Below are 144,179 nucleotides of genomic sequence, written 5' to 3'. Positions count from 1 at the left end.
CCCTGCCTCGCTGCAGAACAACTGTCCCATACTGTAATCATGTTTTCAGTACGGGACAGTAGTTCCACGCAGAGGCAGGGACTCCTAGCATCGTACATAACTATGATGCTAGGAGCCCGGCTCCCTGCAGTGAGTTCGGTCCGGGACTTGCGGCCGAAATACGTTCCGTCCATTACGGACCGAACATGCTCGTGTGAATCCAGCCTTATGGAGGCGGCCCGGAATGAACAGCAGTAAAGATCAATTCCAAAATAGAAGGGGGCTGCCGTGCCGGAAATAGAGGTTGGGCACAATGTTCCTTCTGGGTTCCTTCATAAAAATGGGTTGATTATTGGAGAACCTCAACCATACAGATATTAAGATACAATGTTCCATTCTTCAACTAGCAACACTCCATTCTCCGCTTACTTTTTTTGCATATTTTACAGACTAGAAGTCCATATGGGTTTATACAAGTCATATGTTTGTCTGGGACACTGGAGAAGATATTGACCAATGACTATAACATGCCGGGGCTCAAACTACCTGATACCCTAGATGCTAATCTTCTCATAGATCATGGACAATCCAGAGATCCCTACAGCCATATTAATTCTTCCATATTAATGAGCATTCACAAGTATTCCTGGGTGTGATCGCTCCCGGTAATGACAAGCGCTTGCCCAGGTTGCTTATTAACTGGGCAAGTCCCGATTGAACACAAGGAAGCTCGCCAACTTTCAGCAGTTCTTTCCAAACGCTCATGTTTACTTAGTCACCGGATCTTCAACCAACACCAACATTGGAGCTTCAAATCAATACAGTCTATGGCATTATAGTAGTTAATTATAAGACAGTAGGAAGTCAGACTTATTTATAGCAGAGGGTATTAGGGTGGATTCACACGCAGCAGATTTTGTTGCAGAAATTTCTGTAACTGAGTATCAGTTCATTTATCTGAATGGAACTTGTGGAAACCAATGTGCTTGCAGCAGAAACAACCCCATCCAGATAAATGGAACTGATTTTCAAAGTTTGCCTCGTGTGAATACACCCTTAAAGGGATTTTCCTGTTTTATGTAAAGTTTAATAATTTTTATAACAAAAAGTTCTGCAACTTTCTAATATCATTTGTTGATCAATTCTTCCCCCTTTTTAAGATTTCTGCTTGTTGTCAGTGAATATGATCATTCTTCTAGACATCTATAGGCTGAAAACGCATACAGACCTAATACCTCACACAGCTGAGAGTTTGCTACAATAGAATCCAGTCACGACAATCCACTGTGATATAAGGCATTGTGTTGGAGGATATGCTCGGAGCTTACGTTGCAGATTCTGCCATATCTGACGGGAAAAATAGCGCTGCATGCTATTTTTGTTGTCAAACCGACAGACACCTTGCCAGTACCAGACAGACAGTATTATTAGTCATTGGGGTCCACTGGGCACTGGTGGTATCCATTGTATGACATCCGCAGATTATTGTGGCTTCTGCTATGAACAGAGCCACAAAGCAAATGTGAACAGAGCCTAAGTATATCAGCAGCCAGAGACGTAACCTGAAGCTCTTGGGACCCAATGAAAAATTTGTAGCATGTCCGTCTGTCCCCCCACCCCTACCTAACGTGTCATTTATAAAACTGGGGTCTTCTTATGTGGCGCGGGGCTTTTGAAAGGCAGCAGGACTCACATATGACTGCTACCGTTGCAACCCCTATAGCTATGCCACTGTCAGCAGTACAAATCTCTCTCCTGTCTTGATAGTTTGTTACAATGTATCAGTGCAGGTGAAGTGTATCAGCCTGGAGTCCAGGCTGTCTACCTCATAGAGGATTGCCTAGATAGAAGGTACGTATTAGATCTGCCCAGTGATTTCAGCATCTGCAAGTAAACAAGGATGTCCTCATTCCTTGACAGCAAGCAGCGATCTGGAAAATGTTGAGGAGTTAAAACAAAAAGTATATTAGAAAGTTGCAGAACTTTTCATAATACAATGATTAAAGGAGTTTTCCCACTTTCTGAAAACTGATGATTTATCCACCTGATAGGTCATCAGTATATGATCGGTGTGTGTCTGACACCCGGACCCCACACCGATCCGCCACTGCGGCTGCCTCCGTGCACCGATGTTTGGAACGGTATACAGTAGTTGGAGCCGGAAGAAGATGGCTCCAACCACTGCATAGCGGCCAGTCGGCAGAACTATTTTTTGACCGGAGCCATCTGCTTCCGGCAATATCGTCCGGTGCCCGGGGGCAGATCAGTGCGGGGTCCGGGTGTCAGACACGCACCGATCATATATTGATGACCTCTCTGGTGGATAGGCCATCAGTTGTCAGAACATGGAAAACCCCTCTAAGCCTGAGAATGGTAGTTCTTTTCACATATTTACAAAGATGATGGCCGTCACATCAATAGGGCTCGCCATGAGGCTGGAATATTGGAAGGAATCTCAACACACGTTCCTACAGGTGTCCTTTTTAAGACAGACCTGCCCTTCCCTGTCCTGAGGACCTGCGTGCAAAACAGAACGCACCACGGATCCGACAAACAATATGCAATCAGATTTCTTGGAATATCCAGTCACCCGTAACGTGCGACTTTTGTTTGTTTCTAGAGGGAAATTAATGCTTATTTTTATTTTCTGATTACCTCTTATCTCTTTAATTAAAGATAGCAACTCGATCACTTAGGATGAAAGAGCAGAAAATGAATTATTTGTTCAGTTTACACAACGCCAATGTTTGATTCACATTCAGGAGTAATTGATATTATTTCTCAATTGACTGGCCGAACTCTCAGTAGCATTTTAGTGATTTGCAATTTTTCTCCATGCTTTTAAAGGGACACTCCGGTAGAAAATAGAGATCTGCATTGTATCGTTTAATTCCACATCCAATAATCCAGAAAATTATATAATCCGGCATTTATTTCCAGAACGGCAATATAACCTGAAATTTCACAGAACCAGACGACTAAACAGAGAGATATAAGAGTCGGTTTCTAGTGTGTGTTTGTGGCCCCTGACATGGGAGCCCGCTTGAAGATGGTGCAGCAATGGAGACAGACACAGCACAGTTCAACTAATCAAAACTTCACCCCGCTTGGGGCTCAAAGCGTAATTGTTATCGCCAATAGTATTTAGAGGGGGAGAGGGGAGATGTTTGATTGGCTCAGAGCACCCATCACAGCTCTGACATCACACCAGGAAGGGCTCCCTCAACCAACAGAGGACGGGCCTTAAACGTAGGCTGTAACGGATGCCTAACAGTGGCATCCATCACCCTTAGGCTATAATGGTATCCATTTAACATATGCGTCATGAACTCTCATGACCCTTTTCAGGAATATGCGTCATGAACTCTCATGACCGTTTTTCATGATATATCCGTTAAACATCATAGCCTATGGGTGACGTATGACACTATTTAGGCATCTGTGTCAGTCATCCATCACCCATAGGCTAATATGGCATCCGTTATACATATACGTCATGAAAATCTATTGATAAGCCCATTCATTTAACGGATGCCTATGACATATGCCATACAGTGGCAAGCGCTACATTACAATGTAAAAGAAACCCGTATTCCGCGCAGTATAACCGCAGTACGGAATATCGTAGTTGACTACGCTATTCAATACTTTTAAAAATAGGTATGCCGACATATACCAGCCCAACAAAAGCCAAAAAGACACTCTTTTGACCTCTGTTGGGCTAGGAGATCCCTATGGACACGTAGACATAGTGGAAAAACATTATGTAAACAGGGCCTTAGAGCAACCAATCATGTTGCTGTATCCCTTATTTAGCCTGTGTTCAATAAATAAGAGCTATAACCTGATTGGTCGTAATGACTAACACCGCTTTTTTATTTCCACTAGATTTGAAAAATCTTCCACGTTTAAAGGGGTTTTACGGGAATAAATCATATTTGGGGTCAATGGGGAATGAGGATGAGCTGCAGTACCAGGGAAGAGAGCAGTCATGCCTGGGTAAACAATAAAGGGCCTCTGGAGCGCCAGAGTGTCTTCATTTTGATAATCGATGGGGTCGAGCCCCCACCAAACAGCCATCAATGGACAACCCAACAATGTTTATATCCCGGAAAATCTCTAAAATTTTGGAAAACAGTGCAGAATTATCTCTATAGGAAGGGAATCATCTATTTTTATATCTAGTAAATATTTTTTTATGTCATTTTTGTACGACGGTTTTAAGAACATTTTCACATTCTTCTACCTTCTCAGAATATCCCCCCAGGATTAAAGTTAGACAGAAAATTCTGCCGTCATCTATTTCACATTATCCAGGCATGCTTGGATAATCTAAGATTACACGGGTATTATCAATAATATTCACAGCCTCATTTTATAACATATACATAGATGCTTAGATGTGGGTGACAGTGATGTCCGATGGGTCTTTGGTGCCTTTAAGAGTAATGACATTTGAGATATGGAATGAAGCTTTCTAGCTCTTCGGTCGCACTTTTTGTTCCTAACAAAAGAGGAGGAAAGATCTGACATTATTATTATGATTAATGCTTCCTCCTTATCTGCAGGCCACGTTACCATCCCCTGTACTACACAGACTGAGCCTCACTCATGCTGGTCCGCCATTGGACACCGGCTTCTATTCCCGGTCTAATGAGGGGGTTTTTCAACACGAGCAATCATATCAACCTGTATGAACAAGTCTCTCTTCCTGGCCATGGGTCAACAGTTCAATGTTGTCCGACAAGGCCTCAAAGCATTGTGGGTAATACAAGTCAAGCATAACATATTTTTTCTGCATTCTTATCAATAATGGTATGTGGAAAAAAAGACAGTTTTTCAGTAAGTTCTATCATCGCCGCTCACTAAGTGTAACCCTTTGTATGCTAGGGTTTGTACATTGTAAGAATACTACAGGTTTTACATGAGGTTTTTTCGCTTCAGGAAAAATACGTAATTTTCAACCAAGAATAGTTTAAAAACTCATGTTACTGAAACCTCAGGACAACTCCGCCATCTCCCTATCATTCCACAACACAATTTTTCTCAGACACTTGTACTATCATTTCTACATATTCATCCCATATTTCTTCCCCTGACCATATCATTTTACCACCGTTCCCTTAGTGTCTCATTTGAGATACCTCCCAGATGTCCCTACCACCATTCCTCCATGTAGCTACTTTCCTCCCCCAAAGACTTCATTAAGGCTCCACAAAAGGCTTGGAGACCACATATGGACATCTCAACCTTTCATTCGAACCTCTTCACATCTCATCTACCTAAAGACAACACCACAAATATATCTCTACCTTATATTATTCCTGCACTTACTTCTAGTCTTCCAGACAGGTCCACCCCTTCATTCATTTACCTACATCGTAGCTTCCTGAAGACATCTCTACCACCTTTCATTTGTGGACTTTTATACTATCTTATATACATTTTTATACTATCTTATATACATTTGCACCCCCTTTCATTAGACATCTCCACTATGTTTCAGCCATATACCTTTTCATCTCCTCTACACACAAATGTCTCTACCACTTTCATCAATAAACCATTACAGAATGACATCTCTGACATCTTCATCAATTACTTTCTTAGGTCATCTTACCAATTATCAATATCAATATCCATATCAACTTCCATTCATGAGCATTTTTCTGTTAACAACCCAGGAACATACCTACCACTATCTACTCATGTTGGTCTTTCCTTATATACCTCTACCTCCTTTCATTCATTAAAATCTCATTAATCTCCAGACATCTCTACAGCCAGAGATTACGCTATCATATCTTTCCACGAGACCAGAACCATGTCATCCCCCATTGGGGTCATATCTATTAGCCAAAGTCGAGTGTCTATGAAGAGTGGCTCTGCATCTGGAGGACCTGGCATGTCCATACATTACACGGACAGTCCATTGATTTCATGCAATGTTTTACTTCTCCTGTGGTGGCGCTGTAGGGAAATTAAATACTTGTTGCCGGATTCTCCAGCAGACTGTAGCTAATCGCTGGTGGTTCCAGCAACAGAACAGTCTCCGATCAATTTATCATTGGGTTTATTTATTAAAATGGACAACCCTTTTCATTATAACTCATTTTATAGAGAAAAAACACAGACAAAAATCACCAATTACATATCCTGGTTTTCCTAAAAACAGCTGAAGCTGCATCAGGTTTTGACTACAAGTATTGTACCATTGTACAGGTCACCTTATTGTATAGGTAGCTCTCTGGAGAGAAGGGGCCTCTATTTGGGGCTGCAAGGTTGCTGTTATCCAATCTATGAACCGTCCTGGACAAGTTAAGCGTTTTTCTTTCTCCATGGATTGAGTTTCACTCCAGAAATGTAATTGCACTCGAGTTTAATTTAGCAGACCCTGCCCAGACTTCAAAGACACACCAATGAATGATCCTTCACAGTTGATTTTTGAACACAGAATAAAACCTCCCAGCCTCAGAACTCACAAACTCCAAGAATAACTGGACCTGGAAGCAATTTACATTTCTTTAAATCGAAATGTTACTTCTGAATTATTGGACTTTAAGAATGAATGATCATTGTAGATAAAATATATAACAAAAGAGAGAACGAGGTGCAAAAGCCATAGCTACGTCTTCGGCCCCATGTACACGACCGTAGTGTTTTTTGCTGACTACAAATATGGATCCGTAGTCATCGGTATGTCATCTGCATATCTGCCACGCTGTGTGAAAATACGTAGTGAATCCGTGTATACAGATCCACAAAAAAAGGAAAGGCTACAAATGATGTCACCAATATGACCCAACCCCTTGAAAAGGTCACATGATCGCTCAGGTGCCATTTTCTTTGGGAATCCCCTGCCATCATATAGGAACGCTACCACAATTATTATTATTTATTTCAGTTACTTATATAGCGCCAACATATTACGCAGCGGACAATTACGGACGGCTATGGATGAACATAGACTTCTATGGATGAGTCCGTGACGCAATTGTAGACAAGAATAGGACATGTTCTAGATTTTGTGGATCATTTCTACCGCACAGGCACATATCCGTAAATGTATTCTTTGGGGTCCTGCACACTCATGCAAAAAATAAGCCCTCATATTGCTCAATCGACAGAAAAATAAAAAAGTTATGGCTCTTAGAATGTGGCGACAAAACACAAATTTTATTTTTAACAATTACTTTCTTCCTTGTAAAAGTAGTAAAAAATAAAAAAAATAAAAAAATTTGGTATCACCGTAATCGTATTGACTGGTTGAATAAAGTTAACATGCCATTAAGTGAAAGCCGTAAAATCAAAACCTCTCAAAATATTTAAAAATCTCAGTTTTGTTCCTATTCCACCCCACAAATAATTTGTTTTCAGTTTCCCAATACATTATATGGTACAATAAATGATGCAGAGAAAAACTACAACTCGTCCCGCAAAAAACAAGCCCTCATATGGCTTTGTTGACGGAAAAATAAAAATGTTATGACTTTTTGAAAAAAATAAAAAAAATAAAAAAAAATGTCTGTGATGGGAAAGGTATAATGTGTGATTTACTTGCTTTTTATAGACAAGCTAATACCCAAAATGTAAGTCAACCCGTTTAATGCCCCTCAAGTATCAATCAGGGAGTCTGAAGAAGCATGTTCCACCCCAACCCTTGGCTAGTCGGAAACAAAAGCCAACTTTAAAGCGGTCTGGTGTGAAGGCGTCATGTCCATGAAGAATGGGGGAGCATATATGTTTGGATATTTTCTAAGCCACTTTTAGTGGGTGAAATTATGTACTCTGAAATAGTATATCTGTAGGATTCCATAATTTAATGGGTTACTTACGTTGCAAAAATACACGTCCATCAAGTTCAATCTCTACATAGACATCTCACACCTTATTGAGTACTATATGACATCATACCCTACTGGATGATATCATATAGTTCCCTTTCATTAGTCACTGCCACTTTGTTGCTATAGTTTTAGAATGTTTCCATGAATAAGGTGGCTGGAAGAATTGTAGAAGACAATAACTAGCCAAGGTTGAGGTCAAGGAAGGATTGGTTCTTGCTTGGAGTGAATCTGGCTATACACTTGCTGCTGGCCTTCCCCCGTTGACTGGCAGCTATCTCTCATGATCCCTTACTATAAAATGTACACTAGATTCAGCGTATATTCTTGGTGTTTTCAGTGGCAGAAACCCTTGGCAGTCACTAGTGGGAACAAAGGATCGGGCATGTTAAAATCAAACCCGATTCTGCTTTCAGCCAACATATGCCTTATATATACTATTAAAAGTCTAATCCGTTCCTTTATTCCCCCAGGAGATAACCTATCGCCAGATGTGGATCCCCATTGAAATAAACTGAGCCAAGCGTGGATATTTTTGGGGGACCAGGAGAAACCCAGCCGTCAGTCAAATAAGCTGTTGGCCAAGTGCTATCTGATGTGTATGGCCGGTTTAATGCATGCCTAGAACTAGTGAAATAAACATTTATGATAAATATATTACTATATGCCCATCAGAGTCAAGACTATGCACTCGTTATATGATACCGCACTTTGCTACCATCACAATGCGATGCCAATGTAGCAGCAAAGTCCCTATGTGGTGACATCACATCATGTTGCACTGCAGGGGGGGTATGGGGTTGCACAGGCCCTGATTGCAAGGGGGTGCACACAAATCACTGAGCCTCAGCCAAGGTATTTAGTTACAAGGCCAAGTTAGCAGACTTTTGCCCCAGGTGAAGGTATATTAAGCTGTATGAAGTATAAGTGTCGGCCCAAATTGTTCAAATTCAATAATAATTACTGTGACCCAGTAGGCTATGAAAAGATAGCGTCTAGCCCAGCAAAACATTGGCAGTAATGATGGTATTTATACTAGGGGCATATACTGCAAAGTTCATCCAAAATTAGAAATCTCTCAAAAGTAGTAAAATCTGACGTCTGGCGATACGTTCCCTTTAGTTGAATTTTACACATGTTAATTATGTCCACATTTCGCAACGTGACTCTCGCTACGTGATTATACAGATAGAAACAGATATCTTGGCATTGACAACTGTAGTAAATTAATTTATTTCTCTAAACTGCTTTAGGTCATCATGCCCGAGCTGGCGAAAAAGGAAATGACAGGGGTTTGCTTTTCACAATTCATTACAGAAAGTTTTCATGAACGGTTCTGATGACATCACTGCAGCTACATCACTGAGTACATGGTTGTAATGTTCATACAGAAGACCCGGCTCATGACACAAACAGGACCTTATGATTAATTTGGTTAATATGTGGTCATTTGTTTAAAAAAATCTGATGCTGAAAAGGATTCTTCTGTACAGAAATGTTGTAGTTATAACTTCTTGTCTCTACTTTTTTATCATAATAAATCCATAAGGTTGTGCAGATTCATTTAATAATATATATTTATAAGGGTCTGAGCTCCTTTTCTGCTACAGTATTCCCAATTCCCTTAAAGTTAAATTTAAAAAAAAATGCAGTCACCACTAGAGGGAGCTTTGAAGACAGATTTATTAATAAATTGTCATTAACTTTTCAACAAACTGCATATATCAATAGTACAAGCGAATATAAGAAACTTTGTAATATATCTTATAAGAGAAAAATGCCTCTTTCTCCACTTCTCGGGGTCCCGTTCCCCCCCCCCCCCCCCCCAACTGTTTACTCACTCACTGCTAAATCGGTCTCCTCAAGACAAGATTGACTCAGCTCATTGAGGGATAGGGTTACAGCTGTCCATAAAAGTCTATAGAGAGGGAAGGGGGAAGGAGGAAGCAGGAGCGGTATAAGAGATAGACAGAGAGACACAAACATAGATGCTGCTGCAGCTTCTAGTAAGTATTATATCTCACCCAGGTCTGGATTCACAGCTACACTGCTCATTACTGCTGTAAAATGTCCTCCATGCTAGATAGAGGAGCATGATTCTCCTCTTCTATGTGTGCTGTGTATGGGAGACATGGTAGCAGTTAGGTTCCACCCACTATCTCAGAGCAAACTGAGAATTAGAGATAGAGCCTGCAGAGGGAAAACTGCAAAAAACATGCAAAATACAAGTCATATAATGGCCAGAAAGTGTTACTCCTCATGTACACACATATAACAACTTATTTTGAAGAGTCTTCTGTAAAGTTAGGTACGCTTTAATTTCAATGTGTTCATCGGTCTTCAGTAAGCTCCACATAGTGGCAGCTTCAGGCAAAACATACTTTAGCTCTGTCACTATGCATATATATGTATATATATATATACATATATATATACATATATATATATATATATATATATATATAAATATATACAGAGCTCCAGCTTTATAATTATATATGATAAAATTAAAGGTATTGTCTCATGAAGACTTTAGACTCATCTCTATGAGCCAGAGTGGCCAACATATAATACTTCAACAAGCAATATCGTTACTCAAAGTCAATATTATAATGAACATACCGGAAGGTGATGGACTAATTTGTCATTGTCTGACATATTACACTGGGCTGTATGGACAATCAATGGCTTGGCTATAGAAGGTGCAAAGTTTTCTGGCACACCCAGGTCCTGGTGCCTTAGGGGGCCCTCTGCTGCATGAGGGCAGTAGCACTATAATGGGTTGTGCAGTGTGGAGCTATGACTTTCATGTTATACCTCCAATCCACCTTCATCAATGACATCTGTAGAACTTTTTGGAAAATTTAAAATAACATCGCACACCACTGAGGTCCTCATTGGAATGATGCAAGAGATGGAGTTTGGTAACCCTCTATATTCCATAATAATAGCTAAGAAAAGTCTTTGAATGAACCTCAATAGGTATGGCAGCTATTGACCAACACATCAACCATCCATTGCTCAAGGTCACCAAGATTGTCTCCTACAGAACCATGTCACTAAGGTAGAATAACCATATTATGTAGTGAACTCTATATTATTCCATTGGTTTAAATAGAATTTTTATCCTTCCAGCCCGGTGAATGAAAATAAAGCAGCTATTAATTGTTCTCGGAAACTTGTGAGCAGCCATCTCAGCAAAGTGCAATTCAATTCTATATAGAAAAACCTTGAATCTTGGGGGGGGGGGGGAATGAAATTGAATAATTTTATTTGCTCGAACAATAAAATGAAGTACAAAAAAAAAGTGAAAAATAACAGGGACAGGTCAGGCGAGTTAACATAGATATACAGTAGAGATAGAGAGGAATGAGCCAGAACCCCCACCCCATGGTCAGGTGCTGGAGGGTGTGGGCCGAGATCAGAATGCAGATAGGAACTGAAATGAAGAGAAAGGAGGTGTCTGGGGAACAACGTGCAGATTATTAAGAAGCCACAAGTATTTGAAGAGGTCAGGTGCAGAATGCACTTTAGTGGGGCAGGAAACACAATATCAGCTCAATCATCAGTCGACTGTAGCCTTGATTAAGTCTTGCATAATAGCTACAAGTCCGCTGTACAAGTCACTTGCATTGGAAAGGTCAACGCTTTGAAAAGTCAAAGAACCTTATGAATTTGCCCTGAGCAAAAAGAAAAAAAAAATAAGACTGTTACTGGTTATTAGAGGGTTAATGAACAGTCACTGTGATCTTTTGTGGCTATGAGGGTTACTAACCACCATAAAAGAGCACCTGGGACATAGAGACAACGAGTGCAAGGCTTATGGCCACCACACTCTCACACTGGCCCGGAAACGTGTTTTTATGACTCACATGAGCTTTGTGTAGTTGGGTAATTGATATAATGGTATGTATATTGTCTACTGAGAATATATTGGACATCGGGGGGAAAAAAGAATGATTTAAGAGCGTTACAAGTCACCATGGGGCATAATAAAACTTGGAAAAGGGCCCCACTCTACCATGGCCACATTCAACAGCGAGTTCCCAACATGAAAAACGTGTCTTTGCCTAAAGCACAGAGATAGTGCGCGCAGTTATGTCACATCATCGAGATAATTCACATAGTGATGTCACACATCAAAGAAAATTATAAGTGAAATGATAAAAACAGTAATGTTACAATACAGGAATAATTCACACAGTGATTACACAGTAGAACAGGAATGACACACACACAAATGTGACATCATAGTGATATCATAGCCTAGGAACAAACACAGAATGATGTCACCATGGCAGGTATAATGCGCACAATGACATCACAGTACGGGAATAATGGAAGAGGTGATGCTAGAGCAGAAAGATAATGTGCACACATGGGGTGCAACATGCTTTCCTTTTCCCCTTCATCATCCATAGGCATCACTAACTGCATATGAGTGGAGATGGGCCCACCTAGTTGGTTGGCTTCCTAGAAGCAGCTATGTCTGGTATAGTAGTTTTGCCCATGGAAATATTATAAGGCTTGTGCAGCCTAATTTGCTTAAAGACAATGATAAACCAAGTTGGTAGACCTATAGTTGGCTGAGACTATCCTACCAAATAACCAACTTATTGGTTCTCTAAATTAGACAACAATAACAACCTCTTTCACCTAACCCAGGACATACAGAAGAAGGGTCCTTGGAGGCAGGTACCTGAAGCTTGACTGCATACACCCAAGCTAACTAGTGATGCACCAAAAATTCAACTGCACCCTCTCGGAAAATTCATCACAATTAATCAACGAATTTGTTGCCTCCAAAACGGCTTTATGCATGGCTGCCATAATAGAAACTGTGCTCTCACTAATCAAACGAGGGAGGTCCGACAGGTGGTAACATTCTTCTCTGGTGCCAATACTGAAGGAGGACCACTTCTTTTTGTCCACTAGAGTATATCATCCTACCAGCTCTCCTATTTGATCAACCACCCACCCCATAGCTTAACCTCTGACTAACATCGTACAACTAAATAACATTACTACTTGCCTACTGATGCTTGTAAAAGAAACCCATATTTTCCTTAGAACCCCAGTTAAGCCGCACTCCATTACATCTGCTCCCCTGTACGTTGACAACAGAAGTTACAAAAATAATAACTAGTAAATATAAGTCCTTGAGTAGTCTTCTTCTACTTCAACTGGGTGGCATCTAATAGAGACTATTATAGCCCTCACAAGGGTATGTTAGTATAATTATAGGCACCGGTTTATATCTAAAGCTGGATATAAGTTAGCTGTCGTGATGGGCTAGAAAAATGACAACCACCATAGGTACCATTTTGCTTTCCTTCCTCCATATAGAAGACCTCCCCAGAATAGAAGATCTTTATTGCGTCATGGTCCAAAATTGGTACCATAGAAAATGCTTTTAGAGTGTATTATCTTAAAGGGGTTGTCCACTTTAGACAACCTGTTATATTATTCCATAGTAGGTCAAGTGGTGGTGACATAGTGAGGTCCTCACTCGGGACACCACCAAAGTGGTGGACTATTACAAAGTGTAGTGGACAAGACATGTATTTTTGGAGCACTAACTGACTGTAATGTGCAAAAGCATTCCTTGACAATAAAAACTGATCACCAGCATCAGGATTCCCTGAGAGGAGCCAATCATTGGGTAAAGCTTAGTTGGATAGGGGTGGTCCGAAGAGGACAACCCCTTTGAATCACCACTAATAAAGATTCTTTCTCCATATATAAACATTAAGACAATTGTTAAAAAAGCGTTAAGGTTGCACAAGGGCGCAGTTGGCCTCGGATAAAAAAAAAAGAAGACAAAAGTCTCCGCGCAGTAGATGAAACCTAAAATAAGCCAAAAAAAACAAGAGAAAGATGAGGTCCAGATACCCGGAGAATTTCAATTTTAAGTACTGTCTGCAATGCCACCAACCATGGATGTCACAACCGCAGGTATCATAATGTCGCCGTTATATTACTTTCCCTGTTGATACAGATCAAAGATTTACGTGGTGGCACAAACTAATGTATTTTCCTAGTACTATGTGTGACTTTGGTGGGCTATCAGACAAATAAATGGTTTTTACATGATTGGATATAGAAAAGCCTACAGCTGCTTTGGAGATATGGAAAAATTTAAATCTTCCCCACTGTTTCAATAGATTATTTCAATTCTCACTGTTTCCCATGTTAATAGACTTCCCTGCCACCGACAGTATTTTATTTTAGAACCGGTACTTGTTTTTTATAAAAAGAAATAAGGATTCTTGAAAGCTTAGACCGTGAGCAATGTCTTGTGTTCCTGGGCTGGAGAACAAAAATTACTTAATCCATCATTTACAGATGGAGGTACAGGAAGAAGAATGTTGTCATACTTTGCTTTATTTCTCAGCTGTTTGATAGGGAACCGGAGTGATTGATAGGGCTGATGATCTGGAATGCAGAGACAAATGTAGTGTTACCGGGGACAGGATAAGATAGCATCTAAATAAGAAACTGGAGAGAGGATGAGGGATGCAGCCCGGGTTCCACTTAGTATGACATAATGGATTTTAAGTAAAATTAAAGCCGTCAGTCAAATGAGACACATCTTGTAGATTAACCCGGTCCTATACGGCTGAGGATGTATCTGCTATGGCGCATGAATACTGAGATATATGAAGCATACATGGTCAGTTTATTTCAATACAGCAGATGTGCGCTACCTACGGGTTATGGATACCTGCTATGTACTGTATCAGCGTTGGCGGATAAACTCCTTACCAGGTATGATCAGTGGCTCCAGCTTAACGGCACTGTTTTTTGTGGATCTGTGGAAGTCTGAAATCTACTGTCACAAGCTCTTTCACTCCCTTATGATTTATACTACAGCTTTGCTTGTTAAGATTGGCTTCTAAGCAAGAAGTCAGTATATGGAGAGCTAAATTCCATTATAGCAAGGACAGAATGGTTATAATCTACAAGCAACTAAAGCACCAGTGAGAAAAGGTGATGATTAGGTAACTGCTACCCATATACTAAAGGCTCTATTACACCGGCAGATTTGGGCCGATGCAGCGAGCACCGATCAACGAGACATCGTTGATCGGCGCTCGTTTGCTCCTATCACACGGAGCTATGGATGGTCGTTACTCCAATCGCTCCTCCACATACATTATTATCATGTCAGCAGCGCGTCTCCCTGTTTACACACCAAGATGTGCTGCCGCCAATGATAATATTTTACTTTTTTAAAACTATACGGTCAGCAGAGGAACGGACCGTGCACATACAAGATGTGCATTGACTAATTAGCCCGGACCCGTAAAATGACTTGTCCTATTTTTTTGTGGTCCGGGCTCCCGGCCAAGGCCCATAGCATGGAATGTGTCCTATACTATCCGCAATTGTAGATAATATGCGGACCGTAATGCACAGTCGTGTGCATGAGGCCTAACGTAGAGCCGACATCCGATGAGTATGGAGTGGGCTCAGTCCGCTTCATATTCCCCCTGGCATAGTTACTTTGCGTGTCGGCAAGGGGCAAGGTCTCTTTCACACGGCAGTATTTTGGTCTGTATTTTCGATCAGTATTTATAACCTAAAACCCGGAGTGGAATCTACACCGAGCAAAAGTATAATGGAAAGAGTCTTTCATGTTTCGGACCCACTCCTGTTATTGGCTTTCAAATACTGATACAAAAAGCTGACCCAAATACTGTGATAGTGGCCTTACACAAGTTCTCCTTGGAAGGTCAGCCTGTGTGCGTCTATAATTTTTAGGCCAGAATTTTCTTTTAAATCCACAGTAATGGAAGGCTTTCTATTTATGCATTAAACAGAAGACATTGTCAATAAAACAAAAGGCAAAAAATCAATATAGTGTCAGACAAATTAATTATCAATGTATGAAGTTAAAAATAATGGAATGAGATCACAGTCCTCAGTCCCTCGCTCTGTCTATACGGATCTTATATCAGTTTAATTCCCCACATCCGTTGGCACAGTCTTCATTGGCATGTTGTATTCCTGCAAATGTTCCTACCGTTAGCGAGACAATGAACGCAGACACAAATAACAGGGCGATTTATAAGGGTCATTTTAAAATATTTATGATGGCCCTGTGTATGCGTACTGGAAAAGAATGCTGTTACACTGTGACATATAGCACATGATATTTACATCCTGCATGGATCCTTATATGTGTATGTAAATGACTTCTAATTAATTACTTCAGCTGGGTGACGCTTTACGGTAATGCCATTGCAATAATTAATCAATTAATATTTAAAGGGGTAGCCTCAGTAAAGACATTGATGTCATATCGCAAGGATTGGTGGCGGTTTGACCATAGGGATCCCCACCGATCATTAGAAAAAAGTGGCAATGGTCCAATGTGCTTATTATTGGAATTTTTTTGTTACAGTTTATGTTTTTATGTTTTAATTTTCTAACATTACATTGGTGTTTTGATGCATTTTTTCATATGGAATTTTACTTTACAAGTTATGAAAGAAAAGAAATTGTGAGTACAGAGAGTACATAGAATACAGACAGGGATATGAAATACGAAAAATAATTGTAATGTATAGTACATTTATGGTGTATGTGGGATGCCATGTGGATGTTCCTTCCTCTGTAGGCACAGATGGCACAGGGGTGTAACTATCAGAGCAAGGGCTCATGTACATGGCGGCATTGCAAATGTGGTGACGATCCATAATACGGCCCCCCAGGAAAATCTATGGGCCTATACTAAACCTCTGTATGCCTCTGATTTTATTCGGATGCACGGAGGCTTTTTACTTGAGAAAAGTGAAATAAGTAGTTGTGGAATGTTTTTATTGTATGGTGTATAACAGATATATTCACCTCTAGAAACATTGCTTCTGATGGAAAATATGGTGCCATACAGCTCTATAAAATGGAACCGCGGGCTACTACAAGGACTACGCACACGGTTTTGCCTTGTATATTAGGCCTTACACACACGAAACTGACAGAAATGGAAAGGGGGAGGACATCAGCTGTCTGTTTATACTAATAGCCCACTGGGTGACAAGAAACAGTTCTCAATGGCCTCCAAAATGGCTGACTATGGTTACAACTTCCTGTCCCCAGTTACAATAAGAAGAGCAGCTCTGGAGTAAAAACTGGTGCTTGAACCAGTAAAAAATTGAGCAGACCAAACGAAGAGGAACATTCATTAGGCCATGTACGTTGTATTACTTGGATGGAGATATACTTTAATACCCGATATAAGGGTAAAGAGATATTAATAAGAAAAAAACATAACTCCTTGAGGAAGAGAGAAGGGCTTTACTTAAAAGAGTATTCCTATCGTAGACATTTATGGCATATCCACAGAATACGCCATAAATGTCTGATCGATGCAAGTCCCACCTCTGGAAACTGCGTCTTTTTCCAAAACACTGGGTCCCCCCATCCCATTTTACCTGGTTAGGCCGCTGACTCTGCCACATTTAGGTGGAGAACAAATGGAGAGGTGGCCAGGATTATGGAAACAACCCAGCTTACTGTTCTACGTGGTTTTTGTTACCACCATAGAAGTGACTCTGAGCTTTGCTGCTTCTGCAATCCTGGTCTACTCTCTGCTCGTTCTACACCTGTATTCGGCGGCCAGCCTCACCAGGCAGGTTGGGTTTAGGGGACTTCCTTTCTGGAGGTAAAGCTAAGCCATGGAAAGTGCATGTTTGTGCATATATACAATAATATACTGATATGGGAAACAATCTATAGGTCTCAAGGCGCAATGGAGTTTTCTACTTCCTTGAAGAGGGGTAAGGTTATGACACTTTGCAGAGTAGATGATCATTTACAACACTGTAGAAGCAACCAGCAACTCCCCAGCGTTGGCCCTCACAGGTTTCATCAAGTTTTCCCTTCGCCTACTACTCTACTTGCCAAATGCTGGACCGAGAACTCATGGCCAATATTCCATTAGAGGACTTTAACCTTTGCTTTAGATGTTCCATCGTCCTCCCTAGACCATGAAGAATATATATATTTAACTTCTTAACATTTTTGATCCATACGGTTTTACCGATGTCTTTAAAGCAGCTACATGCAGCCAATTCATCTCTCACGTCTGTCTTCAAGGATCCAATGGGAGGTGGAACTTGAGGACGTCTAAATGGATGGGTCCTGCTGCTAGTTGGAAAAGAATAAACAACATTAACAGTGGAAACATTACATTACCTAGGATTGGGCTTTTTCAGTAGGTGGAATAAGACAAGAAGCGGTATTGAAATATTCTAATTAAATGTGTAGTGGCCACTTTATTTGTAAGCAGAAACACGGGTTAAACACCAAAATAAATAATCGCAAAATTCAAAAAAGTCAAGAAGAACTGGAGAAGGCATCTAAACTAGGTTTCGATGCACCTCCAGATCAAAAAGTGTGTGGGCACCAGAGATAACACACATGGTAAGGCATGCTTCATTATTCTTGGCTTGGGCTTGAGGATGAACCCTTTCGTTGCCGAAAAGACACAACAGTTGGGGAACATTTGCCATAAAATAATGAGCATGATATGGAAACAAACCATCTCTGAGATGTTCTCATACATGAGGTGTTACAATGGTCATATCTAGGTTTTCCTTCACCCAAGCCAAGTTGAATTTGATGTTCTACCCCTGTATCTGAAGACTCTGGTCAAGGAAGAAGGGCTTGTACCCCCAAGAACCTAGGGCATATGTCTCACCAGCCCAGTCTACAACATGGGTAATGATACTGAAAGACAACAACCAATGGCAACAATTCCAGTGTCCATAGAAGTCACCTAGCTTTCCACACATCATGAATGGTATGTATTCCATGCAGACTTACCTCCCTGCTCGCTCGCTCCTACTGCTCGGCATGTGTATATATCTCAGCAGTTCAGGCAGTTGTGTGATTTTTTACATGAACCAAGATGAATAGACCTGTAGGCCTCCATAAAAACTTCCAGTGCAGTGGTCTCCAACCCATGACTCTCCAGCTTTTGCAACACTACAACTCCCAGTCTGTCGTGGAATGCTGGATATGGTCGTTTTGCAACAGCTGGGGGGAAGTTACACGCTGGAGACCACAAACCAACTTTGTTACAAATGATAATTAAACTATGATATCACCAGAAGTCACCAAACAGCAGACCTATTTTCTTCTGTTGCTTCCCAACATATATGCGCACAGCAGATCTGCAATCACTGAAAATACTTTGGGCTGGCAATTTGCAATTTACAGCATGCTGGGAGCAAATATAAGAGTGAAATCATAATAGGGGGCCTCCGAGATATTAAAGGATTAGTGGTCAAATCTAATCTGCAAGGCAAAACTTCATTCAATATTCAAAGTCCTCCCCGTAAACGGTGTAAGACGCGTTAGATCATCTCGCTTCCCGATTTGTAAATATGCAGACGTCTCACAGATCGGGTTTCCTTTCCGAGACTTCTTTTTCCATTACTGTATCAAAGATTTACATCATATCTCTATAATGGGCTGCTGCCATTTTCCATCGAGTGATAAGCCGGTCTCACTTTTTTCCCATCTGTGGAAGAAATTCACTCCATTGCAATTGATATTAACATCAATGGGACAGTAAATATTCCTATAAAGATAGGTTTTCCTTTAAAAGATGACCTCTGTTTTGTAAATTATTGTATTAACCATGAAATAACAATTCTAGAGCATCTTTTCTTAGAACTCTGCATTGTGCCGTTCCTCTGCTATTCCTCCTAAAAATTTATGAATAAACAGGCAGCTGGGCATTACCATTCCCCTTGTCAATAGGTTGTGTCCCTACATTGTGTCAAAGTGGCCATACACCTAAGCTGACAGCTATTCCTTCCGACTCCTGACCTTGTATTCAACGGGGAAAGGGGAATAAGTTGGTGCCATAGTCCTCCGGCAGGAACAAAAGATTGTCATGTTAAAACCCAACATGCCTAAACCCTCTTTCCCCTGAAATTGCCAATGGGAAAAAGTTGGCACACCCATACACATCAGATAGTCAGCCTTTGTCTACAAAATCCGTAGGTTCAGCCTCCTGTCATCTCATGTGTATGATCATCGTAACATGGTCAGCACTGACAAATAATGTTAATGACAAATAATGACTGTGTAGGGACACGCCTCACCAACAAGGAGAAGGGTGAGACCCAATTATCAATCTAGTCATACATTTACAGGAGGAATAAAAGAGGAATGGCGCAACACAGAATTCTAAAGCTGGCCATACACTTTATATTGCGATCAGCCAAACATTATTTTGTCCGACACATATTCCTCCCGACAACCCCATACACATGCCTGTTAGGGAGAGGAGAGAAAGTCATAGCCAGACTCCTATGGCAGCGGCTTATCTACATCTCCTAACAATAAGCGGGGGCGTAGAAAGTGGGGGGCAGGCTAGGCATGTTTCCTGGGCACAACTAGAAGGGAAGGTATGGGGGGCACCAGGCCGGGCTTCTCCGGGAGCGGAATCCCCGGCCAGAGCATTGCCGACGCTCTGACCAGGTATTCCGCTCATAGAGGGAGCCCCTGAAGTCTCTGTCCATATATGGACAGTGACATTAGGGGCTACTCTAGGGAGCCCCAATGGCGCTATGCACAGGGAGAGGGGTGTAGGGCTATCTACAGGGGGTGTGTGTAGCACTATCTACAAAGGGGGGCTGTGTGGCTTTATCTAGAAGGGGGTGTGACCCTATCTACAGGGGGTTGTTTGGCACAATCTACAAGCGGGGGTGTGGCACTATCTACCAGGGGGGAGTGTGGCACTATCTACAGGGGGGTGCTGTGTGGCACTATCTACAAGAGGGAGCTGTGTGGCAGTATCTACAAGAGGGGGTGTGGCCCTATCTACTAGGGGGAGTGTGGTACTATCTACTAGGGGCTGTGTGGCACTATTTACAAGAGGAGACTGTTCATTATGTCACCATAATGTCTCATGAGCATCAGTTATACAATCTGTTTTAGTCCGGCACTGACCTCTTTAATGAATTTTCTTTTGATTTATTGTAATGTTAACTCCCATATATAACTATATCACTTGTAAAATGTACAAATGGTTTTATGTTCGAATTACATTAAAAAAAAATGTGAAAAATAACACCTCATTGATTGGTAGAGAAATTAAACATGGCGAGGGGGAAAGAGACGTCGGGAAAGAAGTTGGGGGGGGGGAGCCAATCTGAATCTTTCCCCCGGGTGCTGGAGAACCTAGCTACGCCTCTGCAGTAAGAGATTGTATAAAGTGGATAACCCCTTTAAGCTAATAGAGGTGATTCCTATACTGGAGACCGCCTTTTGTTATCTAAGATTTAAAATGATTCGTCACAAAGTAGAACGTAGGACACAGTTGTAAGTGAATGCATATGGTAAGTAAGTTGCTCACCTTAGGTTCTAATTTTAGATGACTAAGGCTGCCCACCCCCATGACAACTGGACCAACCATCATCTTTGGTAAATACAAGTAGATAAAGACTCTGTCAAAGTAGATAGAGAGTAAAGGTGGCTATACACCCTAGATAGCTGTTTGATGAACGCTCATTCGGCCGACAGCTATTCCTCCCGATTCCAACAAACACACATGCAAGCTTGGCTCGGTCGAGCGCGAATGTGTACTCAATGGGGAGGCGAATACGTAGCTGTCAGACACCTAATGGCAGCGGCTTATCTCCGCTAAAAAAGCATGTTGAAATCCAACATTCCCGGTCATTTTTTCCCCCCGACATCTGCTGTCGGGGAAGAGTTGGGACTCCCTCATACACATTAGATGGTCAGCTGAGGTTCATCTAATGTGTATGGGTACCTTAAGAGAGAGAGGATCCGCACCTCCTGGTGTGATCTCAGGGCAATTGGTTAGGAATTTAGGAATCACCTTGTGATGGATAAGTCCTCAATATCATATACATATATGTGACACTTGGTAACCCTATTGAAAAAGTGAGATTCACTGTACAAAGGAGCTGGAGAAGAAAAGGCTGTTAAAATCTATGATGTTGGTTGTCACAGCCCTGTCACATACCTCACCAGCCAGATGCTTCCTGCTTAAGTTTATGTAACCTCAGAAGTTAAGAGATGAGACGAACAACTGAAACCACATCGCAATATTACAGTACATCATACTATAGCTATGGTCATAATACAACAGGATAACACACATCTCACACAAGAGGCCCATCATTGTTCATTACTTATTTTTCTATACATATTTTTTTATATTAAATGGGATTTCCTATAATCGATATGTATCACCTATCCACAGGATCGGTGAGAAATATGTGATGGGTGGGGGTCCGACCTATATCTCCGGCAGCCCCACAGAAAATGAATAGAGTGGTGGCCAAACATTGGCTGCACAGGGATGGCCTGGTAAGCCTGCTCTCGAGGTCAGTAGTCGGCCTAGATTATGAGAAAAACCCTTTAAACATTCTAGACATACTTATCCCAAGTTTTCAGACAGAGAAGATGGGAACAGGATCGTGCAATTATTTGACTAATTTTCAGGCTTGTTGGATCGTCCCCATCCGATAAACACAACCGTAAGAAAGAGAGATAGAGATATAGATCACCGCCCGATGGACGAATTCATGTTGCTGTTGAGAGCCAATTAGACCACTTCAGGAACTAGTAAAAGAGGACCTGTCACTAGGTCCTAAAAAGTGAACTATCAGTCTCCTCTTACTACCACTGTCTCCTGAACTTCGGCGGTGCTCTTGTTTTATTTCTAGGCCCCCCGTTGCTGAGATATGTCCGCCTTAAAAATAAAACAAAAGCACTGCTGAAATCCGGGAGGCAGTGGTAGTAAGGGGAGACTGATGTTTTGTTTTTTTAGGACCTAGTGACAGGTCCTCTTTAAATTTCCTTTAGTGGCCCAGCAATAAGAACTTCCATTGACATCAAAGTTAGGCAGTAGCAGGTTTCTAGTCACATTGGTTACCTTGTTCCCGGGATTGGATCAGGCAGAGACTTCTTGGCACCTGCCCTGGCACCGAACAACCGGGACACAGGCCTTGCTAGCTACCCCGATAGCTACACCACTACTAGTAATGTCCATTCAACTACAAAACTGTCATGTCCATACAAGAAGCTGAACCTAACATTCTTCAGATATGTCATTGGTAAGTGTCCATGATGTGAACCCTCAAGTTCCTTATGATGAAGGGACCCAAGGCACCCTTCTGAGCCTTTAGGAGTTCTTCGGATGTCAATAGGTCTCCTTCTGAAATCAATGGGACTGTGATGAACGTGCACTCGATGAGGGGACCGCTTATGGACCTCTATCGATGACCTTTTTTGATGCGTCTCAATAACATGTCAAGTATATCATGTATTTAGGGTAATGTACGTAATATATTATTATCCGAATTGCTTTGTTTATTAGTGAAATTGATTTACCGAGGAGTGCAAATCCATGTAGTTGCCCTGTGAGTCCCTTCCCATAACATAGACTAGTTTATGGCAGCCTGTGTTCTGCTTATGGCCCAGTGGATACAGGATGTCATAAAACAGCTTGATGGCCTTTTGATTAACCCAAGAGATATTGATTACCCCAATGCTGCCCTTCTGTATTATTATAATCACTTTCTCTCGAAAAATTCTGATAATAGATCTGCAACTCCTTACTTTACAAGCTTCGGCTGATAAGACATGAACCTACACTTTTATGACAAAAGGATAATTTGACGGCAAACAAATGCACCTTAAAAAAAATTTGTTGTGTGCACTAAAACAACCCAAACCATTGAATGTCAGCTCACATAAGATCTCACCGCGGTTGACAGAAATCTAATCTGCATGCTCCAGCCATAGGCAAAAGGAGGAGGGGGGGAAGGGGGTGTCTGCAAAACAGGTACAGTTTAAAATGTAAAGACGTGTTAACCCTTTGATAACCATGTCTCATAACATTATTATTACAGCAAGGAGAGGTAGATACGATGTCGTCATTAATATAACGTCTGTGGTCACCCTTCGTTCCTACAGAATGCTGCTGAGGAAATGATACGATTTCTTGATGCTCCTGGATGAGCAGCCGGCTGCTCTGGGAGATTTTGTGAATTCCATCCACGGTGTTAGAGGGGTCTGGAGTCCAAAGGAACACAACATTGTAATCTCTGTAATGTTTTATTTATGGGGAGGAACGCACTGGATAGGGTGTTAACAAACACATATGATTGCTTCGGGGGCATCGCCTCGTCCTGAGGTAATTAGGACAAAGCTGTTTCACTGGATGGGGATTCAGACGGGAGATAAGCATGTGTTGTGAGAAAAATAAATGGATCCTCAACAGCCAGGCCACGGACCTTTGTCGCAAAATCCTCTTTTGAAATAAGACGTATTGTAGAGGATTATATCTACCGGTAGTTCTCACATATCTACAACTGAAAAAGTCCATGTTTTATTGACCCATTCTTTTTTACAGCCCTGATTGAACGGATAGGAAGGGTCTCGGAATATATCATCCTTGGTGTATACTATAAACCAGAGAAGAATGAAAAATGGAAGAAATGGGACAATTGCCCACAAGCCTCTCTTAAAGAGGTTCCCCCAATGGCGTATACAGAATAGAGGAGGTCTCAAAGTAATGATCAAAATGAGTCCCCGTTATGGTGTTAGATTTTGCCTCCCAGGACAGAAGGGCCTAGTGTTAGTTTCCCCTTGTACTCCCTTTTCATGACCCCAGGGCACAGGTTATCGTTGCCCAGTACTAAAAGGGCTGGGCCTTCTCTCTCCAATGGACTCATAGAAGGCCACATGGTATGCCTCTGTGTTATTTACACCCTTAGGTCTACATTTTGGTACAAAAAGGTTCAAACATCATTTTACAACAAAAAATACTAAATGTTGGTCCTGTTTTTACACCTTTTTGTTATGTGTAATATCAATACTATTTGGAAGCTTTTGTAGGATATATCCACCAAAGGTGTAGATATAGGGGGAGCAGAAGTTGCAGTCCCTCTGCCCCATGTGATGGCGTGATAGATCTTTGTATGGCTTCTCACTTGGAGTTGGTTGTTGAAAACTTAGTTTTAACTTCTATAAAGCCTATTTTTACTGTAAGAGCTGCACACATATTATACAAAATATACAGAATTTCGTTTTTGGTGTACTGGCTCAGGTTTCCTTAAAAGCACGACTTGCCATTTCTGTGTCCATCATTTCAGTTCTATTTGCTTTACAATACACTGCCTCTCCTTGAAACACAGACTTGTTTTAAGTCCCTCCCACTCAGTCAGCAGGTAGCATGAGTGCTGGCTCGGGTTGCCTTAAAACCACATGACTTGTCATCTCTGTGACCACCTTTTCCGGACATGTAGCTCTACCGTCACAGGAAGTTCTATTTTCTTTACAATACACTGCCTCTCCTTGAAACACAGACTTGTTTTAGGTGCCTCGCTCAGCAGGTAGCATGAGAGTTAGCTTCAGAATACCTAAGTCAAGGAACAAGAAAGATGGTAACTTATGGGCTGGTTACTAAAAGGGAGGCTGGTGGCAGACATTATGTTTCAAATGGATATAAGGCTTTAAATTTACTTACAGTTCCAGTGGAGGAGATAGAGGATTGCACACGGTATAAACTAAGGAAAATGACTCTCTCCACATGTAAAACTTACAATAAACACTGCTAGACGTCCCGGGCTCGTATCATTACTTAACAGACGGTAATGATGTTTTATAGTCAAAAGAGGCATAAAAACAGGCCAGTTCTGTATTAGGGGTGAGCCACCGATCAGACCTGATGTGATATTGTAGCAGCACTAGAAGAGCTGTAAGAAGATCACTTCATGCAATTATATAATTTTGTCTTAGTGACTCTAGGAGTCTTAGTTTTACTTTATTTTTGGTAGAATATTTTTATAGAAATTTATTTTTTAACAGAGCGGAAAGTTTTTTGGTGCATTATATGAATATATTAAGCATGTAAAGGCATGGAAATCTAAAGCCTTTACCCAAACTGGTAGCAGAAGCTCCTCAGTCCTTGCGGGGGAGTACTTAAAGGGGGGGTCTAGTTTAGAAAACCCATTTTCAAATACCCTATTAGAGAATTCTAATTCATTACATGGATATTTTGGTTTTAGCAAATAGATGTCATTATACTTTCTGTATCAATTCCCCACGGTTTTCAAGATTTCTGCTTGCAGTCATTTAGTAGAAACTTCCATTGTCTACTCCCAGGGGGTAAAATTCAGTCCATGGTCACACAGGTGCAGGGCTCGTTACAGGACACAGCTCTGATAACTGTACTATAACTGTAACGACAACTGCACCTGTGTGTCCATCACATGACCAGGACAGAATTTTATAACAATAAAAGTTCCTATTAAACGAGTGCAAGCAGAGATCTTGAAAACCATGAGGAATTAATACAGAAAGCATATTGGAAAATGTAATACATTTTCATTAGACAAAGGATAACCTTTATTTCCAGAAACCGGAAAATACCCCTTCAAAAGAGGGGAGGGGAGACACCTTTCAGGATCCTCTTCTATTAACCAGCATGAAAAGCATCTACCAAGAGCATCTCCCACTCTGGAGGCCCACACGTCTGTGCATTACAAGGGTAGCCCATTAGTTTCAATAAGAACTGTGTAATGCAGAATTTTCCCTGTAGGGGCACTGCAGGGAAATGTAACACTAGCTGCCTGATTGCCCACAGAGTACAGCTGATTGCAGGGGGTCCCAAGCAGCAGGACTCCCAGTGCTCAGCTTATTATTAAGGGACCCTTTTAATAAAAAAGAAAGTGGGAAAACCCCTTTAAAGAGAACCTTTCACCTCTCCATACATGTGCAGCTGAGTGTGGCATGTAATGGGGAGGGCTGCACAAACCCTGGGGCACTTTACATTTTTTTTCTACCTCCCTCCGTTATTTAGATATCGGTGCCGTTATATTTGGCGCCCAATATTTAAATAACCCCCTGAACAGTCAACGGGGCGAGGAGAAAGAGTGTGCGATTGCAGTCTTTTCACCCAAACTGGCAAGGGGGCGCCACTGCTACGGACAGGGGAAATGAAGCATTACACAGAGCTCAATCATATCAATGGGCTGTCTGTTTAATGCAGAACAGGACGGGTCCTCCAGACAGAAGGAGACACTCTATGTAACCGCTCTCTACTCTGACCAAGAAATGAAAATCCTGAACAGAAGACCCCCCCCCCTCTATTACCTAAGAATTCCCCAAAAGGTTATCAGATTGTAAAAATAATAATTATAAATATATTTTGTGTAATAATAAACCACCGTATTTGACCGACATGTGAAGATCTCAAAATTTCCACCAGCAAATCGAATTTCTGGTATCCAATCTCCCTAATCTTTAAAAGTAACATAACACTTGCAATATAAAATAAAAGCACATCACGTAACTATTTACAAATGTTCCACTCATTTGTTCAATGCACTTTGTAGCATAACACTATTTTATATGCGGCCCTTGATCTGTTCGGAACTGGCGCTTCATATTTGTGCCTAATGAGAATATAACTGCAAATGAGAGCGGCAGAGTGAAATACGACACGATCACAGTGATTTCATTATTCTTTTCAATAACAACAGCGAGGGAAGGAATCAGCAGACTGTAGAAGTAATAAAGCCTAAGCCTGCTTGTATCTGTACAGAGTTTAGAGTCTATCTTCATTGGTTTTTTTCCAGACTAGAAGTGAAATGAACACAAAATGTAAAATAATATGTGCCCCCCAGGGGCGTAGCTAAAGGCTCATGGGCCACGATGCAAAAGTTCTTATTGGGCCCCCCCCCCCCCCGCAAACTTCTCATGGCCGACGGTCCGCAGCTTTCAGCTGCATCGCTGGGTCTCCTAAGTGACCCAACAATGCAGAACTAGCAGCCGGGGGCGTCACTAAGGCTGGGTTCACACACCCTATTTACGGACGTAATTCGGGCGTTTCAGCATTGAATTATGTCCGAAAATGCGGCTCAAAAGCGTTGGCACACATCTGCCCAATCATTTGAATGGGTCTTACGATGTTCTGTGCCGACGGTCATTTTTTTTACACGCCGCTGTCAAAAGGCAGCGCGTAAAAAAGACGCCCGCGTCAAAGAAGTGCCTGTCACTTCTTCAGACGTACATGGAGCCGTTTTCCATGGACTCCATGGAAAAACAGCTCCGATTACGTCCGTAATGGACGCAGCAAAAGACGCCTGCACTTTCCATTACAGCTGAAATTACGGTGCTGTTTCCTCCTGAAAACAGCACCGTCATTTCAGCCGTAACAGACGCTGCCGTGTGAACATACCCTCAGGGCTTAAAATGTCAGGGGAAAAAGCCCCAATACATATGTGTCCGCCCAAAAAAAAGTGTGTATAGGAGACAGCATAGCATATCTATAGCACTACGACCCTATCAACTATGGATAGGATTAGATACAGTGGCTCAGCACAATATCACACATGATAGGATTAGATACAGTGGCTGAGCAGACAGTATCACACATGATAGGATTAGATACAGTGGCTAAGCAGACAGTATCACACATGATAGGATTAGATGCAGTGGCCCAACAAACAGTATCACACATGATAGGATTAGATACAATGACTCAGCAGACAGTATCACGCATGATAGTATTAGATACAGTGGCTCAGAAGGCAGTATCACACATGATAGGGTTAGATACAGTGGCTCAGCAGACAGTATCACACATGATAGGATTAGATACAGTGGCTGAGCAGACAGTATCACACATGATAGGATTAGATACAGTGGCTGAGCAGACAGTATCACACATGATCGGATTAGATACAGTGGCTCGGAAGGCAGTATCACACATGATAGGATTAGATACAGCGGCTCAGCAGACAGTATCACACATGATAGGATTAGAGCTAGGGCCCAGCAGACAGTATCACACATGATAGGATTAGATATAGGGCCCAGCAGACAGTATCACACATGATAGGTTTAGATACAGTGGCTCAGCAGACAGTATCACACGTGATAGGATTAGATACAGTGGCTCAGCAGACAGTATCACACATGATAGGATTAGATACAGTGGATCAGCAGACAGTATCACACATGATAGGATTAGATATAGGGCCCAGCAAACAGTATCACACATGATAGGATTAGATACAGGGCTCAACAGACTGTATCACACATGATACGATTAGATACAGGGCCCAGCAGACAGTATCACACATGATTGGATTAGATACAGGGCTCAGCTCGATGACATTGCGGCTCCAGCGCTGGACCCAGGAAAGGTAAGAATAATAATTTTGCTTCTTTATGTGTTGCTGATTATTTTTGTGTGTTTGTGTTTTTTTACAGGTTCGGTTGTTGGACTTCGGATTTGAGGACTTCAATGACGGCGTTTTTTTTATTCTCAATAAAATGGTTAATGAGGGTTGTGTTTTTTTATTTCAATAAAATATTTTTTCTATGTGCTTGTATCTTTTTAAACTTTATTATCACCGCCTTAGAAATGGCCGCTGGCTGATTGACAACCTCCATTACTAAGGCGGGGCTTAATGTTAGCATGTGCAGAGGCCAACACTAACCCCTTTTATTACCCCGGTACCCACCGCCACCAGGGGTACTGGGAAGAGCCGGGTACGAACCAGTACCCAACCATCTGTAATGATGGGCAGGCACCGGGGTGGCCGCAGGCTGGTAGTATTAGGCTGGGGAAGGCCAAAAACAGTGGCCCTTCCCACCCTGGTAATGCTGCCTGCTGCTGCTGTGTTGTATCTGGCTGGTTATGAAAATTGGGGGGGGACCCCACATCGTCCTTTCCAATTATTATTCTTATTTTTTTTTTTAAAGTGACGTGGGGTCCCCCCCATTTTTCATAACCAGCCAGATACAATAAAGCAGCAGCAGCCTAGCATTACCAGGGTGGGAAGGGCCAGTTTTTGGCCTTTCCCCTCCTGATAATACCAGCCTGCGGCCACCCCAGTGGCCGACCATCACTACAGATGGTCAGGTACTGGATGGTACCCGGCTCTTCCCAGCACCCCTGGTGGCGGTGGGTACCGGGGTAATAAAAGGGGTTAGTGTTCGCCTCTGCATCGGCTAACACTAAGCCCCGCCTTAGCAATGGATACTGTCAATCAGCCAGCGGCCATTACTAAGGCGGTAGTAATATAGTTTAAAAAAAAACACAAAGACATAGAAAAAATATTTTATTGAAATAAAAAAAAAAACACACACACAACCCTCATTAACCATTTTATTGATAATAAAAAAAAAGCCGTCATCGAAGTAGTCCTGGAATCCGACGTAGTCCAACGACCGAACCTGTAAGAAAATACACAAGAAAAACGATTAGTAACACATGTGTTAGGCTTAGATACAGGGCCCATGTGTGATACTGTCTGTGGGACCCTGTATCTAAGCCTACCACAACGTAGGCTTAGATACAGGGTCCAGCAGACAGTAATCTTATACAGTATAAGATTACTGTGTGCTGGGGCCCTGTATCTAAACCTACAGTGTGGTAGGCTTATATACAGGGCCCAGCAGACAGTATCACACATGGGCCATGTATCTAAGCCTACCATGTGATTGGTTATATACAGGGCCCATCAGACAGGATCACACATGGGCCATGTATCTAAGCCTACCATGTGATTGGCTTAGATACAGGGCCCAGCAGACAGGATCACGCATGGGCTATGTATCTAAGCCTACCATGTGATTGGCTTAGATACAGGGCCCAGCAGACAGGATCACACAATCTGTGATCCTGTCTCATGGGCCCCCTAAGCCTGCTACATCGTAGGCTTAGGGGTTGTGCAGTCCCTAAACATTGATGGCCTATCCACAGGATAGGCCATCAATAGCTGATGTGTCTCCCGGGACCCGCAAATCAGCTGTTTTGAAGGGGCCGCAGCACTCGTACGAGAGCTGCTTCCCTTCATTTCACTACTCGCTCACACTGTGAATCGCCGACACTGATTCACAGTGTGACCGGAATGAAGTGACCGGAATGAAGGGGAGCAGCTCTCGTACGAGTGCTGCGGCCCCTTCAAAACTGCTGATTGGCGGGTCCCGGGAGTCGGACCCCGCCAGCTAGGGCTAATCTTACCTTCCTCTTCAGCCACGGCGGTAGTTCTGTCGTCAAGATGCTGTGCGCGGCGCATAGCGCTGTGACGTCATGCGCTGCGCACAGCGCTTGACGTCAGGACCTCCTCTGCGATCCGGAACCAGGAAGGTAAGTACAGTCTGTTACTATAGTAACAGGGGCCCGCGGCCCGTGTTACTATAGTAACTTTTTATTGATGTGGTGCGGGGGGCTGTGGGCCCCCCTGGCTTCGGGGCCCGGTCGCAATTGCGACCGCTGCGACCCCTATAGCTACGCCAGTGGTGCCCCCATAATATAGTGATATTCATTTGATCATGATGTAATAAAAAAATGTGATGTCATAACCTATCATGAACCTAAATTAAGGGCTCAACGGTCATTAAATGGTCAGTAAATGGTCATTAGGTCAGAAAAGTACCTCCATATTTGATATTTTTGCTAAAAGGGTTTGCCCACTTTGGACAATTCTTTTTTGTTCGAAGGGCCCATTGAAAATAAGCTGATCAAAGTGCGTCGTGCTGCTGGAATCAGCTGGGATTTGCAAGGGAACCTGGTAATATGTGTTAAATTTTTCTGCAGCGCCACCACAGGGGAAATGAAGCATTACATGGTATTCAATGAAATAAATGGGCTGTATGTGTAATGCATGGACTTGTTAGGTCCTCCAGAGCAAGAGACACTCTTTGTGACGGCTCTTCACTCTGGTTATTTGATGGAGTTTACAATTGAGGGTCTCTCCACTATTAACTCAGAATATCTTAATAGCATATTTAAAAAAAAGTTTTTGAAACCTGGTTGATGTATTCAGGATGAGCAAAAAAGTTAAAGGGGTTATGTGGGGACCAAAAATTATTATCAGTGTAGTCTCTGCAGAATGTGATACACTCGCTAATATACATTCCGGTCCCCCGTCGCGCTGATTCTGAGATTTTCATAGATTTTTATAGCGCGGCCGGGGGATCGGTAGTCTAGTTGTACAGTCTTCTTTGATGACGACACGACTCTTTGTCACGCTGTACTTTATGTAATCAATGTACTACTGCTCCTGCTTGTACAAGAAGACTGTGCAACTAGACGTCCGGTCCCCGGCAGCGGTATAAAAATCTATGAAAATCTCAGAATCAGCGCGATGGGGGACCGGAATGTATCTGTTACGACGGGGAGGTTTTTTATGCGGCCGTTTTGAAAACGGCCGTGTTTAAAAAACACACGCGAAAAAGATGAGCATGTCACTTCTTCAGCTGTTTTTGGAGTCGTTTTTCATTGACTATAGAAAAACAGCTCCAGGAACGGCAATAAAAAATGCAGCGAAAAACGCGAGTTTGATTAAAAAACCCTAAGCAGCCTCTGATTTTCAGCCGTTTTTAAAGAATCAAGTGTTTTTTGATGCGTTTTTTTAAGCCGTTTTTGGAACTGTTTTTCTATTGACACAATGAAAAACGGCTCCAAAAACGGCTCAAGAAGTGACATGCCCTTCTTTTTACGAGCATTTTTTTACGCGCCGTTTTTTCAAATGGTCGCTTAAAAAACGCCTCGTCTATACAAAATATCGTTTTTCCCATTGAAATCAATGGGCAGATAGATATTTGGACGCGTTCAGCTTCTGTTTTTTCAGGCGTTTTTCGAGGCGTTTACTCCCTGAAAAATGCGTGTGAACGTACCCTAAGATGTAACATGCATTTTTTTGGGTGTTTTTAGTTAGGTTTTTTGTGGCATTTTTTTAGTGCGGTTAGATGTTACTTTAAATTCTATAGTAAACTATAGAATACACTACATACAACTGCGTTTTGATTTGTGGCATTTAGGGCGGGTTCACACATGGCGGAATTCCACTTAAATTCCGCTGCGGACACTCCGCAGCGTTAATCCGCAGCGGAGCCGTTTCTCCATTGACTTTCACTTTAATTTAGCAGTGTTCGTTTACACGATGCGTACAATTCCGCTGCGGAGCATAGGCTGCGGAGCGGAATTTGGTGTCCGCAGCATGCTCTGTCTGTTGCGGAGCAGTGGCGGACTCATGGCGGAATTTCTCCATTGACTTCAATGGAGATTCTAAGTTCCGCAATGAAGTCCGCAGCTGTCATGCACATGTCATGTGTGCTGCGGATGCGTCTTGCTTTTTTAACTTGACATTTCTTCATTCTGGCTGGACCTAGGTATTTCTAGGTCTACAGCCAGACTGAGGAAGTCAATGGGGCTCCCGTAATGACGGGAGCGTTGCTAGGAGACGTCTGTAAATAGTCACTGTCCAGGGTGCTGAAAGAGTTAAGCGATCGGCAGTAACTGTTTCTGCACCCGGGACAGTGACTACCGATCCCAATATACATGTATCTGTAAAAAAACATATAAGTTCATACTTACCGAGAACTCCCTGCGTCTGTCTCCAGTCCGGCCTCCCAGGATGACGTTTCAGTGTAAGTGACGGCTGCAGCCAATCACAGGCCAAGCACAGGCTGCAGCGGTCACATGGACTGGCGCGTCATCCAGGGAGGTCGGGCTGGATGCCGAAAGAGGGACGCGTCACCAAGACAACGGCCGGTAAGTATGAAAATCGTTTACTTTCACTAGGGAAAGTGCTGTCCCTTCTCTCTATCCTGCACTGATAGGGAGAAGGGAAGCACTTTTCCCGCAGTCTGCAGCAGCTAGTCCGCATCAATGTACTGCACATTTTGTGCAGATCCGCTGCAGAATCTGCAACGCAGATTCTGTGCGGCATCGATGCGGACAGTTGCGGAGGAATTCCGCCATGTGTGGTCATGCCCTTATAAGGCAATTTTGTGGTCAGCGGCGTTTTTTTCCAAACACAGCATGCTCTGGGTATGACTTTTTTTTAGGCACTTCAAAAACTCCATATAAAAAGTATGTACAAAATTACACCAAATGAAAAACACCACCGAAAACGTCATAAAAAGAAAGAATTTACAAAAAAAAAAATGCATGTCACATTTTAAAAACGCTGGCGTGTTTAGAAGCGTTTCTTGATGCATTTTTGAACTGCCAGAAAAATTCTGTGTGTGAAGGAGGCCTAAGTATCATATCGTACCTCCTTTTTTTATGGAATTTTTAAAGTCCTATAGAGAAGACTATTGGAAAAACCCCTAAAAAAACTACATACCCAGAGCGTGCTGCGTTTGAAAACACGCCACAGACCACAAAATTGTCTAAAAAACACCACAAACCAAAACGCAGTTTTATTTATTGCTTTATAAAGACTTTAATTTAACATCAAGCCGCACTAAAAAATAAATGCATAAAAAGAGTTAAAAACGCCACGAAGAACCCATAAAAAGCAGCAAAATGCTGCGTGTGAATCTAGCCTTACAATACTGTCCAACTCTACATCTTGCCTCTTAGGCCTCATGCCCACTTCAGCTTGTTTCGTCAGGGTGCTGTCAGTTTTTGTTAACGGATAGCACCCTGACACATTCATTTCAATGGGGCCATGCACACTTCCGTTGTTTTTTGACGGAACAGTCTCAGCCTTTGCATTGATTTGGTTCCGTGAAACAACGGACTGCACACGGAAGCCATCCGTGTGCGGTCCGTGATTTACGGAACCGTCATTAGCGGCCGTTCTACGGCCGACGGAAGTGTGCATGAGGCCTTAGGGTATGTTCAACAACTAAAGTAAAAACGGCTGTAAAATACGGAGCTGTTTTCAAGGGAAAACAGACTCTGATTTTCAGGCATTTTTAAAGCATTAAGGCTGGATTCACACGAGCACATTACGTCCGTAATGGACGGAACGTATTTCGGCCGGAAGACCCGGACCGAACACAGTGCAGGGAGCCGGGATCCTAGCATCATAGTTATGTACGACGCTAGGAGTCCCTGCCTCGCTGCAGGACAACTGTCCCGTACTGAAAACATGATTACAGTACGGGACAGTTGTCCAGCAACGAGGCAGGGACTCCTAGCGTCATACATAACTATGATGCTAGGAAACCGGCTCCCTGCAGTGTGTTTGGTCCGGTACTTGCGGCCGAAATACGTCCGTCAATTACGGACTTAATGACCTCGTGTGAACATACCCTAAACGTTTTTGATGCGTTTTTTTGAGCCGTATTTGGAGCTGTTTTTGTATTGACACAATGAAAAATGACTCCAAAACCGGCTCAAGAATGTGACATGGACTTCTTTTTACGGGGCGTTGCAATGAAACACCGTTTTTTTCCCATTGAAATCAATGGGCAGATGTTTGGAGGCATTCAGCTTGTTTTTTCAGGCGTTTTTCAAGGCGTTTACCCCCCGAAAAAGGCTTGAAAACACTGCGTGTGAACATACCCTAATACTACACATGGAAAACTTCACAAAAGTGTGCAGATGCATCAAAAACTATATTTTTAAAAAATACCCCATTTACGTAGCCAGTTCCTCCCATCAAATGTTTCTCCTCAACTACGTCAGTCTTGTAGGGAATCTATCATCTTTATAAACATGGCATTTGTCAAAAAATATATATATTTTTTTTTATTTTTTAAGTGTCTGAGTAATGGCTACATTTTATAATTGATTAGTAATGCCTTACGACCTCACAAGTGTGTTAAGTGCGGAACGGCTTGACGTGTATAATCAGTTTGGCTTTTCCTCGCACTATTGGCTTTTCTGCTGTGTAGCTTTTAATACATTGATTTATGTTGCTAAGTGTTACGACGTAATGTGGATGCATGACATGACCTTATCGATACCTCCATCAAGACCGCCAGTCATTTACAGCCACCATTGAGTGAGTCTCGCCTTCAGATTAACTCTTATCACTGACAATATACAGGTCGCAATAATCTGGTGATACCTTTATTGGTCATCTGAATAGATTACAAAAAACAAGTTTTGAAGATCTCGGCACCAGGTATAATCTAATGATGCCAGATGATGAGACCCGAGCTTGTCTCCTGCCTCGAAACACTACAAAACTCTGCTGGTATTATAGAGGTTAGGTAGGCATAATGATAAGTATTAGGAAAACCTTTATCGTATTATGCAATTTCTAATGTAATTTGTATTTCAGCTACTTAAAGTCTATGTAAACCTTGGAAAACTATATATATATATTTTTATAAAACAGTCTATCAGTGTGTTTGGTGCAATTTTCTAATTACTTTTTATTAAGAATAATTTTTAATTTTTGAGATACAGCTGCTTTGTATTCTGTATACAGATCAGCTGTATCTAGTGCTGAGACCTGAATCAGTCAGGTCAGCGGGACTGACGGGTTCAGTGACAGCAGGACACGCAGGATCCACCTGTTATCCATCACAGTTATGAACGTAAATGTAATCGTTAACAGCTCTATTCTACATGACAGAGACACGCAGGACTCGCTGACACTGAACCCGTCAGTCCTGCTGACCTGACGGATTCAGGTCTCACCGCAAGATGCAGCTGCTCTGTACACAGGATACAAAAGCAGCTGTATCTCAAAAAGTAAAAATATTTTTTACTAAAATGTAATTACAAAGTTGCACCAATCACACTGACACATTTTTATTTAAAAAAAATTAGAATTTTCAAAGGTGTACATAGCCTATAAGAGCTCTGCTTGTAGTCAGTGAAAGGAAAAATTAATTGTATACATTCATACCTGTCCTGATCAAGAATTACTGACACAAGGGTGTTAATCTGGCTATACACTTTGATCGTTTGGCCGACAGCTATTCCTCCCAACTCTCCCATACACATGCACACTCGGATCGGCCGAGTGTGCGTGTGTTTTCAAAAAGGAGAAGCAGCTTATCTACTAACGAACAAAAGGATCAGGCATGTTGAAATTCAAAATGCTCGACCATTTTCTACCCCAACATCTGCCGTTAGGGGAGAGTCGGACGCCGCAATAAACATTAGATGGTTGGCCGGTCCCACCAAAATTGGCAGGTTCGGCCGAGATACATCTAATGTGTAAGGCCAGCTAAAGGGAGAGTTCAGACGTGGCGGAATTGTTGTTGAATTCCACTGCGGACAGTCTGCAATGGAAATCTGCAGCAGATATTTTTTCCATTGTTTTCTACACCTGTCTAGGTAACTTAATTCAGACATTGCGGAAAATAAGTGCGGAATTTAGGCTGCGGTGCAGAATTTTCATTCCGCAGCATACATGCCCGCCAGTAAAGAAGCAGCAGGTTTTTTCACTGCAGATTTCAGCCTTTGCAACGCAAAGGCTGAAATCCGTGGCATGTGTGCCGTGATATCCGCAACGTTTGAATTACGTGTCAAATATGCAAATGTTGCTGCAGATTCGTTGCGTACTTTCCGTGAATTTGCAGCGGAAAAATTCTGCCACGTCTGAACATGCCCTTATTGTATAAGCCTATCAGTGTATCAGCCATGCCCTTGTGTCAGTTGGACAGAATTAAGAATGTTTTCAGCCGTTGAATGAAGACATGTTTTGTGTGACTGACAGCAGGCAGAGATCTTGATAATGGTGAGGAGTTACTTTTAATTATACAATGAGGAAGTGTTAGGCTGGGTTCACACGTGGCGGAATTTCACTTAAATTCCGCTGCGGACACTCCGCAGCGTTAATCCGCAGCGGAGCCGTTTGTCCATTGACTTACACTTTAATTTAGCAGTGTTCGTTTAGACGAGGCGTAAAATTCCGCTGCGGAGCATAGGCTGCGGAGCGGAATTTGGTGTCCGCAGCATGCTCTGTCTGTTGCGGAGCAGTGGCGGACTCATGGCGGAATTTCTCCATTGACTTCAATGGAGATTCTAATTTCTGCAATGAAGTCCGCAGCTGTCATGCACATGTTATGTGTGCTGCGGATGCGTCTTGCTTTTTTAACTTGACATTTCTTCATTCTGGCTGGACCTATGTATTTCTAGGTCTACAGCCAGACTGAGGAAGTCAATGGGGCTCCCGTAATGACGGGAGCGTTGCTAGGAGACGTCTGTAAATAGTCACTGTCCAGGGTGCTGAAAGAGTTAAGCGATCGGCAGTAACTGTTTCTGCACCCGGGACAGTGACTACCGATCCAAATATACAGCTATCTGTAAAAAAAAATGAAGTTCATACTTACCGAGAACTCCCTGCTTCTGTCTCCAGTCCGGCTTCCCAGGATGACGTTTCAGTCTAAGTGACGGCTGCAGCCAATCACAGGCTAATAACAGGCTGCAGCGGTCACATGGACTGCCGCGTCATCCAGGGAGATCGGGCTGGATGCCGAAGGAGGGACGCGTCACCAAGACAACGGGCGGTAAGTATGAATTTCTTTGACTTTCACAAGGTGCTGTCCCTTCTCTCTATCCTGCACTGATAGGGAGAAGGGAAGTACTTTTACCGCAGTCCGCAGTAGCTAGTCCGCATCAATTTACTGCACATTTTGTGCAGATCCGCAGCAGAATCTGCAACGCAGATTCTGTGCGGCATTGATGCGGACAGTTGCGGAGGAAATCCGCCACGTGTGGTCATGCCCTTATTAACATAAAACTGCAGCGTCCGTGACATGGGTTCGATACCTGTACAAGATATAGGGTTTGGAAGTTCATCCTGAGATTTGATGCAAATAATAATTGGACAAGAAGACCTGCAATGGATTCCTTACATGTTCCAGTAATACAGTAATAAACCAACTGGCTTGGCATCTTATCAAATAGTGGCCAACTAGTGTGTAAGTTCCAGTAGGGTATTGAATGTGATTGAATACATATTCTATATACTTCTGCAGAATATATTGGGAATACAAACTCTATACACATCGGCGAATAGGTTGTGAATACTTACTGAATACTCTTCTGCAGAATATGCTGTGAATACATACTCTATACACATGTAGAATATGTTGGGAATGCATTATTCATACACATCTCAAGAATATGTTGTGAATATATATGCTATAAACATCTACAGAATATATTGTGAATACATACTCCATACATCTCGGCAGAATATGTTGGGAATATATATTATATATACACACCTCTGTCAAATATGCTGTGAATACAAACTCATATCTGCACATTTTGTCGGGAATACATACTCTATACACATCTGAAGAATATGTTGGGAACACATACCCTATACACATCTACAGAATATGTTGGGAATACATACCCTATACAAATCTGTAGAATATGTTGGGAACACATACTCTATACACATCTGCAGAATATGTTGGGAATACATACCCTATACACATCTGTAGAATATGTTGGGAACACATACTCTATACACATCTGTAGAATATGTTGGGAATACATACTCTATACACATCTGTAGAATATGTTGTGAATACATACTCTATACACATCTGTAGAATATGTTGGGAACACATACTCTATACACAACTGTAGAATATGTTGGGAACACATACTCTATACACATCTGCAGAATATGTCGGGAACACATACTCTATACACATCTGTAGAATATGTTGGGAATACATACTCTATACACATCTGTAGAATGTTGTTAATACATACCCTATACACATCTGTAGAATATGTTGGGAATACATACCCTATACACATCTGTAGAATATGTTGGGAACACATACTCTATACACAACTGTAGAATATGTTGGGACTACATACCCTATACACATCTGTAGAATATGTTGGGAACACATACTCTATACACATCTGTAGAATATGTCGGGAACACATACTCTATACACAACTGTAGAATATGTTGGGAATACATACCCTATACACATCTGTAGAATATGTTGGGAACACATACTCTATACACATCTATAGAATATGTTGGGAATACATACTCTATACACATCTGCAGAATATGTTGGGAACACATACTCTATACACATCTGCAGAATATGTTGGGAATACATACCCTATACACATCTGTAGAATATGTTGGGAACACATACTCTATACACATCTGCAGAATATGTTGGGAATACATACCCTATACACATCTGTAGAATATGTTGGGAACACATACTCTATACACAACTGTAGAATATGTTGGGAACACATACTCTATACACAACTGTAGAATATGTTGGGAACACATACTCTATACACATCTGTAGAATATGTCGGGAACACATACTCTATACACATCTGTAGAATATGTTGGGAACACATACTCTATACACATCTGTAGAATATGTTGGGAACACATACTCTATACACATCTGTAGAATATGTCGGGAACACATACTCTATACACATCTGTAGAATATGTCGGGAACACATACTCTATACACATCTGTAGAATATGTTGGGAATACATACCCTATACACATCTGTAGAATATGTTGGGAATACATACTCTATACACATCTGTAGAATATGTTGGGAACACATACTCTATACACAACTGTAGAATATGTTGGGACTACATACCCTATACACATCTGTAGAATATGTTGGGAACACATACTCTATACACATCTGTAGAATATGTTGGGAATACATACCCTATACACATCTGTAGAATATGTTGGGAACACATACTCTATACACAACTGTAGAATATGTTGGGAATACATACTCTATACACATCTGCAGAATATGTTGGGAATACATACCCTATACACATCTGTAGAATATGTTGGGAACACATACTCTATACACATCTGTAGAATATTTTGGGAACACATACTCTATACACATCTGTAGAATATGTTGGGAATACATACCCTATACACATCTGTAGAATATGTCAGGAACACATACTCTATACACATCTGCAGAATATGTTGGGAATACATACCCTATACACATCTGTAGAATATGTTGGGAATACATACTCTATACACATCTGTAGAATATGTTGGGAATACATACCCTATACACATCTGTAGAATATGTTGGGAACACATACTCTATACACATCTGTAGAATATGTTGGGAACACATACTCTATACATCTGCAGAATATGTTGGGAATACATACTCTATACACATCTGCAGAATATGTTGGGAATACATACTCTATACACATCTGCAGAATATGTTGGGAACACATACTCTATACACATCTGTAGAATATGTTGGGAATACATACCCTATACACATCTGTAGAATATGTCGGGAACACATACTCTAAACACATCTGCAGAATATGTTGGGAATACATACTCTATACACATCTACAGAATATGTTGGGAACACATACTCTATACACATCTGTAGAATATGTTGGGAACACATACTCTATACACATCTGTAGAATATGTTGGGAATACATACTCTATACACATCTGTAGAATATGTTGGGAACACATACTATATACACATCTGCAGAATATGTTGGGAATACATACTCTATACATCTGTAGAATATGTTGGGTACACATACTCTATACACATCTGCAGAATATGTTGGGAATACATACTCTATACACATCTGCAGAATATGTTGGGAACACATACTCTATACACATCTGTAGAATATGTCGGGAACACATACTCTATACACATCTGTAGAATATGTTGGGAATACATACCCTATACACATCTGTAGAATATGTCAGGAACACATACTCTATACACATCTGCAGAATATGTTGGGAATACATACCCTATACACATCTGTAGAATATGTTGGGAATACATACTCTATACACATCTGTAGAATATGTTGGGAATACATACCCTATACACATCTGTAGAATATGTTGGGAACACATACTCTATACACATCTGTAGAATATGTTGGGAACACATACTCTATACATCTGCAGAATATGTTGGGAATACATACTCTATACACATCTGCAGAATATGTTGGGAATACATACTCTATACACATCTGCAGAATATGTTGGGAACACATACTCTATACACATCTGTAGAATATGTTGGGAATACATACCCTATACACATCTGTAGAATATGTCGGGAACACATACTCTAAACACATCTGCAGAATATGTTGGGAATACATACTCTATACACATCTACAGAATATGTTGGGAACACATACTCTATACACATCTGTAGAATATGTTGGGAACACATACTCTATACACATCTGTAGAATATGTTGGGAATACATACTCTATACACATCTGTAGAATATGTTGGGAACACATACTATATACACATCTGCAGAATATGTTGGGAATACATACTCTATACATCTGTAGAATATGTTGGGTACACATACTCTATACACATCTGCAGAATATGTTGGGAATACATACTATATATACACACCTCTGTCAAATACGCTGTGAATACAAACTGATATCTGCACATTTTGTCGGGAACACATACTCTATACACATCTGTAGAATATGTTGGGAATACATACCCTATACACATCTGTAGAATATGTTGGGAACACATACTCTATACACATCTGCAGAATATGTTGGGAACACATACTCTATACACATCTGCAGAATATGTTGGGAATACATACCCTATACACATCTGCAGAATATGTTGGGAACACATACTCTATACACAACTGTAGAATATGTTGGGAACACATACTCTATACACAACTGTAGAATATGTTGGGAACACATACTCTATACACATCTGTAGAATATGTCGGGAACACATACTCTATACACATCTGTAGAATATGTTGCGAATACATACTCTATACACATCTGTAGAATGTTGTTAATACATACCCTATACACATCTGTAGAATATGTTGGGAATACATACCCTATACACATCTGTAGAATATGTTGGGAACACATACTCTATACACAACTGTAGAATATGTTGGGAATACATACTCTATACACATCTGTAGAATGTTGTTAATACATACCCTATACACATCTGTAGAATATGTTGGGAATACATACTCTATACACATCTGTAGAATGTTGTTAATACATACCCTATACACATCTGTAGAATATGTTGGGAACACATACTCTATACACATCTGTAGAATATGTTGGGAACACATACTCTATACACATCTGTAGAATATGTTGGGAATACATACTCTATACACATCTGCAGAATATGTTGGGAATACATACTCTATACACATCTGCAGAATATGTTAGGAATACATACTCTATACACATCTGTAGAATATGTTGGGAATACATACCCTATACACATCTGTAGAATATGTTGGGAATACATACTCTATACACATCTGTAGAATGTTGTTAATACATACCCTATACACATCTGTAGAACATGTTGGGAACACATACTCTATACACATCTACAGAATATGTTGGGAACACATACTCTATACACATCTGTAGAATATGTTGGGAACACATACTCTATACACATCTGTAGAATATGTTGGGAATACATAACCTATACACATCTGTAGAATATGTTGGGAACACATACTCTATACACATCTGTAGAATATGTTGGGAACACATACTCTATACACATCTGTAGAATATGTTGGGAATACATAACCTATACACATCTGTAGAATATGTTGGGAACACATACTCTATACACATCTGTAGAATATGTTGGGAATACATACCCTATACACATCTGTAGAATATGTTGGGAACACATACTCTATACACAACTGTAGAATATGTTGGGAGCACATACTATATACACATCTGTAGAATATGTCGGGAACACATACTCTAAACACATCTGCAGAATATGTTGGGAATACATACCCTATACACATCTGTAGAATATGTTGGGAACACATACTCTATACAAAACTGTAGAATATGTTGGGAACACATACTATATACACATCTGTAGAATATGTCGGGAACACATACTCTAAACACATCTACAGAATATGTTGGGAATACATACTCTATACACATCTGTAAAATATGTTGGGAACACATACTCTATACACATCTGTAAAATATGTTGGGAACACATACTCTATACACATCTGTAGAATATGTTGGGAACACATACTCTATACACATCTGTAGAATTTGTCGGGAACACATACTCTAAACACATCTGCAGAATATGTTGGGAATACATACTCTATACACATCTACAGAATATGTTGGGAACACATACTCTATACACATCTGTAGAATATGTTGGGAACACATACTCTATACACATCTGTAAAATATGTTGGGAACACATACTCTATACACATCTGTAGAATATGTTGGGAATACATACTCTATACACATCTGTAGAATATGTTGGGAACACATACTCTATACACATCTGTAGAATATGTCGGGAATACATACTCTATACACATCTGCAGAATATGTTGGGAACACATACTCTATACACATCTGTAGAATATGTTGGGAACACTTACTCTATACACATCTGTAGAATATGTTGGGAACACATACTCTATACACATCTGTAGAATATGTCGGGAACACATACTCTAAACACATCTGCAGAATATGTTGGGAATACATACTCTATACACATCTACAGAATATGTTGGGAACACATACTCTATACACATCTGTAGAATATGTCGGGAACACATACTCTAAACACATCTGCAGAATATGTTGGGAATACATACTCTATACACATCTACAGAATATGTTGGGAACACATACTCTATACACATCTGTAGAATATGTTGGGAACACATACTCTATACACATCTGTAAAATATGTTGGGAACACATACTCTATACACATCTGTAGAATATGTTGGGAATACATACTCTATACACATCTGTAGAATATGTTGGGAACACATACTCTATACACATCTGTAGAATATGTCGGGAATACATACTCTATACACATCTGCAGAATATGTTGGGAACACATACTCTATACACATCTGTAGAATATGTTGGGAACACATACTCTATACACATCTGTAGAATATGTCGGGAACACATACTCTAAACACATCTGCAGAATATGTTGGGAATACATACTCTATACACATCTGCAGAATATGTTGGGAACACATACTCTATACACATCTGTAGAATATGTTGGGAACACATACTCTATACACATCTGTAAAATATGTTGGGAACACATACTCTATACACATCTGTAGAATATGTTGGGAATACATACTCTATACACATCTGTAGAATATGTTGGGAACACATACTCTATACACATCTGTAGAATATGTCGGGAATACATACTCTATACACATCTGCAGAATATGTTGGGAACACATACCCTATACACATCTGTAGAATATGTTGGGAACACATTCTATACACATCTGCAGAATATGTTGGGAATACATACTCTATACACATCTGTAGAATATGTTGGGAATACATACCCTATACACATCTGCAGAATATGTTGGGAATACATACCCTATACACATCTGTAGAATATGTTGGGAATACATACTCTATACACATCTGCAGAATATGTTGGGAATACATACTCTATACATCTGTAGAATATGTTGGGTACACATACGCTATACACATCTGTAGAATATGTTGGGAACACATACTCTATACACATGTAGAATATGTTGGGAATGCATTATTCATACACATCTCAAGAATATGTTGTGAATATATATGCTATAAACATCTACAGAATATATTGTGAATACATACTCCATACATCTCGGCAGAATATGTTGGGAATATATATTATATATACACACCTCTGTCAAATATGCTGTGAATACAAACTCATATCTGCACATTTTGTCGGGAATACATACTCTATACACATCTGCAGAATATGTTTGGAATACATACCCTATACACATCTGTAGAATATGTTGGGAATACATACCCTATACACATCTGTAGAATATGTTGGGAACACATACTCTATACACAACTGTAGAATATGTTGGGAATACATACCCTATACACATCTGTAGAATATGTTGGGAACACATACTCTATACACATCTGTAGAATATGTCGGGAACACATACTCTATACACATCTGCAGAATAAGTTCGGAATACATACCCTATACACATCTGTAGAATATGTTGGGAATACATACTCTATACACATCTGTAGAATGTTGTTAATACATACCCTATACACATCTGTAGAATATGTTGGGAATACATACTCTATACACATCTGTAGAATATGTTGGGAATACATACTCTATACACAACTGTAGAATATGTTGGGAATACATACCCTATACACATCTGTAGAATAATGTTGGGAACACATACTCTATACACATCTGTAGAATATGTTGGGAACACATACTCTATACACAACTGTAGAATATGTTGGGAACACATACTCTATACACATCTGTAGAATATGTCTCGAATACATACTCTATACACATCTGCAGAATATGTTGGGAATACATACCCTATACACATCTGTAGAATATGTTGGGAATACATACTCTATACACATCTGTAGAATATATTGGGATCACATACTCTATACACAACTGTAGAATATGTTGGGAATACATACCCTATACACATCTGTAGAATATGTTGGGAACACATACTCTATACACAACTGTAGAATATGTTGGGAACACATACTCTATACACATCTGCAGAATATGTCGGGAACACATACTCTATACACATCTGTAGAATGTTGTTAATACATACCCTATACACATCTGTAGAATATGTTGGGAATACATACCTTATACACATCTGTAGAATATGTCGGGAACACATACTCTAAACACATCTGCAGAATATGTTGGGAATACATACTCTATACATCTGTAGAATATGTTGGGTACACATACTCTATACACATCTGCAGAATATGTTGGGAATACATACTATATATACACACCTCTGTCAAATACGCTGTGAATACAAACTCATATCTGCACATTTTGTCGGGAACACATACTCTATACACATCTGTAGAATATGTTGGGAATACATACCCTATACACATCTGTAGAATATGTTGGGAACACATACTCTATACACATCTGTAGAATATGTTGGGAATACATACCCTATACACATCTGTAGAATATGTTGGGAACACATATTCTATACACATCTGCACAATATGTTGGGAATACATACTATATATATACACCTCTGTCAAATATGCTGTGAATACAAACGCATATCTGCACATTTTGTCGGGAATACATACTCTATACACATCAGTAGAATATGTTGGGAACACATACTCTATACACATCTGTAGAATATGTTGGGAATACATACTCTATACACATCTGTAGAATGTTGTTAATACATACTCTATACACATCTGGAGAATATGTTGGGAACACATACTCTATACACATCTGTAGAATGTTGGGAATACATACTCTATACACATCTGTAGAATGTTGGGAATACATACTCTATACATCTGTAGAATATGTTTGGAACACATGCTCTATACACATCTGTAGAATATGTTGGGAACACATACTCTATACACATCTGTAAAATATGTTGGGAATACATACTCTATACACATCTGTAGAATATGTTGGGAACATGTACGCTATACACATCTGTAGAATATGTTGGGAACACATACTCTATACACATCTGTAGAATATGTTGGGAACACATACTATATACACATCTACAGAATATGTTGGGAATACATACTCTATACACATCTGTAGAATATGTTAAACACATACTCTATACACCTATCCAGAATTTGATATGAATATATACTATATAAACACCTCTGCAGAATATCTTGTGACTATATACTCGATGTACCTCTAAAGAATATGTTGATAATACATACTTTATACACCTCTGTAGAATATGTTGGGAACACATACTCTATACACATCTGTAGAATATGTAGGGAATATAAACTTTACACACCTCTGATACATATATAATAAGCATAATAATTAGCCACTGTATTTTTACATGACTCTATACACCTATCCATTATATGTCGGGAACACATACTCAACACATCTGCAGAATATATTGTGAATACATACTCTATACACATCTGCAGAACATGTTGTATATATATATATATATATATATATATATATATATATATATATATATATATATACATATATATATTCTTTATACCTGTCCAGGATATGTTAGGAATACATACCATTTATACACCTCTGTAAAATAGGTTGGGAATACATACTCTATACACATCTGCAGAATATGTGGTGAATACATACTCTAAATATCTCTGCAGAATATGTTGTTAATACATACTCTATACACATCTACATAATATCTTGTGAATACATACCTTATACACCTTTGCAGAAAAGGTTTGGAATATATACTCAATACACTTTTGCAGAATATGTTGGGAACACATACTCTATACACATCTACAGAATATGTTGGGAACACATACTCTATACACATCTGTAGAATATGTTGAGAACACATACTCTATACACATCTGCAGAATATGTTGGGAACACATACTCTATACACATCTGCAGAATATGTTGGGAACACATACTCTATACACATCTGCAGAATATGTTGGGAACACATACTCTATACACATCTACAGAAAATGTTGGGAACACATACTCTATACACATCTACAGAAAATGTCGGGAACACATACTCTATACACATCTACAGAAAATGTTGGGAACACATACTCTATACACATCTACAGAATATGTTGGGAACACATACTCTATACACATCTGTAGAATATGTTGGGAACACATACTCTATACACATCTGTAGAATATGTTGGGAATACATACTCTATACACATCTGTAGAATATGTTGGGAACACATACTCTATACACATCTACAGAAAATGTTGGGAACACATACTCTATACACATCTGTAGAATATGTTGGGAACACATACTCTATACACATCTGTAGAATATGTTGGGAACACATACTCTATACACATCTGTAGAATATGTTGGGAATACATACTCTATACACATCTACAGAAAATGTTGGGAACACATACTCTAAACACATCTGCAGAATATGTTGGGAATACATACTCTATACACATCTACAGAATATGTTGGGAACACATACTCTATACACATCTGTAGAATATGTTGGGAACACATACTCTATACACATCTGTAGAATATGTTGGGAATACATACTCTATACACATCTGTAGAATATGTTGGGAATACATACTCTATACACATCTGTAGAATATGTTGGGAACACATACTCTATACACATCTACAGAAAATGTTGGGAACACATACTCTATACACATCTGTAGAATATGTTGGGAACACATACTCTATACACATCTGCAGAATATGTTGGGAATACATACTCTATACACATCTACAGAAAATGTTGGGAACACATACTCTATACACATCTACAGAAAATGTTGGGAATACATAGTCTATATACCTTGGGAACACATACTCTATACACATCTGTAGAATATGTTGGGAATACATACTCTATACACATATGTAGAATATGTTGTGAATACATACTTTATACGCCTTTGAGAGATATATATATATATATATATATATATATATATATATATTAAGCACAATTATTAGCCTCTGTATTTTCACATGACCACGCAGTGCCAATCAGCAGTCTTCAGACCATACCTTCAGTTTCAATGATAATGAAGTTGCAGTCGATTTTGGCCAAACATGATTCAAAACATACACAGAGAAGGATTGTTTTGTGGATCAGATATGTTGATAAATCTTTGTTCTGTTGTATTTTTCTCATTGAAAGTTGAAATATGGAATTCTTAAGTCAATGTAAGATCTCTGATGTTTTTACTTGCGATACATATGGGGTCCAAAGATGGGTAGATGTTTCAGTTTTTGGTATTCGGGAGACATCGTCCCATTTTATCCTTCCGTGCTTTAACCCATTTGATATGTTAGTGTTTTGAGCACAATAATACGTTACTCCAGTTATATCTGATATTTGCCTTTGTAGTATTATTAGACTGATTGTGCCTAGACTTATATAAAACGGGAATGCCATTTTTAGTTGTGACCTCTTCACACCGTTGATTTAAGTTGCTGGTACTACAGGGACAAGAGTCTTATGTGATATCTCCAGTTTGAAGAAGTCATCAGCTTAACGCCATTGAACCGAACCCGTCCAGAATATATTCACACCATGAAAGTGACACTGACGCCACACTATATTTAATTAGCAGTTAAAAATTAACTTTTACCATTTCTTTTTTTTTTCTTACACAAACTCAATTATTTGTCATGGTGTGTGACATTTTATTCCAACAGTCAAATGTTGTGTTAAGATATATATTTTTTTCCATGTAAACATTGTGTGTTTGTATGGGTGTTTATGTATGTGTATATATATATATATATATATATATATATATATATATATATATTACACATGTATATACATATATATATATATATACACACACATATATATATATATATATATATATATACACACATATATATATATAAAATAAAATTCCTTTAATCCGGCATTAATAGAACTTGATAGGTGTCGAGTACTCAAATATTCTGTCTTATTGGACAGTTATAGACAATTATAGCAAATTTACATGTACGGCTGGATTCACACATGCCGTTTCTTTTAGCCTAAGGCCCCATGCACACGACCGTAAAAATTATCCGTAATTGCGGACCGTAATACGGTCTGCAATTACGGACCCATCCACTTCTATTGGCCGTGGACACCTTTCCATATCGCTACGGATAGGTATCCGTGCCGTAGAAGTGTACCGCGAAAGATTGGACATGTCCTATCTTTTGCGTTTTACGGACTGTGCTCCCATACTTTGTATGGGAGGACGGGCCGAGAATGCGGGCTGTGGCCCGCGGTGCCCACAATTGGGGGCCGTGATTACGGGCACGGCCGTGTGCATGAGGCCTAACTGAAATGGATACGATAGAGAGAAGTATTTCTTTCAGGCCCCATGCACACGATCGTATTTTCATCTATCCCGAAATACTGTCCGTAAATACAGATTCGTAGTCATCTGTATTTTAACTTTATATACGGATCCTTAAAAGAAAGGGAGGCTGCAAATTATGTCACCAACATGTTGCATAGCAACGCTTCCGTAAATACGGACGGTTTACGGATGCACATCCATAGACGTCCGTATTTACGGAAGCTCCCATAGACTGCTATTGGCATGTCTGTGCCGTAGTTACGGCCAAAAAAAGGACATGTTCTATAATTTTTTGAGCACGGACACCTCTCCGTAAATAAAAGGAAAGGTGTCTGTAGCCAATAGAACTGTATGGGTCCGTAATTACGGGTCGTAATTACGGATGCAAAATATGGTCATGTGATTGGGGCCTTAGGCTGGATTCACACATGCAGATTTTGGTGCAGTTGTTTTAGCCAACCAGAGAGGAAGACAAAAAAAAAAATAATGGTCTATTCACACAGTGCAGTTAAATTTCAGGTTTATTGCTGCAGTGATAAAAAAAAATTGTGCCTTGGTATTGGCAGAATTTAGCAAAAACCTGGCAACTTGACTGCATTATATGATTATACTCTATGTTCTTTGTTTGGATCTAATCCTGGCTTTGCCTGAAAAGAAGGACACAAAAAAACTGCATGTGTGAATCTAGCCTAAGAGGAGATAGCTGAAAATAAGTCATGAGTGGATCCAAAAGAAAAGTATAAGTGTAAGGCCGGAATCACACATACAATTTTGATGCGGTTTTTGTGGCAATGTTTGGCTCAATTTTTTTGAGGCAATGCCAGAAGTGGATCCAAAAGGAAGGAAAGGTATAAAGAAAAGACTGACGTATCTCCTTTCTTTTGGGTCCACTTCTGTGTTTGGCTCAAAAAACTGGGCCAAAAACTGCCTCAAAAACGTCATTAAAAAACTGTATGTGTGATCCTGGCCTAAGGCTGGTATCACACATGCTATTTTTGGTGTAGTTTTTATAGCAAAAGCCAGGAATGGATCCAAAAATTAGAAGAAATATAAATTCTTCCTTTAGAATTTCCCCCCTTCATTATCCACTCCTGGCATTGGCTAAAAAAAACTGCACCTAAAATTGCATCAAAAACTACACCAAAAAAGGCATTAAAAATGCACCCAAAACTGCATCAAAAAACGCAATTCTCAATCTGGTCTTGTGTTTTTAAACTAAAGATGTGTCAATAGATTATGAGACTTTCTGGATTATTTGATGCCGGATTATGGCCAGTTTTACACACACCGTTTTGATGCAGTTTTTGCGGCAATTTTTGGCTCCGTTTTTTGAGCCAAAGCCAAAAGTGGATCTCAGAGGAAGCAAAGGTATAAAATAAAAATTTATGTATCTCCTTTCTTTTGTGTCCACTTCTGTGTTATATATTTTTTGGTCATAGATTTTGAACCCAAAAAAAAAATAGAATATATATGTTTCATATGACTAGGTGAAGAGAACAGAAGAGGAAGAAGCATAATTTCATCAAGTTTAATGTCCAATTTATTTTTCTTTTTTATAACTTGAAAACTGGAACAAGCTTTGTTTCAAACGAGCGTACAAATGAAATGGCTGACACATGCTGAACTCAACAATGAGACAGTACGGTTAAAGAAAGACCATATTCTTGTACAGATAAAGAAACAATAAATATTTCACCTAGCCATGTTGAAAAGACCTCTAGCCGTCCCAACATTTATCCATAATAAAAAAAAAAAAAGTGCTCGTTTTTCAAACAGAGCGCAAATACCAAGCAATAATAAATAGTTTCAAACTTGTAGTAAAAGACAAAAACCTCCAAAACAACAAAAGCTCATACAATAATAGAAAAAGGTAATAAAAATATTTCGCCTTGCCGTACAAATGCAAACAACTTAACCAACATTTAATTTTGCTTTGCAGTTCTGAAATTACAAAGAGCACCGTTATGATGAGGCTGCCTGCAATAAACAAAATGGCGGACTGTCTTTTACCATGGGCTGCGATGAAATGCTATTGACCGCTAAAAGGGACACGAAAGAAAACTACGAGAGCAGGAGTTTGCTAATTGTGCTTCAAAAAACGTGGGAGAGGGGATAGTTATTTTATCCCAAAAATATCACTTTTGTGCTTGTTGATTTGACCTATGAATACCCGTTAAGTGTGGCACGTAAGATGTTGGTGAAGAAACGGGGTTCCACATTTGCTGGTGACGTTACAATTTCATCGAATGACTTCGTTGGAGATTCAACTTTTTGTGTGGGGCATTCATAATCCATTGGCTTGGCCGGAAGGGCATTTTGATTTCAAAAAGGCAATGAGCCTGCACATTTTAGTGTTCCCAAAACTGGGTAATTATGGGGGAAAAAAAAATCAGAATTTCATCTCAGCCCATCAAACATTCAGGATTTTTTTTATGGAATGTACAAAAAGGATTGAAAAGCAAAGCAGATGCTAATGGACTGGCAAGACCAGGGTTCATGTTACGTCCTGTTCTGACAGGGGATGGCGTGGTTGTGCCTGGACCATATAGCATATTAATACAGTAGGTTTTGTGTTCTCCTCTAACTGGTTTGAGTTATCTAAGTACAACTTATAGGGAGAAAGGATATGATGTAGGATGGAGCAAAACTCTCTATAAGAGGTTTTCTGGAAACTTCACAGGTATGTGGAATGTTCCTGTAATTTTTATACAAAAATTTTTATATTATTTTACACTGGTCATCAGTACCAATCATTCAATACCTGCTAAGGCCTTGATACAAGGTCCAGGCACCCTATAGATTGTTACATCCCTGTAGGAACAGTACTTATTTTGTAGGCTAATAATGAAAAAATGTACAACTAATATTTACCGGTGAACAAAATATTTCAGTTGATTTCTTTTTGATTACCGAGAAGTCGTTAAAGAACTTCTTTTCTGTACAGTAGGACTTAAATTACAAATGCTTTATTTATTTTGTATTTTTTTTAATTATTTTTTTTTTTCAATATTTTATCCTGCCAAATTAAAAAAATATATTATGGCAGCCTGTTTATTTTATTTTTTCAAATTCACTAACAAAAAGGTACATTTAATCCTTTTAAAAGGACAAGCGTACAGTTAAAAAATTACAAGCTCCGGTAAAAATACAGCAAGTGCCTACATCATGTGAACCAATCAATATCAATATCCATTCCAGAAGAGACGGGGGGAAGAGGATAGGGAATAAAATTAAGCACAGTTCAGAAACGTGGTTTTTTTTTTTTCTGCAAAGCAATAACAATATTAAGCACTTTTTTTCTACTTACTTTTTCTACATGGTGTAGCAATCACCTTTTAATCCCCAAATACAAGTTTCTATACAGTTTGAAATAAAAAAAAAATAACACCCAAGGCAGGAAAATAAGTACTAAAACTCAGACTTTACAATTACAGTGACAAGAACAATGTTATAGACCCACCATTTAAGTTTTTTTTTTTTTACTGCAACATTTTTTCAAGGATTTTTTTTTTTTCTGGTTTTGTTAAATGCCCAGGCATTCTCCATTATTACAAATACTGGTCCACTTTTACAGTAATCAAGAAATTTTAATATATATAATATATACTAAAACCCCGTCACCAAAAAAAAAAAAAAAAAAAAAAAAAGCAAAAATAAACAATATACACATGGCCATTATGGCATTTTTTTTAAACCTATTAAGCAAACCTTGAAAAGAAATGATCGTCCAAACACACATACACACAATTATTTCTTTTTTTCTTTTACCCTTGTACGTATTGAATACTGTAAACGTATTTTAAGACAGAGTGCACTAAATTGAACGATAGAAAAAAAAAAAAAAAAAAAAATAGCAGTTGTTCCTGAATTGTTTTTTTTTTCCCCATTCAACGATATCTGGTAAGTTGTGTCATTTCATTTTCAATTCAGCAGTAAATCATTTTCATTCCGTTTTCTAAGCAGCGTTGTCCTGAAAAGAAACATAGCTGATAATAAATCAGCCAGAGAAGGTTCGAACTTGTGCTGAGTAAACATCTTCGTTAGATTGGGTCTTATGGCATTATCGTGTCCACACTATCGTCAACCAGATTTTTTTTTTTTTGTTTAATAAGTAAATGTGGCTTTTGATTTTTTTTGTGTTTTTTTAAAGAAATGTACTTTTCTCGTATTACTATTTTAAAAGTCCTTTTTTTTTTTTTTTTGTTTCACAAAAAATGTTTTGCATTTTGTCTCAAGAGACTCACATAGGAAGATCAGTTTTCAAGGCACTCACAAAAAATTCGAATGGCAGTAGACAAACCGTCCAATAAATTATATATATATTCTTTTTATAGTGCCAGCGTTGTGAATGCCATGCTTAGCAACACTGGCACTTAATCTCAGGTGTTCCCTTATAGAGTTCAACCCGCCATCGGGTTGCGTAGGAGAATAGGCTGTAATTTCTTGTTCAGAAGCCATGGAAAACAGAGAAACTCAAGTTTTTTTTTTTTTTTTGTTTTTTTAAAGTGCGGTCAACAAAATTAAAATGGGTAACCTTTTGATCTCTGCTGTCCTCCTGATGCACGCAAAAGAAAAAAAGAAAACAAAAATGGAAAAAGGATCTTAAAAGCAGGAGTCATTATCGGAATTTGCAATTATTTAGAATAAATAACATGTTGAAATTCATAGTCCACAATATTACAAATGACATAACGGTAATAAACTGCAATGATGACCCTTCAGCCTTTCAGCACTGAGCGGACTGCAAAACACTGCAGGTGGGTTCAGAGTTTCAAGAATAACAGTGCATCTCGCTGCATTTGCTGGCTAGAGTGACTCGCAACGCGAAGCCCATGGAGCTGGGGTGGCGGAGCACTTAAGCCGCAAAAAATAATTTGTACATGAAGCAGATTGCTTTCGAGCTGGGACACTTCTTCAAGTTATGCCTCTGATAAAATTCCCACGTAGGTGGAAAGTTAAGACTATTTTTGGAAAATTTCCCTTTTTTTTTTTTTTGTTTTTGAGGTGTAACCCCAAGATTCTTAAGTAAAGATTCTTGAGTTTTAGGTTGCATTTTAACTGTTGCGTATAAGATCCTACCATGCAATTAAAATTAAGTGCTAAAAATATTAAAGATTGTAATCCGCTGTGTAAATAATCCTGACCCCATTTTAAGAATGGCAATATAACCTAAAAATCCGTAACAACTGAAATCAAATAGCTGATGGCTTCTTTGCAAGAAATTACAAAAGTTTTAGCTTAAATTCCAGAAATGTAGCAGCCCAAAAAATGATAATTTAAAATACAATTCTCCACTACTAAGACAATGGGGGGGGGGGGGGAGGGGGCTACTACTGGGAGATTAAACCCTTTTTGTCCTGAAGGGGGCTGAAAAATCATTCTTGCATATAACAAGTTATCAGTCCCCCGCAGCACAAGAGGTTTTTTTTGTTTTTTTTGTGGGTTTTTGTTTTTTTGTTTTTAACAGGATGCGCAATAACCAAAAAAACAATATAAAAATATAGAAAGGAAATAAAAAACAGCAAAAAAAAAAAAAAGTACCTGCACATGCCAAAATGACAAATTAAACCCAAATAAATACAGAAATTATTGCACAGTTAAAAGGCTCCACAATTGTTACTGCCTTATTCAACCCTCAGGTTTAAAAGAACTGCAGACACAGGATATATTTTAAGTGCCACTTTGTGACACCTAACATGTTTACGCTAAGTTATGTATAAGGAGGCAAGTAAGGTCAGCTTTCTCAGTTGGCAATAGTTAAATCTGTACAAATTAAATTGAATTAACCCATATAGGGGCCTTAGCTTCTTTCTGCCTGCTCAATTTTCACGTCATTTGTCAGCAAGTGTTCTCCGTGCCACTTTTTCATGTGTTTTTCCAGGGTGCTGTAAACGCTGAAGGGCATCTGGCAAATGTCACAGCGGTACACCTCCTTACCTATCTGGCCATGTGTTTTCATGTGGCGCGTCAGCTTGCTGCTCTGTGCACATGCATAGTTGCAGAGCTCACATTTGTAAGGCCGTTCCCCAGTGTGGCTCCGACGGTGGACTGTGAGGTTGCTGCAGTTCTTAAATACTTTGCCACAGTACTCGCACGTATCGCTCCTTCTCCCTTCCTTTGAGCTGGGTCGGCCAGGGCCCGGTCCACCTATGTGAGGGGTACTGCCCCCGCTCGCTGTCCCACTGCGCCCTGAGAGACCCCCGTCCAGCATATCACCTGGTGGAGTGGAGAACCGCAGGCTTCCGTTTTCTGAAGAGTGTTCAGAAGACGTTGCAAAAGGGGATTGTCGAGAGTCTGTGAATCCAAGAAATGGATCCTTCATGAAGTGCCGTGATGCTGCATATCCAACCAGCCACTGTGAGTAAACGTTTTCTGAAGGGATTATCGTTGCTGGTGGTAAGTCCAAGTCTTTCTCAATTTTTATCCTTTTCGATGAGTTATTGAGACCAGAGCCGGAGATGGGCATTGGTTTTCGAGGGAGCAAGCCTGGAAAGGGTTCACCTGAGCCGAAATTTCTACCATTGATCGTCCCTTCTTCGTTTCGAATAATTTCTCTTTCTACCCCGTCTTCGTCACCTGGAATTCTCCGACATAGGTCTCGTGGATCAGAACGTTTCATGAAATGACTTCTCTTTTGTTTGTCGTTGAGCATGTCATTATATTGCTGGATGGCTCCCATGTTTACGCTATCCATCACTTTACCAAGGACGTGGGACTTCTCATCATGGATTTGCTTTGCCCCGTTTTCACGGTTACGACTCATTTCTGAGTCCATGCTGAAACTTGATTCTGGTCTACTCTCATTCTCCAGTTCCTCCTCCTCCTCTTCTTCCTCCTCTTCTTCTTCTTCATTGTCATGGCCTAAGGAAGGGTCACTTTCATTTCTAAAATCTGTTTCATTGGATTTCCCTCCTTCTCCCGTTAACTCACTAGTGCCTGGCTCTGGTGAACTTGTAGCTGATAGTCCATCATCAGACCTGCCAGTCATTGAGCCAGATTTGTGCATATGCGTTTTCATGTGGCGTTTTAATTTGCTTGCCTGCGAGCAAGCATGATCACACAATTGACATTTATAAGGTTTTTCCCCTGTGTGACTGCGACGGTGAACTATAAGATTGCTCTGGAACTTGAAAGTCTTCCCACAGAACTCGCAGGATTTACTCTTGGCCTGGGTTTGCGGTGGTGTTGTACTGCTTGGGGGCATTGGTGGCAATGGTGGTGTACTCATAAAAGGGGATTTCGGGCTTGGCTGGAAGGGATTTAGCAGGCGATGCATAGGATTGCCACGGTTCGGAGACACTGGAGGAGGAGTGGAGTTGTTTCCTGCCAGTTCTCGTAGCCTTCGAGAAAAATCCATTGCTGGAGATTCAATTGCCATTGGATTTAAACGCATAACTCTGTCAAAGGCACTGGGATGCTGGGCAACTAACCCCATTTCTTCGGCACTAAGGCGGTGCGGGTCCAGATGATGGCGAGGGGGTGGGCTGAAGAGTGGTGGCGTGTTTGGGAGCCGAGCATCAGCAAAGCCTGGATGTTCACGTAGGATGGGTCCAGTCATTCGCAAGAGATTAAAGGGATTGTTGTCTCCAAGGAAGTTCATCAGGGGGGATGGTACAACAGTCTCCGGTCCCAGGGGTGGAGGGAGAGTGATTCGGGGAGTAAGGGAACTGTTAGTTGGGCTGGTCTCCAGGTAGATGCGAAATCCATGTGTGTTTTGAGCATGTTGAAGCAGAAACCAGGCGCTGTTGAAAGGCTGCTTACATGTTGTGCAAATATAGCTTGAAGGCTCATCTTTACCTAAAAAGAAAAGAGAAAAACATTCAAATGACGAATTCTTGGTAATTTTTTAAATTGAAAATTTAATTTATAAATAAAAGTTTCAGCATTTTTCTTATTTTCAGACAAGCTTCGAAGCAATTTCTACAAACAAAGCTGTAATGAATGTCTTGTAACACTTCGCTTATTATCGCTTCTGTGCAAATTTACAGACTGCGGCTCAATATACAATACGGTAATAAATATTTGCTAATATACATACTTGTATCCCACTCTTATCAGCTTGGCAGAGTAATGAATATGAGCAGAGAAAAACAATACCTAATCAATAAGTTCTTCAAAATACTCTACCGAAACGCGTGGGTATTGATTTTTTAATACAGGACAATTGGGTGGCTGTAACAAGGTAGATCTTTTGAGTATGACATTAAGGCTTATCTGTTACTAAATGTCTACACGTATCGCTTGATTGATATGAGATCACTCAGGAGTACAATGATTCAGAGTTTGGAACACTTTATGAGATATGAAGGCTCTTCTCTTCGGAAATGGTCCCGTTATAAATGAACAACATGTGGTAAGTGGGTAAAAAAAAGTTCTAATAATTTAGAAGAAAACTAAATCGATGGAGTGATAGAGCACATTCTTGGACAAAGAGGACATGATCCTTGTAAAGTCTCAGATCCTGGTAGTCAATGCTCCTTGGCACTTTCAACTACCACCTAACTTTTTGGGATAATTTCTACTCATGGTTGTAGAAGTTCTTATTTTTGGACAAGTCACATTCGTTCCCGGAGTGGTTTAAGTGACTTCTAAATTCGACAGTATTTTGCCCACCCCTGATTTAATCCATTAGCAGTGCCATGGCAGCGTTCCCAACTAAGATAAAAACGAGATTTTCCAAGCTTCGCAATAAAAGCAGAAGTATTTTTGCAGTTCTTGTATATTGTAATTATCATGTGCATGCTGTTAAAAGCCACCCTGGTTGGTGGGTCATGGACTTGTCAATGTAGTCTATTATTTTTCTAGGATCCAAGGACCCCACTACTAAGTCTGTGTCCATTCGATGATACCTCTTGTTCCTTGTGGACCAAGATTTCCAATGTTTTATTCGATCAACCAACAAAATGGCAGCTTCCATTTTTTTACAGGTGATCGGTCATTCTTGTAAGAACACTGTGAAACACAAAAAAAGCTGTATTTTTTTAACCCTGCGTTACATCTGCGAAAAAGTTCCTTTCACGTTTTTATTAGGCTTTATGGTGAGGTCATTGCTAAGAGAGTCTACATTTTTATATAGCACATTTAACATTCAGTAGACAGGGAACTTGTATATACTTGAAAAGTTCTATTCAGGTAAACCTGGATTACTGAGGCTATTTAATTCAAGTGAACTGGTCGTTTTAAATGGCAGGCTTGCACACAATCACTTGCTGGGACTTGTTGACAAGAATTTGACCTCTTTTACCTGATGTCTTCTGATCATATAACTCATAAGGCATGCGAGTACTAGATTTTTTTTGTAAAAGTTAGAACATTACACAAAAAGTAATCCAAAACTCAAAAAATAACAAAAAAATGAACGACTATAAAAAAAAATAAAAAAATGTGTTCAGTATTTCTACTAAAAAAAATAAACCAAGAAATAAATCAGGACTTGGAAATTAACTCTCACAATATTTCCGACTGGATATGATGTAGAACCAAGCAGCAGCTACTGCCTAGTCTTAGGTCAAGCATGGAGAAGAAACTGTTTACAAGTCCTTGTTGAAGAGGTCCTACCCTGTAATCAAATGTCCTGGGGACGGAATCAGAACGGGGTACATATTTCTAATATACGTTCCATCCCAATTCTGACTCTTTGTACTGATCGAGGGGCTTACAGTGGTGGATCAGTAGAAGAACATGTCCTGGACATCTTGTCCAGTAAAAGTGTTCTCCTAAAGAACAACATATCAGAGTCGAGACGCAGAATCGGATGGGGTGTATATTAAAACTTTGGGGCACCAGTTTATGAACATATCGATTCCATTTATTAAATTAAACATAATATTTTACCATTATATCTACAAATAACAATATTTTTGACTTTGCTGATCACAAATTGTGATCTAAGTGTCTATTGTCTATGTTCTATTGAAATTAGGTCCCCAAAAAGCAGATCTTGAGGACCATATCTAAGGTTGAGGGTTTGCTTATTTCCACACATCTCCAGATAGAGGTGGCAGAACTGGCATCATAAGACAACAAAACTAACATATAATAGAGAATGGTATCACAAGACAATATAAAGGCACAAGACAATGACAGTACAATGTAAAGAAAGTATCACAAAGCAAAAAATCTAGAGATCAACAGAAAACAGCAATACAACATAACCGACTAGTACAACACAAAACATAGACAATTTGGTCATCTATTTTAAGGCCATTTAATGCACTTGAATTATTTTTGAAATTTTTGGGTTATTTTTGTTTCAGTGATATGTCAAATCGGACAGCTGAATACATGGCGTGGTAAGAATATAGGTTATGGTTGTCTAGAAAACAATTTAGTACTATCCTCAATGAGTTGTTACCTGTAGGAAAACACGCACACCCTCGTAAATGGAGCAGAGCGAGCACTTTTTTAAAGAACTGGTGGAATGAACTAACCATAGGATGTGTTCATGGCCTCTTGTTCTCACACATTTAAGAGTAACAGCTATGAGAAACTGGGACTAAATTTCAATGTAATTGTAAATTATAGAGTGTAACCTATATTGAAGCTATTTTAGACGAGCCTGTGGTTGAGCCACCACTAGTTTGGTTGTCTTCGCATGTTTACGAGTTGATGAAGAACTTCTGTGATGATAAACCTTTCATGGTCGAGAAGACCATGTCAATCCCAGGCAGTAAAACTACCGGCTAAAGACTAACCTATAGTCCTTATTCTGGAAGAAGACTTAGGACTGTTGATGGACCTACAAGGACGCGATGTGGAGTTTCTCGGAAGATCCTTCGAATCTGGATGATGGTGGGAGGAACATTGGATCATAGGATGAGAAGGAACCTTATGAAGCATCTTAAGTCCATTATGGTTTGTGGTTGTTCTAGTAGAGGCTTGAAGATAAAGACAAATCTGGTTTGAATAATTATAAAATAAAAGATGTGGGGGAGGGCGGATGACAGCTGTAAAGAGGTTGCAAAATCTCGATGTCCTTAAAACAATGATTGTGTGAGAGCATGTCTCCGCTCCTTCAATGGCTGAGCCCCGTCGCCCTCCTGAATGGATGTATCTATGCACGGATCTTTTGTCTCTTTTCTCTGAACACATGCAGAATAGGTCTACAGCCTGATGTGTATGGTTCATGTCATTAGAGGACGTCAGGTACAAGGAAGCGAGATGCCGTAGGTTCAATAAAAATAATTCCAAGGCTTATAACAGGGGTAGCGTTCCGTGGCAGATATGGAACGTTTTTTTTCTCGCATAATAAGTAAATAGAACCTTGGAAGAGAAAAAGAAACCAAGACAAATCATGTTTTCTGTGCGAGATGGAACATTGTGGTAAAAGACCAACGCTCCTGTTTTGGAATCTCACAAATTAAAAGGGTCAACACCAGACGCCTCCCTAAATTGTGAGAAATGTCCTATAATTCTAATGCATATGGTATACTGGGCCCTCTACTCTAATTCATGAGGAGGTCCATTGCTTTTCTACACGTCACAGAACTGTGAGATGGCTTTTAATATTCTTAAAAATATACAGTAGGCGGTACATTATGCCTCTAAATACACGCCCCAGTTGTCACAGAATCTCAAATTACTTATCACATGTGCTGCAGAACCTCAAAACACGTAACTTGTCTCTGCAGAACCTCATAATACATAACCCTACCTACTTTAGAACCTATGTGAGAAAAGTAAAGATGGGTTATCACTGACTAGAAGGAGCATAGTGAGGTTCTGCAGTAGGCAGGATGTGTATTAGGAGGTTCTACAGTAGGCAGGATGTGTATTATGAGGTTCTGCAGTAGGCAGGATGTGTATTATGAGGTTCTGCAGTAGGCAGGATGTGTATTATGAGGTTCTGCAGTAGGCAGGATGTGTATTATGAGGTTCTGCAGTAGGCAGGATGTGTATTATGAGGCTCTGCAGTAGGCAGGATGTGTATTATGAGGTTCCGCAGTAGGCAGGATGTGTATTATGAGGTTCTATATTAGGCAGGATGTGTATTATGAGGTTCTGCAGTAGGCAGGATGTGTATTATGAGGTTCTACAGTAGGCAGGATGTGTATTATGAGGTTCTGCAGTAGGCAGGATGTGTATTATGAGGTTCTGCAGTAGGCAGGATGTGTATTATGAGGTTCTGCAGTAGGCAGGATGTGTATTATGAGGTTCTGCAGTAGGCAGGATGTGTATTATGAGGTTCTGCAGTAGGCAGGATGTGTATTATGAGGTTCTGCAGTAGGCAGGATGTGTATTATGAGGTTCTGCAGTAGGCAGGATGTGTATTATGAGGTTCTGCAGTAGGCAGGATGTGTATTATGAGGTTCTGCAGTAGGCAGGATGTGTATTATGAGGTTCTGCAGTAGGCAGGATGTGTATTATGAGGTTCTGCAGTAGGCAGGATGTGTATTATGAGGTTCTACATTAGGCAGGATGTGTATTATTAGGTTCTGCAGTAGGCAGGATGTGTATTATGAGGTTCTGCAGTAGGCAGGATGTGTATTATGAGGTTCTGCAGTAGGCAGGATGTGTATTATGAGGTTCTGCAGTAGGCAGGATGTGTATTATGAGGTTCTGCATTAGGCAGGATGTGTATTATGAGGTTCTGCAGTAGGCAGGATGTGTATTATGAGGTTCTGCAGTAGGCAGGATGTGTATTATGAGGTTCTACATTAGGCAGGATGTGTATTATTAGGTTCTGCAGTAGGCAGGATGTGTATTATGAGGTTCTGCAGTAGGCAGGATGTGTATTATGACGTTCTGCAGTAGGCAGGATGTGTATTATGAGGTTCTGCAGTAGGCAGGATGTGTATTATGAGGTTCTGCAGTAGGCAGGATGTGTATTATGAGGTTCTGCAGTAGGCAGGATGTGTAATATGAGGTTCTGCAGTAGGCAGGATGTGTATTATGAGGTTCTGCAGTAGGCAGGATGTGTATTATGAGGTTCTGCAGTAGGCAGGATGTGTATTATGAGGTTCTGCAGTAGGCAGGATGTGTAATATGAGGTTCTGCAGTAGGCAGGATGTGTATTATGAGGTTCTGCAGTAGGCAGGATGTGTATTATGAGGTTCTGCAGTAGGCAGGATGTGTATTATGAGGTTCTACATTAGGCAGGATGTGTATTATTAGGTTCTGCAGTAGGCAGGATGTGTATTATGAAGTTCTGCAGTAGGCAGGATGTGTATTATGAGGTTCTGCAGTAGGCAGGATGTGTATTATGAGGTTCTAAATTAGGCAGGATGTGTATTATGAGGTTCTGCAGTAGGCAGGATGTGTATTATGAAGTTCTGCAGTAGGCAGGATGTGTATTATGAGGTTCTGCAGTAGGCAGGATGTGTATTATGAAGTTCTGCAGTAGGCAGGATGTGTATTATGAAGTTCTGCAGTAGGCAGGATGTGTATTATGAGGTTCTGCAGTAGGCAGGATGTGTATTATGAGGTTCTGCAGTAGGCAGGATGTGTATTATGAGGTTCTGCAGTAGGCAGGATGTGTATTATGAGGTTCTACATTAGGCAGGATGTGTATTATGAGGTTCTGCAGTAGGCAGGATGTGTATTATGAGGTTCTGCAGTAGGCAGGATGTGTATTATGAAGTTCTGCAGTAGGCAGGATGTGTATTATGAAGTTCTGCAGTAGGCAGGATGTGTATTATGAGGTTCTGCAGTAGGCAGGATGTGTATTATGAAGTTCTGCAGTAGGCAGGATGTGTATTATGAGGTTCTGCAGTAGGCAGGATGTGTATTATGAGGTTCTGCAGTAGGCAGGATGTGTATTATGAGGTTCTGCAGTAGGCAGGATGTGTATTATGAGGTTCTACATTAGGCAGGATGTGTATTATGAGGTAACACACCCGTTCAGACACACACTCAGATGCTGCAGAAACTCTTTGTCAAAAGGAAGGGGAGGTCAATCCAACGAGTTAACTTTTTCCTAACCCTATGACATCACATTTTACCAATTAAAAACTGTGACATCAGAACTCACTGTATATACAGTCAACAACTAAGAAATGTACCAGTCTTAGGGCATGACCACACGTGGCGGATTTCCTCCGCAACTGTCCGCATCAATGCCGCACAGATTCTGCTGCGGATCTGCACAAAATGTGCAGTAAATTGATGCGGACTAGCTGCTGCGGACTGCGGGAAAAGTGCTTCCCTTCTCCCTATCAGTGCAGGATAGAGAGAAGGGCCAGCACTTTCCCTAGTGAAAGTAAACGAATTTCATACTTACCGGCCGTTGTCTTGGTGACGCGTCCCTCTTTCGGCATCCAGCTCGACCTCCCTGGATGACGCGCCAGTCCATGTGACCGCTGCAGCCTGTGCTTGGCCTGTGATTGGCTGCAGCCGTCACTTAGACTGAAACGTCATCCTGGGAGGCCGGACTGGAGACAGAAGCAGGGAGTTCTCGGTAAGTATGAACTTCTATTTTTTGACAGGTTGCTGTATATTGTGATCGGTAGTCACTATCCAGGGTGCAGAAACAGTTACTGCCGATCGCTTAACTCTTTCAGCACCCTGGACAGTGACTATTTACTGACGTCTCCTAGCAACGCTCCCGTCATTACGGGAGCCCCATTGACTTCCTCAGTCTGGCTGTAGACCTAGAAATACATAGGTCCAGCCAGAATGAAGAAATGTCATGGCAAAAAAGCAAGACGCATCCGCAGCACACATAACATGTACATGACAGCTGCGGACTTCATTGCGGAACTTAGAATCTCCATTGAAGTCAATGGAGAAATTCCGCCATGAGTCCGCCACTGCTCCGCAACAGACAGAGCATGCTGCGGACACCAAATTCCGCTCCGCAGCCTATGCTCCGCAGCGGAATGTTACGCCTCGTCTAAACGAACACTTCTAAATAGAAATGGAAGTCAATGCAGAAACGGCTCCGCTGCGGATTAACGCTGCGGAGTGTCCGCAGCGGAATTTAAGTGAAATTCCGCCACGTGTGAACCCAGCCTTACTATATTAGTGATCTATAAAATGTCTTTAAAATGAACTATAGAATTCATGAATTTCAGACTGAAAAAGACCTATCTTCTCGGTAGACATTCTCAGGTCTGTTCCTGAGCTCCTTATACCCAGGACATGTTCCGAGAGCTGTAAATCTTCTTTAAATGCAATGTACACTTAGTTGTGTGGAGATAATTGACATGAGGCTGTATTATATAGGTTATCTAATACAAAGGGGACTCATTAGCGGCGCAGTACAAACTTGAAGTAATATACATATATTGTTTCGGAGTGGCATTATAGAAAAGTGATCGGGTCCACGGGGATTTATATAACACCAGGAAACAGCAGACATATTCTTGTAAATTTGTCTCACTTGTCTCTGAAGTTAAAGGTTATTCCCTTGATCTAAATCTATAATAAAACATAATAGGCCGAGGTCGTCGGAGAAAGTTTGAATATTTAAATTGCGTATAATAACAGAAAATTGCAGGGTAAAAACTGGACCCGCTAATTGCTGGTGGCAAGGCAGACATGTCCCCGTCATGCCGCAGTAGAGCAGCATGTAGTGCAGCTACGGCTTTCCTGATGTCCCAGAGTTTTCCTCCTTAGCACACCTGCTCTTATTATCCCTACTCAGAGGTAGCTCGTAGTGCTGGAACTACAACTCCCAGCACACCTGCACCAAATCATATTGGCCTTGTCTTTTCCAATGGCATCAAATCTTGAACTTGAACTACAATTCCTATTATGCCTTGTCAGTCTAAGCCATGCTGAAGGTTGTAGTTCCACAAAAGATGTTGCAAAGCAAAAATATTTTTTAAAAATTATTTGGATTTATAGAATTACAACCAAATTTATTACCGATATTTTTCATTTTTTTCAAAATTATTCTGGTATAGTCACAGAATGAACCTTAGAGAAAAAAAATGTAATAAAAAAAAAATTATCTTGTCTATCCCAATAAACTCTAATAAAATAATCCCTTCTCCCTAATGAATCTGGTACATAAACTCCCAGCATGCACTTTTAGAATGTTAAGTAACAAAAAAAATTAGATTTCAGATGAACACTAAAAAATCTATCCGAAACAAAGGCAGCTAATACTTTCTCACCAGTAAATGTGGTACTACAACTCCCAGCAGGTACTATCAGTCCTACGCATCATAAGCCTTTTTTTAATGATGGGTAACAAAGAACAATTTAGAGTCAAGTCTTTGGCCAAAATAGTAAAAAAAAAAACATAAAACTTGACCAACAACAAAAAAAATAATAAAAAAAAAAAATTGTTAAAATTGAGTTTGTCTATTCCAATACAGAGAGGTAGCTAATCCTATCTCTCCGGCGAATGTTGAACTACAACTCCCAGCATGTAATGTTAGTCCTGTGCATGCTGGGATGTTGGGAATGATTTGTAACAAAGAACAATTTCGATTAACAAGTGAAATCTATGGTAAAAAAATATTTTCAAAAATTCCGGTGACCAATAAAAATTTTTTTTTTAAATGAATTAAAATTGACCTTGTCTATTCCAATACAGAGCGGTAGCTAATCCTATCTCTGTTGAACTACAACTCCCAGCATAGTCCTGTGTACGCTGGGATATTGTGAATGTTTCGTAACAAAGTAACAAAGAACATTTTCGATTAAGAAGTGAAGTCTAAGGAGAAAACGGTAAAAAAATAAAATTTTGGCGACCAATAATTTTTTTTTTTTTTTTAAACGGTACGTGTCAAGGTAATCTCAGGAGCGCAGGTTTGTAGAGGTAAGGTGTTCACCTTGTCTGAATTACGACAGTCTGTTCAGGTTAACCAACCACGGTATAAGCATAACTCCTGTAGACTTGTCACCGAGCACAAAAGTCATCAGCGACTGAATGTTCTTTCCTGCACCGCAATTAAGACGAATCAATACGACGTGCCACAAATGGTATTTTATTCTCAATAAGAACTCGGGCTGAGTTTATTCAGAATATTTTAGAGCTTCCCTGGGGGATTTTGGTCCAACGCAGATGGCAAATAAAGTACTCTGCCTAAGGCTAGAGCACATTATGCTAATTCTAATGTCAGATGTACTTTAATATACAGCTCTATTTAATCACCCCATTATTTCACATTTCCATATGAAAAACCTGCGGCACTTCTGCAGAGCTTTCAGTCGCTGACAATGCCAACTTCCCTCATCTGACGGACTGAGAAATAGAAAGGAGCGCTGGTCAATCTCGCCGGGCTGAATGTTTTTGCCGTTTTCACCCATCCAGAATTTAAAGCTAGGCTGATGGAATGAATAAAGATCCTACAGGAATGCCGGCATGCCTCCCTTTCTCCTCTACAAGTCCCTGCGTGCAAGGCGACTCCTGCAGGGACCAAACAAATCACCGGAGCGACTTGGAAAAAAATTCATCTGTAGTTATCCCACAACATGGATTCACCTAACTGCAAATACATCTATCAATGGTAGCGTATCGCCGTTGATTTGCCGGAGAATTTCCCCCCCCCCAATTTTTTTTTACAAAATACCCATACATGTAATGCAGCACATACAGATGTAGCAGAGCTGAATGTGTCACGGCATTGGTGGACGGCATTGTCTGTGCATGGAGATAATTCTCCCAATTAAGATGTCTTGACCTAGAGTCCTATGTAAAAGTAGTAATAACCTGATGAAATATCTAAATGACATAGTCAGCACTGCTACATCTCACAAATGGCGCTCTATAGAACCGTACAGTATAATGTAATAAACATATATAGATTTGATCTGAATCTATATATGAAAAGATGACCACCATTTCTTTTGTTTCTATTATTTTTATGATCTCTTGTGGCCTATGGACATGCGATAACTTTACGCATTTCAGGAATGTTCTGTAAAACCATGAAGGGCTCTTGACTTACACGCCCATGAAACAAGTATCCCACTTCACTGTATTTTCTGCTGGACAATGGAGATGCATCATGAGGGGAACATGGAGAACAGTTTTCACACATTCTCATAAGACAGGAAAAAAGGAAGGGATCAGTAATGTGCGACCAAGAAGTATCTGACGAAAATGACTAGAGCGGAAAGATAAAAAGTCAAGTATCAAAATATTTGTGTCTATGTGTGAAGAATGTGTTGTTTATATACTGCAAATGTGTGTGCATGAAGATGGTAGATAGATAGATAGATAGATAGATAGATAGATAGATAGATAGATAGATAGATAGATAGATAGATAGATAGATAGATAGATAGATAGATAGATAGATAGACAGACAGACAGACAGACAGACAGACAGACAGACAGATAGATAGATGATAGATAGACAGACAGACAGATAGATAGACAGACAGACAGACAGACAGACAGACAGACAGACAGACAGACAGACAGATAGATAGATAGATAGATAGATAGATAGATAGATAGATAGATAGATAGATAGATAGATAGATAGATAGATAGATAGATAGATAGATATTAGATAGATAGATAGATAGATAGATAGATAGATAGATAGATAGATAGATAGATAGATAGATAGATAGATAGATAGATAGATAGATAGATAGAGATATGAGATAGATAGACAGACAGACAGACAGACAGACAGATAGATAGATAGATAGATAGATAGATAGATAGATAGATAGATAGATAGATAGATAGATAGATAGATAGATAGATAGATAGATAGATAGATAGATAGATAGATAGATAGATAGATAGATAGATAGATAGATAGATAGATAGTGATAGAAGAAAGAAAAAAATGAAAGAATAAAGGAAGGCGATAGATGTAGCAGATTGCACAATTTACTTAAAGTACAAAGTTCTCTTTTTTCTGGCCTGTAAAACATTGTGGAAAAGAATCCAAGCAAAAAAAAACAAAAAACAACAAAAACCAGAGAGAGAGAATGCTTTGCTTCTTTGGATCCAAATTCATTACATAAGAGACAGAATAAAGGAATGCAAAGAATCTAAACTCCTAGGAGAGGACGTTGCCTAAAAGCTATTTTTAAAACAATCAGTGCTGCAATAGAAAGACTGGAATGAGAGTCGCTTTTTCCTCTATTTGCAGAAGTGCGCCGGTTTCACTGGAAAGCCGCCTGTGTTTTGTTTGGCTCTCGTTCATACACTGCCTTGGCAGGCTTTCCTTGGATAACACACGGTGAATATCTCTCTTGCAATACAGTAGCACTCTCATTTCAACCGTCCCAGCCACGCGTTCTCTAATAACACAGCGAGAGCGAAGAAAACCCCTCCTGACGGCAGCTCACCGGAGAGGAAAGCAACACAGATCCTACGGGAAGTCAATGGCCGCAAATCGACGCGGAAGCCAAGGAATCTATACCATGCTTTCCTTATAATGTAACAGCCCGTTTCCTGGCAAACCTTCGCGTCTCTATTTTTTATTTTTTTCCTTATTTGCTGGGGTTTTCCGCCACAGTTATGAAGCGAATCGCGTGCCTTCTGGCCAAAACATAAAATATTCTGACAATCCTGTGAATCTCTGGATTTCTGCAGTTCATAGAGGATCACAGCTGGTGGTTTGTACAATCTGTGCCATACAATATTTATATGGATTTATCTTCGAAGATAGACGATGCCCCCGAAACTTTCCAATTCAAAAAAATGCCTCTGCGCTTTCCGCTAGGGTTTATTTAGGAAGAACAAAAGAAAATGAAAGTGACACTAAAACGCAACAAGAACCAAAAGAAAAAAATATATTTCCCAGAATGCATTGGTAGTTCTGAATTCCATCATTATGGAAGCAACATGTCCGAAATGATTGAAGTTTGATGTAAATTTGTAACATTTTTTTTTTTGCGGAAATGTCAGAGAATGTTTGTGGAAACTATTTCTTGTTTTTCTGTGATGATTTGTCGTATCCTGATCGGTCTTCATTGGTTTTATCTCTTCCTCATGCTACAAGAGTTTACACTATATATAGGAGCCAAAAAATCACATTCTACGCGTAAATATAAGATAGGGCGCCATTATGGTATGTTCCCACGGGTCGGATACGCTGAAGAAAAGTCTGCAGTGTACCAGACCCAGAACCCGCCGGGAAATCCGGACGAATATCCACACCAAGTGGTGCTTTCATTTGCTGTGGATATTCTGCCGAATTGTCCGTTGCGGAAAACGGCCGACTGTAAAAAAAAAACTATACTCACCTTTCCTAACGCAAACCACAGCAACGCGTTCACGCTCTACCCACTGCTTTTTCTACAGCCGGCCCCCTTTGATGACGTTTCATCCCAAGTGACCGCTGCAGCCTGTGATTGGATGCGGGGGACACGTAATGAAATGACATCACGGGAGGCTGTATGGAAAGCAGTCGGAAGATCAGCCCTGAGTGGTGAGTAAAGTCTTTTTTTTTTTTGGAACTTGCGGAATTTGCTCAGAATACCGCAGCGTAATCGCATCAAATTCTGCAAGAAAGGCGCGGCCTTTCCGCAGCATAAATTGACGCGCTGCAGATTTATAATCCGTACCGCAGGTTAATTTATGTGCAATCTTTTCGCAGCGTGTAGATGGGTGAGGTATGATAAGATCTCATCCGCTTTGCTGCTAAGGTAAATGCTGCAAAATCTCTGCATGGAAAATCTGGTCAGAAATTCCGCAGCATATCTGGCCTATGGGAACCTACCTACCTATCTGGAGTAGCAAGCAATGGGTGTTACGTGCCCCTTCTTTGTTGTGTACCATACATAGATCAGTTTTATGACCCCAAGTGGGGAAAAATGTGGAAGATGCCAAGCAGTTCTGGCCACCGGACCCACTCAATGTCGAAAGATAAGTGTCCACTGCTCAGTGGGTCTGATGTGGGTCTCACTGACCATCATTGAGAGACCTGCCCTTAAAGGGGATCTCTATTTTTAACAATGGCCCTAATGCATAAAAACTATTCTAACAGAATATCAGCTTCCATTTTGTATGATTTCTATAGCATTCAGCTTGGGATCCAACCTGGTCTTTACTATACTATGCGCTGGGGTGGATATTATCCCTACAGGGTCCTCAGTTGCCATTTGCATGGGTACCTCTGTAGAAGTTCCTGGATTTATGATCTTTTGATGATGTCCTGCTAGGGTTTACTTTTCCAACTGGCCTTTCAAAATGGTGGGCTGTAATCCCATTGGCCATGACCAGTGGTTTTGGTTGTAATAGTTTGTATAACTCTCCCATAGTCCTTTGCAGGGTGGAATATCTCTACAACGCCTCAATCGAAGGCTAAACATTACTTGACTCGTTGAAGACATAACTAACATGGTCTAAAAAAATCTTCATTTTTTTTTTAATAATGATTGTAATACATTAAGGGCGAACCACTTAAGCAAAGTGACCAAATGTAATTAGGGAATTCTAGATTTATTAATGAAAAAAAAGATCAATGTCTGGAAAAAATAAATTATCCATTAAAGTTATTGGGCTACAGCTGCCCCCAACACAAACAAGACATTTTTGAGGACAAGGTAATCAGGGTTTCACGGCACCACTAAGGTTTGAGGTACCCAGATCCTAGTCGGCCATTTATATTTCTAGGATTTTTGGATATCAGTGATGTTTTTAGGCTCTGCTCACACTTGCATTGGTGGGTTCTGTCAGGGTTTCTATCATTTTTGACAGCAAGAATTGCACAGCATGCAAAAATGACAAAAAAAAACCTTGGCCGAACCCAAAATGGCGTCAATCAGCGACTGTTTCGATCCGTCAGATAAAGGATACGTCACAGCGCCATGGCTTCCATAGTCTTACAATGACACTATGACCTAACAGCACTAGGGGCCTGGGTTTGGGCCCAACCAGTATAGTTTCTGCTTGGAGTTTGTTCTCCACATGTATGTTCTCCATATGGGGTATGTTCGACACTCGTGCATGTTGGTCTGTTCCAGATACATTGGCTTCAACCCACGCTCCAAAAACAAACTTGGGTCAATTGGCTTCCCATAAAATTAGACCTAGCGTAAGCGTGCGTTCATGATATAGGGAAATTAGATTATGAGCCCCGGTGAGGACAGGAAGTGATGCGAGTCCATTCTCAGGGGCTGTTCACATCTGCGTAGGAGGCTACATTAGGGGCTTTTGTCACAGATTCCGTAGTTTTTTGTCATATTAAATGACGGAAACCATGATAGAGACCCGAGGGAACCCATTAAAGTCAATGGGTTCCATCGGGCGCCGGTGGTTTCTGTCATGCAACTGATCCAACAGCTTCTAGCTTTCTCGTTCTTCTGCTTCTATGACTAAGGCCCTGTTCACATCTGCGTTCAGGTTTCCGTTGTTCTGCTCTATCAGAGGGGAACAACGAAAATGTCAGAAGCGCAGGCTCCGTTGAACAACAAAGACAACCGACTCCTGATGGAACCCTTTGACTTTAATGGGTTCCGTCGGGGTGTACAAAGACAACCGGCGCCCGATAGAACCCTTTGACTTTAATGGGTTCCGTCGGGGTGTACAAAGGCAACCGGCGCCCGATGGAACCCTTTGACTTTAATGGGTTCTGTCGGGGTGTCTGGATTTACTGGAAACAATACGTTGCGCTATTTTTCGCTGTATTTTTGGCGGAATCTGCGAAGAAGGCCCCTAATGGAGCCTCCAAAACAGATGTGAACAGGCCCTAAGCAGAACAGCGGAACCTAGAACGCAAATGTGAACAAGCGCTAATATGTTGGAACGATATAAACTGCAAAATATAAAAATAATATATTACCACCGACCCCACCCTCCCGTGTCAGGATCATCTTTCATCTATCAATGGACACCCAGGCCCTGCATCTTGAATTATGTAAAAAAAAAAGATGACGTGAGTGTCTGAAGCCCTTAGATGCGTCTTGATGTACTTCCTAGCACGGCATTGATCGCAGGACGTCTTTTACGAAAGCCGTTTGAGTTTTATGTGTCGAGCAGGGAAGGTCAGAGCCATAAAGCCGGCATTTACTGTAAGTGTACCAATCCAGTTCACCTGGGTTATTTCTGTGTTTTTGATACCAACCAACAAGATGACAGAAGAAATATATCCGTCATTTACCGTCCTTTTCATGTCGACATGCAAACCTCAGACGCAGGCCTTTAAGCCACGTTGCCTGACAATGCAGATGCATCGGTAAATATCGCCGTTTTATGTTTATTTAATGACTGGATAAGCTTTTTTTCTTTCGTTGCTCAACGTAATCCTCGCATTTCATCTTTAGCTGTAGAAAGTGTGTGGGCACCGCGAGGAAGACCTATTTCTGCTAGATAAATATCGAAGAAAAAAAAACCCTAGGAAAACAATTAAAACTGGAAGGTAATAAATGATGAAGAGGCTTATAAGCGGAGTCCTGGCCGGCTTCCCAGTATTCATTCATCCATGACAAAATCCCACAGCTCGGAGTCTTTTAGAGGGCAGCTGGGCAGTGAGGATGTCCACAGCAATATAAATGGGAATTAGATATGATCGAATGTGCTCGGCGTAATTCTCCACAGAACATGCAATATTTCCCCCCTTTTTATAAAATACATGACAAATGATCCTGTTTCTAAGCAACGGAACCGATGAGGGGATTTAAAGTTCCAGCACAAGGCGATGTCTCTACCTCTAGATCATTTAGGGACAATGCAAAGGACCAGGGTTCCGGGTTGCGCTCATTAATAAAATTACCAGGACGTCTGTGTGCGGGGGGAGTACATTTTTGTCACTGACAGTGTACAGACCGTGCTCAGCAGTCAGTGTCATGTAGTTAATGTCTTATTTTATTTTGTACTTCACTCACGTTTGCCTCTTTCTAATGTTTATGTCATATCTATCTATCTATCTATCTATCTATCTATCTATCTATCTATATATCGGTCTCATATCTATCTATCTATCTATCTATCTATCTATCTATCTATCTATCTATCTATCTATCTATCTATCTATCTATCTATCTATCTATCTATCATCTATCTATCTATCTATCTATCTATCTATCTATCTATCTATCTATCTATCTATCTATCTATCTATCTATCTATCTATATATCTATCTATCTATATATCGGTCTCATATCTATCTATCTATCTATCTATCTATCTATCTATCTATCTATCTATCTATCTATCTATCTATCTATCTATCTATCATCTATCTATCTATCTATCTATCTATCTATCTATCTATCTATCTATCTATCTATCTATCTATCTATCTATCTATATATCTATCTATCTATATATCGGTCTCATATCTATCTATCTATCTATCTATCTATCTATCTATCTATCTATATATCTGTCTCATATCTATCAATCTATCTATCTATCTATCTATCTATCTATCTATCTATCTATCTATCTATCTATCTATCTATCTATCTTTCTATCTATCTATCTATCTATCTATCTATCATCTATCTATCTATCTATCTATCTATCTATCTATCTATCTATCTATCTATATATCGGTCTCATATCTATCTATCTATCTATCTATCTATCTATCTATCTATCTATCTATCTATCTATCTATATATCGGTCTCATATCTATCTATCTCATATCTATCTATCTATCTATCTATCTATCTATCTATCTATCTATCTATCTATCTATCTATCTATCTATCTATCTATCTATCTATCTATCTATCTATCTATCTATCTCTTGTTTCATCTATATATCAATCAATTCATCCATCCATCCATCTATCTCTACTAAGATTATGAGTCTCAATGCTATAATCCACCTAACTGATCTCACAACTCTCCTATACACAAGCGATTTGTATATTCTTGGAATATCCACAACCGCTTTTTCTTGGTCCAAAAATAAACACAAACCTGCTGCCCGTAGTCTCACCAGAGTCTTTGGGAAACCGAAGCGAAATAATAAAAATCATTCATTACAGAATTATTCACTTTTCCCTATGATTCACATCCTAGTAATTACCATGACCAGCCTAATAAAAACCGCGACAAAACGAAGGTCAACTAGCAGCGAGAAGTGTTCATTTTCAATTCAATGTATTCATCTCTGGCTCCTAATGGCCTCATTTTCTCCCATGCACTTTAATAAATACCACTGAATTACAGGTTAAATAGCTAAATTAAATTATTGCAATTACAGTGTGCAGAGCCCTGAAACTGGTTTACCTTTCCCAGTTCAATTAGAGGGGAAGTTTCAACAGCCTTCGGATCATGATTGCTGTCAATAAAATGAATGGCTCGGGCCCGGCGCTATCTGCTTACACGTACTTAGAGGGGCAATGACGACGGGTCAGCTCGTTACTCCAAATGAATTCCTATCTCACCTCACTCATTCGCTGCACCTTGCGGATTAAATGGAGGTCACAAAGTGATCGGGCTCCTCAGTTTAGGTCTGGAGGCAAGTGACATCGTCTAGCCCATATTACTGGAAGTCACTTGGCGCCATATAAGTTCAGACTTAGAGCAAAACCAATGTGACTTGTAATTAGTTTGGCATCATATTTAACCGTTTAGTTTAATCTTAAGATTTTTGTATTAAAGAGATATTTCTGGTAAAAATGGTGGATAGGCGATAAATGTTAGAACGGCGGGGAGCCAACCAATGGGACCTCCACCCATCGCTAGAACGCCAGTCCTATGCCCACCAGCCGCACATCCGTAAGAAGAGTTTGAATGGAGCGGCAATTGATTTTGCGTGCTGCCGGTAGTTTCATACTCTATGGGAGTGAGCTGAGCTCTGAGGGGGACTGGGTTCCCATTTTTTAACGATTTGTCTTGGTCCCAGCAGTAGAAGCCCTACCGATCAAATATTTACCGCCTATGCAGCGCAGTAAGGTTATGGTCGCTTTCGATAATTCATTATCGGTATGTTCACACATGGCCTATTCATTGCAGACATTTCTGTATCTTAAAAATCCATCCTATACGTGTTAATGGGGCTGTTTCGGCAGAATGTGCATGGATTTCTGCAAGCCCCATTGAGATGAATTGGACAGTAGCAGAAATTTCTGCAACAAATCTGCAGCGTGTGAACATACCCATACCCAATCACGAGCTTGGCATAGCTCTCTCCATTTAAGGACCACGACTTCGCCCATTGTGCCATGGGCTATGTAGTGCTGTATGATTCACTCAGATATTATCACATATTATAGCTTAGATACACCATCAGCAGCACTCGTGATACAACAGACGGATTAACCGTCAAGGGATATTTGCCAATTGTAAAAAATAGACGACATTATTTTCCGTTCGGCCACCTTCATAAGTTTACAGTGCAGAGTGAACGTAAACACTTTGGTTCCCCCATCGCAAACAACTAATTAGGGTAACTTACAGTAGTCGGTCTCTCAGCTGTAATATATATATTAATTAAATACAAATGTATTTGTTATATATGAACGAAAGTTCTGCAGGTACAGTGAAGTTGTAGGGGCAGCCATTTTAGAATCGGAGTTAAGTGGAATTACTCTGACAAAATGGCTGCCCCCACAAAGTACCTCAGTCATGTGATTGCTTTGCAGTGAAGGACAGGGGGCGTTCTGATTAATGGTGGTTCAGCCTTACAAATTGCGGCTACAAATGGAACCAATGAGAAATTTACACATTTATTAGTTTGTCGTCATAATTTAACTTGTCTCTATGACCTTTTCTGCACTCCATATTATAAATAAAGTTATAAAACCATTTTGTACATGAGGAAAAAAAGTAGAGGCGCTGCCCATAGCAACCATTTACCAATTAGGTCACACCTTTTATTCTCAAACATGCACTAAATAACTGGAATATGATAGGTTGGTATAGGCAACCAATCAGATCACTTATTTTATTTTCTTACCTGCAGTATAGAAAATAAAAGCTGGAATATGATTGGTTGCTATGAGCAACATCTTTAGTATTTGCCTTCATTAGATGAGGCCTAACTAGAATTTCATATGAACTGATATCAGGCTGCAGGAGATTCCTGCCTGTGACTCTTTCTAGGACTCGAATACAATGCTGTTTATTGCAGTCTCAAAGGGCACAGTGTGTTTGTTATACAGACATTTTCCAGAGAAATTTACCTGAGCAGACACATGAAAGTAACCTCAATCGACGTCACCGCAAAAAAACAACACACCCATGAAAAGAAAACCATCTTATACTGCACACACTCACTTAACCAGAAAGGACGCCAAAGTAAAATGGCCCCTGGTTCCTTGCTTATGACTGAGGACCGTGTCTATGGCTTCCAAATAATTTATAATACATAAGGTCTTCATTTTTCATGAAGTGATACGTTACAACAAAAATATATTTCGCCCAATTACTACACAATTGAAATAAAACACTCCCCACCCGCCTCATTCTCTGAGGTAAAAAGTAAAATGGTGGCCCCTCGATAAAAAGATAAATAAGGGAAAATGCATGGAGGGAATGTATATCTGTCCAAATATTGCCCCCTCCATCTGAAGCGAAGGCCTCACCTCACCTCATGGATGGTGCACCGCTGGCCATAGATTTTTGTCACCAAAACCTGCCACTTTCATTGACATTAAAAGGGAGGCTGATTAGGTTATGTTCACACCACATCTACAGGCCCAGCGGATGCCAGCGCAAAAAGAGTACGATGTGCGGTTCGCGACTTTTTTTTACATGAATGTCTAGGGACGACGTATGCCCCTGTATGGTATACGGTGGGATGGGTTGGCGCATAAGTCAGAAAATTTTCCCTGCTCATGGGCAAATCGTAGCCCTTATACAGGATGCGAACAGATCCTAAGTATTAGTCGAGCAGTTTGGCCGACAGATATCAGGTGTCTGTGGTTGGCTATAATCCGCCATCCCTTAAATTTATGTCGTAGATAAATACAAAAGAAATTCAATGAAGTTCACATGTAATAGGCTTAGATACGCCATCTTATAACAGCACACTATCCCTGGAAACATTTTATATCTTAATGAATACTAGTAACTATTCAATGACGGAGAACGTATTCAGTAAACCGTATCACACATGAAAGGCTTAGATACACCTGCTCAATAGCACAATGTACCTGGAACTTATTTGCTAATAAATGACAGTAAACATTCAATGATAGGGATATAGCGCTGTATATGAGGTAGTATTCCACCAAAAAGGCTTAGATACACCATCCCCAGGAGATATACTTCATATATTGAAATGCGTAATTGATTGACAATACTGGTCCATTAAAAAAAATGACCATCTCCACAAACATATCATGTCCCCTTAAAGAGAACGCCACCGTCGTTTTTGTAAGCCCTGGCAAACACTGACATTGCACGCAATATTGCTTCCTCGCTGCATAAAATAATCTTGCGCTGTATAAATAAAAATGTTGTGTCGAGACAATAAATGTCAGAACATTCACAGGAAACATTCGAGACTGAAGAAGAAAATATCTGCTCCTGACAGAGCTCAAGAGCGGCAGAACGAGGCGGCCACAGGCCGATAAATGATCATTTGTAAACCTCAATAAACCTCCATGGATAGGGGAATCTGTGCTTAATCTCTGAGCGCAACCCAGAAAATATGATATAAGAGTCCACTTCAAATGTCAGCGGCAACCCAATTTCATCATATTACCAGCATACATTTGCGCATTTGCCGAGCCATTCACTCTGAAAGTCGGAGAGTTTTGCTAATCAAAATGTAATTAGTCCAAATGGCCTAGGAACAGGGCTATTAGCATAAGAACAAAACAATATGAGGGGAATTTCCATAAACCAGCCAGCAAATGTGCGTGTTTTCCAATGTGTCTTAAAGGATTTTGTCGGGGAATAAAAAATGGCCGTCATTTGACTCCGAATGAGGAGAACGGCACTTTTTTTACAGTATATTAATTACCTAATTTGATCCTGGAACCCACACTATGAAGACATCTGTTTTACATACATATCCATACAGTCAGTCTAGAAACTTCTTAATGCTACTACCTAATACAATGATCGTACTGAGAATCCGACTGTGTAGATTACAAGTTCTTTCAAACATATTGGAAAATCTCTATGCAATTACCCAGTCCTTTCTCCAAATCTAGTAATGTAAGGGTCTGATCAGGAGGGGCACCCTTCGATTTGCCCACCAAAAAAATATCAATGAAATGAGGACCTTATACAGCGACTTTTCATGGCCACTAATACCAAGAAAATAAAAGACTTGTTTGGGAGGCCACCGATGTCCATAACAAAGTGGTCCCGGCTCCTTTGACTGTGATCGGCCGATTATGCCGAGAAACCTTCGCTTAGAACTTTGGTTCTTCGAATTGGAAGTCAACAAAATGATCAAATGTTCTTTTTGATTACATGATTTTTGGGATAACCTTATTCAATCGGGTCCCATGGGCCAATGCCATCAGGCAATACAGCATGATATGTACTTTCGAATATCAGCTGACCATCTTATTAATGAACCATTGTCTGTGGACCAGTAGACAATATATATTGCACAAATTTTATATAATTGCATAACTCAATTTCTTATACCACATACCTGCAGGCCAGTAACCCGCAAAGACACTTTAATTTTAATTTCTCAACTCTCCTCTCAATTAAATGCTGTAGTAGAAGACCAAATAACCAGGCAAAAGTCAGAAAAATCTAGGCAGCACCATAAAATATACCACGGTGTATGAGAACTAATGAACTGGCGGGTGTCAGGCTTAATGTAATGAATGGCTCTATAATTGAATACAGGTAAAATTAATTTGAGTATATAATGACATTTCATCCCAGCTCAAGGCTACTGCGTGTGCCACAAATTACAATATTATAAACAGAGCTTGTGAAAGATATTAAGCACATCTGTGCTCGAAAATCAAAACCGAACTAGACAATTCGCAACAGCAGCCATTGTAAGCAGCTATGGAGTTATCATTTGGTCACAGAGTCACCCAGACAGAATAGAAAAGCATAGCCCCTGCTCCCTCCTCCCCTCGACTCTCTAGGGCTCCACTTTACACTGAATTCAATGCTGTGGCTGATCTATGGCATCCTGACCACTGCAGCACAGAGGGGACCAGGCCTGATGCCAATGATAAGCGGCCTCTGTATGTGCTTTTATATTAGAAAAATTCATGATATTGTAAGTAACGAATCAAATACTTTTTATAGACAGAGCTACATGCATACGTTTTGGTTAGGCTGTATCAATGGGAACAGGATTTTAAAGGGTGAGAGGGAATGAAAAAGAGAGGGGGGGAGGAAGCGGAGATTTCGTGTGCCAAGTGAGAAACATGATTTGCTACATTAAAAATAGGCAACAGATACACAGTAACTGCTATCGGTTTTGGCAGATACAACAAGGGAATACAAGAGCCCTTTTGATATCTGGCTAGCTGCACAATTCCAGCTGTACTGTTCCGAGCATAACATATTGCAATAACACACACACACACAATCAGCCGCGTGGATTTACCCTGCAGACGGTATTATATCCCCACACCGAATAGCAAAATCAGACCCGGTTCTCTTAGAACAGTGGTCGGCAACCTGCGGCTCTCCAGCTGTGGTAAAACTACAACTCCCAGCATGCACTGAAACTTGTAGTTGCACCCCTGCCGAGGAGTCGCAGATTGCAGACTACTGTCTTACAAAAGGGCTAATATGCAAATAGAATAGGGGACTGTCATCCATGGCTTTCAGACATTATTTAGCCTTAGCCGCAACGATCAAGACACGGGAATCAATGACGCAATCAAATTATCCCAAGGTGATAAATAATAAAGGAAAAAAAGAAAAAACATTCCAGTTGAAATATTCTAATTTACATCCCTGTTCATCCTGAGCTTCCTGGTTCATGAACTACAGTGAAGACCGCATAACAATCTAGTATTAGATGGCATTCAATGGCTGTAGAAAATGGGGTAACAGACCCAATGGGCATTTTAATGAGTTCTACCGTTCAGCAGGGACAATGCTATAATACGGAATTTGGTATGCGCTTAAAATTTGGCATCGACCCCCTCGGCAGCTTAGTTCATGAGCAGAAGACTCTCTATCAATAAGGTTCAATCTGTTGACTAAATCTAGAATATAATATGTTGTTATCAAGCAGATTGATCCAGAGGGAGGCAAAGGCGAGCGTGCCAACGGCAAATATATCCGCAGCCAAACATTCCTCTCTGATGCCCAAATCTGAGTCTCTCCCAAATATCCTTTAGAAAAGGGCGTATGGCTGCGCGGTTCGGCGCCACGGTTAAACGAGACTTGATTTAACTCTGCAGATCCTGGCTTAATGGATCCAAAAATTCTAAAAACTCTTATGCCAGGTTCACACAAGGCGCTGGTGTTGCACTTTGACCTCTGAGATATTATCCTGCAGTTATTACAAGTGATATATTACAGAATGGGAAAAGTAGATGTTTTATATTGCAGTTTTGGTTGTACTAAATTTTCTTTATTTGGTGCAATATTTTTAAAAAACAAAATGCAAAATTATAAAAAAAAAAAAAACAACAAACAAACAAACATTACCTGTGCAAAAAAATTTACAATGTTTGTTTTAACTGTTTACTATTGTACCCTTTTCTGTAAAAAAAACTAAATGATTAAAAAAATCGATATTTTTTTTTTTTTTAATTTTTAAGCAAAAACAAAATTTTTGAAAAAATATTTATAAATAAATTTATTTCTATTTTTTTTTTATGTTTCAGAGTGGTCTGGTTCTCAACCCTCAATTACGTGTATCACTCTGATTGGCCGTTATTCCGCCCTATGTTTTTTGGAGGCGAGCTTTCAAGCTTTATCAAATATACATGCAAATTCGTATATGTATATAGTTTATAGCGGCCATATGATCATTTGTATCCCAACAAAGCCTGAACTATCTGTTGCATCTACACAAAAAGACCTTTTTTTGGTTCTTAATTTGCCATATTTATAGAACGAATAAATAAATACGACCGTTATATATCTCACTAAAGCCGCCACATCCCTCCCAATCGATCTGCATCTTTTTTTAATTTTATCTGTTCAGTCAGCCAAGAAGAAAAAAAAAAATACACTCTCATTAAAAAAAAAAAAATGAAGTAATGCTAAGATAATGTCACCCACCATTCATCCACATTTGTAGCGAACAACCCATTAAGCAGTAATTATTTTTTAATTAAAAATTTGGGATGCTGACATGCGCGGGCCTGTTCTGTACATCTGTTATTGGTTAAAATAGCCTCATTTTTTTAATAAAAAAAAAACAATGTTTTTTTTTTATATGCTGCAAATTTTTCTTTGTGGCCATTATAATTGCCAAAGAAAACCCGAGCCTTGCTTATTTTCATCGTGGGGTGCAACAGCGCGTATGTGCGCCTGGACGGAGCTGACTGGCCGTGAAAAGAATTCCGAATAAAACACAAACATGAAATTTGGCATGGCCACAGAAGCGAGCTTGGGACTAATTTCAGCATGCGAGCAGCTCTTACGCAGTACGACTGGCTCCACTGTAAATGAAACCAGGCGCAGTAAAAATTGCCAGTAAACTGTCCGTTAAAGGAACAGCGCTCTTAATTTCTGTAGCCTTTTTCTTTCCTGTACTGGAGCCCCCTCCAAACAAAAACATCTGCTGCAGAACTGGAATGGAGCTGATCGGGTGGCAGGACGGCCATTATGAGGAACGGAATACCTAACAAAATACTTTACAGAGAGACACAGTTCTATTCTCCTCATAATAAAAAAAATTACAAAAACACAAGACTGGCCCTAGGATTTGCTCTTATATATGAGCAAAATAAGGCTCTGTTCACACTTGTGCTGGGTTCTGTTTCATCAGCGTTCTAGTAAGCTTGACGGCACGAATAGCACAGTTCTTCATCTCAAAAACACAGACAGGAACTTGGCAGACCCCATTATTCGTCAATGGGAACAGTTAAGGTAATTGAGGTCCATTTGAAAACGGATCCCTCATACCTAGCCCGGCTCCTTTAAGAAAAGAAGTCATGGCGGTAGTGAGAATAAAGCTTTATATGGATTGAATTGTGGAAATATTCTTTTAAGCTGCTTCTTAGCTATATACTTAGTATTGTATGGATGGATGGATAGATAGATAGATAGATAGATAGATAGATAGATAGATAGATAGATAGATAGATAGATAGATAGATAGATAGATAGATAGATAGATAGATAGATAGATAGATAGATAGATAGATAGATAGATAGATAGATAGATATGAGATAGATATGAGATAGATAGATAGATAGATAGATAGATAGATAGATAGATAGATAGATAGATAGATAGATAGATAGATAGATAGATAGATAGATAGATAGATAGATAGATAGATAGATAGATAGATAGATAGATAGATAGATAGATAGATAAAGTATTTTTCCCACCCAAAATTTTTTTGATCATAGTAAAAATTGCAGAAATAGCTTTTCTAAAATGACCTTGATATGACGATGAACCTCCTTGCGTAACTTTATACAATATGAGATATTCACTTCTTATATCAGTCGGTTCACACAAAGCTGTAATAACAGGCACATACAGCCTAGAAATGGTTACAACCTTATTTCTAGTCATGTCATACAAGAAGCTTTCTTTGAAAACTTTAAGCTTAGTGCCACAAAATAATCATTCTTAGAGGGGCGGAGGATGTGGGGGCATCACTGACAGTTCATGTGTCTGCTTTTATATCTTGCAATGCAATAAAAATAGCCTTTTATCCTGATCTCCGAAGCCTGGAAAATCATTGTGGCGGATGCAATGGGATAGACAAGGAGAAAATTACTCGTGGCTTTGCTTCAACATTAAATTAAAAAGTGACGCTGCAGTCTCACAGGGTCTCTGTGATTTCTCCAGGGTCCGGATAATGCATAAATATCACAACATCCATTCAAAACCAAGGTGGTGATAATGGTCCCGTTTTGAAGTTCTGCGAGGAGATGACAAGGTACTGGCGCTCAAAAAGACAATGTGCATAAGGCTTAGTCGGGATATAAAAGGACACAATTTATACAACTGAAGTGATTAAGTTTCTTGGTGCCATCACAGGTTACTAGGTATGTGCATTCTGATTATATCACTAGTTTCTAATCATGTGAATTCTGATGACATCACTAGTTCATAGTAATGTGCATTCTGATGACATCACTAGTTTCTAATCATATGAATTCTGATGACATCACTAGTTCATAGTAATGTGCATTCTGATAACATCACTAGTTTCTAATCATGTGAATTCTGATGACATCACTAGTTCATAGTGATGTGCATTCTGATGACATCACTAGTTTCTTATCATGTGAATTCTGATGACATCACTAGTTCATAGTAATGTGCATTCTGATGACATCACTAGTTTCTAATCATGTGAATTCTGATGACATCACTAGTTCATAGTAATGTGCATTCTGATAACATCACTAGTTTCTAATCATGTGAATTCTGATGACATCACTAGTTCATAGTAATGTGCATTCTGATGACATCACTAGTTTCTAATAATGTGCATTCTGATGAAATTACTATTTCCTAGTGATGTGTATTGTGATGACATCACTGATGGGTGGTAATGTAAGGTAGATTGAGACTGGTTTGTTGGCTCCATCTTTAAATTAAATCTGATTCAGAAATTACAGCAAAAATAAGAGCATATACACAAAAATCCTGTTGGGTTTTAAAGAATCAATATCAGGTTGTTTTCATGCAATACCCATAGCACTTCCAAGATACTAAGTTTAATTTATGGCTTAGTAGAGACTAATTACACATACAAATACAGACTGTAGAGAAACAGACATACATACTTACCCAGTGTACAGATAGACACTATACAGACACACACACACACACACACACACACACACACACACACACACAGACACGCACACACACACACAAACACACACACACACACACACACACACATACAAACCCACACACACACTATACAGGCACATATAGTGTAGACACATACACTCACTTACTCTACAGACATATATACACACACATTATGCAGACCCATATTGTGTACAGACACATACACACACACTGTATAGACATATACATACACACACACTAGACACATCCATACATATTGTATAGACACACACATACTGTACAGACATATACATACACACACACATAATGTACAAACACATAGACACACATACTCTCCAAACTCACACATACTCCACATACACACACATGAACAGACACATACACAGCAATGCAGACACACATATAACATGCAGACACATACAGACACTGTACTGACACACACTATACAGACATATACATACACACACATACTGTACAGAAACATACAGAGCAGATACAAGCACAGAGATACTCTATACACACACACACACACATACTCAACAGACATATACACAGCTATACAGACACACATATACTATACACACATGCACACCATACATACACACACATACTCAACGCACACATTACACACTTAACATACACACATACTCAGCTGTACAGACACACATATACACACATGCATACTCAACAGACACATACTATACATACACATACATTATACATATACACATGTTCGGTGCCATGAAACCCTGGTGAACTAATCTCATCTATACATAACACACACTCCCCCACCCCCGTGTTAAAACTTTTCTCAGCTGTGATTCATTTTGCTTTTATAGAATTAAAAGTAGTTACTTTGCTGCCCTCGGAAGCTATATAAAGACAAGCCGCTGCCAATGACACATGCCTGCAACAAGTCTTCGAGGAAGAGTCAGGGAACAATATGTATTTCCTGGTTTAGAACAGATGGAGCGCAGCACAGCAGAGGCGAAATACCCATGAAAACATTGTATTCATCACTTCACCAGTCACAGAGATCTGAAAATGATTTATCAAAATAACAAAATGGAACCCAGTGATACACCGGGATATATATAGATATAAAAGTCTGTCTGTATATCAAATGCTAGACAAGAAAACACAAACATGCTTCCACCAATGTAATGGACTAAAATAATAACGTATGCTACCGATGAGTCAAGAAGAATAAGTAACGGAAGCCTCCACCACTCCGAATATAACCATCAGCAGCTAAAAAATATTCAATATACATGAGCATACAGGTAAATGATTAGCAAAGAACTAATGAGCCCCCCTACAAAGAAACGTAGAGCCTCACGAATACTCAAAAACATTACTCTTATGTTTAACCAAGTGTGCATGGTAGGTCTCTATAAAGATGGAGGATGAGATCTTCCACCAAGGTAAGGTACCAGCTTATCTTGAGGGAATATTGAGATCAGTCAACAGGCGACATGCTGTTGTCTTATCCTTACTATGTTGACCTGACTAAGCCAGCCATCAACCATGAAATTTGGCCATACATAGTCAGATTCTGACATCCAAACATGGTCACAATGAAGAATGCATGTCTGATTTGGCCATACTTTTAGGTTGATTGCGCCACGACTTCTTGCATAGTTCTTGATATGGACGACCACATTACCCGGCCACGGGCCATCAAAAATAAGAAAAATTCCAAAAACAGCACTAAAAATCTATAATAACCAATGGGCCGATAAGCCATGAGCAAGACAATAACTTCTCCTGTGTGTAAGTCCAGCACTACATCACATAATCCAACCCACTCATTGCAACCACCATAGTTGTATCCGCCACTGTTGCATGGCAATTCGACAGAGGTCAATGGAAGATACCAGAGGGGCCCAAAAACACTTGTCCAGTTTGAATCATACAAGAGGTTTAAGACAATAGGAATGATGTTGGTGAATGTAGTTTGTCAACATGGTATGAAAATGACCCACCACTTTATTAGACGTGATGACAAGTCTACCAGGACTGGATAGAAGATCCATTATCAAAGAATCCCGTTTACAGGTTCTCATATCGTAATGACCAGTGTCGGCTCCCCTCATCCACTACTTTAAAGAGATGCATACAGCATTGCATTAAAAATTAATTACACATGTTATTTTATTGATAGTGCATAATGTAATGAGCACCAGCTGTGCTAAATATCCAAACTCCTTTATAAGACGGCTATAAAAAAAAAGGGGAGCGGAGAAAGAGAAAGCCCTTCTTAATGGTTCTAATGTCAACGGAAAAGAGGAACATTGTATAAAAATATGAATAAAGGGACTTTGAATTTTCTTTACTTTTTCAGCCACATAAGGTCTCTCGACTACACAGGTGGAGTCTGTTTAAACCTACATGGAGCAATCTCGGAAAATGTTGCTTAGAACCACTTCGATTATCACGTCGTCTTCTCCTTATTGAGTCATTTTATATTTCTCATGTAATAAATTCAAGAAGATCCAAAAATCAACATCGCGGAACTGAAAACAAGGACAACCAGGATTGAGAAGTCACAATGGTGGCATCCGGCAGGTGGGACCTCCACTGATCTCGATAATGAAGATCACCATTATCGAAACCAATAATGATTTCGATAAAACCGAGATGGCCACATATGAGAAGGCATCTCTCTCTATAGGAAGAGGTGGTTGAGCACACCTGCAATGGACCAGTCCGATTGAATCCACCTCTGTTGAAATACATGGACATTGTACCATTTAAGGCTGTCATTTTAAGGACCGCCCTGGTTCCTTTGTTCAGGAGACACAGCTTTGAGGTCTACTGAATGGATGATCCACCTTCATACAACTAGTGGTTCTTTGGACTCGATTAGCATGTAAGACGTAAAACGCGTTGCCTTCAAGGAGCTATGGATGAAGAAGGACGTTGACATTTATTTTCCTACTCTTCCATGGAGCTCTATATGGTGGTATCTCCCCGATTAATAACAATAGCCAAAAAGACTAAAACTTCTAAATGGGATTATCCATCAGTCTGGGTCTTCAAAGGCTAATACAAAGCTATAACCTCACCTTACACAAGTGCTACCTGATATCTTTGTACTCGCTGACCAGTGAAGCGCGGCCTGAAGGTGTGCACTCTTATCTGTGAATCTAAACTCACGACAAAAGATGAACTTTCTACCTACTCAAATACCCCAAAAGTAAGAATTTTTATAAATAAGGGATATCATCAAAGTCCGCAGCTTCCAAAAACAGGAACACTTTCTAGAACCATAATGAAAGTCTATGAGAAAATGACCATAAATAGGGGTCAGTGTCTTGGCTAGAGAATATGCCATATCTGTCTTTCTCTGTCCCTTAACGCACACAAAACCCAATTTTTTTTCTCTACGTCTCGAATGTTCTTTGGTATCACCAGTTCAAGCTGAGAACCTCCAGAAAAATGTGTGTGTGGCTGATATCAAGAGCTCGTCTTATACGGGAGACCATACTAAACTATATACTGGACACACTACTAGAAAAGTTATGGCAAGACTGGTTCGCCAATTTTCAACAATCCAGACCTCTTATAACCAGTCTACAGATTGCCACTGGGTCAATCAAGAGGAGGTCACATTCAATGATCGGAAATCCTCAAGATCCTAAAAGTAGATTTCCCAACATGTCGTTTCTTAAAGGGGTAGTGCAGGATTAGACAAACATGGCTGCCTTCTTTCAGAATCAGATTTCAGAAGAATAAACTGTGGCACCGACTGTTCACTGTTTCGGACTAGGAGCAGCAAGGGTTAATCCCGTTTTCATTTACTTTCTAAGAGAAGATAATGTTTCTTTCAGACAGGACTTGGCCAAACACTGCCATAAACACTTAACATGCTCTTTGATATACCCTATTCTCTCAGCGCTGTAGACTGCAGCAGTAATTATGGGAAAGCCATGATAACAAGTCGATTTCTCCGCAAAGCTGGCATCACTTTCCAGGGAACAGACCACTTGACAACTAGAAGGAGAAAACTAGAGGAAAAAAATATATATCCAGACCAGAGAAAATAAAAAAATATGTATTTTTTTTTCCTTCTTACTTATTTTTTCAATCACGCCGCTCCCGTCCACGCTGTATGCAATGGATGAAAGTGAACAGAGGTGGAAAAGGCGTCCTTATGGGAGAACGCGCTCAGCAAGAACAAGAATTCACGGCAATACAAGACTCAAAGCCGGACACTGACGTTGTTTTTTTACTTTTTACTATACACATAGCTTTCTTTTTTCTTTTTAACTAAACCTCAAAGGGAAAGTCCTGGATTAGAATAAAAAAGGTTGGCTTTTTTTTTTTCTCAAGAAGAACACCAATCTTGTATTTGTGGCTGTGGCTGGAATTGCAGAATTCAGCTAAATGGGCATAAGTTGCAATGCCAGACACGGCCACAAGAATAAGAATGGCGCTGTTTCCCGAAAAAAAATTTGACCTGGGTATCTTCACTTAAATAATAGAAAAAGATGAGACACATCAAAGGGTAAGATTGGTGGGAGTCTGTCATGTGAATACCACCACCACCAGAACCTTAAGAGCATGGAAGAGTGTATCGGCGCAGCCAGTTAAACATGTCACGTGGAGAAAATTTTATTAATCTACAACACATTTAGAGGTTGTGCTGATCACTTCAGGTTGAGGGTATGTTCACACGCAGAGTTTTCAGCCATATTTCGGGGTGTAACCGCCTCTAAATACGCCTAAAAAAACACGGCAACTGAACACCTACAAACATCTGCCCATTAATTTCAATGGTAAAAACGGCATTTCGTTCCGACAGGGCGTTTTTTTACGCCGTCGTTTTTTAAAATGTCACTTCTTGAGCCGTTTTTGGAGCTGTTTTTCATTGTGTCAATGGAAAAACAAGTCCAAATACGGTTTAAAAAACCGCCTCAAAAAACCTTTTTAGCTTCAAAAACGGCTGAAAATCAGAGGCTGTTTTCTCTTTGCGTGTGAACATACCCTAATTCTGCAGACTGCAGAGAGAGGAAATTATATGTCGGGTCTGCTGTCAAGCTCCTATTCCCTGAGCTCAATGCAGCTTCGACAAAAACAGCTGTCTGACAAACAGAGTTGTGTCTGACAGACTGGTTGCTAGGGATAAACTGCCTAGCAACCACAGTCTTTTTAATGGAGTTTGGATGGAGAAGTTCCTGAAGCTGTTGGGGGAAAAAGTCCAGATTGTTCAGTCAGTACCCACTAAAACTATTTCTTATGTTACCACATACAACGTACACAAAACAAACATTTAAAACAAAAAATACTTGACTGGATCCAAAAATGTGCACGATGAGAGTTGTATCACATATTTGTATCGTCTGCGTGAGAAAAATGAAGTTAAAAAATGCAGGTGTATGTTCTCGGCCGGCGTCTCAGCCTCCTCCTTTGTCATGAATCAGGAAGTAAACTGGACTCGGCTGAATCAATAATTGCCAAGAAGAAGGAAGATAAGTGGTGGGATTCTATTGGCATTTCGAGAACAAGACAGGACATGAGGGGGTGCCGCCCGGCTTAGTTTTCTAAGACAAAAACACCCAAACAGATGTCTTTGTGTGTCAATCACGAGTCCAGGACCCCTTACCCAAAACACGGCAGAACGCAACCATTGATCTGTCTGCTTAGACACAGCAAAAGTCATCCATGCCTGGATATAGATATTCGGAATGATCCCTGTAAAAGTCCACATGTACCTCTCAAAAACATCCAAAACACTCAGGCCATATTTACACTTGACAAGCGCACTGACCAAAAAAGGCACAAAAATATTTCAGTTCAAATTGTACATTTTAAACTTTTTGAAATGTTTTGGGTTTTTATTAAAATGAAAGAATATGTCTGTATAATGCGTAAGACAAGTGTACTGTCCGGACCCGGCCTTAAATGTCATCATGACTCAGTAAATAAGGACAAAGAGGACAGAGGGCATGGACTGTGTTCACATTTTGTCCTCCCAGAGTTGATCTTGAGGATCATGGCTTTTGTGGTAGACCCAGAAAACCCCTTTAAATTGAAAATATATCACCCACTAAATCATATATTGTCTGGTTTAGAAAATCCATTAATCCACTAAAAGGGCATTTACAATGAACTCATTAGGAAACTCCACCAATGACCCAGAGCAGGGAGCATCTCTTTATTCTGGAGGACTGTAAATTACACAGATGGTCCATTGCTTACATTGGGTACCATGTAATGTTTCAATTCCCCTGTTGGGGCGCTGCAGAGGAATTAAAAACTTGCCGCTGGGTTTCCCGAAAGATTAGTGCTAGAAAATAGGGATAGGCCTACAAAGCCCAAGCAACATATATAGTCTTTGGGGAGGGGAGGGGGGATTGCTAGAGAATGGAGGACCTCAGCAAATGCCCAGTTTGCCACCCCTAAACTTTTGAATAACACATCCCATTTCAAAATGTTCTTCTTGTTTCAAATTAGAAACAAGTCCCCGAATAGATGATCTGATATCTGCGACGAGGCCAGGAGCTTCATCCAAGTGCACATTTATTTATTTATTTTTAAATTGTGTATGTATAAAATGACTAAAAAAAATCAAAAATAAATAAAAAAGATAAAAAAAAATTCCAATAGATAATGAATATATAATTTATACTTCTGTACATATACACGCCAGAGGTTATTTACTGATATACTGGCTTGCCGGCTACACTTGTGAACCAACATGGAATACTACTTCATCCTTGGCACCGGACCCACTCCTCATCTCGGAAGGGCTGCGTTTGATTTTGTCGTTTATCTTAAATGGCTACGAGACCACCAGTGCAAAACATTTGTGTGAAGACGCTGCCAAAACCACAAGTAAAGGAGTCTAAATTCCCTATGTAAATACTCGGGCTTTGCGCAGAAGGAGAAAAAGTCGACACTAAGTGCTCTTTTGTGAGGTCTGATCTTCAAGGGAAGTTTACGCACAAGCTCATTTCCTGTCATCAACATTTTTGATCCGCTTCCTAATCTAACACATTAGAGTCTACAGAACACAACAAACAACAGGTCTGGACTGTCCTTCTTTATTAGGGAGCAGACCCGGGAGAAATGGAAAATCTCGGGATTACCGGCGTACCATTTACAGTATAAACACACACAACCTTCCGCTGTCAAGGCATGCTGGGAGTTGTAGTTTCAGCTGGAGAGCCACAGGTTGCAGACCAATGACAGGACACGGTTTGGTTTAGCTATGTAACTACCGGTGTAGCAGAGTTGAGATTGTCACGTGCCACATTTTAAGTGAGGAGTTGTAGTTTCGTAGCAGCTGGAACGCCACAGGTGGGAGACCACTGACATCAAGTACAAAGACGGTTAGTTTTACAACCACAGATGTAGTAGAGCTGAGATTGTCACCTGGCACAATTAAAGTAAGGAGTTGTAGTTTTGTAACAACTGGAGAGAACAGGTTGGAGACCATTGACATTCAATATGAGGATGGTAAGTTATACAACTAGAGATGTAGTAGAGCTGAGATTGTCACTTGGCACAACTCAAGTAAGGAGTTATAGGTTTGTAACATTTAGAGAGAACAGGTTGGAGACCACTGACATACAGTATGAGGATGGTTAGTTTAACAGCTATAGATGTAGCAGAGATGAGATTGTCACTTGACACAACTTAAGTGAGGAGTTGTAGTTTCGGAACAGCTGGAAAGCCACAGGTTGTAGACCACTTAAATATAGTATGAGGACGGTTAGTTATACAACTACAGATGTAGTAGAGCTGAGATTGTGACAACTAAAGTGAGGAGTCTCAGTTTTGTAACAGCTGGAAGGCTACAGGTTGGAGACCACTGACATATGGTATGAGGACGGTTAGGTATACAACTACAGATGTACAGAGGTGAGTTTGTCACAACGCAAGTGAGACGTAGTTTCACAACAAAGCCTCAGGTTAGAGACCACTGACATACAGTATGAGGACGGTTAGGTATACAACTACAGATGTAGCAGAGCTGAGATAGGTACAACACCTGTGAGATGTTGTAGTTTCTCAACTGAGCCTCAGGTTAGAGACGTCTGACAAACAATGTGAGTACGGTTAGTTATACAACCACAGATGTAGCAGGGCTGAGATATGCACTGACACCTCCGAGTAGGGAGTTGTAGCTTCACAAGAGCTGGAGAGGTCAGGTTAGATATAACTAAGATACAATATACGAAATGTTTAGTTTAGCTATACAACTATAGATGTAGCAGAGCTGAGACACAACTCATCATGATAGCTTCAACTCCCACCATGCCACAGTCACTGTAAATGAATGTTGGGCATTGTAGTTGGAAGCCATTGATATAGCTTTTCATTATATGTGTTGGCCTTAATAAACTGGCATAGTAAGAAATCTACGCCCACTGCTCCGATGTTTTCTTTTTGTGTGTCGCGGCTAGAAAATGAATGCGCCGTTTTTTGCGGGACACGGATGACAGGATAGACTTTTTGTAGACGCTTCAGATAGAGAAGATGGTTTGATCGCTTGGGCCATATTCGGTGGTGCTACTCAGGGTTGAACTTGTCACTTGGCACACTTTTAACTGGCAGAGTAGGCGGAAAGAGTTAAATGACAAGTTCAGCTCTGCTACATCTCAATATAACACAATTATACATTAGAGAGAGAAAATAGCCCATGTAACTGTGTGATACAGTCACTATAGCAAATGGCCCTTATAAACTGCTTTTGCAAAAGTTGGAAAAGAAAAAACCAAACCTGGCCCCCGGCCCCTCTTTTCATGTAATAAGTTGGAGCGTGAGCGCCAGGCCCCTGCAGGAGTTTTCTGGGTGAAGGTACCTTCTGTGCAACTTTTATGAGACAGAACGAGTCCCCGTCAAACACTGAGAAAAGGGACTAAAAACCGTGGAGCGTCAGAGGTGACACAGCTCACAGCGAAGCGCTGCCTGGATTTTCCAGTTGTGAAATAAAGAGGTCAGGAAGAAAAATGTGACTGCAGGAACACAGCAGTAATGTCAAGTTTTCAGCACAAAAAGGTATTCAGCATTAAAAGTGTAGCACCAAGGGTGCAGGCCCAGTGGTTTTATTGTACAAATGCTACTGTAACCTGAATACAGCTTCCTCCCCTCTCCTGTTAGTGGGCTAAGTACAGATGTAGCAGAGCTGAGGCCGTCAGAAACTTAGTTTGTCGTCTGGCACAACTCATCATTATATCAATAATTGTTCTCAGTGGTTTTCCATAGGACAACCCTAGTGAGCTATCCAAACCTGGTAAGCTCTGCTACATCTGTATACATTACCAAGCCCATAATGATATCAAAAAGCGTTATCTGGGATTTTACCTGAACTACTGCAGTAACTGAGATGTAATGCGGCTGCAAAAAATCCCCTGAGAGTAAAAAGAAATAAGTTCCAGCACTGTTACATCTATGAGATATATATATATATATAGGTGAATCTAACAGTTCGGAGGGGAATGAATGATTAAAATAATAAAATAATAATAATAATAATAATAATAATAATAATAATAATAAATAATAAACATAATAAAAAAAAGAATGAAAAATAGTTAACAAATTTACATTTACAAAAAAGTTTTCAAAAATGTCAAAAAATTACTAAAAAAAGATAGACAATACTAATATATTCAACAATCTCTCCTATAGAACATGATCACCATCACCTGCTCTTTACTAGATACGGGCTGGCAGAAATTAATTACATTTAAATAAATTTGTCTTTGGTTGAGGTGTATGGGAGGGGGGGGGGGGGGGTTATATCATGCACTGAAATCCCAGAGGCCCCCTAGTGGCCAGTGGATGAATACCCAAAAATGTGCCCACTTTGAACAGCTCTATTTCAACATTAAAAAAAATTTAAAATTAAAAGATGTATCCCATGATAATTGAAATAAATAAATACATGCATACACAGCTGCCTCATTGACCCACCCAATTACGGCCTTATTAAAAAGTTGTTTCCAACCGGCCCTTAATTATTTAGATTTTTTTTTTATTTTCGTTATTATTGATTATCACCCCTGACACACTCGGCCCAGCTAAGCCCTGATCCAGGATTGCGGGGGTTAACTAGGGATCGTCGTTAAAAGATATTACAGTCTGTACCGTGTCCCTCCGACACCCCCCCCCCCCCCCACCCCCAAAGCCAAGACATTAATTCTCACAAGTCGGAGAAAATTACTATGCATGAATGCAAAAAGCATGATCAGGAGTAATTAACATGGCTTCATATGCAAATTTTATTAATGCAGAAGTACAAAGTCATTATGCAAATGAAACTTACGTCAACTCTCTTGACAAATATTCTTCTACAAAGCTCGTTTTCTCTTATATGTTTTTTTGTGTTTTTTTTTACTTGCACAAGTTGGTAAAGTTTTTGTTTTTTTTATTAATTTTATTTTTCGTAGCCATATTGGCCAAAGAAATCTATGGCGAAGATGTTGCTTTTTGTTGTACGTTCGGCAGGTAGATGGAAACTTGTGCTAAAGGGGTAAAAGCGAGGGGAAAAGGAAAAAAAAACAAAAAAAAAACAAGCTCCTACCAGCAGGCGGCCAATCAAAACGCCAGAGGCTGTAATGAGCGCGATTGATGACTGTTTGGCTTTACTGCAGGGTAATGAACTAGAATCTAGTCTGAGAAGAGAAATATGAATATTCATGAAGCAGCGCTCCTGCCTTTGATGATTAAAGAAATTTTTAATATTCAAATAAGCGCTTGCCAAGTGATTAACAGAGAACAAGCATGCAGCAGTGGAAATAGACGCGGCGAAGGTTTGGGAGTCACTCATGATGGAGCCAGCTTTTTCCGATAGATCGTCCAATTTGCCGGCAAAATAGTGAATTTTGTGTGGGGGGGGGGGGGAAGGCAAAAATGCTAAAAATAACAACAATAATAGTATATCCTAATCATTCAAAAGTATGGAATTTTTTGAAAAAAATCTCCGCGGCTCCAACGCTTTTGTTTCTAGGAATAAAACGATAAACCGTTCCAACTATTGTAAAATAATTATTGGTTCAAGTCTAATTTTAGATGCGTTGTTGCCCTTGTTTATAATTACATCCACGGCATTGTGCAAATGCTAATGAAGTATACAGCGATCTGTGAATAAGGAGCTGACAAGGAGCTGATCAGAGTCTTATTTTTGCTTTATTTAGTATGTGAAAGACCGAAAATGCATAAAGAAAATGGCATTATTTCGACGCTGCCGGGGACACTACATTTGACCAAAGAGCTTGCAATCTATGAACGCAGAGCTGTATTATAATAATTATGTAGGCTTAGATGCAGTCCTGTGTAAAACTCAGATCAGAAAATCAAAAAAGGTTTACCTGCAGTCCTGTGGACACCATCTATGTTGTGCCAGATAACAAACTCAGCTCTGCTACAGCTTGTATTTTATTTTTTTATAAAGTTTTCACAGCTACCCCCTTTAAAAAAAAAAAAACACTGCCGACCACATTTATAATTGGCTCAGCAGTAGTTAAATTCGACTTTAATCCTAATCAAGATCTAGAGCCGTATTACAACGAGCCCGTAAATGACTCAATGAAACATTTTCATCTCCTACGAACCACGAGATGTAGTTACAATATATAACAGATCAGCCTTTTTTCCGCCACATCTGCTCCATTTTACCCCCTGACAAAAATCTATTAAAACAAAAACCTTCTTGGCATTATTCTTGCTGAAAATTATATATCACGTGTGTGGGGGGAGGGGGGTGTCGGGCTCCCAGACGTTAACGCTCGTGTCTCCCAGTATATGTTATTAACTGCAAATAAGAAAATGATGATGATAAACATATTCCGCAAAAGAAATGAGGGGGGGGGGGGGCTTTATAAACGCTGGGCAGGATTCATAAGATCGGGAGTCAGCTTTCGATGGAGAGGATGAGGCGACGTACAGCAACCTTAAGGCAATATTCACATTAAATGGGGACTGTCTGGTCGGATCAAGTCGCCATAAAGGCCGAGTCTGGATAAACTGTCTGGACAGTGGGACTTTTCCGTACGGCGACTTCCATCGTTTGCTATTACAAGAAATTTCGTTTAACACCTATCGTGCCTCGTAATAAGAATATACCAACGATAGAGCTTCATACAGTTGTAGCAGAGTTGAGTTTGTCATTTGGCACAAAGTTTTGTAATTCCATTGATTTCAATGAAGGACACAGCTAGGGGGGGGGGGGGACAGCGTTGCCATAATAACCAATCCAAAGCAGGCTAGAAAATAAAAGCTGTGATCTGATTGGTTGTCATAGACAACACCTTAGATTTGCGTCCGACCTCATTCTTTTCAGTCACGAGGCCCGTAGTGATTTATGAACATAGTCAGAAACAAAGATTTATGAGAAATACTTACCAAATAACTAAAAATACTCTTAACATAAACCAAAATGTAACGTTTAGGGTAATGGACGAGACATAGTGGTAAAAAAGGGCAAGATTAATACTCAATATTTCAAAGAAAATATGCGCTTCTGTTTTGCATCTGGAGGACCTTGATAAATCGCCAAAAAAAATAAAAGTAGTAATAACGGAGTCCTTTGAGGACACAGCCAAAAAGCAGAGCCCTGCAGCAAGCAGATAGAGCGCGGCTCCCCAGCAACGCCATATTAGCGGCTGCTTCTTACGCTGTTACGAAATACATAGGACGCACATTACCTGGGAGGTATTTCTATAACATGAGGGAATTGCCACAAAAAAACATATAAGATTTTTCTTGCACAGGATCTGCCAGGATTCATTGGGATCCATTTAATAATGGCTTCGTCAAAGCCATCACGGCCAACTGGCCCATAAGGCCATGTTCAGACGTGGCAGAATTTTTCCGCTGCAAATGTTGGTGCAGATTCGGGGAAATTATGCAACGAATCTGCAGCAACATTTGCATATTTGACAGGTAATTCAGACGTTGCAGATATCACAGCGGACTTGCCACAGATTTCAGTTTTTGCATTGCAAAGGCTGAAATCCGCAGTGAAATTCCGCTGCTTCTCCGCAATGGAAAGAGCATGCTACGGAGGGGAAATTCTGCACCGCAGCCTAAATTGCGCAGTTATTTTTCACAATGTCTGAACTAAGTTTCCTAAAAATGTATCGAAACAAATGTAAAAAACGTCTGCTGCAGAATTCCACTGCGGACTGTCCGCAGCCTAATATGTCATCACCCTCCAAATACAAAAGATGAAAAATCTAAATACAAAGTGCCTTATGTGTAAAAATCAGTGTGAAGATTAAATGGATATTTTGTAGGTTAAAAACGTGTCATGTGATCGGTTGCTGTACCTCCACTTTATGTCCCTTCTAGATTTTATACATGAGGCCTGAAGTTACTGTTGAGGTTTAGGCCGAATTCAGACGACCGTAGTATTAGTCCGTGTGACGGCTTTTAAAACAACGGCCGTCACATGGACGCATGTATTTCAATGGGGCCGTTCACAAGGCCGTTGTTTCAACAGATCGTATAAAGGGTCTGTGGAAAGATAGAACATGTCCTGTTTTCTTCTGTTTTCACGGATCCCTCGATAGACTCAAGTCGTTCGTGTGAATCTGAACTTAGCAAAGAAAATGACTGTGAGCACAAACAAGTGCCCTGGACATTCAAACATAACATACATGTACACTAAGCATACATACAGAAAGACAAGCATAACACATATACCATGGGTGTACATAAATACATACATACATAGTATATATCCACCCTGGACATACATATATACAAACAAACATAACATACATATACCATGGGAATACATGAATACAAACATAACATATATGTACCCTGGACATAAATACATGCATAAATAAATAAATACATACATAACAAACATGTACCCTGGACATACATGAATAACATACATGTAACCTGGACATACACATATAACATACATGTACCCTGGACATACACATATAACATACATGTATCATGGACATTCATACATACATACATACATACATACATACATACATACATACATACATACATACATACATAACATACATATACTCTGGACATACAAACATAACATACATGTATCATGGATATTCATACATACATACATACATACATACAAACATGCATACATACATGCACCCTAGTAATACCTACAAACATAACATACATGTATCATGGACATACATACATACATACATACATACATGAATACATACATGTTTACATAAATACATACATAACATACATATACCCTGGACATACAAACATAACATACATGTATCATGAATATTCATACATACATACATACATACATACATAACATACATATACTCTGGACATACAAACATAACATACATGTATCATGGATATTCATACATACATACATACATACATACAAACATGCATACATACATGCACCCTAGTAATACCTACAAACATAACATACATGTATCATGGACATACATACATACATACATACATACATACATACATACATGCATACATACATGTTTACATAAATACATACATAACATACATATACCCTGGACATACAAACATAACATACATGTATCATGAATATTCATACATACATACATACATACATACATACATGCACCCTAGTAATACCTACAAACATAACATACATGTACCCAGGACATACATCCAAACAGATTATATAAATATAAAATACATAATCATTCATAATAATATGAAAAAATGATAGCCGTTAAAAAAAAACGAAACTTTGGCCTGTGCACTTCGTACACACTAAGGTCATGTGGACTGTTTTGGTTTTGAGGAACTTCCATAGACATCAATATAAATTCCCCAAAAAGTTAAACACCAGGAGCATTTCCATACATCCTATTAGTGAATTCGGAGTTAATAGTGGGGGGTCCTCTGTTTAGGCTCCTCATCCCTTGGCCAAAGTGAAGAGCGGGTACAAAGAACATCTCTCTCTCTCTCTCTCTGGAGGAACTGGCCTGTCCTGTATTACACAGACAAACCCATTGATAAGAATGAGCACTGTGTTATTGCTTAATTTCTCCTGCGGTGGCGCTGCAGAGAAATTGAACATGTACTGACAGGTTTCCCCACAGATCACAGCTGATCGCTGGGGGTCCCACCCTGAGAACACTTTGTGATCGGCTTATTATTAAGGGACCCTTCTAACAAGTAGGAATTGTCCAAAACAGAAAACTTTTTTAAAAAAAATTAAAATATTACCAAAAGTATTTTCTACAGTAAAATGCAAGCAGCTAAAAATAATGAATGTGTTTGTGATTTTTCCCACTGACTGAAGTAAATGGAGAAAATCCTCCACAAAAATACCACAGATAAAACTGGCAGCCGGGTGACATAAACAAGCGCCCGGTGTGAACAGTTCATAAATCCCCAATATAGAGGCTAAAAATTTTTGTATGTGAAATACGGTGCCAGAGAAATGCCACACAAACGCCCTGTGTGAACACAGCCCATGACATCTATGAATAGAAGAATTATACAAAACGCCACAAATATATGTGAACTAAATTAAAGGAACACACCTCAGGAAATGAAGGTATCGAACCCAGGGGTGGTCTACATCAGACAGCAGACCGATCCACAATACTCCTGAGCTCACCAACCTCAACTATCTGCAAAAACTTCTCAGGAAATCCGAACTGAGCTGAAGAACGTCACTGAGTTTTGCAACCCAGCCGTTTATTTGGCAGGAGTGAGGCAGCCTGGCATTATTCTCACTTTTCACAGAAAAAAAAAAAATCACTATTTCTGGGCACTCGCTCAAAAACAGGTAGGAAGCAAATGCTTAGAAACGAGGAAATAAAAACAGCCAAGTGATTTTTTTTTTTCTTTCCACTACCAGGAATGCCAAATGTAAATATGATTTATTTACCTACGTCTAATAGATCACGAACAAAACTGCAGCATGAGAAAAGCAATTAAAAAACAAAACAAAAAGAAAACTAATAATACAGTGAATTTATTGCAGGACATTTATACCATCATTTGAAGGGCTTTGTAGCCAAAAATATTACCCGTTTACAAATAATCTGCTCAAACAAAAGATGAAGGGGCCGTCTAATAAAAACAATATTTATGTGGTTCCGGCGTTACATTACCACACATGCACATGGATCTTGCTACCACATGGGTGTCGAGAAGGTGACGTGAGCACAAAATAAATCCTAATTGATAAGTGATGTGCAGAAATTTTTTTATTTTGTATCCTGCAACAACCAATCAGCTGCAAGGATTCATCATGGCGCAATAAGATAATTAATTGCAGGCAGCCATTTTTTTTAAACATTATTTTTAATCAATTTATTCAGACGCCGTGAATTGATTGTAAAAGGCTGACTTCTTCTAGATAATTAACGTTGTACTTAGGTACAGATGTAGCAGAGCTGAGTTTGCCAGTTGTACCACAGCTCAGGATTTATATGCTGCTCAACTAAATTTGCGATTTGGCACAACTCGTGGTGATAGCAGATCATACAGTGTGTGAGGGAAGTGGCTTATGATATTAGATGACAAAATGCCATTTCAACTTTTTGTAAGGTTATGTAATTAGGGCAAGTATCTCACCGCCTAGTGTAAGCACTTCCACTACCAGATAACAGTGCTGTATATTCCCCATATAATAGTGTCCATCAGTGTTTATATATACTGCCACACAATGCCAAAATAATAGTACAATGCGCCAACCTAATAATACTGCCACACAGTACTGAAATTATAAACCATAGAGTGCCTAAATAATACAGCCAAACAATGCTTAAATAATACTGTCATACAGTATATAAGTAATACGGTGATACAGTACCTAAGTAATACTGTCATACAGTGCCTAAATATTAGCGTCATATAATGTACAAATAATAGTCATACAGAGCTGAAATAATAGACAATAGAGTGACGAAATAATAGGGCCAAACAATGCTTAAATAATACTGTCATACAGTACCTAAGTTATACTGTCATACAGTACCTAAATATTAGCGTCATATAATGTACAAATAATATTGACATACAATATGGAAATAATAAATCATAGAGTCCCTAAATAATAGGGCCAAACAATGCTTAAATAATATTGGCATACAGTACCTAAGTAATACTGTCATACAGTGCCAAAATATATGCGTCATATAATGTACAAATAATAGTGTCCTACAGTGCTCAAATAGAATCACACAGAGCTAAGTAATAGTGCCATATAGTATCCAAATAATACTGCCATACAGCACCTGAGTAATAGTGTCATACAGTGCCAAAATAATAGTACCACGGACCAACCTAATAATACTGCCACACAGTGCTGAAATAATAAACCATTGAGTGCCTAAATAATACAGCCGAACAATGCTTAAATAATACTGTCATGCAGTACCTAGGTAAATCTTTCATACAGTACTTAAGTAATACTTTCATACAGTATCTAATACAGTCATACAGTGTCTAAGTAATACAGTCACACGGTACCTAAGTAATACTGTCATACAGTACCTAAGTAATACTGTCATACAGTACCTAAGTAATATGGTCATACAGTACCTAAGTAATATGGTCATACAGTACCTAAGTAATACTGTCATACAGTACCTAAGTAATACGGTCATACAGTACCTAAGTAATACTGTCATACAGTACCTAAGTAATATGGTCATACAGTACCTAAGTAATATGGTCATACAGTACCTAAGTAATACTGTCATACAGTACCTAAGTAATATGGTCATGCAGTACCTAAGTAATATGGTCATGCAGTACCTAAGTAATATGGTCATACAGTACCTAAGTAATACGGTCATACAGTACCTAAGTAATACGGTCATACAGTACCTAAGTAATACTGTCATACAGTACCTAAGTAATAAGGTCATACAGTACCGAAGTAATATGGTCATACAGTACCTAAGTAATATGGTCATGCAGTACCTAAGTAATACTGTCATACAGTGCCTAAGTAATACTGTCATACAGTACCTAAGTAATACTGCCATACAGTACCTAAGTAATACTGTCATACAGTACCTAAGTAATACTGTCATACAGTACCTAAGTAATACGGTCATACAGTACCTAAGTAATATGGTCATACAGTACCTAAGTAATACGGTCATACAGTACCTAAGTAATACGGTCATACAGTACCTAAGTAATACGGTCATACAGTACCTAAGTAATACTGTCATACAGTGCCTAAGTAATACAGTCATACAGTACCTAAGTAATATGGTCATACAGTACCTAAGTAATATGGTCATACAGTACCTAAGTAATATGGTCATACAGTACCTAAGTAATATGGTCATACAGTACCTAAGTAATATGGTCATACAGTACCTAAGTAATATGGTCATACAGTACCTAAGTAATACGGTCATACAGAACCTAAGTAATACTGTCATACAGTACCTAAGTAATATGGTCATACAGTACCTAAGTAATACGGTCATACAGAACCTAAGTAATACGGTCATACAGTACCTAAGTAATATGGTCATACAGTACCTAAGTAATATGGTCATACAGTACCTAAGTAATATGGTCATACAATGGCTTAATATTAGCGTCATATAATCTACAAATAATAGAGTCATACAGTGCTGAAATAGAATCATACAGTGATCAAATAAAATTACACAGCGCTCAAATAATAGTGCCATATAGTACCCCCATAATAGTACCATTAGTTGCTACTCGCAAAGTGTTAAGGCAAGAATTTTCCATGTGAGGCAATACAAATATTCAGTGTAAGAATGTCGGCATTGTCCCAGCACATAAAGGGTTATTACACTTCTCCTTGTAGTTTTAACAAATAATAAAGCCTAATAAAAGCAGCTGCCTGACGACAAATCTGAACTCTCAGGACGAAGAAAAGCAGCAATTAAATGTGTGCAAATGCAGATGTTTGAGGGAAAGAGCAACTTTCCTAAGTGTTTTATCTCCTGTGTGTGTGAAGGAAGCGACAATATGCACATTCATCAAACAACGCTTTTCTGCCTTTTAGTCTTCAACAATGATGAGTTTCGTTTTGTGATCTTAAGCCATATTTACAGATATTCAAAGGCAAATCCTATCTTGTTAGATTGTTATAAATGGGACCCCAGGGAATGATGCGCAGCTCCGGCAGATGTGAAACTCTTGGAGAGACGCACCGCCGTTCTTAACGCTCAAATTAGAAAAAAGTAAAAAACTGCTAATATCACACTCTTCTATTTTGCTGCCAAATGATTACAGTATCTGTGCGTCTCTCCCAAATGTCCAATTACCATGGCTGGCCAAGTTCACATGCAGGACCGGGCACACGAGTCACTTTATTTGCCACATGCTAAGGCCTTATTCACACGAACGTGTTTTACGTCCCTGCTAGGCACGTGGAAATCACGCGCGTCGCACGGACTTATGTAAGTCATTGGGGCCGTTCTGACAGGTCGTGATTTTTACGCAGTGTATGACCGCTGCGTATAACTCACGGCATGTCCTATACTTGCCGTGTTTCGCGCAGCACGCACCCATTGGGGTCAATGGGTGCGTGCAAATCGCGCTCGTCACACGGAACCATTTCCGGGGGCCGCGCGTGATTCGCGCAACAGTAGTCAAACAAATGAATGAAAACAGAAAAGCACCTCCTGCGTGTGTGAATAAGACCTAAGAGATAGATAGATAGATAGATAGATAGATAGATAGATAGATAGATAGATAGATAGATAGATAGATAGATAGATAGATAGATAGATAGATAGATAGATAGATAGATAGATAGATAGATAGATAGATAGATAGATATGAGATAGATAGATAGATAGATAGATAGATAGATAGATAGATAGATAGATAGATAGATAGATAGATAGATAGATAGATAGATAGATAGATAGATAGATAGATAGATATGAGATAGATAGATATGAGATAGATAGATAGATAGATAGATAGATAGATAGAGAGAGAGAGAGAGAGAGAGAGAGAGAGAGAGAGAGAGAGAGATAGATAGATAGATAGATAGATAGATAGATAGATAGATAGATGAAAAACTTTCTGCATGCCAATCTAATCTCATGTACCCAGGACTAGAGACTCAGTCCCAAATCACAGAAAGCTGGCGTTCAGAGTGTAACCAATGTCATCTCAGTTGGTCTCACAGTAAATGACCAGCATGTGTTCCCAGCAACCTTGTCCTAATAAGCAACAGAAGTGATTTACTACAGATACAATCACATATTACTATACCTTTGGCCAGTCTAATAAAATTTCAATTAATGAAAGAAAATATTTGATTAGATGCTATCAATTACAGAACACGCATGGTATTTGCATCCAGTTATTGCAAAGTTCATTGAGCAATTAAGAAGATAACAACAGGCTACCACAAAGTGAGTCCTGCCGCAAAGATGTCACTTGTACCTAAAAAATATGTCAGTAATCATTAACCTAATCATTTATATTTGCCTCCCTATTAATACAACTCTGCTTGATACACATCGTCTGGCCCCAGAGGGCCCGGCTCCTGGAACCCTCAGTAATGAACTGTTGCATGAGAACTGTAGTATTGTAAGGTGCCCATACAAAGGAATGGGTGACCATGGATTACTTGGCCATACCAAGTCAGCCAGAGTAGGGACCGGATTTATTTATAAGTTGTCTACTGAACCTTATAGAGGAGGCCCCGAATTGCAGAGCCTCCTCTATGACATCCTGAAATCCCCTTTAATCCTGACCCAGCATAACTTTTTGTCCTCCCTTCTGATGGTTGCTCATAAACTATTCTCCTACAATATGCAGAATAAACTAAGATGATAAAAAAAAAAACAGAATGTAATACTAATTAGATATGTACATATAGTTACACTAGAGGAGTTACACTTAAAAAATTGGTGCCTTCCATAGGACTTAAGCAAGAGACGCCAACATTTGATGTATAGTGGAGCAGGATCATAATACTACATGAAATATGGGGCAAATGGCTGAAAGGGAAATCCCGATACATTTATTTCAGTTACATCTTAGGCCTACTACTTGGAATGCAACATTTAGGTATTTTCTTAACCTTCACTGGTGTGAAATAGCAGAACTAAATGTGTCTGCTGGGTAAAATGAGGTAGAAGTGAGCAAACTGGCTTAACCGCTTGCAGGACTGATTAGTAACAAAAGAGGCTGAAGTTGTTGGCGGTTTCCAGCCCTTGAACCTACTACACTGAGCTCTATAAATTTCAACTTGGAATGGTTCTCTGCACCTTCAAAAGATACCATGGCCGGGTGCCAAGTCTGGCTGCCACCCGTGAAACTGGGGAAAGAAAAAAAAAGAATAAATAAAACTTCCTGCTTCGGAAACTTCCCCTCAATCTCCCTTCTTTACGAGCTGGTAACAGCCCACCAGAGAAAGTAAGAGGAGGCCTGGGTCACAGAAGTCTCAGGCTGACACTTCACAGTCCTGCACCATGCAAGAAAAAGGAAAGATACAAAAGAGTGTTTCACTAGCACAACCCACGCTTCATGTGGAAATTTTCAAAAAATTCTGCAAGGATTTGACCACAATGGCGAGTAATTGTACACCAGAAATAGAGCAAACGATCAAGTTGGAGCAATATGACTTTTCCAATAAACCGTCTGATCATTCAAGAGACAGCCATCAGAGACAGATGATGTTAGAAAGAAAGAAAGCGAGAGAGAGAGAGAGAGGGGGGGGGAGAAAGAAAGAAAGAAAGAAAGAAAGAAAGAAAGAAAGAAAGAAAGAAAGAAAGAAAGAAAGAAAGAAAGAAAGAAAGAAAGAAAGAAAGAAAGAAAGAAAGAAAGAAAGAAAGAAAGAAAGAAAGATGAGACTGATTAAAAGATGGATAGATAGATAGATAGATAGATAGATAGATAGATAGATAGATAGATAGATAGATAGATAGATAGATAGATAGATAGATAGATAGATAGATAGATAGGAGACAGATAGATAGATAGATAGATAGATAGATAGATAGATAGATAGATAGATAGGAGACAGATAGATAGATAGATAGATAGATAGATAGATAGATAGATAGATAGATAGATAGATAGATAGATAGATAGATAGATAGATAGATAGATGATAGATAGATAGATAGATAGATAGATAGATAGATAGATAGATAGATAGATAGATAGATAGATAGATAGATAGATAGATAGATAGATAGATAGATAGATAGATATGAGATAGATAGATAGATAGATAGATAGATAGATAGATAGATAGATAGATAGATAGATAGATAGATAGATAGATAGATAGATAGATATGAGATAGATAGAGAGAGAGAGAGAGAGAGAGATAGATAGATAGATAGATAGATAGATAGATAGATAGATAGATAGATAGATAGATAGATAGATAGATAGATAGATAGATAGATGATAGATAGATAGATAGATAGATAGATAGATAGATAGATAGATAGATAGATAGATAGATAGATAGATAGATAGATAGATAGATATGAGATAGATAGATAGATAGATAGATAGATAGATAGATAGATAGATAGATAGATAGATAGATAGATGATAGATAGATAGATAGATAGATAGATAGATAGATAGATAGATAGATAGATAGATAGATAGATAGATAGATAGATAGATAGATAGATAGATATGAGATAGATAGATAGATAGATAGATAGATAGATAGATAGATAGATAGATAGATAGATAGATAGATAGATAGATAGATAGATAGATAGATAGATAGATAGATAGATAGATAGATAGATAGATAGATAGATAGATAGATAGATAGATAAAGCGGTTGTGGATATTCCAAGAATATACAAATCGCTTGTGTATAGGAGAGTTGTGAGATCAGTTAGGTGGATTATAGCATTGAGACTCATAATCTTAGTAGAGATAGATGGATGGATGGATGAATTGATTGATATATAGATGAAACAAGAGATAGATAGATAGATAGATAGATAGATAGATAGATAGATAGATAGATAGATAGATAGATAGATAGATAGATAGATAGATAGATAGATAGATAGATAGATAGATAGATAGATAGATAGATATGAGATAGATAGATAGAGAGAGAGAGAGAGAGAGATAGATAGATAGATAGATAGATAGATAGATAGATAGATAGATAGATAGATAGATAGATAGATAGATAGATAGATAGATCATATACACAATTTCTATTCTATATATAATTTAGTACACACACACATAAAATGTTATATCTATAATCTGCCAGTAGTGATATAAGTGGGCTTTGTAAATAGATAGCTCATATATTATAAGTATATTTCTATTATTGGGTGACTTGGTGCCGCTCCCTCCCTGGTGTTAATAAACCTGTCCCTGTGTATGTATGCGCCGGCTTTCTAGGAGTGTAAGAGAAAATGGCATTGTGTCTCCTAGGAAGTCGTGTCTCACTGATGCTCTCAGACATGGAAATGACACAGTAATTAACTTAGTAGGTTTTAGTGTGGGGGAGGAGCTGCTCCCATAATCCATCTGCGGAGACACTGTAATAATTTGTCACATGTCCCACCCATAACGTAATAATTCTGTATTTGGTGTTTGCAGGCCCTTGGACAAATGTAGACTTTTTTGTTATTTTTATGTTTTTTTTGTTTTTTTTAGCGACCTTAATACAAACCATACCCTGAGCTCTGAGACAGAGGAAGGGGGGATCACAAAGGAGCTGCCTGCTCTACTATGGGAGCTGATTTGTAATGATCCCAGTGTTTATGGAATGAGAACAGACAAGGAGTTGAGGAGGAGGCGGAGGGGGGGGGGGGTTGTCAAAGTGAAACAAAAAGACAAGGGAAGGCAAACATGTATTCAGGGGCAGACGCACTGACCAAGGTCAGCGCAGAGATGCAGACCCCAAGAGCAGCTGTGCAATTATCCCCAAATTATGCACAGACTTTAACATTCCAGGAATCCGGCCGGGATGCCAGCCTGGTATGGGATCTGGAGGAAGGTGTCATGATTTTAATAACAGATTGGTCTTCTAAAGACAAGATTAGGCTGCGTTCAATCACACTGGTCTTTTTGTAGGCACATTTATTTTTTATTCTTAAATCAATGATCTTAACAGATTGGATAATAGACATTAGAAGTTTAAAAAAATTTTACTCCCCCCCCCAAAAACATTTTTTTAGTCTCATTAAAGTCAATGTCGAAAAAAAAATCAAAAACATCCATTGTGGGAACGGGGATTTTCCTTTTTGAAGTCAATAGAACAGATTGGAAGACTGATTATAAAACGGATGTCAATTGTTCATTCATTGCCCAATCTGTCGTCCATTGACCTAAATGCAAAAAAAAAATAAATTTTTTTTTTACATTTTTTTAAAAAAAGACCCATGGTTGGAGCTTTTTGAATTCTTTAACAGAACCAGATCCTGACTAAGTTTTTGCAAACTGTTGCTTTATTTCGGTTAAGTCATATAGGTTACTAAGGGTCCCTAGGGGCATTTACCTAACTTTTTTTTTTCGTCTTTATACAGAAAACATCTCAAGACAACATGAAGAAAAATAGTAGTGTTAACCCGATGGTCCCAGGCCCTGAATGGATCTGATGATGCAACTGCTGACAACCAAGTCTATAATGAGAGGAACTGGTGTGAAATTCTGAAAGCAGAAACATAACAATAGGGTTCAGGGGCACTAAAAGCGAGCGGAATGGACATCCAGCAATTGAAACAAATTAATAAATATGTGAAAACGACACCGTGGGAACTTTATTTTTAGCAGCATCTCAGTAAAATATGCTAATATATTCATATACCAATTATGCTTGCAAAGCGATGATATATGGTGACAGTACTCACGGCCAGTGTTTTAATGGCTAAGAAAAAAAAAAGTGGCCGCACCACAGGCTTTAACATCTGCTATGCATACGGCTGACCCTTTGTATGATATAAAAGAACCATAATGCACTGCAGGGTCTGCACCCACATGAAGGGTTAAGTGCTCATTTTTGAAAAAGCATTAAAAAATTTGATGGGTTTGGATGTATTTTGTAAGCCGGTGAAAAGGGTTAACGAGTCATTCCCACTACTTGTCTAGAGCACACCAACAATGAAAACATTGGCTCGTGAAAGCGAACTCGCTGCCAGCAAGACACAGTGCGAGTGAAAAGTCCGTTCTGTTTTCATTATATCTCTGGGATTTCCGGATTCCAAATCCCCAGATACTCCACCCACTATTTTAGCTTTCACCCCTGTGCGATGGAGCAGTAATAAGTTCAAGGGAAGAGAATAAAAAAGTTGGTAAAATATTGGTGTTAAATGTCTATATATCCATGTGAAATAATGGAATTGGTCATATTGAAAACCATGAGATTAGTTTTAAAATGTTAGAGTTATAATATACACAACCCACTAAGTAAACTAGTAAAATATGAAGGTATGTCCCTAGCAGATATATAGACAAATATGAGAGCGATAGATAGATAGATAGATAGATAGATAGATAGATAGATAGATAGATAGATAGATAGATAGATAGATAGATAGATAGATAGATAGATAGATAGATAGATAGATAGATGGATGGATGGATGGATGGATGGATGGATGGATGGATGGATGGATGGATGGATAGATAGATAGATAGATAGATAGATAGATAGATAGATAGATAGATAGATAGATAGATAGATAGATAGATAGATAGATAGATAGATAGATAGATAGATAGATAGATAGATTAGATATATAGATAGATAGATAGATATGAGATAGATAGATAGATAGATAGATAGATAGATAGATAGATAGATAGATAGACAGACAGACAGACAGACAGACAGACAGACAGACAGACAGACAGACAGATAGATAGATAGATAGATAGATAGATAGATAGATAGATAGATAGATAGATAGATAGATAGATAGATAGATAGATAGATAGATATGAGAGAGATAGATAGATAGATAGATAGATAGATAGATAGATAGATAGATAGATAGATAGATAGATAGATAGATATATGTGAGATAGATAGATAGATAGATAGATAGATAGATAGACAGACAGACAGACAGACAGACAGACAGACAGACAGACAGACAGATAGATAGATAGATAGATAGATAGATAGATAGATAGATAGATAGATAGATAGATAGATAGATAGATAGATAGATAGATAGATCTGTGTAGGTAATCTGTTGTAAAGGGTGTGAAGGTGGTGCAGTGCCATCTTTTTGCTGATAGTTCTGGGTAACAGGTGTGATGCTGGCACACTGTGGCATGTAGTAGGAGTGAGTCTTGCTCGTTCTGGTGTGTTGTAGGAGGAGTGATGTGGGTGTCGGAGGAGACGGCAGAAGGTGTGATACTGTTTCAGTCTGTTGTATGATCACACAACTACAGGGCCCAGATGAAGTTTAATAGTAACACAATGTTGGTCGTCGAGGGAAATATGAAACCAATACTGTACACAGCAGGAAGCGTGAAAGTGGCACGGAGGTACAGGAAGGAGGCTGGCGTTGCTGTAACATGTGTAGAGGATTTATTTATATTCCAATATCAGTCAATCCCTGCAGTCAGAGGAGTTTACAATCTTAATTCCCACACATTGGGGACAATTGCATAGGATGCCAATTCACCTACAAGTCTGTTTTATAGTGTGGGAGAAAACTTCGGCAAACCTAGTAAATCCATGTACAAACAAACTTCATACAGATGTTGCCCTGATCAGATAGGATCCTATGACCCTAGGCCTACAAAAGAGTAACTGTAACCACTGAGCCACCTGAAAGTGGGAACATGTTTTATCGGCTGATCCAGTGATTTTCAGTAAGACGAGTCGGGTTCATTGAATTCAGATTCCCATTGATTCCCAAAGCAAAGGATAGAACTCAAAATAAAGGGCAGACGTACCATAGGGGCAGCCATGTGGGCCTCTGGGTAAAGTGGGCCCATTCCAGGTTGGACTTGACACTCTTTTAATTGGTGGTGAGAACCTGAACTGGAATGTGGTCTCCACTCGTGCTGTATTGTTAGCAAACAAAGTAGTGGAATATGTAATGTGAGGTGTGGGGCACCGGAACTTCATGTCACGGGTGCTTAGTAGTGTATTAGTGTCAAGTAGCAGCTGTAAAGGGGCCTAATTTTTATCATTTCTAATAAGGCCCTATGCTGGTTATTGCTGCGCTAAATTTTGTTGTACCCCAATCAATATTCAATTTACTTTTCAAACTGCATACAGACACCTGAAACTGGTTCAGTATATTCGGCAGGTTAATCCAGCCGGAGGGATTAACCACAGCCGCACAGTTTCGAGGTTCTGCCTGGCTGCGACCTCACTGTAAATAATATATTCTAAGTATGTGCATGAAATCTATTTTTACAATAACAAAGTACATTTTTTGCATAGTTCCTGAAGATGATTTGAGAAAAAGGACTGGACGCAGATAATACAGATAATGTGCAGGTGGTTTGTATCAGTAATAACATGTCATGTGCTACATTCTTTACCACGCTGGCCCCTTCAGAACCTCTTTCCTTTACAAGCAGAGAGAGGTGAGGTCACATAGTGTACCAGGGCAGAAGACATACATATATAGATACTGTATAATTTTTTTCCCCCAGACAAACTAATGGCTAGTTCACACGGAGTGATGTTAATGCGGAAACCGCGTCAGAAAAAAACAAAAAAACGCCCCAAAATTGGTTCTCATTGATTTCAATAGGAGACGGAGGCGTTATTATCCCCGCTAGTGGTAAAAAACGCTCGCGGGAGAAAGAAGCGACATGCTCTTTCTTCGGGCGTTTCCATCTCTGACCTCCCATTGTCATCAATGGAAGGCAGAGAAAGCGGTTTTTGCTGCGTTTTTTGCCCACGGCGCTCAATGGCTGCGGCTGAAAAACGCCACGAAAAATGTGGCAAATGTCCTGAAGGGATTTTGAGGCAGATTTTTCCGATGCAAAAAACTCCATGTGAAGAGGGCCTTATGGAGTAATGGACATTAGCAATCGAAAAGGATGGACTGAAAACAAAGGGTGATAATAGACATGCAGGATTGGTGGGACATCGGACCATCCTTCGATCCCCTAAGTAGTGAACAGGGAAAGATTTGGTCAGCTGGAGACACTACATTATCTCCGAGCGTGATACTATTAACTTACAGTCATTGAAAGTGCTCCCAATATTGAGATACTTAGTTCTACCTGGTTCTCAACCCATGGCCCCAATCATGTATGGACAGCCTTAGAAACGCTCCATCCATCCTTGATCAGCACGTTGAGCATATGCAGAAAAACATTCTAGCACCATATTTTTTGGACTATAGGACTTATGAATAGACACTTATAGTGACGTACAGTTCAATATAATGGGGAATAATGGATCAGAGAGAATCTGGGGGCATCATAGCAAAGATAAAAAATATGGGCCCTTTTCAGCTGCTGCTTGACATTGGCACACACAAAATCCTGGTGCCTCACATAATCCAAGCACCGGTGGAGAACGCATTCCTGTGAATCACCTCAACTCTTTGTGATGTTGGAGGAAATACACAAACGTCATAGTAATGGTCAGTATCATAGACTAACGCAACTAAAGGGTACCAATTGGACTAGTATGACCCATAGTGATCCTCTATGGTAACAAAACCAAATCTGGTTCATCTGTCGGAAACGATTGGACGCCTTTGACAATTTGTAGTCAGTATGAGGTAGCTCTGATCAAAATAGTATTTTTGGCTCAAGTATGGTGAGCATAATAAATTCTCAAAATGTTGAACTGTAACGAGATGTGGAATTGTTCGTACGACTATTGAGATGAATATTAAGGCAGGAAAGAGTAGAGATTTGGTTTTGTGATTGGACAATCTGTAATAATCGTTCTTGTTCCTGTACATGTTCTCCCTTGTCTTGCGGATTTATCCTTCTACCTTCTCAAGCTTTTTGTTTCCTTAGTGAGCAGAGGAGACAAGCCTGCCCCGCTGAATGACAAGAATTCGGAATAATTCTTGGCCAATTGACTTGATATAACTAGAAAGTACCCTCATCAGTCTTATGACCCAGTCCCCCGATACCGTTGCATAGGTAGCCACTCTCTATTAGGCTGGATTCACACGAGCATTTTTGGCCCGTAAAGGATAGAACGTATTTCGGCCGCAAGTCCCTGACCGAACACACTGCAGGGAGCCGGGCTCCTAGCATCATAGTTATGTACGACGCTAGGAGTCCCTGCCTCTCCGTGGAACTACTGTCCAGTACTGAAAACATGATTACAGTACGGGACAGTTGTCCCGCAGCAAGGCAGGGACTCCTAGCGTCGTACATGACTATGATGCTAGGAGCCCGGCTCCCTGCAGTGTGTTGGGTCCGGGACTTGCGGCCGAAATACGTTCTGTCCTTTACGGACTGAACATACTCGTGTGAATCCAGCCTTATAGCCTATGAGACATAAGGAAGCAGACAAGCGTTAAGTTTCCTTATCTGCCAGAGACATTACTATTCCAACTTAGTCCTGAGCAGGTCTGTTTTCCAGAACTATACTCATACCTCATGACCTGAAGTCCAATCCCAAATGTACAATCCCCACTCCTCTCATGTGGGTACCCAAACTGGTCAATGGCCCTACTCCACCTCTCGTAGAACTACAACTCCGAGTATGGTCTGACCCAAAACCCATAGTCCCCTAACCCGATCTTTCTCTATTCGAACTAGTGAACTTCTCATGTACTCCACACATCGAAGGACTGTACCTGATCTAAAAAAGACAACCCCATACTGAGTGAGTTCTTCAAAAAAAATTGAAAGCAAAAACATTCATCGTATAATATATTCGAGGGCGTACGTGGCCGGGAAAGGAGATAAAAATACCTTCAGTTTATCTGATGTAGAAGAAGAAAACATAGAATGAACTTTAGTGTCGTCCTTGAGCTCTGGACGATAATTATATCACCCGGCTACAAAAATACCAGCATGAGCAACTGAGCTTATAAACGGCATTTATTTTTTAAGAGAATATTTCCTGGTGAGCGTAGCGGGGACTGTGTGAACAGTGACCATTCAGCCTGTTATTCCATTGTGAAGAATGCAGCCTTGTGATGACCCGGGGGGGGGGGCCCTTATCTAATCTATTCTATGGAACTGAACTGTAAGGGTATGTTCACACGGCGGGGGTCCGTAACGGCTGAAATTACAGGGATGTTTCAGCCTGAAAACATCCACGTAATTTCAGCCGTACCGGCATGTGCAGGCGCTTGAACGCCGCGTCAATTACGGCCGTAATTAGCGCTGCTATTCATTGGAGTCAATGAATAGCGGCTCCAATTACGGCCAAAGAAGTGACAGGTCACTTCTTTGACGCGGGCGTCTAGTTACGCGCCGTCATTTGACAGCGGCGCGTAAATATACGCCTCGTGTGAACAGACAAACGTCTGCCCATTGCTTTCAATGGGCAGATGTTTGTCAGCGCTATTGAGGCGCTATTTTCGGGCGTAATTCGGGGCAAAAACGCCCGATTTACGTCCGTAAATAGGCCGTGTGAACATACCCTAAAAGTGTGACAGACGGCCACTGACACACCTTCAGTCCCAACCGCATACCTTGCTCTAAATATACCATAAATGTCAGGTCTTTAGCACTACGGGGAAAACGTGTGTGGGTGGTTTCAGGACTGTACGTGGGGGCCAGAAGGAAACATCTAAAATATTTTTAAGGACTAATTCCTGGACTAAAACCCATTGGAGGTCAAACATTTAAAGGGACACCGAACCTAAACTTTAATTTATCTCTACTTTTCTCTTATTGCTCCCTGTTATCAGTATTGGCTCACTGTATGGCACCTAAATGGGACAATTAACAAGGAGTCCAAAAAAAGTGTTAAGAACCTCCAGAAAAAACTGGCCTACATAGGTGTGAGTTTTCAGTAGGTCTTCATATAATGCTGCCATGATAAGATGCCGACTGTAGGTGACCGGCCCTTTAAATATTTGGTATTTTCAGAGCTATAAATGCTTTACCATGAAGAAGATGGTCTCATATGAATAAGTTATAATAATTGATAGCAGCACAAATGATCAGTCATTGTCACTCATTTAGCTCCAAATCAGACCCTTGTACCTGTGATCGCCGTAAAATTTAAAGGGCCGGTACATTTAATGTCATCATCTTATGAAGTGCCTCTTATAATAAGCTGCTAATATCATTCACTCCTATGGAAGTCAATGTTTTTGGAGGTTGTCCAAATCGGAAATAATATGACATCAATTAGTGATCATTTATGGAGATTTTTTTAGAGTTCACGTCAATCATCACATTGAAGAACACTACAGTCAGCCTGAAATGGCTGATAACAGGGAACAATAATTTTTTACAAAAGTGCACAGCCATTGGACGTAAGATGGGTTCATCAGATTTTGGCCTGGTGTTTTGTCAGGGGTCCGGTCATTTTGACTTTCTCCTGTCCTTTTAATTGGCCTGTGTGTCTGTGTTTGGTGATCTGCCCTTCCTGTAATTGCACCGCGGCTTCCCTTTAGTGGCAGCGACATCAGGTGTCACCGCAGGCCTTCTTCTGTGGACGCCCGTGCAAACCTTACACATGCCAAGCTTCACAGCATCCAGCTTGACACACACGCACGCGGCCGCAGAGCTTCTTTGAACCAAGGAAATGACGGGAATTTTGTCTATTAAGAATCCTAAGCAGATATGATGAGTGTCAGGGAGCTGCCTTGTTACAGATAAAGCCCATCATGGTATACAGAAATAACAGGGACATATTTAGCTAACGACAGCGCTGATAATTAGCTGTCAGGCCTTAAAAAAAGGGATAATCCGACCATCCCATTCAACAGTAAATCGCGGCCATACACAGCTTTACCTAATCTCCATTTATAACAAAATAATTAAAGTAAATCAAATGGCTTTCTATATGCCAGAGGTAATGATTATCTCCCGTGCCCAGAATACCCTGCACCTTTCTGCATCACCATCCCGACACAATCAGGGGGTCAGATAATTTCCCCGGTTCTGCGTCAATTGTCCCAAAAACACAGGCAGATCGTGATTTCATATTCCTATATTGAAAAGCCAAAAAAGTCCTTTAATCCGGCATTAATGGGACTTGATGGATATTCTGGATTATTGAACTGCAGACTTTAACTACTTTGGGTCTTGTGAAATTTAAGATTATGATGCTGTTCCAGAATTTCCGGATTATCAGATGCCGGATTAAAGGAATTTTACAATATGTTGGTCCAGGTGCGTAACTAGGAAAGACTGGGCCCCATACCAAACTTTTGACTGGGGGCCCCCCTCCCCTGGGTATCAAACAACCCCACCTTGTAGATAGTGCCTCCCTGTAGATTCCGCCACACAGCGCCCCCTGTAGATAGCACCATACAGCCCCCCCCTGTAGATAAAGCCATACAGCCCCCTGTAGATAACGCCATACAGCCCCTGTAGATAACGCCATACAGCCCCCTGTAGATAATGCCATACAACCCCCCTGTAGACAACGCCATACAGCCCCCTGTAGATAACGCCATACAGCCCCCCTGTAGATAACGCCATACAGCCCTCCCCTGTAGATAACGCCATACAGCCCCCCCCTGTAGATAACACCATACAGCCCCCCCTGTAGGTAACGCCATACAGCCCCCAACCCCCCCAAAAAAACGGCCTATAGTTTGTCCTACAAAAGACATGTATCCCCTATCCACAGGATAGGGGATATATGTGTGATCGCTGGCAGCGATAAGGAGAACGGGGGACCGAAAGTCCCCCGAAGTTCTCCATGACACACCTCGGACTTCCGGAGTCTGCGCAGTTCAATAAAAATGAAAGGAGCGCTGGTCACGCATGCGCACAAGCGCGACCGGTGCACAAGTCATTTCTATGGAGCTGCCGACAAACTCCGGAAGCCCGAGGTTTGTCATGGAGATCTTCGGGGAACTTTCGGTCCCCTGTTCCGCGATCACACATGTATCCCCTATCCTGTGGATAGGGGATACATGTCTTTTGTAGGAACAAACCCTTCAGTGGCGTCGTGCTGTAGCAGCCATAGCGGCTGCTAGCGGAGCCTCCGGCCATGTGGGGGTCCCGGGCCGGCGGGCGACGCAGGCCCCCTCATGCTGCGGGACCCGTAGCAGCCGCTGCTACAGCGGTAGTTACGCCACCGTGTGGGTCCTCTGATGCAGGAACGGCACCAGTATCACCCGCCTGGTCCAGAGGAAAACAATCTTTGGACTAAATATCCCAATAATGGAATAGAGAGAAGTACAATTCAGTATTTAACAGATTGTCAGAACTTGAGCCTAGATATTTCATAAGTCTTGAAAACAATGGCAACAATCTGACAAATGATCATTTAGCTGTACCGATATCTGTAATCTGATAAATAGATGTAGGTGCGATGAGTTTGTTATTTGTCAATTTATCACAATATTTCATTATTCTAAATAGGATTGCAGGAAAAAACTTCTAGAGGTTTTATCACTAGACACAAATGATGTATAACAAATTCAGCTCTGCTACACCTATTTACACCTGTTCTTAAATCCTCTTTCATAAACCTGAGTCTAAAATATTCCGACGTAGCAGAGCTGAGTTGGTAAATTCATGGTTATTTTGTACGATTGTAGTGCACAAATAATGCAACCCCAAAGACGCTACAAATTCAGCTCTGCTACATGCAATGTTATAGATTCACTACTTAATGCTCCCGTCATAAAAGCGTTTAGAGACATTTTTATGCAGTTTGAATAATAAAAAAATTCCAAAACAATTTTCCTATCGCTGACTCAGCAAGTCTCTGCTACTATTATGGGGATTAACCTATAATTGCTTTAAAAGTTAGCGAGCAAATCGTTGCCAGAAAAGTCCTGACGAAGAAAAAGCCTCTTGGAAAAAAAAGTGTTGTGAGCACATCGCAGATTCTGCTTCCAAGAATTCATATAGTCAAGAGAGGAGGGAGAAGCCAAGACTCCCAGACAGCGAGGTGAAGAAATAAGAATATCAGTCATAAGAGAATACACATAATGCTGCTCCATAAAACACCTTCTATTATCTGACACTGTGTTTTAGCCGCGTCTTAACAATAGTAATCTGTACAATGCATGCTGGGAGAAACGCTCGCCTCTGCTCTGTTGTCACAGGAGCTATATGGCCTGATAGACAGGCGCAGCGACGACCTCCGTCTCCGGTCTCTCTCTACAAAAGGACTAGACGGGATGTGAAAAATCCCAGCATTAAAAAAAAAGCTTCAATCTCTAATAACATTGCACCATAGGTCCTTATATCAGTGGTCTACAACTTGGGCCTGGCTATTGGGAAACTACAACTCCCAGCATGGCCTGACTGGAGGAAGAAGAAGAAGGGACCCTCGGTGGTCTGTATCTTCAGCCTTTGTGAGACTAAAATATCCATCATGTACTACAAGTGGAGAAGTGGCAAGGTATCAGTGGTCTGCAGTCTTTGGCTCTTTAGCTTTCTTGGGACTACAACTCCTAACATATCTTGCAGACTTAAAAGAGGGAGGTCATCAATGGTCTGAAGTCTTCAGCTCTCCGTTTATTGTGGTACAACTCCCACCATGCCCTGACAGCCCCAAACTAGGAACTCAGGGCTCTCTAGCTGTTTTGGGACTACAACTCCCAACATGTTTTGCATTCTGAGATTAGGCGAGGTTATAATCAGTAGTCTGCAAACTGTGGCTTTCCAGTTTTTGTGGAATTACAACTCCTAGCTTATTGTGCAGACTAAAAAGAGGAGCGGTCATCAGTGGTCTGCAACTAGTGGCTCTGCACTCAGGACCCTATAGGGGGTAGAAGTCGCACCCGGGCCCTGGTGCCTGAGGGGGCCCAAAGGCCCCTCTGCCTCATATGAAAATACCAGTGTTATAAATGGCATATAGTAAATGAGAGGCTCTGTTATAGATTTTGCCTTGGGACCCAGGAGTTTCAAGTTACACCCTTATCTGCAGCTGTTTTGGGACTACAACACCCAGCAGGTCTTGCGGATTCAAAAGAAGAGAGGTCATCAATGGTTTGCAATATTTAGCTCTCTATCTATTCTGAAACAACTCCCAGCATGCTCTGGCAATCAGTGGTCTGCCACCTGTGGCTCTCCAGTGGTTGGAAACTAAGAGGAGGGGGCATTGCCACCGGCTCTCAGGGCATGCTGGGTGTTGTAGTCTAACAACACGCCGCAGCTTTACCTCTTATATACTAAGGGAACGGGTTCCTCAATTATCTGGTTAAACGATTCCTACATCGAGGAGGAGACGGCAAGTTTTGCATTCTAGGAAAACGTAAAAAGGAACTCTCCTTCACACAGGCTCCAGTATAAATAGGTTTAGGATTAGCGCTAATCCTCCGACTTCTAACATGCAAATCAATGCAACTTCAGACTCATAAGGTAGTGAGAGTATCCGTGCCAGGCAGATGAAAGCTGCAACTTCACTTGATAAGAACTAAGATACTGACGCTTTCATCTGATGATTAAACGACTTGTTAAAATGCTGCTTATTACATATAACTGGGAGAAGAGGAGAGGTCAGTGCCACCGGCTACGCCAGAGACATGGAGACCCTGGCAAAGGGCTAGTCACTGCCCCTTAATTCTCAATGGCCAGCGACTTAAATACAAATTTAATAACTAGCTTGCTAATTCGACCCTTGAGCGATGATCTTGGGAACTTGAAGCTGCAGAGATGTAGGGGGCGCTCTTCATTATTTACATATATCCTGCCCATATAAATGGATGCCTACATAGATCTCCATGGACGTATGCTCATCTATAGGGGTGCATTAACCCTTCCTTCCAGCTTTTGGGGCTCAATTTTAACAACATTAGTGATTGAGAGCTGTAAATGTGCAAAACGCACGGACACGTTCGTGTGAACAAGGCCTAAAGAGGACTTGTTGGCTCTCCTGACATGTCTGATTTAGTAAATACTTGTATTGCTCATGAAATAACAATTCTAAAGTGTTTCCTAAACTCTGTATTTGCCGTTCCTCTGTTATTCCTCCTGGAAATTTATGAATCAAGTGGTAACTGAGCGTTACAATTGCCCTTATCTATAGAGGGTGTCTCCACATAATGACAATGAAAGCACTGTTCGGATAGGGTCAGACTGTGTAGGGACACACCTCGTTGACAATGGGAAATGGAAACGCCATTTGCAAATGTATTCATACAGATGTAGCCATCTTTATCTTGAGGGTAGGAACACACACGGCGTACTCAGGGCGGATACGCTGAGTCAAGCTGCGCACCTGAACACCACAGGGGATGCCGCCCGAAAACCCGCACCAGACTGTGGTGCATTTTTTCGGGTGTAAATTCCGCTGTGTAAATTATCGCACATACTTACCCCCTCCCTCCTGTGACGTCCGCTCCGGTCTCCCTGGATGACGTTGCAGGACATGTGACCGCTGCAGCCTGTGATTGGCTGCAGCGGTCACATGGCTTGCAAGTCATCCAGTGAGGCCGGACTGGAGAAGTAGGGAACACTGGGTAAGTATAACTTTATTTTTTATTTTCTTACTTGCAATTTTTGCAGCGAATTCGCTGTGATTACGCCGCAAATATCGCAACACACACCACTTTCTTGCGGGTTTAAGCACCCCATTGAATTCAATAGGGAAAACTCGCAACAGATGAGCTGCGATTCCGCAGCATTAATTGACATGCATTTTTCCGCAGTGCGGGGACGAGATTTGTTGAAATCCCACCCACACTGCTGCTACTGTAATACGCTGCATTTTTACCGCAAGTGATCCGTTGCGGAAAATCCTCAGTGTTTACGCAGTGTGTGTTCTTACCCTGACTGATAACTTGCTGCAGCGTGATCTCACACAACAAAAGCCATTAAGAAAGTCAAGTTAAAGTTTCTTGACACTGTGTATTTAATGCGTTAAAAGTCAAGATAGAGACGGCTACATCTGTACATTTCCAAAAGAAATAACAGAGGATCAGCACTATGCAAAGTTCTAAGAAAAAATACGCCAGAATTGTTATTTCATGTCAGGAGAGCGGTCATTACGTCTCGGTAATTTGTGAACATTGGGTGGGCTATGTAAGACCCCTGACACCACATCCTATAATGAAAGAATTTTCCCATATATTAAACTGCGAGTGAGTAATTGATGATGAATTCTGTCCTTTAGAAGCCTCACACACGAGCGTGTTCGGTCCGTGATATACAGTCCGTATGTCGGCCGTATTTCCCGGACCGGGAACCGAGCTCCTAGAACCATAGTTATCTATAACACTAGGTGTCCCTGCCTCGCTGCGGGACAACTGTCCCGTACTGTAATCATGTTTTCAATACGGGACAGTAGTTCCGCGGAGAGGCAGGGACTCCTAGCGCCATAGATAACTATGATGGCAGGAGCCCGGCTCCCTGCACTGTGTTCGGTCCGGGAAATGCGGCCGACGTACGGACTGTATATCATGGACCAAACACGCTCGTGTGAATCCGGAGTTAGATCTAAAGAACTGAAAAAAATTAGGCAAAATCTAAAAATTTTGCAAAAATTCTACAAAATTGAACCTAATCTGGAGCCAAGTCTTGGATGTATGTCTGTGAGTCTTAATACAAACGTATGAACACTGACTAGCCCTCGTCTTGTACACACTGACCCTTTCTTGTAGACAACGTCACCATCTCTAGAGCAGCAACAACAAAAAATTAAAAATGGCTCCGCACCATACCTGCAATATTCTCCTGCTTCGGGCAAATTCCTTTCGTAGGTGTGAGAAGACGGTCTTCCTCATCGGGCGTGACTTGGATACCGATTTCCACCGGCTCTGCCACTTTCCTGAGCTCGGAGCGAGATGGGGGCGGAGGGCTACTTTTATCCAGATTTTTTTCATAGCAGCCTCCGCTCGGACCTCGGCACTGTTTTTTCTTGTGCTCTATAAAAACCAAGATGTCTCCCAGCGGGAAGTTCATTTGACACTGTCCACATGTTAACAAGTCTGGGTCAGTCCCGCTGCCGGACAGGCTGATGGTCCCCGGCTCTGGGATGTGGAGACCGTCATCTTCATCTGTGATTACCGTTCCGACATGGTGCTGTTCGGCTGTAATGGAGCACACGAGAAATCATGAGAATCTAAGACTGAACTAAATTATTTCTAAATAGCAATCAAATAAAATTTTTGTTAAAGGCCGTTTTACCAAATTTTTGTGTTTTGGGGAAAGCTGGGTATGATCATAGGAATTGTCACACAAATTTCTAGACACTAAATCTGCCTATATTTGCAGCTCTATCCCTGCTTTACTAGGCGATTTTGAAATTCCGGAGTCTAGAAAAGCTGGTGACAACCTTATGGAAGCTGTAATGGCGGCCATGTATATATTCTTAAAGGGAAATACTGTCTATTTCGCAAACTGACGGCACAGTCACATTCAGCCTCAGCTTCCCAGATACCTGAGTGTTAACCTACCAGAGGATAATTGAACTTGTCCACATACTGATCCACTGTAACAGACAACCTTTTCTACCCATAAAGCATGCCTGAGGACATTTGTGTTAAAGCTATCAATGGCATAAACAAGTCTAAAAACAGATAGATGTCTCCTAATAGCTGCTGATTCCTGTAACGTCCCCCTTCCCCCTCCTCATCCTCCCCGTCATAGGAGATACAGCATGCCCTTGGCAGTACATATCACTTAAGATCATACCTGTATCCGGATTATTTACATTTCACATGTCTCATTGTATTCAAGAAAAAACAAAAACAACATAAAAAAAACACAAATATATATAAAAAAAATAAAAAAAAATTCCACCGAACCGGCCAATATGAAGTCAATATGACGCATCCTCTCCAAAATGTAACTTGAATTGTACCAGACAACAAACAGCCGGTTTATCACTTGCGAGATTACTCAGGGTTGTAATTAATTGCAAGGAAAAGTCGAAACTGTGGCAGATGAAATTATTTTTTTCCGCGATTCAAGTGAGAACACGACATTTGCATGAAATGTCCTCACTCTTTTAGTCTAAACAAATATTACCGCTAAGACTGAGGAGGCTTATATAAGAAAATTAAATGGATTTTTTTTTTGACAGGATGCCTAACCAGCTGCTAGTGATAATAGGCAGGACGGAGCTGCACCAAAAATTTCAAAAAATTCCCGGAAATAGGGTTTGTTTACCCTGTTTTGCGCTGTAGGTTACTTTTACCGAGCGCGTTCTTCACAAAGCTGTCAAAAAAGAAATAAAATATGGATTCCTGGTGTCTCCCATGTTCCTAATATATGTCATATTTTTACACGAGGCGGACAAGGCGCTTCACAAGTCTGGTTACCATGGTATTTGAATATTCGGATCCAGGCGGATACAATAAATATATCACATAATATAATATTACTTTATAGGCTCATTAACATCACTTAAAGGCATCAGACATCATATACAAGTGTTATTAGGAAAGCTGGGTGACATACTATCGGCCCGCTATTATCGCTGTCACCGGGGTAGTGACCCAGGCTGTAGTGGCGGCCATATTGGTTGTCTCCCAGCTTTTCCCGAAACAGATGTAACAGTGAATAGAAAAGAATAACTTGAGAAAAGACGGCTGAAAGAATTATATTTAATTGGGGATTTAAAAAAAAAAAAAAAAAATATGGGGGTAAATGCTCTTTAGGGTCACATGTAGGGACACAGGCCGTAAGCGGATATAGTAAATTAAATGGCCAGCGTTAATAATAATAGTCATGGCCGCCATGTGATATAAACTGATAACGCGAGCTATCCTCTCAATAAACAATTATGATATTGTTGCAACTTTTTATAAAAAACAAAAATACAGGATTCAGGTAAAAAAAAAGTTGTGCTAATCTCAGCAACCAATCAGAGGCTTACTTTGATTGTGTAACTAAATTTGCTAATAGGCTGAGATGGAGTAGAGGGGTACTCCTGATAAATGAATGACAGATGCAGCAGAACTGGGTATGTTGTTTAGCACAATGTTTCTACGGTTTTACATAGGACTGCAGGTAAAGCTACTGCATGATCGGAACTCAAAGATATGCGCCATGCACAAACAATTCGGCCTTAACGAGTTAAATGCCAAATTCAGCTCTGCTACATCTGGATACACTGTTGCTCTATTCTGAAAAGCTGTTCATAGAATGTAGTTACTTGCATTACATTTCTACATTATTTCCCATAGGTTACAACTTAGCAAAAAGAGGCGACATGTCGAATTACATGGGGATTTTAGGGACTAGGAACCAAGTCCAGTCAAAAATGCCGTTTAACCCTCTGCCAGCCATAATTACACCCCATCCCTGCACTGATACAATACCCTACACAGGTTACCAATACGGCCAGAGATTAGTCACTTCTTTTTCCATTTTGCACCCACAAAGATTTTCCGCTGCCCCTCCTAGACCTATACAGATATGGGATCATGTAGCAGAGCTGAATTTGTCACCTAACTCCTAGGAGCTGCATTATTAGGCAATTATGTTAAGTGCCTGCGTTAAAATTATAGCATAGGTTTTTCATACCCTGGTAGCCAATGTATTTAGAAATAAGTGGTCTAACTGCGGTGCTCTAAAGTCTACAGGTGCAGTCTTATGTAAAATCATATATATATATATAATAAATAATGTGCCAAATAACGAACTCAGCTCTGCTACACCTGGATGTATTCTAATAATAGATCAATCACATTCCCTAGATACTGTAGATGCTGCAGGATTCAAACGCATTGAGATTGTTTTATAAACTGAAGATGCTGACAAACGGTTAAACAACAGATAAAACTTGGTTCGAATATAAAGGGAATATATTGGGATTGAAGAATATATAAATCTACATCAAGATTACAGTTGACATAGTTAAAGGAAGTCATTTTACACTGCTCTGCATGGAAAATTTAATTTTTGGCCACTTCAGGCTTGGAAGGACAGATTACACAGAGCAATACACTACATGCCACTTAACCAATTAAGGGGATAAAATAATAAAAATAAAAAAAGTAAAAATAATCTGGAATATTAAGTAGCATTTAGGATTAAGTATAATTAAGCCCAACAATTAAAAAAAAAATTCAGCCGAAATATGAAATTTAAAAAAAAAAAAAAAAAAAAATCTACTAAAAAATAAAATAGTTTCAAGCTGTGGAATAGCCAAATAACAAATGCAAATTAAAATACCTGAGAACAACAATGTCATATGAGCTAAACTTGTGTCCGGGTCTAGGGTGGAATGGCTGAAATATAAGATGCCTTGTATGGGGGTAAATACTGTCCCGTATCTGTAGGGTGTATGGTAATATATATATATATAAACCCCAAAAAATAAAACAGATAAAACTGTAATAATAGATATTATAGTAAATATGAATACTTTTTTTAAAAATTATTTTTCTTCGTAATTTTTGAAAATAATTTTTGAGAAAGGTGGCGTCCTTTTTTAGTACCAAAATAACAAAGACAAATTTAGATTTCTCTGATCGTTTATTTGAGCTGCAATAATGAAGAACCCCGTTACATTTCAACAATTGGGTATAAATGCCAAATTTCATATCTGAGTCTCTTCTAATTTAATACCGACCCAAAACTAAACTCATATAGAGACGATAAGCGGGGTGATAGCAAGGAAATAATGAGCGTAAAAATTCTGGCATCAAATTTTGTATCTATTCATATTCATTTATAGATGTTTATTTTCTTTTATACATTTTTTAACTTTTTTTGATTTTTTTAAATTTTTTTTAATTTTTTTTGCAGTTTTATAGGAAAATATATCTGCATAAGTAGATGGTTTCAAGAGCTTGTAATTTAGTGGGATGTATTTTAAAAGGTTGACTCTCTCACAGTTTGTGACCAGTTGCTGGAACACACATCTGAGGTTTATTGAAAATATAAATATACTTTATTGAAAAGCGTTTATTGAAACTATAAATATTCAGGAGGAGTGAGGGGGGGCAAAGGATTCGGCATGTAATTTGCAAAGAAAAGAAAGAAAAAAATCATATTGAAAAAATAATAATCTCTTTCTATTGTTTTAAGACAAGGCAAATCCAAATTTTCTATGGTATTTTTGAAAAAAAAAATTCAATTTTTTTTTTTAGAAACAAGAAATTTTAGTCAACGCATTTTAAGTTGTTAACTGCTTATCTGACATAGATAAAGTAAACTACAATAGGGAACAACTCCTTTAATTTGAACAATTTCATGGCTTCGCAGTGTGTAGGTTTCCGGTGGGTTTTTCAAAAACAAAATGTAAGGATTTAATTATTTTTATTTTTTTTTATAAATGCAATCACTCCATACAAACTATACGTTGCGGAATTAAGTGTGATGAATTAAATTACCACATGCAATATTCTCACTGTGTGCCGGAACGGGACCACCCCTCCCCCATCCCTGAAATTTTAAGGGATAGTCAAAAGATGTGTATACTGTCTGCAGGTCTCCTCTGGGCCCTATAGAAATGTTCAGTAAAGTACAAGACTAATCAGATATGTTTCTGCTACCCTGTATTTTAGACTGAAAGCTCCTTTGACAGCATAGGTCTTTTGTCTGACCTAATTTATTTCTCTGGCAGATTAGCAAAAAACTTGCGTTCATTGCAAAGGGTAATTCCACACGTCTCCCCCTTATTCCAGGCACCCTAAAAATGAATATGGGAATCAATGGCTTAGCTCAGGCTATTTCTAATGCTTGGGATAGTGCTGCAGGCTATTATCTGCCTATGGGAAATAGTGCAGAATAGATCGGCGTCTACGTTTCAGTACAATAGGATGTAGCATCTTGTAACCTGCCACAAGGCTGCCAGTTTATCAGGGGTTATCACAAAATTTCTTAAGAGATGGGTGCATTGAAACATGACCCAAACTAAGGTTAGGCCTATTATTATTGTGAGAACGTAATTAAAAAATAAATCAGAAATAATGAGATAAATCAAAAATAATTCCAAAACGAAATCAGAAATAATTCACTAAACAAAAAGTCATTCAAAAATAATTCAAAAACAAATCAGAAATAATTCAGTAAATCAAAAATAATTCTAAATAATTAAAGAAAAAAAATTAAAAGTAATTCAAAAATATCTCAAAAATAAAATATGAAAAAAGGTGAAATGCTCACTTGAACACACTTATAACGTTGGAAATCTATACACAGTACTTTCCATAGACTAATGAAGACATAGTTGTAAACTTTGACACCCCACTTCCCCCCAACCCTACTGGACTGGACGCAGTTATTTAAGGTACGGACAAAAGCATCACAAGAACAGGTCGGATTTGCATAAATAAATGTTCTCTTTGTGCCTCAGATGTTGCAGCAGTAAACAGACTTGTATGTTGATTTCAACATTTCACAGTAAAAAATACTACGGAGGAATTGCAACCAGCAGCTCACAATCTTGCAGGCTCGGAGCTCCCCCTAGTAGCCAGAGTCTGTCAGTTATCTGCCTTTAGGGCACTGCTGAAATGTGCAGCTTAAAAATAATACCATGCACTGAAGCAAGTTTATTTTCAAAACTATTTGCAAAAACAACAAGCATCATAATCTACATAGGGCCATTGTTAATGCTGTATATATATATATATATATATATATATATATATATATATATATATATATATATATAGACAATGTGATCGGGAGCCACAAGCAATGGCTGGCCCTTTAGAAAACAAAAAATTATATATATATGTATATATATATATATATATATATATATATCTCCATATTGGGCTGCATTAAAACTTTGATCATTATCCTCGAGACCCCGTCTGTCTCTGTCACACCTTGCACACACATGCCCCTGGTTACACAGTACTGGAAACGAGGGCAGATTCGCTAGGTCTAATAAAAAACTGGACTAAGGCCTCCTTCACACATATTTTTGGGCATTTTAAACAACATGAAAAAATTTTGGTAAAATTTTATTTAGTGTCTTTTTGTACATGCTTTTTGAAAGTCCTATATAAAAAAAAAAAACATATGGGAAAAAATGCCAGAAGAAAACACCATACCCAGAGAATGCTGACCACAAAATTGCCCTCCAAAAAAGACTTTAACAAAAACTTTAATGTAACATCTGGCTGCACCAAAAAAAAATAAAATACAAAAACGCTGATAAAAACGCAGCAAATCTCAGCCTTAACCCTAAGACTCCCGTAAATAATGCACCACAACATCACATCTAGAATGAACTATTTGTAAACTGGTAATAAAACCAAAATATGTGCAAACAAAATTTCAAAAAGATTTCAAAAACATTGATGGGATTTGAAAGGGATGTTTTTGAGTGGCCTATAAAATTGTACACAGCCTGATGATGTGATGAGAATCTGCAAAATACGAGCCACCGGAGCGATCACATGTAAAATTTTAATCTATGCATAGATATTTAGTGCATACAAGTGAGGTTCCTTCCTGCACTACAAGAGACGCCCAACCACAATCATTTTCCTGTGCTCCGCTACCTGTTGGCAATGAAGGGGTTAGCAGCCTTTATAATCCACTTCACAAGGCTGTTATATATGTTTACGGAAAAAAACGACTTCACTATAAAAATATATGATTAATACATTAAATGACAAGAATTTACATGATGCAGACCATATAGTAAAATATCTGCTGCCTGTCATCTCATGGGAAAATCTGCCATCTTTTCACACACTCACTGATGAAATCTTAAGGCTGAGATTATGTCATTTATACACTAGAATACTTCAAGTGTCTTATATATTAAATAAAGAGGGGAAAATGAAAGGAGGACGATGCACTTTAATTGCTGTCAAGAGGTAATCCACAGGTAGCGTGCAAATTAAATAATCATATTTAATATAATTATATCATATGTAAATGGGAACCCATGGACAGATAGATAGATAGATAGATAGATAGATAGATAGATAGATAGATAGATAGATAGATAGATAGATAGATAGATAGATAGATAGATAGATAGATATCCAGAGAGGTAGATAGATAGATAGATAGATAGATAGATAGATAGATAGATAGATAGATAGATAGATAGATAGATAGATAGATAGATAGATAGATAGATAGATAGATAGATAGATAGATAGATAGATAGATAGATAGATAGATGATAGATAGATAGATAGATAGATAGATAGATAGATAGATAGATAGATAGATAGATAGATAGATAGATAGATAGATATGAAATAGATAGATAGATAGATAGATAGATAGATAGATAGATAGATAGATAGATAGATAGATAGATAGATAGATAGATAGATAGATAGATAGATAGATAGATAGATAGATAGATAGATAGATAGATAGATAGATGGAGGGGGAGAGATAGATAGATAGATAGATAGATAGATAGATAGATAGATAGATAGATAGATAGATAGATAGATAGATAGATAGATAGATAGATAGATAGATAGATAGACAGATAGACAGATAGATAGATAGATAGATAGATACCCACAAATACATAAATATATATACAAAGCTAGTGATACACACAAGTATAAACAGACACATACACACATATACACATACACACATACACATATACACATACACACACATACACACATATACACATACACACATATACACATATACACATACACACATATACACATACACACATATACACACATACATACACACATATACACATATACACATATATATACACACATATACACATACACATACACACATATACACATATACACATATATATACACATACACACACATACACACATATAGACACATACACACAAGTATAAACATACACAGATACATAGACACATATACATGAATATATACAATTGAGTCATTCCCATGTCATGTGTATAGACTAAACTGAAGGTTTTCTCATTATTTCAGTATTATGGGGTCTCCGGATCTACACTGGGGGCTGTGACGATGACTGTAGGCCTGAGTATCAGTAATAGCTCCTCAGCGATTATTACAGACAGGTCACCAATCTCTCTGTGGTTTGCTGCTCTTAACTACTTATTTCCAAAACACGACAACAATCACAATCCTCATCGCACGCATGTAGAAGATTTTTTTAAATTTCTTGTCCAAATTCACTGCAAGCCCATAAGGTGATATGTATCTGATGCAGAAGAGCGCTCTCTCCCAGTCACCAGATTCCTATATAACACAAACCAGAGGGCTTTTACACAATAAACAATAAAAACAGGTTTGACTGCTCTCTCCACCACATCTGCAGGTATTTTCATGCTGCAACATGGACGCGTTCCCTCATTCACCCCTTCGGTTTAGAATTATTTTTTTATTACATATCGGGCTATAATATATTATTTGCAGCCCCACCAGTACGTGTACCCCAGTAGACCTGTACGTTGCTTTGGGGATCACTTGTTTTCAGGTCTCAGGCCAGTCACTGTCTTGTTTATTCAGGAGATGTCAATCTAATCTATACAATAAGGAAGCCAGGCAGCAGCGTACGCTGTATACAATCAATATACTACAACTCATTATAGGCGACGTAGCAGGTCCCTTTAAATGTCTCAGTAACTTGCAAATATATCACAAACCCCAACACGTTCTCTTTCCTATTATATCTCCACGTTGGGTATGCAACACCCATTGTACTTTTTTTTTTTAAGTTATTTGCATAATTTGTTAATCCCTGGAAGGGGAGGGGGGGGATACCCTAACCCTAGTTGACTACTGTACTTTCCCGTATCTAAATTCGCATTGCAGCATTGCAAAAATCAACACGCATGCCTATACTAACCTACAGTGCCACTGAGAGACTGGCACTCTACAACTGGCGCTGGTATATGATATTCATGCAAACCAGACTTTGCTTGGAGATCAAGTCAAGAAACGGTTTTCCTGGAAGAGATGCAGGAATAGCCGCTGTATGTCAAATTTCATAACATCTATCAAAAAGACCCCATAGAGGATATAGGATACATAACACAAAAAATTTCAATGGGTTTGCAAAATTTTTGCATTATTCATGGCCTTTACCAGACCAGAAAGCATTAACCTATATGCACTAGAGAGTGACAGGGTGTACCATGTGGCAAAGAAGGGGTTACGCCGGCTGCCAACGCACTTCATGAATATTCAAATGCCTCCAATGATGTCATTTCTGGATCACTGATCAATAGTCCTAAAATCAGGGAGATGTAAACAGCAAAAAAAATTATACCTACCTGATTAATGTCCTTCTGCATCCTAGACATATTTTGAGGGTTCACTGATGCCTCACCCACCCCAAAAATACAACAAAAATAACAGGCCTCTGCATTCAAAGGTTCCATTAATGATATAATCCAGAGATCCAAAATTTAAATACAAACATGGTGCTACAAAAAAATGCAAAAACAAAAAAAAGCTAATAAAAAATGTACGATTTGAGGAACACCTGCTCTACAAAGCTAAATATTGCCCCCAGAAATATATGAGCAGATCTCTACACCAAGTGCAAAATAGAGCAGCAATTTCTCCTCAGACAGCTGCAATCCCATTTCTCTGCTTAAAAAAAACAACACCAAAAACACATAAAACCACGTATATATCAAAAACTGCAAAATAAAAAAAAAACAATCCAATACGACGGGAAGAATTATTGTACAGGGAGAGAAGGAAAGGATTGTAGCAGAGCAGGCAGCTCTCCCCTGCAAGCCAGGGGAGGGGAGAGAGTCCCTTATATATCCCTATATATATTTATTTATTTAAATTTGTTAAAATCTACCATAAATATTCTGCCTTCCCCGGTTCTCCCCTCTCCTCATTCCCCTGGACACAGGCGTTCAGCAGACACCTCAGTGCTGGGGGTAAGAGGGCCATGCGAGTCTTTACACTTTTATTTTTTAAAGGGTAGAAGGGCCAGGCTGAAAGGGAGATGATGCAGCCGCTTGTGAAGCCCGAGCAGGGGGCGGGAAAATGAGCTGAGCCCTGGACTCCCGTCTCCCTTCATCATCACCAGTCAGCTCCTCGTGTTCAGAGTCTTGAGATCCCTGTCCCTATGTTGCCAATGTATGAACATAATCCTGACCCCATGTAAGAACACCGTCCTGTCAATATGTACACCATGTATGAACATAATCCTGACCCCATGTAAGAACACCGTCCTGTCAATATGTACACCATGTATGAACATAATCCTGACCCCATGTAAGAACACCGTCCTGTCAATATGTACACCATGTATGAACATAATCCTGACCCCATGTAAGAACACCGTCCTGTCAATATGTACACCATGTATGAACACAATCCTGACCCCATGTAAGAACACCGTCCTGTCAATATGTACACCATGTATGAACATAATCCTGACCCCATGTAAGAACACCGTCCTGTCAATATGTACACCATGTATGAACACAATCCTGACCCCATGTAAGAACACCGTCCTATCAATATGTACACCATGTATGGACACAATGCTGACCCCATGTAAGAACACCGTCCTGTCAATATGTACACCATGTATGAACACAATCCTGACCCCATGTAAGAACACCGTCCTGTCAATATGTACACCATGTATGAACACAATCCTGACCCCATGTAAGAACACCGTCCTATCAATATGTACACCATGTATGGACACAATCCTGACCCCATGTAAGAACACCGTCCTGTCAATATGTACACCATGTATGGACACAATCCTGACCCCATGTAAGAGCACCGTCCTGTCAATATGTACACCATGTATGAACACAACGCTGACCACATGTAAGAACACCGTCCTGTCAATATGTACACCATGTATGAACACAATCCTGACCCCATGTATGAACACCGTCCTGTCAATATGTACACCATGTATGGATACAATCCTGACCCCATGTAAGAACACCGTCCTGTCAATATGTACACCATGTATGGACACAATCCTGATCCCATGTAAGAGCACCGTCCTGTAAATATGTACACCATGTATGAACACAATCCTGACCCCATGTAAGAACACCGTCCTGTCAATATGTACACCATGTATGGACACAATCCTGACCCCATGTAAGAACACCGTCCTGTCAATATGTACACCATGTATGAACACAATCCTGACCCCATGCAAGAACACCTTCCTGTCAATTTGTATGCCATGTATGGACATAATCCTGACCCCATGTAAGAACACTGACCTGTCAATATGTACACCATGTATGAACACAATACTGACCCCATGTAAGAACACTGTCCTGTCAATATGTATGCCATGTATGAACACAATCCTAACCCCATGTAAGAAAACCGTCCTGTCAATATGTACACCATGTATGAACACAATCCTGACCCCATGTAAGAACACCGTCCTGTCAATATGTACACCATGTATGAACACAATCCTGACCCCATGTAAGAACACCGTCCTATCAATATGTACACCATGTATGAACACAATCCTGACCCCATGTAAGAACACCGTCCTGTCAATATGTACACCATGTATGGACACAATCCTGACCCCAGGTAAGAACACCGTCCTGTCAATATGTACACCATGTATGAACATAATCCTGACCCCATGTAAGAACACCGTCCTGTCAATATGTACACCATGTATGAACACATTCCTGACCCCATGTAAGAACACCGTCCTGTCAATATGTACACCATGTATGAACACAATCCTGACCCCATGTAAGAAAACCGTGCTGTCAATATGTACACCATGTATGAACACAATCCTGACCCCATGTAAGAACACCGTCCTGTCAATATGTACACCATGTATGAACACAACGCTGACCCCATGTAAGAACAGCGTCCTATCAATATGTACACCATGTATGAACACAACGCTGACCCCATGTAAGAACACCGTCCTGTCAATATGTACACCATGTATGGACACAATCCTGACCCCATGTATGAACACCGTCCTGTGAATATATACACCATGTATGAACACAATGCTGACCCTGTGTATGAAAACAATCCTGAGCCCATGTATGACAACAGTATGAACACATTCCTATGCGCATGTAAGAACACAATTCTGTGCCCATGTACTTCATGTATGAACACAGTCCTAAACCCTCTACCCCAGTTATGAACATAGTCCTACCCACACGTATGAACACACTCCTGCGTATTAGTATATGTTTGAACATAATCCTATCTACATGTACCCCATGTAAGAACACAATTCTGTCCCCAAGTACCCCATGTAAGAACACAATTCTGTCCCCATGTACCCCATGTATCAATACAGTCCTGAACCCATGTACCCAAGATATGAACATAGTGCTATCCAGATGTATGAACACACTCCTGCGTATAAGCACATAGATGACCACAATCCTATCCACATGTACCCCAGGTATGAACAAAGTCTGGTCCACAAGTTTTCAATGTATAAACACAGTCCTGTCTCCATGTATGATCACAGTCCTGACCAATGTATGAACACAGTCCTGTTCTGTCCACATGTATGAACACAGTCCTGTTCTGTTCTCATGTATTAACACGGTCCTGACCCAATATAGGAACACAGTCCTGTCCACCTGTATGAACACAGTCCTGACCCAATTTATGACCACAGTCCTGTTCCCATTTATATACACAGTCCTGTCCCCATATATGACCACAATACGGTCCCATCTATTAAAACAGTCCTGTCCTCATGTACCCCATGTATGAATACAACCCTTGTATGAACATGACCCTAATAACCGGCCACCTACCTTCTTTATCCACTACAAACAGCCATTTCAGATCGGATAGCACCTCATGTTCATTGATACATGTATATATAAATATTAAAGCTCAATGCCCGGGTATATAGCATAAATCCAGCACCTTATTATCATGTTATACACAGATATAGCGCTATATTGATACATGACATTTATATAAGGTCAATACGTCTCAGCTGGAGCTTGATATTCTAAATATCTATAAAAAATTTCAAAATACACCGCACAAACAACACGACACAACAACAAACCTGCACATTTACGTATAAACTTATAATGGGCCGTACAGGAGACCATTATCTCTGACAAGCTCGGTGCTGCATTCATATATATATATAAAATTCCTGGTGTTTCATCACTTCTGTCACAATTAGATTGCAAGCTCCCGGGTGCCAACACTAACCTGGTCACACAACGTTTTACTTTTTTTCCCCCATTATATGGTTATAGGTGACTGGCACACTTATGGCGGGCATTGATATTTTATAATCTCCATATATTCCTATTACAACCGTCTTGTAATTGCTGAAGAATTGCCGTCAGTTATATTTAGAGCTGCGCCAGTTTATGATTTTACAGGTGCCTTATGCCCTTTGTAGGAGATTTATCACACACATGGGTTGTATACGGCCTTTAATACATAGTCTGAACTTTTAATAGCTTATACGAACCGCAAGAGCTGACACTTGCTTCCCTGCTTTCCCCGCATGGGCCTTATTACCCTCTTCTCCCCAGTGACTTTTTTTGCCATGTTTACAGCACCCACATGGAGGCAACGGAGGACATGTGGGTGCCAGCTCTACGGGAGAGAGATCTCTGTCCCATCTCCAGTCTCTCTCCCCTCCTAATAAATTGATCCAGCACCCCCTCCTCTCTCTCCCCCTCTCCCTCCCCAGACTCTGCTGCCAGTTTGGTTGCATTTCCATTTTACAACCAGGCAGTTGTAATTCTGTTATAACCATGTGTTTGTCATTAGCTTTCCCCCCAGCCTGTCCTGCCCAGGTCCTACCTCCCCATGATCGCCCCCCCCTTTACCCCTCCAACTTTTTACTGCACATTCATGTCTACAGCCGCCCAGCGCTGTGCAATGTCCTAATATTCATTACACTAATAACAATCATAATAATAAAGAATAATAATAATATTGACACATTGCATTGTATAAATTAATCTGTGCAATCTGATTCTTACAATAACAATCTCCTCAACTTTTTGCACAGTAAGACTTATAATAATATTCTTGTGACTGTTAATTATAGTCATCAAATTGGAATAGATTAAATTGTATGAAGTGGTCTGTGCAATCTGGTCTTTATAATATAACACGATCCACTTATTCTCTCCAGTGTCCTGCACAATTCTGCACCTCTATAACCTCTTAGTGCAAGATTATAATCCTGGCTGCACTAAAGAACCCTCAAAACCCTAACAACGAGACATTTGCATTAGTAATGAATGCAATGTGGGCATTATAATATATGCAATAACAAACCAGGTCCTGCCAATGCCCTGATCTAACACAGGCAGCACTGGAAATATCACACTGAATAGATTGCACTTGGTTGCACTAAGTGCCACTGTGCTGTATTTTATCACTGAGAATTATTACACATTGCATTGGATAAAGTGATGCATGCAATTGGTTGTGACATAACAAACCTGTTATTGCATTGCAACCTACTCATATTCAATTGCATGGTATGTAGAGATCTATGCAATCTGTGCATTATAACTGATCTAATAAATATTGTGTATAAGTCATAACAAACCATTAGCTGCTCTGCAATAATGCTAAATCGCATGTGATCAGAGTGATCTATGCAATCCGATCGGGACAAAGGCCAATGTGTTTCATCAGATCTGCAGACCCTAGAGCTTTTCCCTCCACTCATATCATAATACAAGGGGATAGGGGATGACACTAAAATGAATGGAGAGGGATATTGGAATGTGCAACACTGTCAAAAAGAAGAAGGGAATCGCATGCGTCCTCCTGGAACTTTCCCAACTCTCTCCCCCCTGTGCAAAACTTTTCCTCCAGGATCCCCTGAAGCCTCCCAGTATCCAGCACTGTGCCCCCTGACCATGCAGACACTTACGTGGAATGATATCCCTTTGTAATAAGTGCTGCGGGTTCCCTTGCTTGCGACGGGACATTGCAGTGGCATTTACAGTGGCATCGCCCGGAGATCTGCAAGACAACCGGGGGATTCCTTCCTCCTCTCCCAGCACCTTCTTCTTCCTCCTCCTCCTGCTCTCTGATCTCCTTCTTCTTCCTCCTCCTGGTGCTTCTTCTTCTTCTTCTTCTTCTTCTTCTTCTTCTTCTTCTTCTTCTTCTTCTTCAAAAAATAATAATTTAATAATAAAATTCAGCAGAGCAGGAGACCTGGGTGCCCCCTCTGTGCCAGGAAGCAGCAGCACTTCTCCTCCAAGTTACCAAAAGACTGTGCCCACTCCAATGGCACTTCTCCCATCAATGCAAAAAATAGCAATGCAAAAAAATCATAAATGCAAAAATAAAATGCAAAATAATACAATATAAAATAATAGTGACTGCCCAGGAAAAAAAAAAAAAAAAGAATGCCAGAGGGGGAGCTGACCCTGCTGCCACCAGAGAGTGAGTGAGTGTCTGCTGCTAGCGCTGAGCCTGGCACTGCCCTGCAATTGACTGGCCAGCACTTTGCACTGCTCCACTTGGCTGGCACTGGGGGGAGGACTATTTCATGGTGAAGATGGCGGAGTCCTGGTTCTCTGGGAGCTCTCTGTCTCTCTATGGCTGGGGCTGCCTCTGTACAATGGGATAAAATTCAAGTTCAAGTACGGACGTGACGTTTAATCTGCACCAGAGACAAAAAGACCCAGAGACTGAGGAGCACTGGGGGCGACTAGTGGTGGCTCTTTAACATTGTACCCTGCCTGGAATATACGGCGCTGTGTATATACACAACACAGGAGGAGAGGAAGCACATGCCTGCTGCTCCATGACTGCCTATGTGTGCCCCACACTGCACCTGGCCTAATGACACTGCCCTGGGCAAAGGTCACCCCTGCCCTCTCTGCACCCACACTGCAGGCGGCCGGAGCTCAACACTCCCCGTATCAGCACTTACTGGTGTGTAATAGAAAGAAAATAAAAGGGAAAGGAAGGAGTGTGGAGAAGGAAGAGTTAATCATTGTGAGCAAGAAACATAGGAGAGAGTGAGAGATATTACTTAACCCATTATAACTCACAGGAGAGCTGGTAAAGGGTTAATACTTGTGAAAGAAGAGCTGTCACATCAGGGGAAGGACGAATCTATCTATCTATCTATCTATCTATCTATCTATCTATCTATCTATCTATCTATCTCATATCTATCTATCTATCTATCTATCTATCTATCTATCTATCTCATATCTATCTATCTCATATCTATCTATCTATCTATCTATCTATCTATCTATCTATCTATCTATCTATCTATCTATCTATCTATCTATCTATCTATCTATCTATCTATCTATCTATCTATCTCATATCTATCTATCTCATATCTATCTATCTATATCTATCTGTCTGTCTGTCTGTCTGTCTGTCTGTCTGTCTGTCTGTCTGTCTGTCTATCTATCTATCTATCTATCTGATCTATCTATCCATCCATCTATCATCTATTTATCTATCTAAAATTCCATATACTATATGGCCCATATAGTGTATATCATATTTAACCCAGTATAACCCACAGAGTACACACAATGGCAGAAGGTGAAGAGATGATAGATAGATAGATAGATAGATAGATAGATAGATAGATAGATAGATAGATAGATAGATAGATAGATAGATAGATAGATAGATAGATAGATAGATAGATAGATATGAGATAGATAGATAGATAGATAGATAGATAGATAGATAGATAGATAGATAGATAGATAGATAGATAGATAGATAGATAGATAGATAGATAGATAGATAGATAGATATGAGATAGATAGATAGATAAATGAAAGAAAGTAGATAGATATGAGATAAATTAGATATATATGATCTATCTATCTATCTATCTACCTCTCTATCTATCTCATATCTATCTATCTATCTATCTATCTATCTATCTATCTATCTATCTATCTATCTATCTATCTATCTATCTATCTATCTATCTATCTATCTATCATCTATCTATCTATCTATCTCATATCTATCTATCTATCTCATTATCTATCTATCTATCTATCTATCTATCTATCTATCTATCTATCTATCTATCTATCTATCTATCTATCTCATTATCTATCTATCTATCTCATATCTATCTATCTATCTATCTATCTATCTATCTATCTATCTATCTATCTATCTATCTATCTATCTATCTATCTATCTATCTATCTATCTATCTATCTATCTATCTATCTACCTATCTATCTATCTCATATCTATCTATCTATCTATCTATCTATCTATCATCTATCTATCTATCTATCTATCTATCTATCTATCTATCTCATATCTATCTATCTATCTATCTCATTATCTATCTATCTATCTATCTATCTATCTATCTATCTATCTATCTATCTATCTATCTATCTATCTATCTCATTATCTATCTATCTATCTCATATCTATCTATCTATCTATCTATCTATCTATCTATCTATCTATCTATCTCATTATCTATCTATCTATCTCATATCTATCTATCTATCTATCTATCTATCTATCTATCTATCTATCTATCTCATTATCTATCTATCTATCTATCTATCTCATATCTATCTATCTATCTATCTATCTATCTATCTATCTATCTATCTATCTATCTATCTATCTATCTATCTATCTATCTATCTATCTATCTATCTATCGTTATTATTGAAGAATTACTTGTTACTTGTTAAATCCATTCTTTTCACTAAATTACGTTCAGTTCATCATGTATCTTTTCTGTACATACAATCCTATATAAAGCGGATTATATTCCTCAACGCTTCACCCTCCATAGAAGCAGTAAACATGAAAAACCTTTTCCATTAGAGCTTACAATCTAAAGAAGACGAATCTGAGTGACGTAATAAGGAGAGGCATGAGCGTGTATAATATCTATCTATGTATATGTCTTCTGTAGTGAAGGGGTTAACCCGCCTCCATTCCTAAATTCTTTGCCCATCTGTAAAGTAGTGAGATGCTCTGCTTCATGCTCCCATCCACATGACTGTGCTCCTACAGTTGCAGCAGACCTCACTCTTTATATTCCTATCACTTTATATTAATATTTGTTTTACCTAATTTACGACATGAAACCAAAAGGACGGCGCCAGCCCCGCCAACATCTGCCCTTGCCATCTGAATAACCAGCAAGGCTTAACCATTCAAAATACATGTAAAATAACAATTAATGGTGCGCCCCGAGCCTACAGCTACTGTGAGTGATGGCATCCAAGTGTTCAGATGGCTCTATGAATATGTATACAGTGATCATGCTCATATATGGCGGCAGCGGCGTCATATACATCATGGATGAGATTCGTAATCATGAAATAGAACATAGACAATGAGACGCCGCCGTTCCCGTCCTTGAAGGACATCCTTCCATCTTCATCCTCATCCTACAAGAGGTTAAACTGCCTAATTGTAGATGGCGCATTCAGATACATTAGAGACGCTCGGCACCACTTGCAATATTGTCATCTGCGTAGAAACATTCATTTTTTTTAATTATTACATCCAAGCCTGCCCATTACCCGAGCAGTCACACATGATGAAGTAGAAAGTGGAACTAGGAACCTGTGATTCTGCCGCCTGCACCGCTTCACTTCACCTTAAATAGATACAGAAAACCCACGCTCCTGACCCCCGATCTGTTTTATATTGTTCACTTCATGTTATTGAATATTCTTGATCATTTTTTTATAAAATTTTTTTCTTTTCAAAAACATCAAAAATTTGATGAAGGTGAAATCTTTTCCGCTTGTGTGACCGCACCGATAAAAAAAAAAAAAAAAAAGGGCAAGTCGTGTTTTGCAGGTGTCTTCATTGCTTCAGTACCTTTGTCTTTAGGGACATCTGTAGTTTCAGTCCCTGCTGGTGCACAGTGTCTTTGCTTGTTGTGCTGCTTTGCTGCATTTTGGGGCACTGGGTATTATAATGCGAGACTCACTTGTTGTGGGGGGGGGGGGGAGTGCTTAAATGTTTTCACATCTGATATGGAATAATAAGGTGGTGGGATTTTATTGTCTTCTATATAAATTTGGGTGCGTCTTGTCTTCGGGGGCGACTTACAGTTTGGAAGAAATGGTGGATTCTATTATATTATGCTCTGTAATACCTAATGATCTATTATAATGTGCTATATTATACTATGCTGTGCCATATCATATAATCCATATCATATCATACCATATCACCCATACCATATCATATCACACCATATCACGCCATACCATGCCATATCACGCCATACCATGCCATATCATGCCATACCATGCCATATCATATCATACCATACCATATTATTTTGTACCATGCAATATCATGTCTTACTATGTCATATCATATCATGCCATATCATATTGTAACATGCCATATCATTCTATACCATTCCATATTATATTATACCATGTCCTATCATACCATGTCATATCATATCATACCATGCAATATTATATTTTACCATCCATATCATTTCATACCATGCCATATTTCCTACCTGGTCATATCATATTGTACCATGCCATATTATATCATATCACACAATGCCATATCATGTTGTACCATGCCATATCATACCATATATCATATCTTATTATATCACACCATAAGCTGTACAATATTATACAATATAATTTTATTTTATATTACTTAATATCATACTAAATGATGTATTACCTTACCAAACCATATAATATTGAGCTGTATTATATTATACTATATTGTATTATATGATATTATCCGATATATAACATAGTCATCTACACAATACTAAACTATGCTATACCTTGTTATATTATATCAAATTATGTATTACCTGATGCCAATCAAAATCAGAAAAAAAACTGTTTTTCCTTACCAAACCCTATTATATCCTACTGTATTATATTATATTTATCGTATGGTATTGTATTATCATGTAATATAACATATTCAACTATTCAACACTAAACTATACTGTACCATATCATACTATATCAAATGATGTATTTACCTTACCAACCCAACCATATAACATTGTACTTTATTATATTATATTAGCCTGTATTATATTATACCATATTATCTTATATTATAATACAATATTATATGCTTTATTTTTCATATCCCCCTACACTATATTATTGAAGTATAATTTTCATTTTTCTCTAGAAAAGATGAATGACACAAAATTCACTTCGCCTCCCCCCCCCCCTCTTTTCGGGTCGTCCAATGTCATCAATATCTCATAGGCCCCCCTTAAAACCGTATGATAAGCAGAGGCTCTGTCTGTCCAGGGCCCAGCAGGGTCCAGGCTGCGGGGCTAGGTGGGGGAGGGGAAGGGGAATAGAGATGGTTTATCTCATCACCCTTCTGTCCCCCAGGCAGAATTCTAACAAAGTCCAGCACATTCAAACTTATTCCTGATCTATCCTTTTACAGAAACCAGCATGGTGCTGTTACTGCTCAGCTGGTCAGGGAATGTCTTTTTTTTTAACCCATTCCTTGCTTTGTAGGACAATATGTTGGCGAAGAATAAGTTAAAGAAATCCCTCCGACAGCGTGCAATAGTTTACAAATCTGCGCTATTATTTCTCCGGGTGCAGCGGAGTTGAATTCAATTATTTTCACCGTTGAATGGATTTCCCCTCGAATGCAGCATTGGAGGAGTTAATGATATAATTACTGGTAGGGTGGTTATGAATGGGGATGTCCTCTGTGGTGGATGAGGGGAGGAGAAGACATGCAACACCTCTTTTTATATTCCATTCCTCCACTTTTTACAAACCAATTCTCCCCGGCAGTGGATCTATCCACCCCTTTCTCACCTAAAGTCTGCACCCCTCCAGCCCCCACCTGCTGTCATAATGATGGATGTCAGGGGGTCACGCAGGCCTTGTCAGGAATGCACAAAGTTTAGAATATGAATTTATGAGGACACAGAAAACAGAAAGGACTTCATGTGTTATGAACTCCTTATCTGCCCTCTGTACAATCCCAGGACAAATATATAGATATATATATACAGATGTAGCAGAGCTGAGTTTGTCAGGTGTAAAAGAGAAGACTAATCCTTATAGCATAATGTCTTCCATGTAGTTTTACATCAGGGTATGTTCACACGATAGCAGGCATTTACGGCTGAAATGACAGACTGTTTTCAGAAGAAAACAGCTGCGTCGTTTCAGCCTTAGGGTATGTTC

General features: G+C 39.7%; 1 protein-coding gene across 3 annotated transcripts; it reads right to left on the bottom strand.

Moving 5' to 3' along the window:
* Window positions 1-52,052: 52,052 nt before the first annotated feature.
* Window positions 52,053-138,633, bottom strand: BCL11B (BCL11 transcription factor B). 3 transcript variants are annotated; one of them, XM_075844062.1, is made up of 4 exons: window positions 137,900-138,633; window positions 122,836-123,204; window positions 56,473-58,332; window positions 52,053-55,090 (listed from the first exon to the last, which is right to left on the bottom strand). In XM_075844062.1, exons 1-4 carry the CDS (start codon window positions 137,955-137,957, stop codon window positions 55,056-55,058), a joined length of 2,322 nt encoding a protein of 773 aa, XP_075700177.1. In that variant the 5' UTR covers window positions 137,958-138,633; the 3' UTR covers window positions 52,053-55,055. The 3 variants fall into 3 exon arrangements, with proteins under 3 accessions (XP_075700177.1, XP_075700176.1, XP_075700178.1); XM_075844061.1 differs by having other exon boundaries at window positions 52,053-58,332; window positions 137,900-138,632; XM_075844063.1 differs by lacking the exon at window positions 137,900-138,633 and adding an exon at window positions 132,297-132,725 and having other exon boundaries at window positions 52,053-58,332.
* Window positions 138,634-144,179: the final 5,546 nt, after the last annotated feature.

Source organism: Rhinoderma darwinii, chromosome 12 (genome assembly GCF_050947455.1).
Source record: "Rhinoderma darwinii isolate aRhiDar2 chromosome 12, aRhiDar2.hap1, whole genome shotgun sequence".
Taxonomy (NCBI): domain Eukaryota; kingdom Metazoa; phylum Chordata; class Amphibia; order Anura; family Rhinodermatidae; genus Rhinoderma; species Rhinoderma darwinii.
This window is presented reverse-complemented; position numbering and strand designations above follow the sequence as displayed.

Coding starts and splice junctions, on each gene's coding strand:
- BCL11B (XM_075844061.1), bottom strand. CDS start 137,957: ATGTCCCGTCGCAAGCAAGGGAACCCGCAGCACTTATTACAAAGGGAT. Junction 123,205..137,899: donor ACAAAGGGATATCATTCCAC/GTAAGTGTCTGC, acceptor GCTCCATTACAG/CCGAACAGCACCATGTCGGA. Junction 58,333..122,835: donor GAAGCAGGAGAATATTGCAG/GTATGGTGCGGA, acceptor TTTTCTTTTTAG/GTAAAGATGAGCCTTCAAGC.